Here is a 129,434-nt window from a genome sequence, read left to right as displayed (position 1 = left end):
TGGAATCACACCTTAGTAGGTATTGGGCAGTTTTCATGATGAATTGTGACAGAGAGTGCTTAACCATTCTTCAGACATTTTTCTCTTATACAACCTGCAGTTTTGGTTTCTCATTGAGAGTGGGATCAAGTATATGAATTGAACTGTGCTCTCTTGTGTAAATTTTGTTAATAAATATTTCAAAGTTGAGTAACAGTTATTGCAACAGTTATTTGGAATACCATCTTCATCAATTACAAAGTTATTTGTTTATAGCTGCTTTGTTGGCCACCCAGGATTCTTTCCCCACATTATTGTAGTGCAAATCATAGGCATATGAAGTGACACATGTTCCAGCCATAATAGTGTACCCTGACCCTGGATAATAAGTGTTGTGTGCAGCACAAAGGAATGCGTTTGTGGTGACCTATATACCCATGAGAAATTTGAACTTATCTGTGTGCACATCTGGATTAGACTCCACTATCCAAGGTCTATTTGAATATGCAAGTAGATGTTGTCCCACACATCACCCTCATTCTTTAAAGGGACAACCTCAAACACTATAAGTTGCAACACTCATCTGAATTTTCCTGTATTACTGAGTGTATAATACCTTTTTCATTCATGATCCCCCTATTCTACATGTCTTCATTCTATTCCTAATTGCCTTGAGACAAGAACATGCAATGAAGTCTGTCCAGGTGGTACCCATTGCAACAGAGAAGCAGGAGCATAAATGTAGTACACTTTTTTTTTAAAAAAAGATTTAATTTATTTGAAAGAGTTACACAGAAAGATAGAGGAAGTGAGAGAGGGAGATCTTCCATCCAATGGTTCACTCTCCAATTGGTCACAACGGCCAGAACTGTGCTGATACAAAGCCAGGAGCTTCCACCGGATCTCCCATGTAAGGTGCAGGGGCCCAAGGACTTGGGCCTTCTACTATTTCCCAGGCCATAGCAGAGAGCTTGATTGGAAGTGGAGCAGCTGGGTCTTGAGCCAGCACCCATATGGGATGCCGGTACTTCAGGTCAGGGTGATAACCTGCTGTGACACAGCACTGGTCCCTGTAGTGCACTTTTGTATTAATTTAACTTTACTATAATTTTTATAACCTTTTATTGTATTATTCCCTGCTCCTACAGGTGGCTCTCATTTTTACTGAAAATGTGTGTTTTTATCCCTTCCAATTGACAATGTCATTGCTTGATTTATATAAACCTGATGTACATTCAGTTAATTCCTCAGGATCCCCTCAGGAGGAACACTTTTCCTAGGTTGCATGGCTATCCCATGATAACAGGGCTACAAATGCTATGATGCATCTAGTTGCAGTAGCTCTTTTATTTCCTATCTAGATAATAGCTGTGCAAGTAATCCATTCCACCTCCATTACTACCCATTAGAAACAGCTCTTCATCCCTGTTTAAGTCCCCATGGCTTCTTACAAGTGTTCATCAAATTAAGTCTTATATAAACAGATTTAATAGAAAATGAATGGTGTGTCTGCTGGTAGTTTCAGTGAGGTTGAATGATTTGCTGGACTGCTGTTTTGTCTGGGTTATCTTTCATATTACTTAGAACTAATTTTTCACAATATTGCTTGCCTGAGCATTTTTTCTAGGCTCCCAGCTAAACAGGTGTTTGAAGACTAGATTTGCGATTAATTCTCATAGTACAACTCACTAAGGACAGAGGTCTCAATGGGGAGCATAGATCCTTATGTGGTCCTTGGGACAGAGTAAATATTATACACACTTGATTTAGTACTCAGGCACTGGGCTCCATCAAGGAGAAGAGCTCAGCTGAACAGAATATAACTCCCTTCTGATTAAAAAGAGAGAGATTTACCATGCCAAACCTGGATGTGTCACCTTAGGCATACCCTTTACCCTTGAGAACTGAACAGAGCTCTCTGGCCATACCCACTATAAGCCTCTAGAGATTCACTGAAAGCAGAAAGTCCATTTATCTACAGTGATAATACAATGATAAAAACCGTCACAGCAGAAAAAAAGATGAGTATCTCAAAAATGCTAAACAAGAAATGCAACAATATGAGAAACAAAAATAAGGAAGACATCATGAAACTCCCAAAAGAACATGACACTTCCATACTAGATCATGAAGGTGATGAGATAGAAGAAATGCAAGAAATAGAACTCAAAAATTTGATCATATGATTACATAGAAGTAATCAAAAGCAAATGCACAAACTACTGAAATCCATGAAGGTCATGAAAGAAAATCTCTCCCATGAAATTGAAATTATAAGGAGGAATCAAGATGAAAGGAAGAATTCAATAGAACAAATAAAAAATGCAGGGGAGAGCCTTAAAAATAGAATCAGTGAGGCAGAAGAGAGAATATCAGACTTAGTAGACAGAGCACAGGAAAGTATACAGTCAAACCAAACACAATTAGAGGAGATTAGAAAAAAGACTATTGGGAATCTACAGGATACTATAAAAAAGGCAACATTCTGATTCTAGGAGTTCCTGCAGGCATGGGGAGAGAGAAAGGATTAGAAGGCATTTTTAGTGAAACTTGATGCCCACAAGATAAGCATAATGTTGCTTGCTCTAGCTTCTGTAACAAAGGCTTGGCTTTGTAATTAACTTCAACAAGATATGGTTTGGGCCTTTATAAGCTTACCCTAGGGCTCTATCAGGGCTGTTTGATTTGGAGAGCACATGCGCCTGTGCAGCTGCCGGCTTTCAGAAATAAAAGACTCCGTAATTTGGCCCTGAGACTTCAGCACTTATTAATATTAATAAACTTACTTTATTATTTATTATTTAAACTTACTTTATTAATATTAATAAACTTACAGATCACCTCTCACAAGATTAGTTTTTGAGAAGCTAGCAGTTGTGGGACTGCTTAGAAAAAAACAGAGGACAATCAGGGGACAAAAAGGAGTGACTCTGGTCAGGGCATAGCTCATTTGCACTTGAAAATCAGTAAAATGTAGCCTGAGGATCTGCAGCACCTCCTGCATGGACCCAGAGGCCCCTCTGACTTTGACCACCTTGACCTCAGCATGACACTGGCACAGCTCCCCATACTCTGTTACAGGAAACTGGATTGCCAGCATCACTGAAGAGAACAAGGAGAGTCCCACAGTGACAGAGGTGGAGCCTGAGTCTCAATGAGGGGCAAGGACCCATGGCAATGTGGCCAGGTGTTCCCCATGTCTCACAGAAGACAGTGAGTGTGCCTCTGGTGGACTTCTTGTTGCAGGCAGAGGACTGCTCACCTGCAATCCCCACTTGAGGACTGGTTACTATGTGAATCATGCTGGCTGTGAGGCCTTAGCTCCAGGCAAAACTTTGCTCCTCCATTGGCTGCCCAGAATTAATCCAGACATGGCCAAGCAGGCCCTACAGCACTGCTCAGTGCATGGCGTCGAATTTGTCAGTGAGGATAGGGTCAACGTAAAGAAGCTGCACCACTGCCCCTGAGCCAACCACCCAAAAGCACTTGTCTGTCCCAGCATCTGAACACCAGCCTGTTTTCATAATCAATTTCATTGTGACAGTCAATAAACCTGGAAAAAAAGTGGGAAAAACTAATGTAATTCTATACACTTTTCAAAAGATGAAGAGGAGGAATACATCTGGACTAATTTATAATGCAAACATTATCCAACTTCAATGATTGAAGAAATCAAATTTCCACATGAGCAATAATAAAAAATCAAACTAAATTTTGAAACAGGATATTCTTCAATAGGTGAATGTATGAGTAAACTGTGTTGTATCTGAGAGACCTGAGCCGGGATCAAGGCACAGCTCTTTGAGAATAGGCCTCCATCTTTTAACTCAGGCCTGACAGGGCCCTGAACCCTACAGCTCATGAAAGAAAAAAGAAATAAATGAACTCCCTTGCAATAAACCCACCTAGCAACAGCCAATTGGCAGATAGCAGGGAAATACCTGAAGTTTCAGGTGTCTTTTCAGGCTGTTAAGGTGATTGATAACATCCCGAGACTCTGCAGTTTGGCATGTACACCCTAGCAGCTTGGACCCTATACTTTAGCCAATAATTTTAAAAGGCATCAACCTTAAAAGCCATCCCACCACCTTTACTAGGTCCATTCCTGCCGCTGGATGCACTAACCAATTTTAAGAGATGTTCTTTGAATTTCCCGTGGAATGAGATGATTTGCTGAATGGTGCTATAATGTATAGATTGTCTCTGAAAACCCTATAAAAACCCTGTTAACTGAAGAGTTGGGGCTTTCAACCAGACCCGTGGCATCAATGATATTTGAGAGCCCAGGCCCAGACCTGCAAAAAAATTCTTGTGTGTTTTACAGCGGTATAGGCTCCTTGGTGGTCTTTGTGGACAATTGAACTGGGCATAATATATCATACAAAAAAATTTAATTTCTAAAAGGAAATGAGCTCACAAATCATTTGGGCCATTAGCATTGAATACCACATCCTGTTTCAACAGCCTGAACATGCAGATGAACATCTGTGAGATGGGATAACTTCAAAGTAAAGTTAAGTTTCAAGATAAAGTCTGGGAGTCAGCACTGTGCTGTAGTGGCCTAAGCCTCTGCCTGCAGTGCCATCATCCCATATGGGCTCCAGTTCAAGTCCCAGCTGCTACACTTCTGATCCAGCTCTCTGCTTTGGCCTGGGAAAGCAGTGGAAGATGCCCCAAGGTGTTAGGCCCTTGCAGCCATGTGAGAGACTTGGAATGAAGCTCATGGCTTTGGATTGGTCCAGCTCCAGCCATTTGGGGAGTGACCAGCAGATGGAAGATCTTTTTGTCTGTCTCTCTCTTTGTCTATAAATCTGTCCAATAAATAAATAAAATCTTTGAAAAGAAAAGATAAAGTCGGCCTGATTTTGTATCACTGTTTTCTGTTGTTGCTGAGACCTGAGGCAGCTTTCCTAGTTTATTTCTGCCTGCATAGAGGGGGTTCATTCCCTATACTTTTTCAGTGGATAGGGGTGTTTGACAAATTTAACATGGTCTCCTGACTTAAAAAATCTCAGGAAATTGAAAATACAATAATACTCCATCAATATGAAAAAGAGTATATACAATAAAACTCCAAAACATATTTAATGACAAAAAATAAAATACTTTACTGTTAATATCAGGAACAAGATAGTAATTTGTTTGCACTACTTTTATTCAACTTTGCAGTGAAGATTCTAGCAATAAAAATAAATAAAAGTAGTGAAATTGAAAGGAAGAAGGAAAGATGTCTATTCACAAATATGATCACAACATAGGGGTGAGAATTCTCCACCCTCAAACTCTCACTTTTAGGCAGCTTCAGGTTTTAGTGATAAAGTTTTATTGGAACACAGCTATGCTCATGGATTTATTTATCTATGACTACTGTCACACTAAAATGACAAAAAGTTATCACAGAGAATGTATTGGTACAAATAAAAAATATTTACTATCATTAGTAAGAGAGTAGTTTGAGAAAGAAAACAACTGACAAGAATTGGTCTAGACAAAAATTCTGATGGCATAAACCAAAAACATAATGAAGCAATAAGTGAGTTTAGTAAAATGAGAAGAAACAAAATCAATACAGAAATCAAAACAAAAAGCTTCTTCCTAGAGTGCCAGTATCTCATATGTGCTCCAGTTTGAGTCCCAGCTGCTCCACTTCTGATCCAGCTCTCTGCTGTGGCCTGGGAAAACAGTAGTAGATGGCCTGAGTCCTTGGGCCCTTAAGTCCTCATGGGAGATTTGGAGGAAGTGCCTGCCTCCTGGCTTTGGATCGGCACAGTTCTGGGCATTACGGCCAACTGGGGAATGAACCAACAGATGGATGACCTATCTCTCCCTGCCTCTCCTTCTCCCTCTGTGTAACTCTGACTTTCAAGTAAATGAATAAATCTTAAAAAAAGGAAAAGGAAAAATATACCTGATAAATTAATGGGATCCATAATATATGAAGAAATTTTATAGCGCAACACATAAGATGCCAACAAAACAACCCTTCATTCTAAAATAGTAAGCATGTTAGATATAGTTCACCACAAAAGATGTGAGAGGGTGCTGTTGTTTAATAATAGGTTGAACCACCCCCTACAATACTAGCATTCTTTTTTTTCCTTTTTTTTATTTAGTAAATATAAATTTCCAAAGTACAGTTTATGGATTACAATGCCTCCCCCCCCATAATTTCCCTCCTACTCGCACCCCTCCCATCTCCTGTTCCCTCTCCCATTCCATTTGCATCAAAATTCATTTTCAATTATCTTTATATACAGAAGATCAATTTAGTATATATTAAGTAAAAATTTCATCAGTTTGCACCCACACAGAAACACAAAGTGTAAAATACTGTTTCAGTACTAGTTATAGCATTACTTCACATTGGACAACACATTAAGGATAGACGTTTCTCTCTTGCACATTTTAGGATCTTTTCTTTATGTTTCACTGTGGTAAGTTAAATTACCACGTGTCATGGTGAGGATCTCTTTTGGTCATGTTTATTGGGGGTTCTATGAGCTTCCTGTACTAGGATGTCTCTGTCCTTCTCCAAACCTGGAAAGTTCTCTGCTAGTATCTCACTCAAAAGGCCTTCTAATCCTTTCTCTCTCCCCATGCCTTCAGGAACTCCTAGAACTCGAATGTTGGTTTTTTAAATAGTATCCTGTAGATTCCCCACAATATTTTTTAGATTTCTAATTTCCTCTTCTTTTCTTTGGTTTGACTGTATGTTTTCCTGTGCTCTATCTTTTAAGTCCAATATTCTCTCTTCTGCTTCACCCATTCTGTTTTTAAGGCTTTCTTTTTTTTTTTTTTTTTTTGACAGGCAGAGTGGACAGTGAGAGAGAGAGACAGAGAGAAAGGTCTTCCTTTGCCGTTGGTTCACCCTCCAATGGCCGCCACGGCCGGCGTGATGCGGCTAGCACACCGCGCAGATCCGATGGCAGGAGCCAGGAGCCAGGTGCTTTTCCTGGTCTCCCATGGGGTGCAGGGCCCAAGCACCTGGGCCATCCTTCACTGCACTCCCTGGCCACAGCAGAGAGCTGGCCTGGAAGAGGGGCAACCGGGACAGAATCCGGTGCCCCAACCGGGACTAGAACCCGGTGTGCCGGCACCGCTAGGCGGAGGATTAGCCTAGTGAGCCATGGCACTGGCCTTTTTAAGGCTTTCTAATGTGTTTGTCATTTGATCTATTGAGCTCTTCATTTCATTTTAATTTCTCTTCACTATCACACTTTCCTGTTCTACTAGTTTCTGCGTTTCATTTTGATTCTTCCTTAAAATTTCATTTTCACAAGAGAGATTTTCAATCCTGTCCAATAAGGATTTCTGTAGTTCAAGGATTTGCTTTTGAAAACTTCTAAATGATCTTATCATAAATTTTTTGAAATCCATATCTTGCATTTCTTCTATCTCATCATCTTTATAATCTTGGCTTGGGGTGTTTTGTTTATTTGGAGGCATCATAGTGTCATCGTTGATCTTGTTCCCTAGATTTCTGTCTGTGCTCTGTTTCTCCCCTGGACTCCCACTGGGTTGCCTAGGCTACTGAATTGTAGTGACTCAGTTCCTTAGCTCTCCTCTGTTATGTAAATCCAGAGATGGGGCCTGCTCTTTGTCTCTTGAAAACTCTTCAAGCCTTGCAGCTTTGCAAGCTTTGTAAGGTTGGCAGAGAGAGAAACCCCCAACCTTTTTTTCCTTCTCTCTCGTAGTGAGTCTGGTGCACCTTCCGGCTCCCCTCTAGATTCTGACCCCCGTTTCCCTGCCAATGTCTCAGGTTATTGAGCTCACCTCCCCTTCCAGCGCCAGTGTGTGGACTTGGAGCCCTGGGCGTCCCAACTCTCCCCGCTGGTGTCTGTGTGACATGCACTCCCCTTCCTGCACTGGCGCCAGACCCTGCGGCTACCGCGGCTCGGCTTCCGCGCAGTGGGCTACCTTGTTCTCCCAGTAGATCCTCCAAGTCACAGCCACTAGATCCAGAAGAGTTTCCTCTGCAATATTTTCCTGGTCCTTTTTCTGAGGCTACCGTAACTCCCCCTCCCTTTTTTTTTTTGACAGGCAGAGTGGACAGTGAGAGAGAGAGACAGAGAGAAAGGTCTTCCTTTGCTGTTGGTTCACCCTCCAATGGCCGCCGTGGCCTGCACGCTGCGGCCAGCGCACCGCGCTGATCCAATGGCAGGAGCCAGGAGCCAGGTGCTTTTCCTGGTCTCCCATGGGGTGCAGGGCCCAAGCACCTGGACCATCCTCCACTGCACTCCCTGGCCACAGCAGAGAGCTGGCCTGGAAGAGGGGCAACCAGGACAGAATCCGGCGCCCCAACCGGGACTAGAACATGGTGTGCTGGCACCTCTAGGCGGAGGATTAGCCTACTGAGCCACAGCGCCAGCCTCCCCTTTTATTAAACTAAATTTACCCGCACTATCGGTGTGCGCCCTCACTATTTCGCCATCTTGGCTCCGCCTCTCTTATTCGGTGTCTTGGCTTTCCATGCCTAAAATACTCTCATGGGCTTTTCAGCCAGATCCGTGTGCCTTAAGGGCTGATTCTGAGGCCAGAGTGCTGTTTAGGACATCTGCCAATCTATGAGTCTGCTGTCTATCTCGCTTCCCATGATGGATCGTTCTCTCCGTTTTTCATTCTACCAGCTAGTATTTGCAGACACTAGTCTTGTTTGTGTGCTCCATTTGGCTCTTAGTGCTATCATTATGATCCTATCATTATGATCAATTGTGAATAGAAATTGATCATTGGGACTAGTGAGATGGCATTGGTATATGTCACCTTGATGGGATTGAATTGGAATCCCCTGGTATGTTTCCAACTCTCCCGTTTGGGGTAAGTCAGCTTGAGCATGTCCCAAATTTCACATCTCTTCCCTCTCTTATTCCCACTCCTATATTTAACAGTGATCACTTATCAGTTAAATTTCAACACTTAAGAATAACTGTGTATTGATTACAGTATTCGACCAAAAATATTAAGTAGAACAAACAAAAAACTACTAAGAGGGATAAAGTATTAACTTGTTCATCAACAGTCAGGGCAAGGGCTGATCAAGTCACCGTTTCTCATAGTATTCATTTCACTTCAATATGTTTCCTTTTTGGTGTTCAGTCAGTTGTCACCGATCAGGGAGAACATATGATATTTGTCCCTTTGGGACTGGATTATTTCACTCAGCATAATGTTTTAAAGTTCCTAACAGGGATCATTTTTCAGTTAAAATTTAAACACCTAAGCATAATTGTGTGTTAATTACAGAGTTCAACCAATAGTACTAGAACAAAAAAATACTAAAATGGATAAAGTATTACATTCTACATCAACTGTCAGGACAAGAGCTGATCAAATCACTGTTTCTCATAGTGTCCATTTCACTTCAAAAAGTTTCCCCTTTGGTGCTCAGTTAGTTGTCGCTGATCAGGGAGAACATATGAAATTTCCCCCTTTGAGACTGGCTTAATTCACTCAGCATGATGTTTTCCAGATTCCTCCATCTTGTTGCAAATGACCAGGTTTCATTGTTTTTGACTGCTGTATAGTATTCTATAGAGTACATGTCCCATAATTTCTTTATCCAGTCTACTGTTGATGGGCATTTGGGTTGGTTCCAGGTATTAGCTATTGTGAATTGTGCTGCAATAAACATTAAGGTTCAGACTGCTATTTTCTTTCCCAATTTCATTTCCTTTGGGTACATTCCAAGGAGTGGGATGTCTGGGTTGAATGGTAGGGTTATCTTCAGGTTTCTGAGGAATCTCCAGACTGACTTCCATAGTGGCTTCACCAGTTTGCATTCCCACCAACAGTGGGTTAGTGTCCCTTTTTACCCACATCCTGGCCAGCATCTATTGTTGGTAGATTTCTGAATGTGAGCCATTCACTGGGGTGTGTGAAACCTCATTGTGGTTTTGATTTGCATTTCCCTGATTGCTAGTGATCTTGAACATATTTTCATTGGTATCTTGATTGCTATTGCATTGAATGTATAAATTGCTTTTGAGAGAATGGACATTTTGATGATATTGATTCTTCCAATCCATAAGCATGGAAGATTTTTCCATTTTTTGGTATCCTCCTCTATTTGCTCCTGTGAGGTTTTGTAATTTTCATCGTAGAGATCTTTAACACCCTTGGTTAAGTTTATTCCAAGGTATTTGATTGATTTTGTAGCTATTGTGAATGGGATTGATCTTAGCAGTTCTTTCTGAGCCATGGCATTGCCTGTGTATACAAAGGCTGTTGATTTCTGTGCATTGATATTATATCCTGCTACTTTGCCGAACTCTTCTATGAATTCCAATAGTCTCTTAGTAGAATTATTTGTGTCCCCTAAATAAAGAACCATATCATCTGCAAAGAGGGATAGTTTGAGTTCTTCCTTCCCAATTCATATCCATTTAATTTCTTTTTCTTGCCTAATAGCTCTGGCTAGAACTTCCAGAACTATGTTAAATAGCAGTGGTGAGAGTGGGCATCCCTGTCTGCTACCAGATCTCAGTGGAAATGCTTCCAACTTTTCCCCATTCAATAGGATGTTGGCTGTGGGTTTTTCATAGATTGCTTTGATTGTATGGAGGAATGTTCCTTACATACCCATTATGCTTACAGTTTTCATCATGAAAGGTTGTTGTATTTTATCGAATGCTATCTCTGCATCTATTGAGATAATCATATGGTTTTTCTTCTGCAGTCTGTTAATGTGGTGTATCACATTGATTGTCTTGCGCACATTAAACCATCCCTGCATGCCAGGGATAAATCCCACTTGGTCTGAGTGGATGATCTTTCTGATGTGTTGTTGTGTTCTATTGGTGAGAATTTTATTGAGGATTTTTGCATCTATGTTCATCAGGGATATTGGTCTTTAATTCTCTTTCAATGTTGCATCTTTTTCTGGCCTAGGAATTAAGGTGATGCTGGCTTCATAGAAAGAATTTGGGAGGATTCTCTCCTTTTCAATTGTTCTGAATAGTTTGAGAAGAATTGGAGTTAGTTCTTCTTTAAATGTCTGGTAGAATTCAGCCGTGAATCCATCTGGTCCTGGGCTTTTCTTTGTTGGGAGGGCCTTTATTACTGTTTCAATTTCTGTCTCAGTTATGGGTCTGTTTAGGTTTTCGATGTCTTCCTGGTTCAATTTAGGTAGGTTGCATGTGTCCAGGAATCTAACCATTTCTGATAGGTTTCCCTGTTTGCTGGCATACCAGTCCTTGTAGTAATTTCTGGTGATTCTTTTTATTTCTGTGGTGTCTGTTGTTACATTTCCTTTTTCATCTCTGATTTTATCGATCTGGGTCTTTTCTCTTCTTTTTTTAGTTAGTTGGGCCAATGGGGTGTCAATTTTGTTTATTTTTTCAAAAAACCAGCTCCTCGTTTGGCTGATTTTTTGTAATGTTTTTTTGGATTCAATCCTGTTGATTTCTTCTCTGATTTTAATTATTTCTCTTCTACTGGATTTGGGTCTGGTTTGCTGCAGATTTTCTAGATCCTTGAGATGAATTGAAAGCTCATCTATTTGGTGCCTTTCCAATTTCTTGATGTAGGCACCTGTTGATATAAACTTTCCTCTTAACACTGATTTTGCTGCATCCCATAAGTTTTGATATGTTGTGCTGTTATCCTCATTTACTTCCAGAAAATTTTTGATTTCTCTTTTAATTTCTTCTATGACCCATTGCTCATTCAGGAGCATGTTGTTCAATCTCCATGTGTTTGCGTATGCTCTAGGGATTCCTGAGTTGCTAATTTCCAGCTTCATTCCTCTATGGTCTGAGAAGCTGCATGGTATTCTAATTCTTTTGAATTTGCTCAGACTTGCTTTATGGCCTAGTATGTGGTTAATGCTAGAGTAGGTTCCATGCACTGCTGAGAAAAATGTAAAATCTTTAAATATAGGATTGAAAGTTCTGTAGATATGTATTAGATACATTTGGGCTATAGTGTTGATTAAACCTGCTGTTTCCTTGTTGATCTTCTGTCTGGTTGATCTGTCCATTTCTGAGAGAAGAGCATTTATGTCCCCCAGTACAATTGTATTAGATTTTTACCATGTCCTCTTAATGAAAGCCCAGTTTTCAAAATAAAATTCACAGTAAGCTTTTGAAAACTGTTACAGAAGTCTATGATAGTAAGCAAACATTTGGGTTACAATGAGTGAAAATGAAATGAAATGAACAGAAAAAATGCACAAAATTTCCAACATAAGGGAATATACTGAATGGCATAGGGTTACCCATTAGGAAAGGAATGCATTCCTCAATCTTCTGCTTATATTAAACAGTAGGATATTTAGATACCATAAAAATGAAAGCACTGGTTATTGTGAAGAGCTTCTCTCAATGAGTACCTGTAGTTAAAGTCAGAAGGTATCAAGAACAAGGATGACACTATGATGTCCCCAGGTGAAAAAGACACCCCAAGTCAAGATTATGAAGGTGATGAGATAGAAGAAATGCAAGAAGTGGATCTCAAAAAATTGATAAGAACATTAAGAAGTTCTCAAAAACAAATTCTTGAACTACAGAAATCCTTAATGGGCAAGATAGAAAATCTCTCTCGTGAAAATGAAATATTAAGGAGGAATCAAAATGAAACGAAACAACTAGTACAACAGGAAACTGTGATAGTGATGAGAAATCATAATGAAATGAAGAATTCAATAGATCAAATGACAAACACATTAGAGAGCCTTAAAAACAAAATGGGTGAAGCAGAAGAGAGAATATCGGACTTAGAAGACAGAGAACAGGAACGGATACAGCAAACAAAGAAAAAAGAGGAAATTAGAAATCTAAAAAATATTGTGGGGAATCTACAGGATACTATTAAAAAAACCAACATTTGGGTTGTAGGAGTTCCTGCTCGCATGGAGAGGGAGAAAGGATTAGAAGGCCTTTTTAGTGAGATATTAGCAGAAAAGTTCCCAGGTTTGGAGAAGGACAAAGAAATCCTAGTACAGGAAGCTCCTAGAACCCCTAGTAAACATGACCAAAAGAGATCCTCACCACAACACATTGTAATTAAACTCTCCACAGTGAAACATAAAGAAAAGATCCTAAAATGTGCAAGAGAGAAACGTCAGATTACTCTCAGAGGATCTCCAATCAGACTCAGAGCTGACTTCTCATCAGAAACTCTACAAGCTAGGAGGGAATGGCGAGATATAGCCCAGGTACTAAGAGACAAATCTGCCAGCCCAGAATATTATATCCTGCTAAGCTCTCACTTGTGAATGAAGGTGAAATAAAGACCTGTCCCATATCAAACAGAAATTCAAAGAATTTGTTGCCACTTCTCCAGCCCTATAAAAGATGCTTAAAGATGTGTTGCACACAGAAACACAGAAACAGTCATCAATATGAAAGAAGTTAAATGAAGGAAACCTCACAGCAAAAGATCACAGGGAATTCAAAGCATCTATTAGAAAATATCTTTGGAAAATGGCAGGGCAAAGTTACCACTTACCAATAGTCACATTGAACGTTAATGGCCTCAACTGTCCAGTTAAAAGACACTGATTGGTTGATTGGCTTAAGGAACAAAACCCATCTATTTGTTGCTTACAAGAAACACATCTTTCCAACAAAGATGCATACAGACTGAAAGTGAAAGGGGTGGGAAAGATATACTATGCCAACAGAAATGAAAAAAGAGAGGGTGTAGCCATCTTAATATCAGACAATATAAACTTTAACACAAAAACTGTTAAGAGAGACAAAGAGGGGGACTATATAACGATTAAGGGATCAATTCAATGGGAAGATATAACAATTATCAATGTATGTGCACCTAATTACAGAGCACTGGTTTATTTAAAAGATTTGTTAAGGCACTTAAAGGGAGACTTAGATTCCAATGCAATAGTACTGGGGGACTTCAATACTCCACTCTCAGAAATAGAAAGATCAACAGGACAGAAGATCAACAAGGATACAGTAGATTTAAATGACACTATAGCCCAAATGGATCTAACAGATATCTACAGAACTTTTCATCCTACATATAAAGCATTTACATTCTTCTCAGCAGTACATGGAACCTTCTCTAGGATTGACCACATACCAGGCCATAAAGCAAGTCTTGACTCTTATCATATTTAGACAAGGTCATAGTCATAGTGGAAGTTCTCTCCTCCCTTCAGAGAAAGGCACCTCCTTCTTTGATGACCTGTTCTTTCCACTGGGATCTCACTCGCAGAGTTCTTTCATTTAGGTCAGGTTGTTTTTTTTTTTTTTTGACAGAGAAGACAATCATTATTATGAAAGAAATGTGAAGGCAGAAAATCTTCCAGAAAAGTACAAAGGAAATATGAAGCAAAAAATAGAAATATTTACATTAAAATTGGAGGGACAATTTGTTACCTTGAATGCAAATGGTCTAACTCTTTAATTGGTAAAAAAATGTTGGGGGCTGGAACTGTGGTGCATCAGGTAAAGCTACCACCTGCCATACTGGCATCCTATATGGGCACCAGTTCGAGGCCCAGTTGCTTCACTTCTGATCCAGCTCTCTGCTACGGCCTAGAAAATGAAAGAAGGCCCAAGTGCTTGCGCCCCTGAACCTGCATGGGAGACCTGGAGGAAGCTCCTGGCTCCTGGCTTCAGAATGGCTACTGGCCATTGCAAACATTTGTGGAGTGAAACAACAGATGGAAGATCTTTCACTCTGTCTCTCCTTCTCTCTGCCTATAGCTCTGCCTCTCAAATAAACTAATCTTAATAAAAAGGTACGGGGTAGCTGAATGGACTAAAAAACAAGACCCATCTATTTGCTGCCTGTAACAAACATCTCACCAACAAAGATATATGCAAACTAAAAGTGAAATGATGGAAAAAGAGATATTCTATGCTAACAGAAAGCAGAAATTAGCTTCTGTAGCCATCCTGATATCAGACAGAATAGACTTTAAGACAAAAATTGTTAAAAAGAGAAAGAGAAAGACACTATGTAATGCTGAAGGGTTCAATTCAACAGGAAGAAGTGACTATAATAAATGCATATGGGAGAAGGCAAGATGGCGGAATAGGAAGGGAGCACACTGATAGTCCGGGGAGAGATAGTTTAATAAAAGTGGAGATACTGCAGGTTCAAGGAAGAGTAGGGGAGGAAACAGCAGAAGAAACTCTTCCGGAACGCGTGATTCACAGCGGACCTGCGTGGAGAGCATGGGAGCCCACAGTTCGGGACACCAGCGGCAGACTCAACACACCAGCACTGGAACGCGAAGTGAGCTGAACCTCAATAGCCCGAGACACCGTCAGGCAAGCGGAGAGAGGAGACTAGAGGGAACGACCCCCCGGGGTGGGGGGGAAGTTCACCAGGCTAACTGGAAGAGAGAGAGAGAAAAATAAAAAGGTGACTGGTATGGACACGGGTTTCTCTCTCTCCGCTCACCTCTCAAGGGCAAGCAAGACAAAGAGCAGGCGCCATCTTGGACATGCATCATAAGCAGAGCAACCTCAGGTCTGCACCGGCCCTGAGCCTAGCAGAAAAACCTGACTCTGGGCAGGGTGAATTAACAGGAGATTAGGACCTAGTAAATTTGTGGTGCTACTGAACTGAGACTGTGAAAAAAGAGACGGTGGGGGAGAGAACTCACGGAATTCACATCAGCACTCTCCAGAGATGCTACAATTCCGTAACTTTGGCAACCCAGTGGGAGGCTGAAGGAGAATTTGAGCCCACTCTGAGGGCCGAACAGATTCCCTGTGTGGTCCTTGGGAAAGAGCTTTCAATCTCTGGCTCCTGTGGGTATATCATTTGCCTGCTAACTACCTCCAAATTCGTTCAGCTGTGCAGAATTACTTCCCTTTTGAATCAAAAAAAAAGAAAGAGAGAGAGAGAGAGAGAGAGGTTTACCACGCCTAACCTGGGAGTGTCACCTTTGGCACACCAAACAGAGCTCTCAGGCCACACCCATCTCAAGCCCTAAGGCTCCATCAAAAACAGATAGTCCACTTAATCTAGAGTCATAGTATAACAAGAAAAAGCACCACAGTGAAGAAACCAAATATCTCCAATATGCCAAATAACAAACGCAAAAACCGAGGTAATAAAAACAAGGAAGTCACCATGACGCCCTCAAATGAAAAAGACACCCCAATTCAAGATTATGAAGATGATGACATAGAAGAAATGCAAGAAGTGGATCTCAAAAAATTGATAAGAACATTAAGAAGTTCTCAAAAACAAATTCTTGAACTACAGAAATCCTTAATGGACAAGATAGAAAATCTCTCGCGTGAAAATGAAATATTAAGGAGGAATCAAAATGAAATGAAACAACTAGTACAACAGGAAACTATGATAGTGACTGAAGTGAAGAATTCAATAGATCAAATGGAAAACACAATAGAGAGCCTTACAAACAGAATGGCTGAAGCAGAAGAGAGAATATCGGACTTAGAAGACAGAGAACAGGAAAGGATACAGTCAGACCAAAGAAAAGAAGAGGAAATTAGAAATCTAAAACATATTGTCGGGAATCTTCAGGAAACTATTAAAAAAAAAAACAACAACATTCAGGTTCTAGGAGTTCCTGAAGGCATGGAGAGGGAGAAAGGATTAGAAGGCCTTTTTAGTGAGATATTAGCAGAAAATTTCCCAGGTTTGGAGAAGGACAAAGAAATCCTAGTACAGGAAGCTCACAGAACCCCTAATAAACATGACCAAAAGAGATCCTCACCACGACACGTTGTAATTAAACTCTCCACAGTGAAACATAAAGAAAAGATCCTCAAATGTGCAAGAGAGAAACGTCAGATTACTCTCAGAGGATCTCCAATCAGACACAGAGCTGACTTCTCATCAGAAACTCTACAAGCTAGGAGGGAATGGCGAGAGATAGCCCAGGTACTAAGAGAGAAAAACTGCCAGCCCACAATATTATATCCTGCAAAGCTATCATTTGTGAATGAAGGTGAAATAATGACTTTTCACAGCAAACAGAAATTGAAAGAATTTGTTGCCACTCGTCCAGCCCTGCAAAAGATGCTTAAAGATGTGTTACACACAGAAACACAGAAACATGGTCATCAATATGAAAGAATGTAAAGGAAGGAAACCAAGGAAGGAAACCTCACAGCAAAAGATCACAGGGAATTCAAAGCATATATTAGAACTTATCTTTGGCAAATGGCAGGGCAAAGTTACCACTTATCATTAGTCACATTGAACATGAATGGCCTGAACTGTCCAGTTAAAAGACACAGATTGGTTGATTGGCTTAAGGAACAAAACCCATCTATTTGCTGCTTACAAGAAACACATCTTTCGAACAAGGATCCATACAGACTGAAAGTGAAAGGCTGGAAAAAGATATACCATGCCAACAGAAATGAAAAAAAGAGTGGGGGTAGCCATCTTAATAAAAGACAACATAAACTTTACCACAAAAACCATTAAGAGAGACAAAGAGGGACACTACATAATGATTAAGGGATCAATTCAACAGAAACATATAACAATTATCAATGTATATGTACCTAACTACAGGGCACCGGTTTATCTAAAAGATTTGTTAACGGACTTAAAGGGAGACTTATACCCCAATACAATAGTACTGGGGGACTTCAATACTCCACTCTCAGAAATAGACAGATCAATAGGACAGAAGATCAACAAGGATACAGTAGATTTAAATGACACTATAGCCCAAATGGATCTAACAGATATATACAGAACTTTCAATCCTACAGCTAAACATTTTACATTCTTCTCAGCAGTACATGGAACCTTCTCTAGGATTGACCACATACTAGGCCATAAAGCAAGTCTCAGCAAATTCAAAAGAATTAGAATCATACCATGCAGCTTCTCAGACCATAAAGGAATGAGGTTGGAAATTAGCAACTCAGGAATCCCTAGAGCATATGCAAACACATGGAGATTGAACAACATGCTCCTCAATGAACAATGGGTCATAGAAGAAATCAAAAGAGAAATCAATAACTTTCTGGAAGTAAATGAGGATAACAGCACAACATACCAAAACTTATGGGACGCAGCAAAAGCAGTGTTAAGAGGAAAGTTTATAGCAATAGGTGCCTACATCAAGAAATTGGAAAGGCACCAAATAGATGAGCTTTCAATTCACCTCAAGGATCTAGAAAACCTACCGCAAACCAGACCCAAATCTAGTAGGAGAAGAGAAATAATTAAAATCAGAGAAGAAATCAACAGGATTGAATCCAAAAAAACATTACAAAAAATCAGCCAAATGAGGAGCTGGTTTTTTGAAAAAATAAACAAAATTGACACCCCATTGGCCCAACTAACTAAAAAAAGAAGAGAAAAGACCCAGATCAATAAAATCAGAGATGAAAAAGGAAATGTAACAACAGACACCACAGAAATAAAAAGAATCATCAGAAATTACTACAAGGACTTGTATGCCAGCAAACAGGGAAACCTATCAGAAATGGTTAGATTCCTGGACACATGCAACCTACCTAAATTGAACCAGGAAGACATCGAAAACCTAAACAGACCCATAACTGAGACAGAAATTGAAACAGTAATAAAGGCCCTCCCAACAAAGAAAAGCCCAGGACCAGATGGATTCACGGCTGAATTCTACCAGACATTTAAAGAAGAACTAACTCCAATTCTTCTCAAACTATTCAAAACAATCGAAGAAGAGGGAATCCTCCCAAATTCTTTCTATGAAGCCAGCATCACCTTAATTCCTAGGCCAGAAAAAGATGCAACATTGAAAGAGAATTAAAGACCAATATCCCTGATGAACATAGATGCAAAAATCCTCAATAAAATTCTCACCAATAGAATGCAACCAGAAAGATCATCCACCCAGACCAAGTGGGATTTATCCCTGGCATGCAGGGATGGTTTAATGTGCGCAAGACAATCAATGTGATACACCACATTAACAGACTGCAGAAGAAAAACCATATGATTATCTCAATAGATGCAGAGATAGCATTCGATAAAATACAACACCCGTTCATGATGAAAACTCTAAGCAAACTGGGTTTGGAAGGAACATTCCTCCATACAATCAAAGCAATCTATGAAAAACCCACAGCCAACATCCTATTGAATGGGGAAAAGTTGGAAGAATTTCCACTGAGATTTGGTAGCAGACAGGGATGCCCACTCTCACCACTGCTATTTAACATAGTTCTGGAAGTTTTAGCCAGAGCCATCAGACAAGAAAAAGAAATTAAAGAAATATGAATTGGGAATGAAGAACTCAAACTATCCCTCTTTGCAGATGACATGATTCTTATTTAGGGGACCCAAAGAACTCTACTAAGAGACTATTGGAACTCATAGAAGATTTTGGCAAAGTAGCAGGGTATAAAATCAATGCACAAAAATCAACACACTTTGTATACACAGAAAATGCCATCGCTGAGGAAGAACTTCTAAGATCAATCCCATTCACAATAGCTACAAAAACAATCAAATACCTTGGAATAAACTTAACCAAGGACGTAAAAGATCTGAACGATGAAAATTACAAAACCTTAAAGAAAGAAATAGAAGAGGATACCAAGAAATGGAAAAATCTTCCATGCTTATGGATTGGAAGAATCAATATCATCAAAATGTCCATTCTCCCAAAAGCAATTTATAAATTCAATGCAATAACAATCAAGATACCAAAGACCTTCTTCTCAGATCTGGAAAAAATGATGCTGAAATTTATATGGAGGCACAAGAGACCTCGAATAGCTAAAGCAATCTTGTACAACAAAAACAAAGCTGGAGGCATCACAATACCAGATTTCAGGACATACTACAGGGCAGTTGTAATCAAAACAGCATGGTACTGGTACAGAAACAGATGGATAGACCAATGGAACAGAATTGAAACACCAGAAATCAACATAAACATCAACTTATTTTGATCAAGGATCTAAAACTAATTCCTGGAACAAGGACAGTCTATTCAATAAATGGTGCTGGGAAAACTGGATTTCCACATGCAGAATCATGAAGCAAGACCCCTACCTTACACCTTACACAAAAATCCACTCAACATGGATTAAAGAGCTAAATCTACAACCGGACACCATCAAGTTACTAGAGAACATTGGAGAAACCCTTCAAGATATTGGCACAGGCAAAGAATTTCTGTAAAAGACCCGGGAGGCACAGGCAGTCAAAGCCAAAATCAACTATTGGGATTGCATCAAATTGAGAAGTTTCTGTACTGCGAAAAAACAGTCAGGAGAGTGAAGAGACAACCGACAGAATGGTAAAAAATATTTGCAAACTATGCAACAGATAAAGGGTTAATAACCAGAATCTACAAAGAGATCAAGAAACTCCACAAAAGCACAACCAACAACCCACTTAAGAGATGGGCCAAGGACCTCAATAGATGTTTTTCCAAAGAGGAAATCCAAATGGCCAACAGGCACATGAAAAAATGTTCAAGATCACTAGTAATCAGGGAAATGCAAATCAAAACCACAATGAGGTTTCACCTCACCCCGGTTAGAATGGCTCACATACAGAAATCTACCAACAATAGATGCTGGCGAGGATGTGGGGAAAAAGGGACACTAACCCACTGTTGGTGGGAATGCAAACTGGTCAAGCCACTATGGAAGTCAGTCTGGAGATTCCTCAGAAACCTGAAGATAACCCTACCATTCGACCCAGCCATCCCACTCCTTGGAATTTATCCAAAGGAATTTAAATTGATAAACAAACAAGCGGTCTGCACCCTAATGTTTATTGCAGCTCAATTCACAATAGCTAAGACCTGGAACCAACCTAAATGCCCATCAACGGTAGACTGGATAAAGAAATTATGGGATATGTACTCTTTAGAATACTATACCACAGTAAGAAACAACGAAATCCAGTCATTTGCAACAAAATGGAGGAATCTGGAACACATCATGCTGAGTGAAATAAGCCAGTCCCAAAGGGACAAATACCATATGTTCTCCCTGATCGGTGACAACTGACTGAACACCAAAAAGGAAACCTGTTGAAGTGAAATGGACACTATGGAAACGGTGACTTGATCAGCATAGCCCTGACTGTTAATGAACAACATAATACATTATCCCTCTTAGTAGTTTTTTTGTCTGTTCTACTTAATATGACTGGTGTAATTCTGTAATTAATACACAGTTATTCTTAAGTGTTGAAAATTAACTGAAATGTGATCCCTGTTAAACATAAGAGTGGGAATAAGAGAGGGAAGAGATGTATAATTTGGGACATGCTCAAGCTGACTTGCCCCAAATGGTAGAGTTAGAAACATACCAGGGGATTCCAATTCAATCCCATCAAGGTGGCATGTACCAATGCCATCTCACTATTCCAAGTGATCAATTTCAGTTCACAATTGATCATAATGAAAGGACTAAGAGTCAAAGGGAGCACATAAACAAGTCTAGTACCTGCTAACACTAACCGATGGAATAAATAAAGAGGAGAGTGATCCAACATGGAAAGTGAGATACTCAGCAGACATAGAATGGCAGATGTCCTAAACTACACTATGGCCTCAGAATCAGCCCTAAAGGCATTCGGATCTGGCTGAAAAGCCCATGAGAGTATTTCAGGCATGGAAAGCCAAGACACTCTGGCAAAAGATCTCTGTGAGTGAGATCCCAGTGGAAAGAACAGGTCTTCAAAGAAGGAGGTACCTTTCTCTGAAGGGAGGAGAGAACCTCCACTTTGACTATGACCTTGTCTAAACAAGATAAGAGTCGGAGCACTCAGAGGGCTTCCATAGCCTTGGAAACTCATGACTGGAGCATAGGGACATTACTGATGCCATAGACAGGAGTGTCAATTGGTAAAGTCAACAACAGGAGTCACTGTGCACTTACTCCTCATGTAGGATCTCTGTCCTTAATGTGCTGTCCATTGAGATTTAATGCTACAACGAGTACTCAAACAATATATTTCACTTTGTGTTTCTATGGGGGTGCAAACTGTTGAAATCTTTACTTAATGTACACTAAACTGATCCTCTGTAAAAAAAAAAAAAAAGAAATTATCAACTCCGAACTTGAGTCTCACTGGGATTGAACATGAAAATAGGTCTGATCTGATTTCATCATCATTTAAAAAAATCATCTATTATTTTTCACTTTATGTTTCGGTGTGGGAGCAAACTGTTGAAATCCTTACTTAATGTATACTAAGCTGATCTTCTATATATTAAGATAATCGAAAATGAATCTTGATGTGAATGGAAGGGGAGAGGGAGTGGGAAAGGGGAGGGTTGTGGGTGGGAGGGATGGTATGGGGGGGAAGCCATTGTAACCCATGAGACGTACTTTGGAAATTTATATTCATTAAATAAAAAAAAAGAAAAAAAAGAAAATGAATCTTGATGTGAATGGAAGGTGAGAGGGAGTGGGAAAGGGGAGGGTTGCGGGTGGGAGGGACGGTATGGGGGGGAAGCCATTGTAATCCATAAATCGTACTTTGGAAATTTATATTCATTAAATGAAAGTTCAAAAAAATGAATGCATATGAATCCAATTACAGGGTGCCTGGCTATTTAAAAAAATGTTTATGTCTCTAAAGGGAGACAGAAGGCTGGTGCTGTGATATAGCAGGTATGCCCACTGCCTGCAGTGCTGGCATCCCATATGGGCACCAGTTCAAGTCCTAGCTGCTCCACTTCCACTTCAGGTCTTTGCTATGACATGGGAAAGCAGTAGAAGATGGTCCAAATCTTGGCTGCTGGCTTCTGGTCAGGCCAGCTTTGGCTGTTGTGGCCATTTAGGGAGTAGATTAGCAGATGGAAGACCTCTGTGTGTATATGCCTCTGTCTCTGTAACTCTGCCTTACAAATAAATTAATAAATCTTTTAAAAAAAATAAAGGGGGACAGATTCCAAAACAATATTAATGGGAGATTTCAACAGCCTAGTTTCATCAATGGACAGATCAACCAGATAGAAATTCAACAAAGAAGCAATTGAGCTAATCTACACTATGGACCCAATAGATCTAACTGATATGTACAGAACCTTTCATCTCACAGAAGCAGAATACACATTCTTTTCATCAGTGCATGGAAGTTTCTCTAGGACAGACCACATGCTAGGTCATAAAGCAAGTCTCAGCAAATTCAAGACAATCAAAATCACACTATGCCTCTTTTCTGACCACAGTGAAATGAAGCTGGAATGAACAACTCAATAGTCTCAAGAACCTATACAAACACATGGAGACTGAACAACATGCTGCTGAATGAACAAAGAAGAAACTGAAAGAGAAAGCAAACCAATTTCTGGAAATGAATGAAGGTGACAATACAACATTATCCAAACTTATGGGATGCAGCAAAAGCAGTGTTAAGACATTAACAAACTGAACAAAAGCCACTTGATTATTTCAGTAGATGAAGAAAAAGCATTTGATGAAATACAACATCCTATCATGACAAAAACCTTAAGCAAATTGGGTATAGAAGGAACATGCCTCAACATAATCAAGGCAATTTATGACAAACCCACAGCGAGTATGTTATTGAATGGAGAAAAGTTGGAAGCCTTCCCCCTAAGATTTGGAACCAAAGATGCCCACTCTCCCCATTACTAATATTTTTCTCACCATTACTACTCAATATAGTCCTGGAAGTTTTATCTAGGGCCATCAGACAAGAAAGAGAAATCAAGAAGAATATCAAACTTATTCCTAATTGCAAATGCCATGCTTCTATACATATAGGAACCAAAAGATTCCACTGATAGACTACTGGAACTCATGGAAGAGTTTGGTAAAGTGGCAGTATATAAAATTAACACAAAAATCAACAGCCTTTGTATACAGACAATGCCATGTCTAAGAAAAAACTTAGAAGATCAATCCCATTCATGTTAGCTAAAGACAGTAATTAGATACCATGGAATAAATTTAACCATGGATGTCTTAGATCTCCACAATAAAAATTACAACACATTAAAGAAATAAATAGAAGAAAACACCAAAAATGGAAAAATCCCCCAAGTTCATGGACTTGAAGAATGAATATAATCAAAATGTTCATACTACTGAAAGTAACTTACAGATTCAATGCAATCCTAAGCAAAATACCAATGACATTCCTCTCAGATCAAGAAAAAACAAGGCTGAAATGCATATGGAAACAAGAGACTTCAAATACCTAAAGCAATCTTATGCATCAAAAACAAAGCTGGAGTCATCACAACACCAGATTTCAAGACATAATACAGGGCAGTTACAAACAGCCTGGTACTGGCAAAAAAAAAATTAGACACATAAACCAATGAACAGAATAGGGTGTTAAACAAACACTAGAAAAAGAAAAGAATCACACTATCAAACTTGCAATATTACAGAATTTTCATATCACCCAAAAATGATGTGTTGGAAACAAATTTTCCAGGGTGATATTTTCTGTGCTTAGGAATAGATTCACACAACTTTTTAAGTGCCTGAGCGGCCAGTACTGGGGGAAACATTGTTATGCCTCTACCTATGATGCCAGCATCTCATAAGAGCACAAGTTTGAGTTCCAGATAATTCACTTCTGATCCAGCTCTCTGGTGATGAGACTGAGAAGGCAGCACAGGATGGGCCAAGTACTTGGGCTGCGGCCACCTACATGGAACACCTAGGTGACGCTACTGGCTCTGGGCTTCAGACTGGTGCAGCCTAGGCTGTTGTGGCCAGTTGGGGAATGAACCTATGGATGGGAGATTTCTGTCTCACCCTCATTCTCTGTAACTAAGCCTTACACATAAAATAAACCTTTTTAAGCAATAAATAAAAAGGGCCTGAGTTTGTGGGTGCCACCTGTTGCTTTCTCTCACTATGAAATGCCATATGCCATGTTATGAAGCGAAAACATCACCCCTGAAAGATACAGCCCCTTAGACTATCCAGCCTCCAGACTGTAAAAAATAATTTCCCCTTGGAACTGTTGTATGCCACATCAGGCTATGCCACTGCACTTATGCCCAAATTCCATTTATCAGAGTAGATCTAAGTCCTTTATGCTCCGGTTCCAGTCCAACTCTCTTGCTAATGCACCTGGAAAGGTAGTGAAAGATGGCCCAAGATCTGGTTTTCTGGGTTCCTAACACATGTGGGGGACCCAGATGTGGTTCCTGGCTCCTGGCATTGGTCTTGCCCAGCCCTGGCCTGGCTGTTGCAGCAATTTGGTGAGTCAAACAAGGTATGGAAGTTCTCTTTTCTCACTCCTCTCTCTCCACCCCTTTCTCTCTCTCTGCCTCTCCATCACATTGCCTTCAAGTAAATAAATACATAAATCTTGAAAATAATTAGTTAACATTTTTTTAATGTTAACTAGCTCTAACCATAGTCCAAACTCTGGTTCTAACTCTAAAATTTACTACAGAACTAAATCTAACCTTAATCTTAATATTAATCTTAAACTAATTTTAAATCTCACCCCAACACTAATCTTATCTTTCTGCTTAGGCCTAACCCTAAAACAAACCAGACTTCAGCATTAATTTGACCATACTCCTGATGCTAACTTTAATGCTGTATCTAACACTAGCCTTAAACTAACCATCATGCTAACCCAAAGACTAAGCCTCATCCTGGTGATGATGACCATAACTTCAAATATAGCTGTATATTATATATATAATATATAATCACAGCTCTCTCTATATATTATATATATGTAACCATATTATATATGTATGTGTGTGTATATATATATATATATATGACCACAGCTCTAACTCTATCCCTAACCCTACACCTAAACTTATCCATAACCCTAGCGCTATCCCTAGGCCTCACAATAGCCTTAACCCTATCTATAACTCTAATCACAAATCTAATCCTAAATATAACCCTAGTCCTAGACCTAATCCTTATTCTAACCCTAAAGCTAAACATAACTCTATGTGTAGCCCTAACCTTAAGCCTAGCCCTAACCATAACCCTAACCATGACTTTTAATCTAACCCTAGACCTAAGCCAAACTTCACAGAACCCTAATCCTAAAACTAGCCCCAACTCTTGCCATAAGCCTAATACTAACACCGACACTAAACATAAACCTAGCTCTAAATCTTACCCTAACCCCAATCCTAATAATAGCCTTAATAATAACACTCATTCTACACCTTAACACCAATACTAGCTCTCATCCTAGTCCTAATACTAACCCTAACACTCATCCTATACCTAGCCCTAAACTTACTTCTAACCCTAAATGACAGAATTTGCATTCACATGAGCTGTCAGAGTATATGTGCACTTGAGTAACTGAAGTGGTTAGAGAAACAGAAAGAGAGCCCAAGCCCATTTGTGTTCGAATGGTGCCATCATTATTCATCAATTCTGAAAACGCCCCATTTTCAAGCAAATTGCTGTTAAACTTCTAGGTGTCACTGTGGTGATACATATAGGAAAACTTGTGGGTTAGGATGAAAAAAACTGCAACTTGGCAAAAAAATTTCAGAAAACATCAGTCAGTTATTGAAGTCTAATAGAGGCTTTGTGAGTAACTGCCACAGATTGGCCCTCCAGTCCTAGTGTAAAGTTTGTAACAGGAGGAAAACAGACAAAATACAGAAAATGTACCATTTGAAACATATTAAGTGGAAAATCAAATATAGAAGGCAGATCAAATGAATTGTATTGTCTACAAATGAAGAAATGAGCTGAATGCCAACAGTGGCTGTGTTTTATGATGAAAGATAATATCTGAGTAGTACTTGTGAAAATAAACTGCACCCTCTCAGGAAGGCCTGGAAAAGTGATGCTCACAGTCAAGCATGTAGAAGTAATGGCTAAAACACTCCACAGAAAAAGAAAACCTTGGATTTGATCGCAAGTCCAGCTCTAGATAACTCTTCAAAACAAAAAAGAGAAAATTGCATTCTACATTTTCCCCCATCAGAATAGCAGCAAAATATGCAATCATCGGAGCAGAGAGGAAGTGGAGGACTGAGAAACAGTGAGCGAACCTAAATCTGTTTGTGATTTAATGGTGCTGTGGCTTTCCACCTGACCTCAAAACTGTTCATTTTGCAGGTACCATGGCTCACTAGGCTAATCCTCTGCCTGCGGCACTGGTACTGTGGGTTCTAGTCCTGGTTGGGGTGCCAGTTCTGTGCTGGTTGCTCCTCTTCCAGTCCAGTTTTCTGCTGTGGCCCGGAAAGGCAGTGCAGGGTGGCTCAAGTGCTTGGGACCTGCATCCACATGGGAGACCAGAAGGAAGCACCTGGCTCCTGGCTTCGGATTGGCCTTTTGGGGGTGAACCAATGGAAGGAAGACCTTTCTCTGTCTCTCTCACTAACTCTGCCTATCAAAAATAAAAATTAAAAAAAAACTGTCCATTTTAAAATAACTTTGTCTTTTTATCTTCTTGTGGTGCATTGGCTTTGGGAAGTAGGTTGGCATGGGTACACAGGAAGTCACCTGGGTCATTGGCCACCTTGTGGGCTGCCTTAGATGCGGGAAGTGAAGGCACCAAGATCAGCAATGGGGTCCAGTTCTGAAGTTAGACCTGAGGACTCTGGGGGCTGGCTGAGGTATCTCAACTTCCTAGCAGGTCCTGGAGGCTGGGGTGTCTCATCTTGCCAGGCTCTGCCAGATTTCCCCAGGTGCCAAAGTCTGTGCTACAGGACAGGATGCTGATGCCTCCCTGTCCCCCACTCCCGGCCTATTCCCACCACTTGCCTCATAGCAAGCAGTGCTGGTTTCTTTAATGGATTCACTATTGTGTACATGGCAGTTTAATTTTCTGACTTTGTGTTGACTCTGAAACCAGATGCTATGGAATTACAGAGATTTATTATATTTACCCGGAATAACTGAAGTGCTGTTTGTAAAAATTCACCTGAGTATTTATTTTAAATACATAATTCAAGGTTTAGATGGTTTCATTTTTAGATGCTTACTTTTGGTAGCAACCACAATATTTTGACAAAAATATTTGTAGAAATTTCTTTCAACCATAAATTCATATAATATAAAATGGGTGTTGTGACTGATGTTATCATTTGCTGCTGACACTGTAAGTTCATGAAAACTGATTAACTCAATAGCAAAATCTGCCAATTCAGTAAGAGATGGAGCTCACTTTACTTTTCATTCCTTTCCAGCAGATGTCTCCCAGACTTGTTTCCATTACAGAGAAGATTCCTTTTTTGCTATGTTTTATGTTTTTAGGTGGGAATGCTGCTTTCATTTTACCACCACAATGCTCTTGGCAAGGGCCTGTAATGGAAAGATTGAAGAAATGTTGAGATCCCTTTCCATGCCAGCTCAGTAAAGTAGAATAAACAGGAAATCAGATGTCATTTAAGGAATTTTTTCCCAAATGTACAAGGTTTTATATATATATATATATATATATATATATATAAAATATTTTATATTTATATATTACATATTATATAATATTCATTATATTATTATATTAATGCATTATATAATATTTATGTTTTTTATTATATATATATATAATAAAAGAACAAGCACTTGCCAAAAACAAATACAGTGCTAATCTTAAGTGGTTTGGAGTGCTAGTTTGTTGTGTTTTTTATCTCAGCATAACAATTATATTATTTTGTATGCATCAAATATTACATAAGAATGTAAAATGATCTTTACAAAAGAGAAGTAAATACAAGAAAAGTAAGCATTACTAATATGCAGCAGTACATATTTATTCTTTTCAAATGGTTCAAAGCTTACAAAGCCCATTATTAATAGGATAACCACATATGTGAATTATGATTTAGCAATATAGAGCGAAAAGGAAATTACATATTTATATTAAAAATATACATGCAAATGCATAACAGTCTCTCAAGTGCTCAGCATACACTGCTTCAAAAGCAGGAGGCATGAAGCCGTAGAAGTTTGACTATGCACAACATACTGAAATCTCTCAACCATAAAAACTGTACCTAATTTGCATAATAGTTTCTTTCTTCAAATATTTGGATCTGAACTCAAGCAAAGAAAATAATTGAACACCAATGATTTTAATACTATGAAAATATAAACAGGCTAACAGTTGCAAAAATCTTGAAAACTATGGAGTTTATGAGAATGAAAAATGCATTTCATAAAAAAGGCCATAGTGGATCTATTTCATTGTGGCTCTATGTTTTTTTTTAATTTAAGATCTCTCTTCTTCCCCCTCCCTCTTTGTAACTCTGCCTTTCAATTAAATAAGTAAACCAATCTTTAGAAAAAAGATGGACAGAATAAATGTGTGTTGATTACAGAGTTCAACCAACAGTATTAACTAGAACAAAAAAAATACTAAAAGGGATAAAATATTAAATTGTACATCAACAGTCACGAAAAGGACTGATCAAGTCACTGTTTCTCAAAGTGTCCATTTCACTTCAACAGGTTTCCTTTATGGTGCTCGGTTAGTTGTCACTGATCAGGGAGAACATATGATATTTCCCCCTTTGGGACTGGCTTACTTCACTCAGCATAATGTTTTCCAGATTACTCCATCTTGTTGCAAATGACCAGGTTTCATTGTTTTTGACTGCTGTATAGTATTCTATAGAGTACATGTCCCATAATTTCTTTATCCAGTCTACAGTTGATGGGCATTTCGGTTGGTTTCAGGACTTAACTGTTGTGAATTGAGTTGCAATAAACATAAAGGTTCAGGCTGCTTTTTTCTTTGCCAATTTAATTTCCTTTGGTAAATTCCAAGGACTGGGATGGCTGGATTGTATGGTAGGGTTATATTCAGGTTTCTGAGGAATCTCCAGACTGACTTCCATAGTGGCTTCACCAGTTTGCATTCCCACCAACAGTGGGTTAGTGTCCCTTTTCCCCACATCCTCATCTGTTGTTGGTAGATTTCTGAATGTGAGCCATTCACCGGGGTGCGGTGAAACCTCATTGTGGTTTTGATTTGCATTTCCCTGATTACTAGTGATCTTGAACATTTTTTCATGTGCCTGTTGGCCCTTTGAATTTCCTCTTTTGAAAAATGTCTGTTGAGATTCTTGGCCCATCTCCTGAGTTGGTTATTTGTTTTCTTGTTGTGGAGTTCCTTGATCTCTTTGTAGATTCTGTTTATTAACCATTTATCTGTTGCATAGTTTGCAAATATTTTTTACCATTCTGTCGGTTGTCTCTTCACTCTCCTGACTGTTTCTTTTGCAGTACAGAAACTTCTCAATTTGATGCAATCCCAAATATTAATTTTGGCTTTGACTGCCTGTGCCTCCCGGGTCTTTTCCAGGAAGATTTTGCCGGTGCCAATATCTTGAAGGGTTTCTCCAATGCTCTCTAATAATTTGATGGTGTCAGGTGTAGATTTAAGTCTTTAATCCATGTTGAGTGCATTTTTGTGTAAGGTGTAAGGTAGGGGTCTTGCTTCATGCTTCTGCACATGGAAATCCAGTTTTCCCAGCACCATTTATTTAATAGACTGTCTTTGCTCCAGGAATTGGTTTTAGATCCTTGATCAAATATAAGTTGGTTGTAGATGTTTTGATTGATTTCTGGTGTTTCTATTCTGTTATATTGGTCTATTCATCTGTTTCTGTACCAGTCCCATGCTGTTTTGATGACAACTGCCCTGTAGTATGTCCTGAAATCTGGTATTGTGATGCCTCCAGCTTTGTTTTTGTTGTACAAGATTACTTTAGCTATCTGAGGTCTCCTGTGTCTCCATACGCATTTCAGCATCAATTTCCAGATCTGGGAAGAATGTCTTTGGTATATTGATTGGTATTGCCTTGAATCTATAAATTGCTTTTGGAAGAATGGTCATTTTGATGATATTGATTCTTCCAATCCATGAACATGGAAGATTTTTCCATTTTTTTGGTATCCTCTTCTATTCCTTTCTTTAATGTTTTCTAATTCTCATCGTAGAGATCTTTAACGACCTTGGTTAAGTTTATTCCAAGGTATTTGATTGTTTTTGTAGCTATTGTGAATGGGATTGATCTTAGCAGTTCTTTCCCAGCCATGGCATTGCTTGTGTATACAAAGGCTGTTGATTTTTGTGCATTGATTTTATATCCTGCCACTTTGCCAAAATCTTCTATGAGTTCCAATAGTCTCTTAGTAGAGTTCTTTGGATCCCCTTAATAAAGAACCATATCATCTGCAAAGAGGGATCGTTTGACTTCTTCCTTCCCATTTTGTATCCCTTTAATTTCTTTTTCTTGCCAATTTCTTTCTCATACCTGTCCCTTAGGTAGTCTTCTCTACTTGAGTTAATGGCAGCTTCTTCAGTTGCTCTGCTGAGATCCACAGTGCAATTCTTGATTAATCTCTCTTTCACAATTCCTCTCTTGTCTGTAAAGAAATCCTATCAACTTTACTTCAAAAATGGGTCCAGAGGCTAGAAATATCTACCTTTAATTCACCAACAGCTGCAGTCTATATTAGTAGGCTAATTGCTTTTCTTTATTTTTAATAAAATACTCAGTTAATTGATTTTAATGCAGGAGTCTGCTTCAAGTGAATGATGAAAACTGTTTATGTGATCAGGATAAAAAAGATAAACTATGAATTCTTCATTTTCTTTTGCAAAAATGTTAGCAGTGATAACATTTGCTGGAAATAAAACAGGATTGTATCTTCCCTGGGGCATAGCAAGAAAATATTTCATTATATCAATGACCTTGAATGGTTTACAAGTAGATAATAATTAAGTTTGTTAAGGAACCATTTCAATACATGGTTGCTATGGAATTTTGACTGGTATGGATAAGTTCAGAGAATTTAAAGAATTTTTACTAAGAAAGGCAATAGAAAAACTGGTGATAATTGAGGAATGTGGAATTCTAAGAAGTTTTCTTTTAAAAATAAATCAACTACAATATGTTTTTACAGTGCTTTAAGTGATCTGGTAGAGAAGGCTGTGTTTATTCTATATACTTTTGTTTGTATGTGTAGGTAGTACAAATCTTGAAACATATTTTATAAATTTACTGTGACAAAATATAATGTATGCTAGCAAAATTGAGAGTTGAAAATGTCAATATTGTTTACTGCCCTCGTCTATACTCTTGAAGAACAGTGGTTTTCTTACTTAATATCTATTGAATTCTTTACTTGGTGGTGTTTTAAAAGTATGTCATTGTAAAAATTAAAAGAAAAATCAAGAAAAGAAGGAAGAGGGAAGATGGGAGCAATAGCGAGAGAGAGGGTTGGTGGGAAGTATTACTATGCTCCTAAATCAGTACATATGAAATGCATGGAATTTGTTCACCTTATGTAAATAAAAAATTAAAAAAATAATTCTGTTTAGAACTTCAGTTGCTTTATAGTTCATGGTTAGACGTGGTTCATTATTAAATGGCTCAGAAATAGAATTAGTTTCATTTTTTAAATTTGGGAGGCATAGAGACAAAAATATAGGGATGTAATGAAAGAGCTAAATTCTTCATGTCCACTTGGGGTTGAGTCAGCAGAAATGGCACTCAGTCAAGGTCTCCTAGGTCGGTAGCAAGAGCAGTTATCTGTCTCCCAGGATCTGGATTATCAGGAAGCTTGAGTCAGGTTCTAGAGCCAGAAATGAAACCCAGGGACTCCTACATGGTATGCAAGCATTTTAACTGCTAGGTTACATATCTGCTCCACAAATAAAATATTCTAGCATAACTGAACATTGAAATGCTGAACTGAAAGTTGACCTCTCATAAATTTATGTGATAATAGACAGAAACACTCAGGATGCTGAATATAATTTATCCATTTCTTTCCCTCCCTCGGACTCGTAGAAAAGGATGACATGAGGCAGCTGTGGGAATCTCTTAGGTGTAGACACTTGAGAATTAACATTTTTTATTGGAAAGACAATACTGGGTTATGCTGCAAATTTGGGCTTTAGGTTTCATAATTTATTTTCATGAAATTAATTTTATTTTCCATTTAGGGTTCTGATTGTTTCTTGTAGTAATAATTATTACTCTTCATGCAGAAGTGTAAGTTTACCTACTTAGAGCGTTGAATGTAGTAAATTATCCAAAGGAGCTAGCTGCTGTTGAGAGCACTGCATTTCTAGTAATAATGTCTATTACTGTATGAGTGTCTCTAGAACAGTTGCCACAGAATTGGTGTTCTTTTCCTTTTGAGAATTACCCTAACAGTTGCCTTGGAAACCCCAGAGTGTCAATGAAGTGATCCTAACCATCCCCAAACTTAGAGAAAGCAAATTAGGACATTGACTTCATCCTGGAAGGTTTTTATTTGTGGTGAAGAAATGAGCAGAAGTCCACAGACACTTTGGTTATTAACATCTGTTTTGTTTAGATAATTCTGATTTCACAAGCTGGGAATTTGTAGAACTGTTGCATGTGCATGTATATTTTGCTGTATCAAAGTAGCTCCTGTATGTTATTCAGGTTTGATTTTTTATATTCTTAGAGTTATACTGTAGGATTTATGTCTAGTAAAATCTGATTCTTGCCTCACTTCCATTTGGGATTGTCCTTTAATAAAGAAATAAGAATTTTAATTACTGTTTTTTGAAGGCCACTTCATATATATTTAAGTTTCATATCAGCTCTGCAAAGTAGGCGTTTTATCTTTGCAGATGAGGAGACAGATGCTGAGGAGCAAGATAATTGGCTCAGTCTTGTGACAGACTAACATGTTGCAGGACCTGGGTTGGAACCAAGACTGGTTAGTTAAGCACATGTTGCCTCTACTACTCAAACCTGAATCACACATTTCCCCATATTTCTTTTTATTGTGCCTTGTCTTCACTTAAGTTTGGTTTACCAGTCTCTGGTCCTACAGAAGCTGGGGATGTTGAAGTAGGGTTTGGGATGGGGTATAGGCTTCAGTGCTGCTGACCAGGGTAGGGGCCAGCCAATGAATGATGATGGGTACAGTTCAGCTAGCTGGGAATTATGATGTCTGTTTGATGGCTGACATTACCAAGAGGACACCAGACCCTGGACAGATGCTTCATGAGGTATAGAGTATCCTTCAAGAATCATGTTGAAAAATGGATTTCTCTTCTTGTCTCATTGGAGTCAACGTAGCTGAATCCTTTAGCTGCCTTTTCTTCCTGGGGCATCTCAGTTACTTGTTAGTTACTTGGGAAGCTTGTTTCTGAATTTTGGAAAGCAAGAACTTTTTAGTGTGGATCATCACTCCTTCAGCTAAAATTGGCTTTTCCTGCTCCAGAGCCTGCACTCTTGCCCAATCTCTTTCTTTTCTCAAACTGCCAGCTACCTCCATGAAAAAAGGAAAAAATAGCTGCACCCTAGGTTTATTTTCTTGTGCATTACATGATGCTGTTATCTCTTTGTCCTAACATAGTAACTACCTTATATAATAATCTAATAAATATTAATGGGCTAACACATATATGTTAGAGGAGGATTTTTTTTAACAGGGAACTCCATTCTGTCCTTGGTGACCTTAGCAATGAGAATTGTAATCTACATGCTCTGTGAAGACACAAACTCCACGAAGTATGAGATTTCTCTTGTCTTTTTTTAGTGCCTGTTTGTTGAAGGAGGTAACAGTGACCGTTGAATGACAGAGTGGCTGCTTTTGGAGGTAGAAGCACACAAGTATCCACAAAGCAACATCTAAACAGGAGATGAAGTGATTTGCTCTTCACATTAGTTGGCAGGTGCATTCTCTTTTAGAGAGTGAAGATGGGCTGGTGCTGCAGCTCACTAGGCAAATCCTCCGTCTTGTGGCACCACCACACCGGGTTCTAGTCCCGGTCGGGGTGCCAGATTTCTGTCCTGGTTGCCCCTCTTCCAGGCCAGCTCTCTGCTGTGGCCCAGGAGTGCAGTGGAGAATGGCCCAAGTCCTTGGGCCCTGCACCCCATGGTAGACCAGGATAAGTACCTGGCTCCTGCCATCGGATCAGTGCGGTGCGCAGGACACTGCACTCCGGCCACGGCAGCCATTGGAGGGTGAACCAACGGCAAAGGAAGACCTTTCTCTCTGTCTCTCTCTCTCTCACTGTCCACTCTGACTGTCAAAAAAAAAAAAGAGAGAGAGTGAAGATGATACAGAATCCAAGTTAGAGAGGGTAGTTTGTAGGGAGGGAGGTGGTGTTGGGAAAATGAGCTTAGGGTGAAGCCTTTCTAATAATGTTCTCACAATCATGCATCCAATAAAAGCAATTTGAAAGATGAAATTTAGCCATTCCTTAGCATTATATATATGACAGTGTCATTGACACTATCATCATAAATGGCTATGATTTTTTTTTTCTTTTGACAGGCAGGTGGACAGTGAGAGAGAGAGACAGAGAGAGAAAGGTCTTCCTTTTGCTATTGGTTCACCCTCCAATGGCCACCACGGCCAACGCACTGCAGCCAGCACACCATGCTGATCCAATGGCAGGAGCCAGGTACTTATCCGGGTCTCCCATGGGGTGCAGGACCCAAGCACTCAGGCCATCCTCCACTGTACTCCCTGGCTACAGCAGAGAGGTGGCCTGCAAGAGAGGCAACCCAGACTCCGGAGCCCTGATGGGGACTAGAACCTGGTGTGGTGGTGCTGCAAGGCGGAGGATTAGCCTAGTGAGCCATGGTGCTGGCCAAATGGCTATGATTTTTCAACATGCTATATAATAGTGGTTTAAACTCTAGGGAAAATAAGAGGACTTGGTATACATATTCTAGAAAACAAACTATTTGTAATCTATTACAGATTATTATTTTTATTATAAAATTTTAAAATTTAAAAGCCATGCTGCTTTCCACTGCGGCTATCACGGACATGCCTTGGTTGTTCAATAAGTATTTGTTGAACACAATAATAAACAATTGAACAGATGAGTATAAAAAAGCCTATTGATGAATTTCTTGAGAAAAATAAATCAGGGATTGGATTAAAATAGAGGAGTAGAGAGGGAGCTTACTGTTGTAATCTACGACAAGATAGTATGAAAAAATGGAGAGTACAGTCTCAAGGAAGAGGTAGGGAAAAATGTCAGAGGAAACTCCACACAAATTAGAGGGACACTGTGGACCATATGCAGGGTGTGGACATGTACAACTCAGAAACCCAGCAGCCAAGAACCTCAACAGTAGCTCAGGAGGTGAGACCAGACTGGAGCAGCCCAAGCCACTGGTAATAAAGTTGCAGAAAGATCCTGGTGGGAATCCAGCTAGGAGCCCTAGGTAGGACAGTGTACATGCCAAACTAGGCTTGTTTCTCTCTCCATGACCACCCTGAAACTGGCATCCTGTAACAAGCTGATGGAGGGCAGGCACCATTTTGGACATATGTAACAGATGCTCCAGTTCGTATCTGCACACCCAGCAACCAGCAGAGCAGAGAAACCTGAATTTGGTGGGGAGGACTAATAGGGGACTTGGTGCTCATGACTGTGGGAAGCTTGTGTGCTGGGACTGTGAAAACACTGAGGCTGCATGGGGGGGCTCAGGGTATGGCTGGTACTTTGGGCGGTCACTGTGGGAAGTTACACATACTCAGGGCTCACTGATTACCTGGTGAGGATCACTGAATATAGGTCTCCCACATATGTGCCAGGGGTCAGAATATATATAGAATCTACTGCTGCTTTCCCAGGAGCATTAACAACATGACTGGTTTGGAAGTATAGCAGACAGAATTCAAATCAGCACTCTTATAGAATGCTAGTATTGTAGGGGGTGGTTCAACCCATTATTAAACAACAGCACCCTCTCACATCTTCTGTTGTGAACTATATCTAACATGCTTACTATTTTAGAATTAAGGGTTGTTTTGTTGGCATCTTATGTGTTGCACTATAAAATTTCTTCATATATTATGGATACCATTAATTTATCAGGTATATTTTTCCTTTTCCTTTTTTTTTAAAGATTTATTTATTTACTTGAAAGTCAGAGTTACACAGAGCGAGAAGGAGAGGCAGGGAGAGATAGGTCATCCATCTGTTGGTTCTTTCCCAGTTGGCTGTAATGCCCGGAACTGTGCCGATCCAAAGCCAGGAGCCAGGCACTTCCTCCAAGTCTCCCATGAGGACTTAGGGGCCCAAGGACTCAGACCATCTACTACTGTTTTCCCAGGCCATAGCAGAGAGCTGGATCAGAAGTGGAGCAGCTGGGACTCAAACTGGAGCACATATGAGATACTGGCACTCTAGGCAGAGGCTTTACCCACTATGCAACAGAGCTGGTCCCATGGTATATTTTTCAAGGATTTTTTTTTTGCTTTGACTTTCATTCTTTAAACAGTGTTTTGAAAAGAAGTTTTTGGGGCCAGTGCTGTGGCATAGTGCATAAAACTTGCCTGCAGTGCCGGCATCACATCTGGGTACCAATTTGAGTCCTGGCTGCTCCACATCTGATCCAGCTCACTGTTATGGCCTGGGAAAGCAGTAGAAGATGGCCCAACTGCTTGGGAAATCCAGAAGAAGCTATTGGCTTCTGACTTCAGATCACCCCAGCTCTGGCCATTGTGGCCATCTGGGGAGTGAACCAGTGAATGGATGTCCTCTTAAGTTTTTCTCATATCTAGGAAATCTTTCCCTAACTTAAAGTAAAAAAAATTTTCTTCTATGATTTTTTTCTGGAAGTATTGCAGTTTTCAGTACTATAGTTATATCTGTGGCACATTTTTTTTTTCAATTTTGTAAGTAGAAGCTATTTTATTGGAAATATCTTATTGTGCTAACACTATGTGTTGAAAAGGCTATACTTTCTCCACTGCATTGCAATTGAGACTCTGTAGAAAACCTGTTCACTGTTTGTGTTCGGATCTTCTATGCAACCTCTTGTGTTCCATTAATCTGTTTGGCTTTCTGTATGTCAACAGCACACTTTAGTTAGTATACATTTATAACTCTTAAAATCATCCCTTTGATTTTATAATTTTTACAGAGTTATTTTGGCTATCATAGATTCTTTGCATTTTCATATGAGCTTATATCAGCTTGTTACTTTAAAAATAACCAGGTAGCTTGCTGGAAAAGAGATTGAAATTGTGTTGAGTCTGTAAAATAATGTTAGGATAAATAATGTTTTAACATTGATGAATCCTGAGATTCTTGAATAAAATGTTTCCACTTAGAGAGGAATATTTAATTTCATTTAAAATTAAGTTGTTTTTGTAGGCCTGTATTTCATCAGATGTGCATTTCATATTTTAAGTGAACTAGTGGTGATTCTAAAATTTTGATTTTCATTGGTGTTATATTAAATACATTTTATTCTTCTGTATTGATTTTGTTTCTTCTCATTTTACTAAACTCACTTATTGCTGCATTATGTTTTTGGTTTATGCCATCAGAATTTTTTTCTAGACCTATTCTTGTCAGTTGTTTTCTTTCTCAAACTACTCTCTTACTAATGATAGTAAATATTTTTTATTTGTACCAATACATTCTCTGTGATAACTTTTTGTCATTTTAGTGTGACAGTAGTCATAGATAAATAAATCCATGAGCATAGCTGTGTTCCAATAAAACTTTATCACTAAAACCTGAAGCTGCCTACAAGTGAGAGTTTGAGGGTGGAGAATTCTCACCCCTATGTTGTGATCATATTTGTGAATAGACATCTTTCCTTCTTCCTTTCAATTTCACTACTTTTATTTATTTTTATTGCTAGAATCTTCACTACAAAGTTGAATAAAAGTAGTGAAAACAAATTACTATCTTGTTCCTGATATTAACAGTAAAGTATTTTATTTTTTGTCATTAATTATGTTTTGGAGTTTTATTGTATATACTCTTTTTCATATTGATGGAGTATTATTGTATTCTCAATTTCCTGAGATTTTTTAAGTCAGGAGACCATGTTAAATTTGTCAAACACCCCATCCACAGAAAAAGTATAGGGAATGAACCCCCCTATGCAGGCAGAAATAAACTAGGAAAGCTGCCTCAGGCCTCAGCAACAACAGAAAACAGTGATACAAAATCAGGCCGACTTTATCTTTTCTTTTCAAAGATTTTATTTATTTATTGGACAGATTTATAGACAAAGAGAGAGACAGAAAAAAAGATCTTCCATCTGCTGGTCACTCCCCACATGGCTGGAGCTGGACCAATCCAAAGCCATGAGCTTCATTCCAAGTCTCTCACATGGGTGCACCGGCCTAACACCTTGGGGCATCTTCCACTGCCTTCCCAGGCCAAAGCAGAGAGCTGGATCAGAAGTGTAGCAGCTGGGACTTGAACTGGAGCCCATATGGGATGATGGCACTGCAGGCAGAGGCTTAGGCCACTACAGCACAGTGCTGACTCCCAGACTTTATCTTGAAACTTAACTTTACTTTGAAGTTATCCCATCTCACAGATGTTCATCTGCATGTTCAGGCTGTTGAAACAGGATGTGGTATTCAATGCTAATGGCCCAAATGACTTCTGAGCTCATTTCCTTTCAGAAATTAAATTTTTTTGTATGATATATTATGCCCAGTTCAATTGTCCACAAAGACCACCAAGGAGCCTATACCGCTGTAAAACACACGAGAATTTTATTGCAGGTCTGGGCCTGGGCTCCCAAATATCATTGATGCCATGGGTCTGGTTGAAAGCCCCAACTCTTCAGTTAACAGGGTTTTTATAGGGTTTTCAGAGACAATCTATACATTATAGCACCATTCAGCAAATCATCTCATTCCATGGGAAATTCAAAGAACATCTCTTAAAATTGGTTAGTGCATCCAGCGGCACGAATGGACCTAGTAAAGGTGGTGGGATGGCTTTTGAGGTTGATGCCTTTTAAAATTATTGGCTAAAGTATAGGGTCCAAGCTGCTAGGGTGTACTTGCCAAACTGCAGTGTCTCGGGATGTTATCAATCACCTTAACAGCCTGAAAAGACACCTGAAACTTCAGGTATTTCCCTGCTATCTGCCAATTGGCTGTTGCTAGGTGGGTTTATTGCAAGGGAGTTCATTTATTTCTTTTTTCTTTCATGAGCTGTAGGGTTCAGGGCCCTGTCAGGCCTGAGTTAAAAGATGGAGGCCTATTCTCAAAGAGCTGTGCCTTGATCCCGGCTCAGGTCTCTCAGATACAACACAGTTTACTCATACATTCACCTATTGAAGAATATCCTGTTTCAAAATTTAGTTTGATTTTTTATTATTACTCATGCGGAAATTTGATTTCTTCAATCATTGAAGTTGGATAATGTTTGCATTATAAATTAGTCCAGATGTATTCCTCCTCTTCATCTTTTGAAAAGTGTATAGAATTACATTAGTTTTTCCCACTTTTTCTCCAGTTTTATTGACTGTCACAATGAAATTGATTATGAAAACAGGCTGCTGTTCAGATGCTGGGACAGACAAGTGCTTTTGGGTGCTTGGCTCAGAGGCAGTGGTGCAGCTTATTTTTGTTGACACTATCCTCACTGACAAAGGCCACGCCATGCACTGAGCAGTGCTGTAGGGCCTGCTTGGCCATGTCTGGATTAATTCTGGGCAGCCAATGGAGGAGCAAAGTTTTGCCTGGAGCTAAGGCCTCACAGCCAGCATGATTCACATAGTAACCAGTCCTCAAGTGGGGATTGCAGGTGAGCAGTCCTCTGCCTGCAACAAGAAGTCCACCAGAGGCACACTCACTGTCTTCTGTGAGACATGGGGAACACCTGGCCACATTGCCATGGGTCCTTGCCCCTCATTGAGACTCAGGCTCCACCTCTGTCACTGTGGGACTCTCCTTGTTCTCTTCAGTGATGCTGGCAATCCAGTTTCCTGTAACAGAGTATGGGGAGCTGTGCCAGTGTCATGCTGAGGTCAAGGTGGTCAAAGTCAGAGGGGCCTCTGGGTCCATGCAGGAGGTGCTGCAGATCCTCAGGCTACATTTTACTGATTTTCAAGTGCAAATGAGCTATGCCCTGACCAGAGTCACTCCTTTTTGTCCCCTGATTGTCCTCTGTTTTTTTCTAAGCAGTCCCACAACTGCTAGCTTCTCAAAAACTAATCTTGTGAGAGGTGATCTGTAAGTTTATTAATATTAATAAAGTAAGTTTAAATAATAAATAATAAAGTAAGTTTATTAATATTAATAAGTGCTGAAGTCTCAGGGCCAAATTACGGAGTCTTTTATTTCTGAAAGCCGGCAGCTGCACAGGCGCATGTGCTCTCCAAATCAAACAGCCCTGATAGAGCCCTAGGGTAAGCTTATAAAGGCCCAAACCATATCTTGTTGAAGTTAATTACAAAGCCAAGCCTTTGTTACAGAAGCTAGAGCAAGCAACATTATGCTTATCTTGTGGGCATCAAGTTTCACTAAAAATGCCTTCTAATCCTTTCTCTCTCCCCATGCCTGCAGGAACTCCTAGAATCAGAATGTTGCCTTTTTTTATAGTATCCTGTAGATTCCCAATAGTCTTTTTTCTAATCTCCTCTAATTGTGTTTGGTTTGACTGTATACTTTCCTGTGCTCTGTCTACTAAGTCTGATATTCTCTCTTCTGCCTCACTGATTCTATTTTTAAGGCTCTCCACTGCATTTTTTATTTGTTCTATTGAATTCTTCCTTTCATCTTGATTCCTCCTTATAATTTCAATTTCATGGGAGAGATTTTCTTTCATGACCTTCATGGATTTCAGTAGTTTGTGCATTTGCTTTTGATTACTTCTATGTAATCATATGATCAAATTATTGAGTTCTATTTCTTGTATTTCTTCTATCCCATCACCTTCATGATCTAGTATGGAAGTGTCATGTTCTTTTGGGAGTGTCATGATGTCTTCCTTATTTTTGTTTCTCATATTGTTGCATTTCTTGTTTAGCATTTTTGAGATACTCATCTTTTTTTTTCTGCTGAGACGGTTTTTATCATTGTATTATCACTGTAGATAAATGGACTTTCTGCTTTCAGTGAATCTCTAGAGGCTTATAGTGGGTATGGCCAGAGAGCTCTGTTCAGTTCTCAAGGGTAAAGGGTATGCCTAAGGTGACACATCCAGGTTTGGCATGGTAAATCTCTCTTTTTTAATCAGAAGGGAGTTATATTCTGTTCCACTGAGCTCTTCTCCTTGATGGAGCCCAGTGCCTGAGCATTAAATCAAGTGTGTATAATATTTACTCTGTCCCAAGGACCACATAAGGATCTGTGCTCCCCATTCGGACCTCTGTCCTTAATGAGTTGTACTATGAGAATTAATAGCAAATCTAGTCTTCAAACACCTGTTTAGCTGAGAGCCTAGAAAAAGTGCTCAGGCAAGTAATATTGTGAAAAATTAGTTCTAAGTAATATGAAAGATAACCCAGACAAAGCAGCAGTCCAGCAAATCATTCAACCTCACTGAAACTACCAGCAGACACACCATTCATTTTCTATTAAATCTGTTTATATAAGACTTAATTTGATGAACACTTGTAAGAAGCCATGGGGACTTAAACAGGGATGAAGAGCTGTTTCTAATGGGTAGTAATGGAGGTGGAATGGATGACTTGCACAGCTATTCTCTAGATAGGAAATAAAAGAGCTACTGCAACTAGATGCATCATAGCATTTGTAGCCCTGTTATCATGGGATAGCCATGCAACCTAGGAAAAGTGTTCCTCCTGAGGAGATCCTGAGGAATTAACTGAATGTACATCAGGTTTATATAAATCAAGCAATGACATTGTCAATTGGAAGGGATAAAAACACACATTTTCTGTAAAAATGAGAGCCACCTGTAGGAGCAGGGAATAATACAACAATAAAAGGTTATAAAAATTATAGTAAAGTTAAATTAATACAAAAGTGCACTACAGGGGCCAGTGCTGTGTCACAGCAGGTTATCGCCCTGACCTGAAGTACCGGCATTTCATATGGGTGCTGGCTCAAGACCCGGCTGCTCCACTTGCAATCAAGCTCTCTGCTATGGCCTGGGAAATAGTAGAAGGCCCAAGTCCTTGGGCCCCTGCACCTTACATGGGAGATCCGGTGGAAGCTCCTGGCTTTGTATCAGCACAGTTCTGGCCGTTGTGACCAATTGGAGAGTGAACCATTGGATGGAAGATCTCCCTCTCTCACTTCCTCTATCTTTCTGTGTAACTCTTTCAAATAAATTAAATCTTTTTTTTAAAAAAAAGTGTACTACATTTATGCTCCTGCTTCTCTGTTGCAATGGGTACCACCTGGACAGACTTCATTGCATGTTCTTGTCTCAAGGCAATTAGGAATAGAATGAAGACATGTAGAATAGGGGGATCATGAATGAAAAAGGTATTATACACTCAGTAATACAGGAAAATTCAGATGAGTGTTGCAACTTATAGTGTTTGAGGTTGTCCCTTTAAAGAATGAGGGTGATGTGTGGGACAACATCTACTTGCATATTCAAATAGACCTTGGATAGTGGAGTCTAATCCAGATGTGCACACAGATAAGTTCAAATTTCTCATGGGTATATAGGTCACCACAAACGCATTCCTTTGTGCTGCACACAACACTTATTATCCAGGGTCAGGGTACACTATTATGGCTGGAACATGTGTCACTTCATATGCCTATGATTTGCACTACAATAATGTGGGGAAAGAATCCTGGGTGGCCAACAAAGCAGCTATAAACAAATAACTTTGTAATTGATGAAGATGGTATTCCAAATAACTGTTGCAATAACTGTTACTCAACTTTGAAATATTTATTAACAAAATTTACACAAGAGAGCACAGTTCAATTCATATACTTGATCCCACTCTCAATGAGAAACCAAAACTGCAGGTTGTATAAGAGAAAAATGTCTGAAGAACGGTTAACCACTCTCTGTCACAATTCATCATGAAAACTGCCCAATACCTACTAAGGTGTGATTCCACCAAAGAATTCTTCCAGACAAATTATATTTCAGGGACTTCTCTCTGTAATCTTGCTATGTTTTGTGGAAGGTCACCTAATAATAAAGGTATTTCCCATTACAATACAGTCATAGGCTTTTTTCTTTCTGTGAGTTGTCAGGTAACCATTGAGAGATGATGTATGGTACCTGACTTTCCTATGCATGTATGTTTTCTCATTTCTGAGTCTCTTCATGTGAATTGATTAATGGCAGAAGAATTTTTCACATTCATTAAATTGACATTTTACTATTTGAATTCTCTTGTTTGTTGATGTTTAATTTCTTGTTTTTTAAGATTTTTATTTATTTATTTGACAGGTAGAGTTACAGACAGTGAGAGAGACAGAAAGGTCTTCCTTCTGTGGGTTCACTCCTCAAATGGCTGCAATGGCCAGAGCTGCACTAATCCAAAGCCAGGAGCCAGGTGCTTCTTCCTGGTCTCCCATGTGGGTGCAGAGGCCCAAGCACTTAGCCCATCTTCTACTGCTTTCTCAGGCCACAACATACAGCTGGACTGGAAGAGGGGCAGCTGGGATAAGAACTGGCACCCATATGGGATGTCAGCATTGCGGGGGGAGGATTAACCTACTGCTCTACGGTGCCAGCCTGATGTTTAATTTCTGGCTATGGTTTGTTCAAATCTACTGCATTGGAAGGATATCACCTTTTTTGAGTTGCATATTTATTCAAGCCTGAATTCCATGGAAATATACTTCCACATTCATTACACTCCTAAGAAACCCCTTATGTGAATTCTCTGATGTATAATGATCGATTTCTGACAAATGGCTTTTTGTCACACTAATAATATTTCTGAACTTCTTCATTTTTTAATGATTTACTTTATTTATTTGAAAGACAGTTACAGAGAGACAGAGAAGCATAAAGAGGTCTTCCATCCACTGGTTCACTCCCCAGATGGATGCAATGGCTGGAGCTACAGAGATCCAAAGCCAGGAGTCAGGAGCTTCTTCTGGATTTCCCACCTGGGTGCAGGGCCATCTTCTACCACTTTCCCAGGCCATAGCAGAGAGCTGGATCAGAAGAGGAGCAGTTGAGACTAGAACCAGTGCCCACATGGCATGCTGGCACTTCAGGCCAGGGTTTAACCTACTGTGCCACAGCGCTGGTCCCCAACTTTCTTCCTTATGGGATTTCCATTAAAAGGCTCTGTCACATGGTTATGTTGATTTTGGAAAAAGTCCTTCACATTCATTATATTCAAGTTCTCTCCCTCGTTTGAACTGCATGTGTTATGAGGTATTCCTTCTGAAAAAAGTCTTTCTCACATTTATTACAAGATTTCCACCATGTACTAAATTCTCTGCTGTTATATTATGTGATTTTGGCAGTTTCCAACACTCATTCCATTCATAAGGTTTCTCCCCGATGTGAATTCTGATGTTTTATGAGGTGTTACTTGAGGATAAAAGCTTTTCCATATGCATTATATCCAAAGGGTTTTCCCCCATATGAATTAGATGATGTGCAATGAGGGCTGAATTATGGGAAAAAGCTTTCCAAGTCATTATGTTCAAAAGATTTCTCTTCATGTGAATTTTCTGATGCATTCTGAGATGTGACTTATTCCCAAGAAATTTTCTACAGTCATTGCATTCATGAAGTTTCTCCCTGGTGTGAAGTCTCTGGTGTGATATGAGCTATGATTTATAACATATGATTTATGAAGGCTTTTCCACACTCATTAGATTCATAAGGTTTATGCCCTGTGTGAATTCTGTTTGATATGAGGTATAATTTATAGAAAAATGCTTTTCTGCAGTCATTACATTTATAAGATTATTTCTCTGGGTGAATCCTCTGATGCGTTTGGAGTTGGAACCAAAAGTTTTTCCACAGTCATTATACTCGTGAAGTTTCAACACTGTGTGCATTCTCTGGTGCATTATGAGGTTTGACTTTTGTCCAAAGGGTTTTCCAGTCATTAAATTCATAAGGTTTCTGCCCTGTGTGAATTCTCTGATGCACGATGAGGGTTGACTTATGGCTAAATGCTTTTCCACAGTTATTCCATTCATGAGTTTTATACCCTGTGTTAATTCTCTTCTATGATATGAGGTTTGTTTTTGTCCAAAGGCTTTTCCACAGTAATTACACTCATGAGGTTTCTCCCCTGTGTGAATTCTCTGATGTTTCCAAAGGACTGACTTTTATCAAGAGGCTTTCCCCTGGTCATTACATTCATGGGTCTCCTCTGTGTGAATTCTTCAGTGTGATATGAGGTGTGACTTTCATAAAAAGTTTTTGCCACAGTCATTACATTCATGAGGTTTCTGCCCTGTGTGAATTCACTGATGTATGAGGAGGTCTGACTTTCATCCAACGGCTTTCCCATAGTCATTATATTCATAGGGCTTCTGATCTGTGTGAATTTGCTAATGGTTTATGAGGTGTGACTTTCGTGTAAAGGCTTTTCCACAGTAATTACATTCATGAGGTTTCTGCCCTGTGTGAATTTGCTGGTGTATCATGAGTTCTGACTTTTGCCCAAAGGCTTTTCCACAGTCATTACATTTATGAGGTTTCTCCCCTGTGTGAATTCGCTGGTGTATCATGAGTTCTGACTTTTGTGTAAAGGCTTTTCCACAGTCATTACATTCATGAGGTTTCTCCCCTGAGTGAATTCTCTGGTGCATTATGAGGTTTGACTTTTGCCCAAAGGCTTTTCCACAGTCATTACATTTATGAGGTTTCTCCCCTGTGTGAATTCGCTGATGTATGATGAGGTTTGACTTTCGTCCAAAGGCTTTTCCACACTCATTACATTTATGAGGTTTCTCCCCTCTGTGAATTCGCTGGTGCATTATGAGGTTTGACTTTTGTCCAAAGGCTTTTCCACACTCATTACATTTATGAGGTTTCTCCCCTGTGTGAATTCGCTGGTGTTTGATGAGGGCTGACTTTTGCCCAAAGGCTTTTCCACACTCATTACATTTATGAGGTTTCTCCCCTGTGTGAATTCGCTGGTGTATGATGAGGTCTGACTTTTGCACAAAGGCTTTTCCACAGTCATTACATTTATGAGGTTTCTCTCCTGTGTGAATTCTCTGGTGCATTATAAGGTTTGACTTTTGTCCAAAGGCTTTTCCACAGTCATTACATTCATAGGGTCTCTCCCCTGTGTGAATTCTCTGGTGTACTATGAGGACTGACTTCCACAGAAAGCCTTTTCCACAATGAAGGCATTTATAAAGTTTCTCCCCTCTGTGAATTCTCTGATGGTTTATGACTTGTGACTTTTGTGTAAAGGCTTTTCCGCAGTCATTAAATTCAAGAAGTTTCTCTCCTGTGTGAATTTGCTGATGATTTATGTAGTGTGACTTTTGTGTAAAGGCTTTTCCACTGTCATTACATTCATGAGACTTCTCCCCTGTGTGAATATGCTGATGTTTCCTGAGGACTGACTTTTGTCCAAAAGCTTTTCTACAGTCATTACATTCATAAGGTGAATTAAAACTGAGTGATTTTCCACAAGGTTTACATGTGTAGCATTTTCCCCTTGTATTTATTCTCTGATTTATTGCAGGATGTGACTGGTGAATGACAGGTTCAACATACCTAATGTACTTATAAATTTTCTCTCTTGTGTGGGTTTGTTGGTGCATATTGAGGCCAAAATTTTCATGTTTAGCTTTTTCTATTTGAGTTGCTTTTCCAAAAGTGACAGTTGATTTATTATAGTTTTCTGCCATATGAATCCTCTCAGATTTATAAAACATCTTTCTTGTGCAGACGTTTGCTTGTCCAGTGGGTCCAAATGGCTGCTTCATGATGTGAATATTGTCATGCTGACCAAGAGGCTCACAGAACTGGAGAGAATTTCCGGGTATCTTGGTGTTATCAAATTTCTCTCCAGCCTGTAGTTGATCAGGCCCACTGGGGGGATACACATTGTGACATTTACTGCATTCCTCAGGCTTCAATCCTGTATAGGTTCCTTTTTTAATAATCAGTGTTGGAATATGGCTTGAATTTAAACTAAGTGTTTTTCTTAATTCAACTCTCTTGAGAGCTGATGTCTTATTATTTTTCATAAAATCCTGATTCAGATTTTTGTCATGACTTTCCTGGTTGATCCTAATCAGGTCATCCCTTTCCATGACCACTGAAATGAGGAAAAAGCAATCATGTTACTGAATCACATGTAACTATTTCTCCTGGCATACTCATGCAAAGGGAATGAAGTTACTTGTTATCCAAGCAGCATAATATTTTCACAAAATCAGTATGAGGTACTTATTTATGACCATTATATGGCTTTTCTCCTTAATAAATTAATACATTAAATTGTACCATGAGGTTTCCCAATGTTGAAATATGATTCTTTTTACTATGAGAATTTTTCAAGGATAGTAGAATTTCATTTGTGTTATGATGTGTGTGATCCCTGCATCTCAAAACAGTGTCAGTTTCAGCCCTGGCTACTCTGCTTTCAGTACAGCTCTCTACCCATGTAAACAGGGAGGAAGTAGATAATGGTTCATGTGCCTGGGAACCTGTGAGACACCAGGAAAGACTAGATGAATTCTAGAGTTTTGGCTTCAGACTAGTTAGACCTAAGTGTTGCAGGCATCTGGGAAGTGAGCTAAGAGAGGACCTCTTTCTCTCTCTTTCTCCTCTCACTATCACTCTGCCTTTCACAAAGATGAAATAACTATAAAGTATTCTAAAGAATGGACAAATGTTTAATAAAGATATTCACCCACTACCTAGCAACCATTTTCCCTGTCCTTTTTCTCCAGTTTATTTTTATAAAAACTGTGTGTTTTGTGCTTCTCTGATATTTCAAATATAAACATGAAAAAGTTTTACTGATCACTTACTTGTAGGTGGAGAAGAGTGAAATGTTCCTGTACTTTCAGCAAGACAACATTTAAGGAGTATGATTGGAATCTATGATTGTCTTACTTTCAGTCTTCCCAGGTAAACATCATTTGTGGGATTTTTCAAATGAAAAAATACTTTGTCTCTACTCTAGGACAGCTTCCCCAAATTCCTAAGGACACCCAACACCTTCAGCTTCTCAGAAGTACAACAGGTAGAGAAAAGTCACAATATACCACTGTGGTTAAACACTTCCAATCAGTTTGAAGAATGTGTTTCTGCAAACTGGGATGTGCTCATCTTCTTTAAAAGCGTTTTCTAGCTCATTCTGAAATCATCAGTGCTGGTTACCTCCTCTAAATTCTTTCTATAAACATTCCTGTGTGATAATTTGAATTTCTGGAGGCTTTTGATCAATTGCCTCCTATTTGCACAGAAAGATTCATTTCCTATGCATTTCTCATCTTTTTGTTTGCATATTTTTCAATGATACTGAAAAATAGGAGAGAAATCATACTTCAAACTCCACCCTTAAAGAAATCTGAACCACTCAACATAGACCCACGAGGCTACTTGACCTGGGTCTCAAAATCTCATTACTTTCTTGGTTAGTCTAGGATCACTTATTTTCATGTTTTATATAAATTCATGCTTAGTTTATGATTTCTTTTTTCAAAGATTTACTTTATTTATTTGAAAGCTAGAATTATAGAGAGAGGTAGAGACAGAGATAAGTGGTTCACTCTCCATATGGACACAACAACCAATACTGGGCCAAGATGAAGTTAGGAGCCAGGAGTGTCTTTCTTGTCTCCCACATAGGTACAGGGAACCAAGGACTTGGGCCAACCTCTGCTCCTTTCTCAGGTGCATTAGCAGAGAGCTGGATTAGAAGAGGACCAGCTGGGACTTGAACTGGCACCCATATGCAATGCTAGTGCTGCAGGCTGGAGCTTTAACACACTGCAGCACAGTGTCATTCCTAGCTTCATAATTTCTGAGGTCACAGCACAGAGGCTTACTCATGACCATCTTTTTTGAAAGATTTATTTATTTATTTGAAAGTCAGAGTTACACAGAGAGAGGAGAGGCAAAGAGAGAGTACGGTCTTCCATCCAATGGTTCACTCCCCAATTGGCCTCAATAGCCAGAATTGTGCTGATCTGAAGCCAGGAGCCAGTAGCTTCTTCTGGGTCTCCCTTGGGTGCAGGGGTCCAAGGACTTGGACCATCTTCTACTGCTTTCCCAGGTCATAGCAGAGAGCTGGATTGGAAGTGGAGCAACTGGGTCTTGAACTGGTGCCCATATGGGATGCCAGCACTTCAGGCCAGGGTGTTAACTCGTTGCACCACAGCACCAGCCCCATGACCATATTTTAGCATTTACTCATTTACTTACTTGAGAGTCAGAGACAGAATGAGAGATAAAGAAAGACTGAACAGAGGTTTGCCAGCTATAAGCTCACTCCTCAAATGTTTCCAACAAACTATAATTTTCTTATTTATTTGAGAGGCAAGAGACTAAGAGAGAGAGTTCACATTTATTGATTCCGTCCTGAGAAAGTTCTATTCCTGGGCAAAATCATGAGTGGGTACTCAATTTGAGCAATGAGTTAGAAATAAGTTTCTGGGGGCCAGCGTTGTAGCATAGCAGGTAAAGCCACCACCTGCATTGCCAACATCACTTATGGGCACCAGTTCAAGTCCTAGCTGATCCACATCTGATCCAGCACTCTGCTATGGCCTGGGAAAGCAGTAGAAAATGGCCCATGTCCTTGGACCCCTGTACCCATGTAGGAGACCTGGAAGAAACTCCTGGCTCCTGGCTTTGGATCAGTGCAGCTCCAGCCATGACAGCCAATTGGGAAGTGAACCAGTGGATGGAAAACCTCTCTCTCTCCCTCTCCTTCTTCTCTCTCTGACTTTCAAATAAATAAATAAATCTTTAAAAAAAAAGAAACATTAATCTTAAAAACAAGTTTCTGTACATTGCCTAATTAACAAGCACTGAAGGAACTAATAAGTGCATGAAGGAAAAGGTATGAAAGTTTAGAGAAGGACAAGTTAGAATTTGGGGAATTATCAAACCTAGATAAAAGCCTTAGTAACATCAGAAAATGACTGGATTTTTTTTATTCAAAGAACATCTTCACTAAGAACAAAAGTTAGCAAGACACTGGTATCACTAAATACTCTAGAATGCCTGTGTCTGATGCACAAAACCAGCTGTCATCAGGAGTAAGGCTTGAGAAAAATTCATGGAAAGAGCACCAGTCACCATCTGCACAATTTCTGCCTTGGTCTCCCTCTCTCTTATGTGCAGACTGACCTGGAAGGCTCTGATTCAGGCATTCTTCCACTATCCATGGCTCTGCTCCTTGCTCCAACTTGAAGATCAAGTCAGGTTTGGTAATGCAGTGCCCTATTAATGGAAACATGTAAGACTTTGTGAAATCACTATCTTGGGTTATTTAAAGGACTACAGCTTGGTCCAGGAGCTATGCAACAAATGTTCCAATTTGAATCTTTTATTAGAGGGTAGATATTCAGATCATTCCTGGACTCCAATTCTACACCAGCCCAATATTAAACATTATAAAGTGTTCCCTTATTTGTCAAATAGCAAGAAAATGTTATCACTGGGTATGTGATGGGTGTTACTCACCCGAGGAGAACAGGCTGCTGTAGGTCTCCAGCATCACATCTCTGTACAGGATTTTCTGAGCATTGTTCATTTTCTGCCATTCCTCCCAAGTAAAGTACACAGCCAGGTCTTCAAATGCTATCATCACCTGTAATATTACATTTCCAGTCAACATATTAATTCTGTCACAAAATAAACACCGACAGTTGTGTGTGGATACAAAGGAAAAAAGAAAGGATATGGTTTCTCATTAGACTTGTTGAGTGTTTAGAAATCCACACAGAAGCATTCAATAGAGTCAAACCCATGATCTACAGGCTGTGAGAAATGCCTAAGCTGGAGGGAAACAAGAGGTTCAAATCACAAAGGCCACATCTGTCAGGGGGAATTGCACAGCAGGCTAACAGAGGGGCAATATTGACTCTTGAATGGGCAGGGTTAAGGAGAAGTATGTAGAAGCATTGAGGAAAAAAGGCAAGAAAATATCAGTGAAACTATGATGGGAATGAACAGAAGATAATTTCCAGGAAAACACCATGCCTATCATTTCCAATATGTCAGAGAAGAAATACATTAAAAGACAGGGCAGACATTAAGCTTAGTGTTTCTGGTGCTACCTCAGAGTGTCTATGTTTGATTTCCAATGCCAGCGGCAGTTTTTAGCTCACAGATAATGCAGACCTGGGGAAGCAGTTGTGATGTCACCAATGAAGGAGGCCTAGATTCCATTTCTTAATTCTGGCTTCAGTCCTGCCCCAACTATGTTTGGTATGGTTATCTAGGGAGTGAATTAATGTGTCAAAGCTCTCTATCTCTCAGTCCATCAACTTCTTTCTCTATCAAGCTAATAAATATTTTTAAGTAAGAGAGAAAATACAGGTAAGACAAAGAATACAAATTAGCTTTTGCCCTAGTCTATGATTATTCTACTGATAAACAATTGAAATAACATTATACCTAATTAAAGTGAAAGCAATGGTGGCCAGCTCCATGGCTCACTAGCTTAATCCTCTGCCTTGCGGCACTGGCACACCGGGTTCTAGTCCCGGTTGAGGTGCCGGATTCTTTCCCAGTTACCCCTCTTCCAGGCTAGCTCTCTGCTGTGGCCCGGGAGTGCAGTGGAGGATCGCCCAAGTACTTGGGCCCTGCACCCCATGGGAGACCAGGAGAAGCACCTGGCTCCTGCCTTCAGATCAGCGTGGTGCGCCTGCCACAGCGTGCCAGACATGGCGGCCATTGGAGGGTGAACCAATGGAAAAAAGGAAGACCTTTCTGTCTCTCTCTCTCACTGTCCACTCTGCCTGTCAAAAAAAAAAAAAAAAGAAAGAAAGCAAGCAATGGAATTACTTGCCCAAAACATTCAAATGATAAACATTTGAAATAACATTATACATAATTAAGGTGAAAGCAATGGAATTATTTGCCCAAAAAGAGAACCTGGGAATGTCTGCAGTACAATCTGCACTTGTGACTCACTGATAAAAATGCTTAGAGATTTGTTTAAGAACCTGCAATAGTCATCAGAATTGTGATGCAGCAGCCTAAGCCTCCACCATCACTGCTGGCATGCCATGTAAACAGAGGATTTGAGTCCTGGCTGCTCCACTTCCAATCCAGTTCCCTGCTAATCTGACTGAAAGAGAAGTGAAAATGGCCTGAGTATTTGGACCCTTCCACCAATATGGGAGACCTAGATGGAGTTCCAGGCTGCTGGCTGTGGCCTGGTCCAGTCCCAGCCATTGCAGGCATTTGGGGAAGGAAACAGTAGATAGAAGATATCTCCTTCTGTCTCCCTGTCTCTCCCAATCTCTGTAAGTCTGCCTTTCAATGAAATAATCTTAAAAAATAAATGAGCCTCTAGTAGATTCTCTTCTCCACACATTCCTTATCCTATTCCCAAATCCAATTAAGCTTCTCAAAGGTATTAAGGACTCCATTACTCTAAAAATTCAAAAACAAACTTAACTGATTTGTGCTTTAGCACTCGGTAACTCTTCCTCTTGCAGAATGCTAAGTGTTAACTTCATAGATAGCACTAAAACACTGCTCAGTACATCATCTATGTGACAATAAAGACTGATTCAGACCACATGACCCCAAAAATGTAGCATATTGTGCTTAGTTTCAACTCAATTCGTGTAACAAATATATATTTTGCTATAGCAACAGAAAAACAAGAGACCAAACTGCATTATTAAAGATGACGGTAATGTTTCACAATCATGCCAAATTCATCATTCATTTCTGCATATTTCATGAGAACAAATTTTATGTCTATTTTTCTATTTAAAAAATTTTTTAAGATTTATTTATTTATTTGAAAGGAAGAGTTACAGAGAGAGGGGTGGGTCTTCCATCTGCTGGTTCAGTCCCCAATTGGCTGCAGTGGCTGGAGCTGCACCAATCTGAAGCCAGGAACCAGGAGCTTCCTCTGGGTCTCCCACATGGGTGAAGGGGCACAAGGACCTGGGCCATCTTCCACTGTTTCCCAGGCCATAGTAGAGAGCTGGAGCAGAAGTGGGGCAGCCGATTGCAAACTGTTGCCCATATGGGATGCCGATACTTCAGACCAGGGCATTAACCCACTGAGCCACAGAGCCAGCCCTGTATTTTTCCATTTTAATTAACTAGTATACTGGGACCAGCACTGTGGCATAGCAGGTAAAGCACTATCTGCAGTGCTGGCATCCCATATTGGTGCCAGTTCAAGTCCCAGTGGCTTTGCTTCCAATTCAGCTCTCTGCTATGGCCTGGAAAAGCAGTAGAAGATGACCTAAATCCTTGGGTCCCTGTACCCATGTGGGACACCCAGAAGAAGCTCTTCACTTCTAGCTTTGGATCAGTGCAACTTCGGCCATTGTGGCAAACTGGGGGGTGAACCAGTGGATGGAAGACTCTCTCTCTCCCTCTGCTTCTCTGTAACTCTGACTTTCAAACAAATAAAAAAAAAATCTTAAAAAAAAACTAGCATTAAACACCTAAAATGAGTACTGCCAAGCTGGGGAATAATTTGAGAAGAAAAAACACTTACAAGTGATATATTAATTTTCCTTCCTCCTAGAATCATGTGGAGGGCCTAGAATCATACCTGGGAGAGAAGGTGAATGGCAGGAGTTCAAAGAAAACTCAGGAGGCCAACACTGTGGCATAACGGGTAAAGTTGCTGCCTGCAGTGCCAGCATTCCATATGGGGGCTGGTTCAAATCCTTCCTGCTGAATGTACAATCTAGCTCCCTGCTATGTCCTGAGAAAGCAGTGGAACATGGTCCAAGACCTTGGGCCACTACACCTGCATGGGAGACCCAGAAGCTCTTGGGTCTTGGCTTTGGATCAGCTCAGCTTTTGGCCTTTGCAGTAATTTGGAGGGTGAGACAGCAGATAGAAGGCTTTCTTTCTCTCTCTCACTGCAACTCTTTCAATAAATAAATGAAACTTTAAAAAAACCCTCTAGTTTCCTTCTGCACTGAACAGTGGGAAAAAAGAATATGATAGAATGAATAAAGAATAAGAGGGATAACATATTAAGCTGCTCATCAACAGTCAGGATGAGGGCTGGGCTGGCGCACCGTGCTGATCTGAAGCCAGGAACCAAGTGCTTCTCCTGGTCTCCCATGCGGGTGCAGGGCTCAAGGTCTTGGGCCATTCTCCACTGCACTCCTGGGCCACAGCAGAGAGCTGGACTGGAAGAGGAGCAACTGGGACAGAATCTGGCACCCAAACCTGGACTAGAACCTGGGGTGCCAGCACCTCAGGCAGAGGATTAGCCTATTGAGCCATGGTGCCGGCCCTGATTTGCAATTCTGACCCCATGTTATGGGCTGCACTCAGCTGGGCAGTTCCTGTGATCACTCCAGGAGCATAAATGAGAGTTTAGTCACTTGGAGAACTTATTGAGGCTTCACTTAAGTGTCTTGGGTTTGTGGTGAATCTTGGCTACATATTATCATTTTTTTGACAGGCAGAGTTAGTGAGAGAGAAAGGTCTTCCTTCTGTTGGTTCATCCCTAAATGGCCGCTATGGCTAGCATGCTGTGCCAATCCAAAGCCAGGGCCACATGCTTCCTCCTGATCTCCCATGTGTGTGCAGGGGCCCAAGCACTTGGGTCATCCTCCACTGCCTTCCCAGGCCACAGCAGAGAGCTGGACTGGAAGAGGAGCAGCCAGAACACAACCAGCACCCCAACTGGGACTAGAACCTGGAGTACTGGTGCCACAAGCGGAAGATTAGCCTAGTGAGCTGCAACGCCAGCCTACATACTATCTCTTCAACAGGCAGGTCCCAGGGTTTTTCAGAAGATAACAACTGTCAGAAAAAGAAAATCTGAAAAGGCAAATACTTTAGAAATTGTCTATTTCTGGTGCTGGTTCTGTGGCATACCAGGTAAGGCCACCACCTGCAGTGCCAGCATCCCATAGGGTGTCAGTTCAAGATTCGGCTGCTCCACTTCCGATCCAGCTCTTTGCTATGGCCTGGGAAAACAGTAGAAGATGGTGACCCATTCTTTCCACTGGGATCTCACTCGTGGAGATCTTTCATTTAGGTTTTTTTTTCCCCCCCAGAGTGTCTTGACTTTCCATGCCTGAAATACTCTCATGGGCATTTCAGCCAGATCCGCATGCCTTAAGGGCTGATTATGAAGCCAGAGTGCTGTTAGGACATTTGCCATTCTATGGGTCTGCTGTGTATCTCACTTCCCATGTTGGATCATTCTCTCCCTTTTTGATTCTATCAGCTAGTATTTGCAGTGTCAGCTAGTATTTGCAGACACTATTCTTGTTTATGTGATCCCTTTGGTTCTTAGTCCTATCATTACGATCAATTGTGAACAGAAATTGATCACTGGGACTAGTGAGATGGCATTGGTACATGCCACTTCGATGGGATTGAATTCGAATCCCCTGGTTTGTTTCTAACTCTACTGTTTGAGGTAAGTCAGCTTGAGCATGTCCCGAATTGCACATCTCTTCCCTCTCTTATTCCCGCTCTTATATTTAACAGCAATCACTTTTCAGTTAAGTTTCAGCACTTAAGAAGAATTGTGTATTGATTACAGTATTCAACCAAAAGTATTAAGTAGAACAAACAAAAAAAATACTAAGAGGGCCACAGCACACCTGCCGCAGCAGCCACTGGGGAGTGAACCAACAGAATTTCTCTCTCTCTCTCACTGTCCACTCTGCCTGTCAAAAAATAAATAAATAAAAGAACTGCAAATCAAATGGCTATTTGTTAAGCCATTGTGTTTTCTGATTTGTCTTACTTCAAATGCTGATACATATCAGTAAGTATGGCAGAAAGTTGAATTACATGCAAACTACAATGCATACAACTTCAAAATTTCATTTAGAAGTTGCATTAAAACAAGGCCAGCATTGTCGCATAGCAAGTAAACCTGCTGTCTGCAATGCAAGCCCCCCATATGAGCACTGGTTCATGTTCTGGCTGTTCTGCTTTTGATCTAGCTTCCTGCTGATGGCCTGAGCAAAGCAATGAAAGATGATCCACATACTTGGGCAAATGCTACCAATGTGGGAAATCCAGATGAAGATCTTGGTTCCTGGCCTCATTCTGTCCCAGCCCTGCTCAATGAGGCCATCTCTGACATGAAAAAGCAGAGGGAAGATCTCTCTGGGTCTCTCCTCTATATACAATATTTACAAATAAATTTTTTAAAAGCTTAGTAAAAAGCTCCTATAAACACAATCTTTGCCTATCAGTTAGAACTTAGGAAAGCTGCTGACACTAAAAAAAAATTCCTGGGATTCATACAAATAAATTATCTGGAGATCATATGGTTGTGCTTCACATTTCGGCTTATATATGGTCATTGTGTTCTTTTGGTTTATATTTTAATAAGCTTATTATTGCATGAAATTTAGTTTAATATAATTTTACTATTTCAGAAAGCAGGATAAAGGTTCAGAGTAGTTTTCTGTAGCTGCATGTATACTGCATATTGTTCAAGAAGAAATTACTGAAAGGGGGAAAATTTTTATGATATGCTTTTTGGTTTTTTTAAAGATTTATTTATTTATTTGAAAGTCAAAGTTACACAGAGAGAGGAGAGGCACAGAGAGAGAAAGAGAGAGAGAGAGAGAGAGGTCTCCCATCCAATGGCTCACTCCGCAAATGGCTGCAGTGGCTGGAGCTGCACCAATCCAAAGCCAGGAGCTTCTTCCAGGTCTCCCACATGAGTGCAAGGACCCAAGTACTTCAGCCATATTCTACTGCTTTCCCAGGCCATAGCAGAAGTGGAACATCCAAGTCTTGAGCCCATGCCCATATGGGATGTGGGTGCTTCAGGACAGGGCATTATCCCACTGTGCCACAGCACCGGCCTCATGATATGCTTTTTGAAGTCACACACTCCAAACATAGCATTAGTAGCAAAAGGGAAGACATGCTCAGGAAAATTTTCTAAAGCAATACTATGTGAATTGGTGACTGTGGGGAGCAAACCGGACTAGACTGAGTGTGGGGAGCAAACCGGACTAGACTGAGTTACTGGAATTAAGACTTATTCTATGCATCTGCTCTCCCACAATATGGCGCTGGGAGAGAAGTAAACAGTTTCCGCACAGCTGCCTCCAGTTCAACCAATAAACTGTAGGACTTGCTCCTGATTGGAGAGCAGCGTACTCGGCGTGTGGGCAGCCAAGTTGGGATTGGCGGAGGAGGACTATAAAGGGGGAGAGAGACGGCATGCACCAGGGAACATCTAAGGGGAACATCTAGCTGAAGGAACACCTGTGCAGCCCCCGAGAAAGCCGGCCGGCGGTGTGCTGCTCCCCTGCGGAAGTGGGGAATGTGGCCAGGGGGAACTGCCCTTCCACGGAGGTGGAAGGGATAGTAGCCAACCCGGAAAGAACCAGCAGCAAACCCGGGGAGGGCTGAGCAGACAGAAAGAACAGCGCAGGGTCCAGTGTCGTTCCTCCACGAAGAGGGGGAGCGACATAATGGTGCCGTGACTTGGATATGAAGCCTAGGCAGGGCTTAGTGTCATTCCTCCATGAAGAGGGGGAGCGACATAATGGTGCTGTGACTCGGATAGGAAACCTAGGACGGATAGCAAACTTAGGAGGGAAGAAACGGGAAGAACTGGGAAAATATCGGAGAGAGAGACTAGCAAACAGCCTAGGGAAAATATCGGAGAGAGAGACTAGCAAACAGCCTAGGGAAAAGCCGGATGAAAAAGGTGCCGGAAGAAGCTATTGAAAGCCTAGGCATAGACTCAGATACGGACTACAGGGGGAAGCTGGGAGAAATCTCTAAGGTCGAAAGCGAAAGTGAAAGCTAGAACAAACAGACTCGGACGCGGACTGTGGGGAGAGGCCAGGAGAAATGAGGGAGGAATATTGTTGGAAGAAAACTTAGGGAAACATACCAGGTAGAGAAAAGTGTTAGGGAAATTGAAGCCGCGGGGGGCAGGCCGAGGCGGAAACGAAAGCCACTTTGGGATTCTCAAGTTAGCCCGGGAATAGGGGGCGAAAAGTTGAAACCAGAAGCTGAAACGTAAGCCAGATTGGGATCCGTCTGATTAGCCCGGGGAGCAAAGGACGGGAAGTCAAATCGTGGGGCGGAGACGTAAGCTGGGTTGAATTCGCCAGGCTAGCCCGGGGAACTTGGATTGAATGCTAGTGGCGGAGATGCAAGCTACGCTGTGTGACTCGCGGAAGCCGCCGCGTGCAGAGAGCACGGGGCATGAATAGATAGGGAACGCGGGGCTGGCGCGAGGCCGTGGTTCAGACGCGAAAGGGCTAGTGAGTAACCGCGGAGTGTGCGCGCAAAGCCGAGCCACGCAGATGAGAGAGGCGCGGGCTGAAGCGGCTCAGAGCCGGCGAGGCGCCGAGAAGTAGCCTCGGGGTGGAGCCTGCCGGCAGGGCGAGGCGCCGGGAAGCCGCGGGGATAAGAGAAACAGAAGTTTAGAAGTAAAATGAGAGAAATAGGAATGCTGGAAGATAGAAGTAAAATGGGAGAAATAGGAATGCCCGGAGATAGAGAAATAGAGAAATAGAAAGGCCCCCCCTCAACATGGCAATGAGAAAGCTTGGATTCGGTCTGCCCGATTAGTGAGGCGATGAGCACCTGCGGCGGCTAGCAGCTTATGCGCCGCAGGTCACTGAAGACAGGCACGAATTAACATCAGAAAGGCCTCCCCACAATACTGCAATTAGAAGGCTTGGATTCGGTCTGCCTGATTAGGGAGGCGTGAGCACCTGCGGGCGGCTAGCAGCTTATGCGCCGCAGGTCACCGAAGACAGGCACGTTATCAACACCAATAAGTCACCCCACAGCATGGCAATGAGAAAGCTTGGATTCGGTCTGCCTGATTAGTAAGGCGGTAAGCGCCAGCAGGCGGCTCGACCAAAGTATGAGCCGCAGGTCACCGAACACAGGCACGCATCAGCGCCTAAAAACCTCCTTACAACATGGCGAAGAGAGGACCCGGATTCGGTTTGCCTGATTGATAGGACTTGTAAGAACCTGTGGCAACTCTAGCAAGTAGAGCAGAGTGTGTGCCGCGGGACACCGAAGACAGGCGCGTATCAACGCCAAAAATAAAAAGAAAGGGGGATCTGTGGGGAGCAAACCGGACTAGACTGAGTGTGGGGAGCAAACTGGACTAGACTGAGTTACTGGAATTAAGACTTATTCTATGCATCTGCTCTCCCACAATATGGCGCTGGGAGAGAAGTAAACAGCTTCTGCACAGCTGCCTCCAGTTCAACCAATAAACTGTAGGACTTGCTCCTGATTGGAGAGCAGCGTACTCGGCGTGTGGGCAGCCAAGTTGGGATTGGCGGAGGAGGACTATAAAGGAGGAGAGAGACGGCATGCACCAGGGAACATCTAAGGGGAACATCTAGCTGAAGGAACACCTGTGCAGCCCCCGAGAAAGCCGGCCGGCGGTGTGCCGCTCCCCTGCGGAAGTGGGGAATGTGGCCAGGGGGAACTGCCCTTCCACGGAGGTGGAAGGGATAGTAGCCAACCCGGAAAGAACCAGCAGCAAACCCGGGGAGGGCCGAGCAGACAGAAAGAACAGTGCAGGGTCCAGTGTCGTTCCTCCACGAAGAGGGGGAGCGACAGTGACAATTTCTGAAATGGATCTGAAAAATAAATGTTTTTTAATTAAGTGTGGCAAAGTGGAGCACATTAGACAGAAGTTAGGGTGCCAGGTATTTACAAATCATGTGACACTACACAAAGCACTTTTCTCCTGAAATACAATATGTTTCATCTTTTTTACAAAGATCCTGGCAAAACTTCCTTGAGCTACCAGGGAGGACTATTAGAATACAGGGGGAAGGAGTCCTCCAAGATGGTGGAATAGGGAGGGAGCACACTGATAATCCAGGAAAAGATAGTTTAATAAAAGTGGAGATACTGTAGTTTCAGGGAAGAGTTATGGAAAAAACTTCAGAGGAAACTCTTCCAGAAGTAGTGGGACACGGTGAACCTATGTGGAGGACACAGGTGCCCACGGCTCAGGACCCCAGCTGCCAAGTCTATGCACCAGCTCTGGAAAGGGAGGTGAGGTGAAACCTCAGTAGCCTGAGACACTGGTGGGGAATCAGCAGGAAGAGCCTAGAGGGAATGAGGCTTGAAGCCCCATGGGGGAAAGTCCACCAGTCTAACTAGAGGAGAGAAAAAAATAAATAAAATAACATAAAATAAAATAAAATAAAATAAAATAAAAGGGACCAGTACGGACATGATTCTTTTTCTCACTCACCTTACAAAGGTGAGCAAGACAAAGAGCAGGCACCATTCTGGATATACATAAAAGCTATGCCACCTCAGGGCTGTGCCTGCCCTAAGCCAAACAGAAAAACCTGACTCTGGTGGGGAGAAATAACAGGAGGTTAGGACCTAGTGAATGTGTGGAGCTTATGAACTGAGACTGTGAAAAATAATAACAAAGATGAGGGTGTGTGGGAGAACTCATGGAGTGCCTGAGACGTGAGTACTCTCGGGAGATGCCACAAACTTGGTAAACTTGGCAACCTTATGAGAGATTGCAGGGAAATGTGAGCTTACACTGAGGACTGCACAGATCCTTTGGGTGGTCCTTGTGACAGAGCAGACAAATATTATACCCACAGGGGCCAGAGCTCAGACAATGACTGTCTTCAATTGCACTCATCTGTGTGGAATTACTTCCCTTCTGAATTAAAAAAAAAAGGAGAAAAGAGAATATTTAGCATGCCTAACCTGGGTGTGTCACCATTAACCCTGAAGAACCGAACAGAGCTCTGTGGCCACACCCATCACAAGCCTCTAAGGATCCATCAAAAGCAGACAGTCCACTTAATCTAGAGTCAATGTATAAGAGAAAAACAACCACAGCAAAAAAAAAAAAAATAGAGATAGAAACCAAAGAATATCTTCACAATGCCAAGCAATGAATGAAGATACTGAGGAAACAAGAAAAAAGAAGACATCATAACACCCCCAAATGAACAAGACACCCTAATTCAAGACTATGAAGATGATGAGATAGAAGAAACGCAAGATACGGATTCAAAAAATTTATGAAAACAACATTTAGAAGTTCTCAAAAACAAATTCTTGAACTACAGAAATCCTTAATGGACATTTTCTCTCTCATGAAAATGAAATCTTAGGGAGGAAATAAAATGAAATGAAAAACTAGTAGAACATGAAACTGTGATAGTGATGAGAAATCATAATGAAATGAAGAATTCAATAGATCAAAGGACAAACACATTAGAGAGCCTTAAAAGCAGAATGAGTGAAGCAGAAGAGAAAATTCCGGACTTCGAAGACAGAGCACAAGAAAGTATACAGTCAAACCAAAGAAAAGAAGAGGAAATTAGAAATCTAACAAATATTGCTGGGAATCTACAGGATACTATTAAAAAAAAAAACAACAACATTTGCATTCTAGGAGTTCCTGAAGGCATGGAGAGAGAGAAAGGATTAGAAGGCCTTTTCAGTGAGATACATGCAGAAAACTTCCCAGGTTTGGAGAAGAACACAGACATCCTAGTACAGGAAGCTCATAGAACTCCTAGTAAATATGACCAGAAGTGATCCTCATCACAACACGTTGTAATCAAACTCACCACAGTGAAATACAAAGAAAAGATCCTAAAATGTGCAAGAGAGAAATGTCAGATTACTCTCAGAGGATCTCCAATTAGACTCACAGCAGACTTCTCATCAGAAACCCTACAGGATAGCAGGGAATGGCAAGATATAGCCCAAGTACTAAGAGAGAAAAACTTCCAGCCCAGAATATTACATCCTGCAAAGCTCACATTTGTGAATGAAGGTGAAATAAAGACCTTTCATAGCAAACAGAAATTGAAAGAAATTGTCATCACTTGTCCAGCCCTGCAAAAGATGTTTAAGATGTGATACACACAGAAACACAGAAACACAGCCATCAATATGAAAGAAGGTAAAGGAAGAAAACCTCACAGTAAAAGATCATAGGAAGTTCAAAGCACATATTAGAAAATATCTTTGGCAAATGGCAGGGCAAAGTTACTACTTATCAGTAGTCACATTGAACGTTAATGGCCTCAACTGTCCAGTTAAAAGACAGGCTGGCTGAGTGGATTAAGGAACAAAACCCATCTATTTGCTGCTTAAAGAAACACATCTTTCCAACAAAGATGCATGCAGACTGAAAGTGGAAGGTTTGAAAAAGATATTCCATGCTAACAGAAATGAAAAAAGAGCTGGTGTAGCCATTGTAATATCAGATAAAATAAACTTTAACAAAAAACTGTTAAGAGAGACAAAGAGGGGCTTTATATAATGATAAGGGATCAATTCAACAGGAAGATGTAACTATTATAAATATGTATGCACCTTATTATAGGGCACTGGTTTATTTAAAAATTTGTTATGGGACTTAAAGGGAGACTTAGACCCCAATACAATAGTACAGGGGACTTCAGTACTCCACTCTCAGAAACAGACAGATAAACTGTACAGAAGATCAAAAAGGAAACAGCATATTTAATTGGCACTATAGCCCAAATGGATCTAACAGATATCTACAGAACTTTTCATCCTACAGTTCCAGAATACACATTTTTCTCAGCAGTGCATGGAGCCTACTCTAGGACTGACCACATACTAGGCCATAAAGCAAGTCTAAGCAAATTCAAAAGAATTAGAATCATACCATGCAGCTTCTCAGACCATAGAGGAATGAAGTTGGAAATTAGCAACTCAGGAATGCCTAGAGCATATGCAAACACATGGAGACTGAACAACATGCTCCTGAATGAACAATGGGTCATAGAAGAAATCAAAAGAGAAATCAGAAACTTTCTGGAAGTAAATGAGGAGAGAACAACACAACATACCAAAACTTATGGGATACAGCAAAAGCAGTGTTAAGAGGAAAGTTTATATCAACGGGTGCCTACATCAAGAAATTTGAAAGGAACCAAATAAATGAGCTTTCAATGCATCTGCAGGATCTAGAAAAACTGCAGCAAACCAGACCCAAAACTAATAGCAGAAGAGAAATCATTAAAATCAGAGAAGAAATGAATAGCATTGAATCAAAAAAAAAATTACAAAAAATCAGCCAAATGAGGAGGAGCTGGTTTTCTGAAAAAATAAACAAAATTGACACCCCATTGGCCCAACTAACTAAAAATGAAGGGAAAAGACCCAAATCAATAAAATCAGAAATGAAAAGGGAAATGTAACAACAGACACCACAGAAATAATAAGAATCATCAGAAATTACTACAAGGACTGGTATGCCAGCAAACAGGAAAATCTATCAGAAATGGATAGATTCATGGGCACATGTAACCTACATTAATTGAACCAGGAAGACATCGAAAACCTAAACAGACCCATAACTGAGACAGAAATTGAAACAGTAATAAAGGCCCTCCCAACAAAGAAAAGCCCAGGACCAGATGGATTCACTGCTGAATTCTACCAGACATTTAAAGAAGAACTGACTCCAATTCTTCTCAAACTACTCAGAACAATAGAAAAAGAGGGAATCCTCCCAAATTCTTTCTATGAAGCCAGCATCACCTTAATTCCTAAGCCGGAAAAAGATGCAGCACTGAAAGAGAATTACAGACCAATATCCCTGATCAACATAGACACAAAAATCCTCAATAAAATTCTGGCCAATAGAATGCAACAACACATCAGAAAGATCATCCACCCATACCAGGTGGGATTCAGCCCTGGTATGCAGGGATGATTCAGTGTTTGCAAATCAATCAGTGTGAGACACCACATTAACAGATTGCCGAAGAAAAACCATACGATTATCTCAAAAGATGCAGAGTAAGCATTTGATAAATACAATACCCTTTCATGATGAAAACTCCAAGCAAACTGGTTATATGAGGAAAATTCCTCAATACAATCAAAGTAATTTATGAAAAACCCATGGCCAGCATCCTATTGAATGGGGAAAAGTTGAAAGCATTTCCACTGAGATGTAGCACCAGACAGGGATGCCCACTCTCACCACTGCTATTCAATATAGTTTGAAAGTTTTAGCCAGAGCCCTTAGGCAAGAAAAAGAAATTAAATGGATACACATTGGGAAGGAAGAAGTCAAACTATCCCTCTTTGCAGATGATATGGTTCTTTATTAAGGGGATCCAAAGAACTCTACTGAGAGACTATTGGAACTCATAGAAGAGTTTGGCAAAGTAGCATGATATAAAATCAATGCACAGAAATCAACAGCCTTTGTATACACAGGCAATGCCACAGCTGAGAATGAACTGGTAAGATCAATCCCATTCAAAATAGCCACAAAAACAATCAAATACCTTGGAATAAACTTAACCAAGGACATTAAAGATCTCTACGATGAGAATTACAAAACCTTACAGGAACAAATAGAAGAGGATACCAAAAAATGGAAAAATCTTCCATGCTCATGGATTGGAAGAATTAATATCATCAAAATGTCCATACTTCCGAAAGCAATTTATAGATTCAATGCAATACCAATCAAAATACTGAAGACATTCTTCTCAGATTTGGAAAAAATTATGCTGAAATTCAAATGGAGACACAGGAGACCTTGAATAGCTAAAGCAATCTTGTACAACAAAAACAAAGCTGGAGGCATTACAATACCAGATTTCAGGACCTGTCTTAATTATTACAAAAGTGGAAAATGTGTTTTGCTCAAAGCTTTTCCAACAGCTCCTCAGTCTAGTTTGCCTTCACTTTGAAAAGATACTTTTTCTAGGGTATACATGAGCATTGACTTTGCCATCAAACATAATTTTTGCAAAGAATTTAACTGTACCCAGCTTTTATCAGGAGAGCAAGAAGTCATCACATTGATGACTTCCTCCCTGAATGAGACTATTTGACCTGCCTTTGAAGAACATACAATGCTAATGCCTTTTAGTCCTTCCTGGGTTTTGGTGCAATGCATGCCTCCTTTAAAAAATTATTTGTCATGGATGCTACAAATCAGCCCAGCTTATATGGCCCCCCTTCCAATGAAAAGTGCTAAAATCAGTCAAATTGAATTCTGTAGGCACTCTCATTAGTGCTCTCAGTGACTTCTTCACTTGTGGAGCTCATACGCCTTCTAAATTCTTTGGATCAGTTATGATATCCATTACTTCTCAAGGGCTGTGATGCAAGGAATAGCCTCTCTTGGAACCTTGCTATGTGCCAGTTAAATTAAATTTTGGCTATTAACAGTGCTATACTGGAAAAACAGTCACCTACACACCTTGAGCCTGTGATTCTCCAAACCTTGTTGTCTAGTAGGACTTTGGCCATGGATATAGAACAGTAAAACAAGAGAATGGCTACTATGGCCTCCTTAATATATGATGGACCCAAACTTGACATACTCCATTTGGCAAAGGGGATGGCTTCCAATGTCTACTGTCTACATCCAGATGCCAGGGTACTGCAGGAGGTCACTATTCTAACAATAAAATAGAAAAACCATTTAAGTTCAGCTGGACACCATTCTGCTGACTGTTGATCTCATTACTGTTAATCGGAATGCCTTCACTGGTGACAAAGCAGAGACCCAAAGTAGTCACAGCCATTATCTGCTAACAAAAGCTTAAACCAAGAGTTATGGATTAATATCTATTATAACACAATATCTCAGAACCCATCTAGTCCATGCGTTGAGAGTTGGAAGCTGTTATAGTTTGCCCATCCATAAATAGGATGCTAATTGTGCCAGATGGGTTCTATATCCTTGTACTGCAAGGAAGATGTCATAGATATTGATGATCCAAACTTATCCAGCTCCCTGCTAATGTGTCTGGGAAAGCAGCAAAGGCTTGCCCAAATGCTTGGGCCCCTGAACCCATGTGATATCTGGAAGAAGCTCCTATCTTATGAGATCAGCCTGGTCTAGCCCCAGTCATTGTAGCCATTCTGGAGGAGAACAAAGCAGAGAGATCAGTGTCTCCCTTTCTCACTCTAACACTACCTTTCAAATATATAAATAAATCTTTTAAAATGTAATCATTTCAATAGATTCCTCAGTGCTCAGTCATGATGACTTTTACTGTCTTAAGGACATTTTCATTTCTTTTTTTATTTATTTTATTTTTTTTAACTTTTATATAATGAATATAAATTTCCAAAGGATTACAATGGCTTCCCCCATATCTTCCCTCCCACCCACAACCCTCCCATCCCCCGCTCCCTCTCCCCTTCCATTCACATCAAGATTCATTTTCGATTCTCTTTATATACAGAAGATCAGTTTAGCATATATTAAGTAAATATTTCAACCGTTTGCACCCACATAGAAACACAAAGTGAAAAATACTGTTTGAGTACTAGTTACAGCATTAAATCTCAATGTACAGCACACTAAGGACAGAGATCCTACATGAGGAGTAAGTGCACGGTGACTCCTGTTGTTGACTTAACAATTTGACACTCTTGTTTATGGCATCAGTAATCACCCTAGGCTCTAGTCATGAGTTGCCAAGGCTATGGAAGCCTTTTGAGTTCACTGACTCTGATCATATTTAGACAAGATCATAGTCAAAGTGGAAGTTCTCTCCTCCCTTCAGAGAAAAGTACCTCCTTCTTTGATGACCTGTTCTTTCAAATGGGATCTCACTCGTGGAGATCTTTCATTTTTTTTTTTTTGACAGAGTGTCTTGGCTTTCCATGCCTGAAATACTCTCACAGGCTTTTCAGCCATATCTGAATGCCTTAAGGGCTGATTCTGAGGCCAGAGTGCTGTTTAGGACATCCGCCATTCTATGAGTCTGCTGTGTATCCCACTTCCCATGTTGGAATATTCTTGCCTTTTAATTCTATCAACTAGTACAGACCTTTGACTCTTAATCCTATCATTAGTCATAAAAATTCTGCTCTAAGCAAGACACACATAAAGCCAAGCTCATCCCTTTCTCAACAAAAATTTAATGCTAACTGCATATTTAGGAGTGTTCTATTGCATTGAATTACAGTACTTTTCTATATCTTATTTTTTCACCTTTTATTTATTTGAAAGGTCAAATTATAGACAGTGAGAGGAAGAGACAGAGATAAAAGTCTTCCATCTGCTGGTTCACTCCCCAAATGGCTCTCACAGATGGAGCTGCACTGGTCTGAAACCAGGAGCCAGGAGCTTCTTCTCTGTCCTCCCTTGGGTAAAGGGGCCTAAGTACTTGAGCCATCTTCTACTATTTTCCCAGTCCATAGCTGAGAGCTTGATCAGAAGATTAGCAGCTGGGGCTAGAACTGGTGCCCATATGGGGTGCCAGTGCCACAGTACCATCCCCTCTACATCTTATAAACACATCTTATCTGTAAGAAGAAAACTGAAAAGTGAGTCAAGTATATCACAAATTATGTTAGAAATTATCTCTAATTTAAAAAAAGAAAAACCCTAAAATAGAAATGGTTCATTTTGGCAATCTGCACAAATAACCTGTGTCCTATTACTTTTCCAGATTTGTTCTGGCCTTCCTGCCTTCCCTTGTTCCTCATACCCTTTCAATATCACTGCCTCTCTGTCCCTGCAGTTCTCTCCCTTTCAAACCAGTCTTGTAGACTGTCAATCATTATTGCAAAATGTTTTGTAGGAAGGGCCTGAATGGCCTTCTAATATCCCTTAAACATATATTTCCATAAAACAGGCAATAGAGGGGCTGGTACTGTGTCCTAGCAGGAAAAGCTGCTGCCTGCATTGCTGGCATCCCTTATGGGTGCTGCTTTGAGTCTCGGCTGCTCCATTTCTGATCCAGCTCTCTTCTAAGGTCTGGGGAAGCAGTAGAAGATGACCCAAGTCTGTGGGCCCCTGAACCCATGTGGGATAACTGGAAGAGGCTCCCAGCTCTTGGCTTCAGTTTGGGGTAGCTCCAGCCATTGCAGCCATCTGGGGAGTAAACCAGAAGATGGAAGACCTTTCTCCCTCTCTCTCTGCCTCTGCATCTCTCTAACTCCAAGAAAATAAAACAAAATAAATAATAATAATAATAAATAAAAATAATTTTAAAAACAGACAGTAGAGCATAGTGGGAAAGCCATTGCCTGTGATGCTGCTATTCCATATTGTGCATGAGTTCTTGTCCCAGTTGCTCTATTTCTGATCCAGCTCCTTCATGCGCCTAGGAAAACCGCAAAGGATGGTGCTTGTGCTCCTACTCCCACATGGGAAATGTGGAAGAAGATACTGGCTCCTGACTTTAATCCAGCTCCAACCCCAGCTGTTGTGGCCATTAGGGGTGTGAAATAGTGGATAAATGATTTACATCTCTCTCTCTCTCTAGCTCTCTCTCTAACTCTGCCTTTCAAATAAATAAATATTTTTAATTTTTTAAAAAAATTAACAAATGGCCCTAAATATTCTGACTCATCTTGACATGTAACAGGAGCCAAGAAAGTTGCTGCTGACTTTATGTAGTGCCTCCTCAATCCATTCTATAAGAAAAAAATATTTATTTCTTTTGCTATCCAAACATTCAAATCCAAAAGAAATAATACTACCCAGTACAGCTCTGTTTAAGGCTGCTCCTGCACTGAGGAAAAGTAAAGGAGCAAGGGGCCCAAACCCTGTGTGGCAGGGTGACAGTCCCCTCCCCACTTTGCATCTGAGTTTCTGATTAGAGAGGGAGACAAAGGCAACTCCAGATACTGCAGTGGTACACAAACAGCCTCAATCACAGACACGCCTTGTGTGTGTGCAACAGAAGGAGAGCACAGAGCACTATGTAAGGGAGGAATACATTGAACACAAAAGAAAAAGGTGTGAATGGAGATAGCTAAGAATTTCCCCACTCTGCTAATCATGATCTCAAAGATGTCCAGGCCAGAATTCCATTTCACTTTGGAAAACCCACTCCATAAACTTTTCTCCACCTAGGTGTATTCTTCTGTGAGGAATCTGTCTTCCTGTGAGAGATGGCACCACCACAAACTGAAAACCAGTCAAAAAGCAGAGTTATGGCTTTAATTCTCAAAGGTGAATGGACAACCACATCTATGAATTCTGCCTTAAAAAATAAGCTTCCTTCTACTCTAGAAATCTGATACAGATTTGGGCTAAAATGAGAAACACAGAGACCAATTGAGTCTGTTAGGTGAGAAGGAAGGAAGCTTGATTTCCAGTTGTTACTTTGTAGCATGTTAGTTTTGAGACGATTTCATATTCCACTTCTATTTGAAGAGATAGAAAGGTAGAATCAGTGCCAGCCTAACACATGGCAGCTTTAGCCACTGATGACATCACAGCTTGCTACCCAAAAGGGACAGCCAAAATAAACTCAACAAATGAGAACCAAAATAAAACAGAACAGTCTAACATAATACCAACATTTGTTCAGCAGATATTACCAAGATCTTGACACACAAGTCATCAGAAAGATAAAGGGTGGGGCTGGCTTTGTGGCACAGTGGATTAAGCCACCACCAAATCAAATGCTGGGATCCAATATGTGTGTCCACCCTTTAAAAAAGATTGATTTATTTGAAAGTCAGAGTTTTGGGGCCTGGTGCTGTGGCACAGCTGGTTGAGGCCCTGGCCGGCATCCCATATGGTCACCGGTTTGTGTCTTGGCTGCTCCACTTCCAATCCAGCTGCCTGCTAATGTGCTTGGGAAAGTGGCACAGCATGGCCCAAGTCCTTGGCCCCCTATATCCACATGGGAGATCCAGAAGAAGCTACTGGCTCCTGGCTTCAGATTAGCTCAGATCTGGCCACTGCGGCCATTTGGGGAGTGAACCAGCAGACTGAAGACCTCTCTATCTGTCTCTATCTCTATTGGTAACTCTGTCAAATAAATAAAATCAATCTTAAAAAAATCAGAGTTATGGAGAGGAAGGAGAGTCAGATGGGATGGCATTGTGGATTAGCAGGTACAGCTGTTTTCCTGCAATGCTGACATCCCATATATGCACCAGTTCATGTCCTGGCTGCTCCACTTCTGATCCACTTCTCTGCTAGTGGCCCTGGAAAAGTAGAAGATGGTCCAATACCTGGGTTCTTGACACCCAAGTGGGAGACCTGAATGAAGCTCTTGGCACCTGGCTTGGGCCTGGCCCAGTTCTGGCCATTGCAGCCATCTAGGAAGTAGACCAGCAGATGGAAAATCTCTTTCTCATTCTCTCCCTTTCTCTATCTTTGCCTTGCAAATAAATGCTAAAAGAGAGAGAGATGTTCCATCTTAGATGGCTGCCATGGCCAGAGCTGAACCACACAGAAACCAGGAGCCAGGCACTTCATCTGGGTCTCTCACATGGCTTACAATGGCCCAAACACTTAAGTCATCCTTTGCTGCCTTTCTCAGGCCATCAGAAGGGAGCTAGGTTAGAAGTGGAGCAACTGGGACATGAACTGCTGCTCATCTGGGAAGCTGGCATTGCAGATGGTGGCTTTCCCCATTGTGCCACAATGTCAGCCTCATGAGTGCCAGTTTGAGTCACAGCTGTTCCACTTCTGGTCCAGCTCCCTGCTAATGCAACTGGGGAAGCAGAAACAGATGGCACAAGTACTTGGGTCCTTGCACCAACATGCAACACTTGGTTGGACTTCCAGGCTGGGCCAGCATTATTCATTTCAGTCTCTTGAATGAACCAGCAGATGCAAGATCCCCATCCTTCTGTCTCTGCCTCTTTCTCTGTAACTCTGCCTTTAAACTAAAATTTTTAAATCTTAATAAAATAAAGGGAAAGGGTGAAAGAGTAGCCATAGTAAAGTAATAGAGCAAAGCTACAGTTGTGCTGTCCCTCAGCAGCCTTCTGCCTTAAGTGGGAAGTCTCCAGCTTACAGACACTGACATAAAAGACACATTCACAAGATACTTCAAAACAACAGATGAGAGGTTTACAAAGCATATTTGTTTTATGGTAACTTTCATTCAATAGGTACACTTGGTTTAGATATAAGCCTTTAGTGCAGCCAAGTTAACCCAGGGTTGAAATCAAAGAGACATACTGAGGAAGATGTGCTGCCAGGGGAGAGAGCTGCATTGTCTCATTGCTCTTGTAGAATCATAAAGAGAATGAAAAGAGCTACTCATGTGCATGGTTATAAGGAGGACAGAAGCACAAACATTTCAGAAGGGGGGAGCAAATTTCAAATATGGTTATTTTAAGAAAATGAAATGAAGTCAATTTCAGAATATAATGTGGAGTAGAAAAACACCATCAGTTCATCAATTCTCACAGGGATCCAGGAAAACTGCCCTGCCTATCCATAGACCAAATGTTTCAAAACCCATTTTCTGATTAAATTCAGAAGATTACAGGAATCAGCAATCTAGGTGTTCAAATGCCAAATTAAGTTTTAGTTTCCACTATGGGCACATGTAGCCCAATCACTCAGAACATGAGAAAAACTTTTCCATATGAAGGAACATGAAATATTCAGGCACACAGAATACCTGTGCTTAGTGCTCCAAGTGAACCCCAGGATAAGCACCCAGAAAACCTGTTAGGTCTTGGGTCCAGTGCAGTGGTGTAGCATGTAAAATTTTATTTGTTTATTTAAAAGGCAGAATTACAGAGAGGCAGAGGCACAGAGAGTGGTCTTCCATGCACTGATTCATTCTGAAAATGGCTGCAATAGCCAGAGCTGGATCTATCTGAAGCCAGGAGCCAGAATCTTCTGTCAGATATCCCATGCAGGTGCAGAACCCAAGAACTTGAGCCATCTTCCACCGCTTTCCCAGGCCACAGCAGAAAGCTGGATCTCAAAAAAGCACCTATATGGGATGCCAGCACTATAGGTGGCAGCCTCACCTGCCATACCACAGTGCCAGTCCTCAAAATAAACCTATTTTAAAAAGCATTTTAAATGAGGGATGGGAGAGAGTTTGTTTCTCCAAAGCAAGGATAACAAGATAATACCACACAGAAGAAGCTCCTGGCTCCTGGCTTTGGATGGGAACAGCTGCGACCACTGAAGCCAATTGGGGAGTGAACCAGCAGATGGAAGACTTCTCTCTCTCTACCTCTCCTTCTCTCTGTGTGTAACTCTGACTTTCAAGTAAAATAAATAAATCTTTAAAAAAATAACTACTAGTACTCATTAACTTCAAAAATATAGAAATTTAATGAAACTCAAAATATAACCAAAATAATCTACCACAAATTATAATCTTTGAGTCATGTTAGAAAAAAATTAACCCCTCCCACACTTTGAAAAAATGCACATGGGGCTGGTGTTGTAGGTTAAGCAGACCCTGGCAGTGCCAGCACCACACATGAGCACTGGTTCAAGACCTGGCTGCTCCATTTCCAATATAGCTCCCTACTAATTCACCTAGGAAAGCAGAGGGTGATGGCCCAAGTGTTTGGGCCCCTGAAATCAAGTGTGAGAACCAGAAGCTCCTAGCTCCTGGGTTCACCTGGCCCAGCCCAAGTCATTGTGGCCATCTGAGGAGTGAACCAACAGATGGAAGACCTCTCTTTCAATCTCTCTGTAAATCTGCCTTTCAAGTAAATAAAATGAATCTAAAAAATACACTGTATACAATGTATATTTTGGTTATTCCCTCATACAAAGAAAGCTCAAATAAACTGTAGATGAATCCTCCTGGCTTGATGCAATTCAGAGGATGATAGCCTTCTGCCACCCTGTGGTAGACATCAATGAAAGTTATTAATGGGAAGATGAATGGGCCAGTGCCATAGCTCACTAGGCTAATCCTCCACCTGCAGCACTGGTACTCTGGGTTCTAATCCCAGTTGGGGCACCAGTCCTGTCCTAGTTGCTCCTCTTCCAGTCCAGCTCTCTGCTGTGGCCCAGGAAGGCAATGGAGGATGGCCCAAGTGCTTGGGCCCTGCACCCACATGGGAGACCAGGAGGAAGCACCTGGCTCCTGGCTTCAGATCAGTGCAGCACTCCGGCTGTGGTGACCATTTGAGGGGTGAACCAATGGAAGGAAGACCTTTCTGTCTCTCTCTCTGTCTAGCTCTGCCTGTCAGAAAAAAAATGGGAAGATGAATGGATACCATCAGACTGCTTCCTCACATGGCACATTTTCTTAAAGACATCACTGCTACATTAACAGATTATGTCGCTCATGTGAAACATATCTCTCCTAAAAATTTGAAAGAACTTGCCAGAAACTTAGAGCAGAGCAGGGAATGATGTGCTAAGAACAGTCAGTTAGCTTGAGTAGTCTAGGAATCCTGTTCTTGGCTGTTTTCAAGTTTGTATTAATGTACACACAACATAGTTGCTGAGAAAGTGTCTTACAGCTGTTTCCTGGGTGTGAAGCAACTCTTTTCAGCAGAAACACACAACTGCTTGTCCACTCACAAGCACTGTGATAGGGAGTACATGGGGGAAAAGGTCAAAACACACTGGGTTTGACAGGAAGAATGCTGTTACCCTAACAACCTCTATCCAGGATTCCCTTTCTATTTTTACTTCCTGTTTTTACTATGCTAAATGAGTTTCACAGGTTATTAATCTTGTGACAACAGGACTCTAACAGAATCTATGAATCAGTTAATCAAGTGAAAACTTCATTATACTGAAAGTCTATAGCAATAGCTTTTAGGGCCACATCTCTCTTTTTGTAAAGATGATTTATTTATTTGAGAGGTAGAATTACAGATAGTGAGACAGATAGACAGAGAGAAAGGTCTTCCTTCTGCTAGTTCACTCCCCAGTTGGCTAAAATAGCCAGAAGAAATGCACTGATCTAAAGCCAGGAGCCAGGAGCTTCTTCTGGGTCTCCCACATGGGTGCAGAGGCCAAAGCCCTTGGGCCATCTTATACTGCCTTCCCAGGCCACAGAAGAGAGCTGGATCAGAGGAGGAGCAGCTGGTACTTGACCAGTGCCCATATAAGATGCTGGTACCACAGGCAGAGGATTAACCTGCTGAATCACAGTGCCAGCCCAAAGCCACATCTTTTACTGTACTGTGTGTGCATCTCTGTGGGGGGAAGGGGCATATTTTCTCTTTTCTTCCTTACTCCTCCTCATGTTAACACCTTCTACAAAGGCTTACACAGACCACAGTCATTATGAAAATCTATCACTAATATCCTCCCATGTTGAAAATGTCATGGGGTTAAACACAGAACCCAGAATAAGAAAAGTAATTGGAAACTGGTGTTCTGGCTGAGTGGGTAAAACCATAAGGGTGCTGGTTCGAGACCTGGCTGCTCCACTTGTGATCCAGCTCTCTGCTATGGCCTGGGATAACAGTGGAAGATAGCCCAAGTGCTTGGTCCCCTGCATCTGTGTAGGAGACCTGGAAGAAGTTCCTGGCTCCTGACTTCAGATCCATGCAGGTCTGGCCATTGTGAAGATCTGGGGAGTGAACCAGCAGATGGAGACCTCTCTCTCTCTCTCTGTGCCTTTGCCTCTCTGTAACTCTGCCTTTCAAATAAAAAGTAATTGGCCCTCTTAATTAAAACTGTATGGACTGTAAGATAACCAGCTTGGTGGAGCATTGAGTGACTGTAAAGAACCAGAGGAGAAAAATTGCACTTTTCTGTATTTATCTTTTCATAGCTCTCCACTTTATGAATATCCATATTAAAGTAGCTCATTATTAACACACACGGTAGACTTGCATTAATTTCAGATCATGCCAGTGCCGCGGCTCAATAGGCTAATCCTCCACCTAGCGGCACCAGCACACCGGGTTCTAGTCCTGGTCGGGGTACACTGGCCTCAGCATGCCCACCGCGGTGGCCATTGGAGGGTGAACCAATGGCAAAGGAAGAACTTTCTCTCTGTCTCTCTCTCTCTCTCTCTCTCACTGTCCATTCTGCCTGAAAAAAAAAATCAGTCACTTCTCACTTTGCAAAGAGATTAGCAGCAGGTAATAATAGTTGACATCCCTAATAACATAAGAAAGAAGGGGTGAAGACTGAAATTGAAAAGCAGGAAAATAAATCAGCTGTGTTTCCATGGCCTCAAGCTCCAGATTGAAAAAGGGTCTGTTAATTAAACACAGAGGAGAGATCAATGCACATAGCTACGGCACAAGCTTCACATTGCCGCTGGGAAATACATCCAAACACAAGGTGCCCCAGCTGTCAGATGTGTCCACGGGGTCCAGCATGGGGGCCATGAGCCAGATCCTACTCTGGTCTTCTATCTCCACCTCTCTGCTGCCTCAGGCTCCCAGCTGAAGGCCACCGAACCCACCCAGCTGGAACTACCATGGGATATAACAGGAGGCCCAGCCAGAAAACATTCTTTGACCCACCCAAAGTGAGAACTGGGCTTATTTAAATATAGGGAATGGGACTCCGTCCTTCGCCTTGCTCTCAACTGCCCTGCTTGTGCCATACTCATCCTGTGTACTTTAAGGAGAATTTGAGTGAGGCAGCCCATGGGACTGGCCGAGCATTGGGAGACTGGGAAGCAGCGGTGGGAGACACAACACCTGGGCCCCAGCCTTGACTCTGCCGGAGAAGCTCCCAGAATCACTGAGAAGCTAGTGATCAATGTCTGGGAGCCGACATCCACCATCACACCCACCCCTCTCCCACACATGCATAGATGCCCCTTCCTATTCTCCATACTTGCCGTGGAAAATCTTAGGAGCACGTCCCCTTTCTTCAGGACACCTGGAGGGCAAAGTGGAGAGTGTGGGACAGGAGAAGTCACTGGAATTTGGGACCCACGGGTGGCAGATGCAGAAGCACAGAAGCAGCCGGTGGTAGGTCTGGGGTGTGTGCTCCCCAAATGCCTGCAATTGCACTTGCAGAGCAAGACGCCCCAGTGAATGTGGGAGAAAGAGCAAAGCAGCCTCTCAGGGAACACTCTGATCAGTAAATGAACTTCATCTGTTCCCAACCCTGAGCTACAGGGAAAGGCACGCGCATGCGCACATTCTCCCACATTCACACGCACAGGCATTCAGAGAGGAAAACGTTAGAGCACCGGGTGACTCTGGGAAATGGAGTCCAGGCCAGGGCATTCCTAGATAGACTTACTGGCCCTCTCCTAGGGCTTCAGTGTGGGGTGGGTGGAGACAGGCTGGGAACCAGAGGGCATTTGCTTTTGTTTACATCCCTCCTTCCCTTCCTTCCCACCCCAAATCTCAAGGGTCAGGTGCTGTTCTTCCTTTCTTGAACAAAATCTTAAGAACTGACAGCCACTGCTGCTTAGTCCCAAATGCCAGTTCCCTCACACATGCTGTTTCCCTCAGAAAAATCCCCCTGCTGCTTTATTCCTGGGCAGCTTCTCTCAAGTAATAAATGACAATGATTTCAATGTAACTCTTAGCACAGGTGTAGACGGCATAGTTTAACATATAGATTTGAGAATACAATTTTTATTTGTGTCTTGTTGATGTTTGTTGTTCTTTTCAAAGCATTTCACACCACCCTCTAATTCACCAAGTTAAAAAAAAAAAAAACCAGGAGAGCTGGATACAGGACTAACATTGCCAAGTATCTTCTAGGGGCCAGATTAACAGAGTAAATGCCTTACTTTGTATCATTTATACCTTAGGTCAATTGTGGAGACAGTATTATCAATTTACAAAGAGAAAGCCGAGGTGGAAAGAGTTCAGAATTGAATTTGCCCACGGAAATATGGTTAAAAAGTCTAGGTTAAAGGCCAACCAAATTTAAATATAGGCATTTGGATCTGGCTGAAGAGCTCATGAAATTATTTTAGGCATGGAAAGTCAAGACACTCTCACAAAAGAAAAAAAAAAACTAAATGAAAGATCTCTGTGAGTGAGATCCCAGTGGAAAGAATGGGCCATCAAAGAAGGGTACTTTTCTCTGAAGGGAGGAGAGAACTTCCACTTTGACTATGACATTGTCTAAATAAGATTGAAGTCAACAAACTCAAAAGGCTTCCATAGCCTTGGCAACTCATGACTAGAGCCTAGGGAGATTTCTGACGCCATAAACAAGAGTGTCAATTTGTTAAGTCAACAACAGGAGCCACTGTGCACTTACTCCTCATGTAGGATCTCTATCCTTAATGTGTTGTACAAGGTGAATTAATGCTATAACTAGTACTCAAACAGTATTTTTCACTTTGTGTTTCGGTGTGGGTGCAAACTGTTGAAATCTTTACTTAATATATACTAAGTTAATCTTCTGTATATAAAGATAATTGAAAATGAATTTTGATGCGAATGGAATGGGAGAGGGAGTGGGAGATGGGAGGGTTGCGGGTGAGAGGAAAGTTTTTGGGGGGGAACTATTAACATCCAAAAACTGTACTTTGGAAAATTATATTTATTAAATAAAATTTAAAAAAAGAAATATTTTGGGACCAGCACTGTGGCATAGTGGGCTAAGCCTCTGCCTTCAGCACTGACATTCTACATGGGTGCAGGTTCAAGTCCCTGCTGCTCCACTTCCAATCCAGCTTTCTGGTCTAGCCTGGGAAAGCAGTAGAAGATGGCCCAAATGCTTGGGACCCTGCATCCATACTGGAGACCCAGAACTTCCTGGCTCCTGACTTTGAATCAGCTTAACTATGGCCATTGCAGCCATTTGGGGGAGTGAACCAGTGGATGGAAGACGTCTCTCTCTCTCTACCTCTGCCTCTCTGTAACTCTGCCTTTCAAATAAAAAAATAAATATTTAAAAGGAAATATTTCTTTTAATTTGGGGCTCAGTTTCTAAACCCCAGATTTCTCATCTCTAAAATAAAAAGTGAAGGAGAGGAAGAGTATCTACAATGCTAATCTTCACTGTAGAGAAACACATAGGATTATAACTTATCTAAAAAGGAAAGGAGATTCAAAGTTGCTATTGCTGTATGGTTAATTTTCTCATGTTTAACATTAAGATAGCATATAAATATTATGCATTCTTAGGTATATGTGTGGTGTCTGATTTTTAAGATTTAAGTAGGAATGTAATGGAAGCAGGATGATATGGAGTTCTGTTTGTGATTACTTCTGGCAATTATAATTCATGGGATTAGAATTGCTGGATTAGGAATGCTTAAATGTATCCATTCATTTCACACTAATGTTTATCATGTCAGGCAATATTATTTGTGTAGACTGCTTTTTCTTGCCAGATTGAAAATTCAGGAGGGCAAGAAACATGTTTGCTTTGACATTAAAACTCAGCATCTTGATAGAGTCATTCTTTTAGTTGAATGAATAAATGAGCCTATAAAAATTAAACAAATACAATTTCTGATCCCAAGAACTACCTAGTTGAAGAGACAATGAAATAGATATCTATTTGATAACTGCCACAATTAGATGACTGTATAATTTGTTGCTCAGAGATAAATTTGATCATAAAAGAGACAATAATGACACAGGGTTGAAATGTATAAACAGAAATCATTCATGGCCAAGTGGGTTAAATGTTCACTCTAGCTTTGTAAGGCATTCCATTCATTATTTAGTAAGCATTTACTGAGCATTCTTTTGTGTGGTGTGTTGAAAGAACTACCAGCCACATGATTTCCCTAGTTATTGGAGTAAGAGAACCTGAGCAATCAGAAAAAGGTTTGGATGAACTAAGAGGATTTACACAAAGGTAAGAAAAACAAAAAGCAGAGAGGCCAATTGAAAAGTATATCAAAGGTAATTTAGTAGGATCTGAGCCAAGGTATGGTGGTAATGGGAAAGAATAAGAAGCAACAGATCAGAGGGAGATCTAAAACGCAGAAACAACAGGAATTCAATGGTAGATGGAGGCAGGAGGGAACTCATGTGTAAGTCTTCATTTAGATTTTATTATTTAATAGGCAAGGAGTTCTCAGTACATTAATGTTCATCAGTAATAAAAGGCTACCTCCAACCGACTTATAAACTGCCCCTAAATCCAGGACACAGTCTCATGGGTAGCTACAATCTATAAGCCTTATGTTGATCATCATGCCAAATATTTTTAACTGCTACAATATACAATGGTCCTTCTTATGATGCAGTTACTTAGAAACTAGAAGACATAGTCAGAGTCTATAAGAACAATCTAAATGAAAAAGTTAAATTCAGGGGCTCGCGCTGCGAAACAGCAAGTTAACAACCGGGCCTGAAGTGCTGGCATCCCATACAGGCACCTGTTTGAGACCTGGATGCTCCACTTTTTTTTTTTGACAGACAGAGTGGACAGTGAGAGACAGAGAGACAGAGAGAAAGGTCTTCCTTTACCGTTGGTTCACCCTCCAATGCCCACTGCAGCCGGTGCGCTGTGGCCAGCGCATCACACTGATCTGAAGCCAGGAGCCAGGTGCTTCTCCTGGTCTCCCATGTGGCTGCAGGGCCCAAGGACTTGGGCCATCCTCCACTGCACTCCTGGGCCACAGCTGAGAGCTGGCCTGGAAGAGGGGCAACCGGGACAGAATCTGGTGCCCCGGCCAGGAATAGAACCCGACGTGCCTCTCCTCTCTCTGTGTAACTCTGATTTTCAAATAAATAAATAAATATTGTTTAAAAGTATAGTAATGGTCAATATTTATAAAAAAGTTAAATTAAAAACACCTCAAAATCATATAATTCAAAGCTAAATTTGGAATACCTCAGTAATTCACAATTTATATATTCACCAACCTTAGGTAACTAAAGCACAATCAAGCAGGAAAGAAGTGAAAAAAAATTTCCCCGTGGTAGGGGTGGCACTATGGTGCAGTGGGTACAGCTGCCACCTGCAGTGCCAGCATCCCATATGGGCATCGGTTCAAGTCCCAGCTTCTCCACTTCTACTACAGCTCTCTGCTATGACCTGGGAAAACAGTAGAAGATGGTTTAAGGCCTTGGTCCCCTGCACCCACATGGGAGACCCAGAAGAGGCTCCTGGCTCTTGGGTCATGGCTCCTGGCTTCAGATGACACAGCTCCGGCCATTGCAGCCAATTGGGAATGAACCAATAGATGGAGGGCCTTGCCCTTTCTTTCTTCCTCTCCTTCTCTCTCTGTGGAACTATTTCAAATAAATAAGTACATCTCTAAAAAAATTTCCTGTAATAACCAAAATGCACATTATAAAGTCCAAGTAAGGTGTCTAGCCACTGGGTCACCATCATGACTCATAAAAAACTCACTCTGCTTTGGCTACTCTGATATGAGTGGATGGACACAAAGCAGAAAAGAAAGCAATAGGTTTGAGCAGTGAATAAATAGAAAGGGCTCCAACAACAATGCTGTAGAGCTCTGTGGCTCCTAAATGAATGTAATATGCAGGCAGGCATCTCCTTAATTTCTGCCATGCTCTGAGTTGTTCTAGGACCATAGAACTGAGCACAAAAATCAGAGCTTTCAAGTCCAACATCCACAATTCACTTAGTGATAGTGGAGTACTGTAGCTTTGTTTCATGAGCACAACTAAACCTCACACACTTGATATGCCATTCTGTTAGGATCCAGTGGAACTGGAGAGTGTATGGGGTCAGAGGGAGTAGAGGAGCATGGTGTGTGGGTCTCATGGTGGTGGTAGCTGTGCAGAGGGAGGGGTGGAGGAGGAGGAGAAGAGCAAGAGCCCCTAGCACTGTGGGAATGAGGAGCAGAGGGTGAATGGAGACAGGGTGACTTGTATGCATTATGTCTGGTACTCTCTTGGGTATAATTGATGCAACATGAATAATGTGAGTATCATGATTACTCTCAAGGCAATTTGAGTCCTGGTGGACAGATGACAAGGACATAGATAATTAAAAACAGTGTGACAAAAGTTGTAGGTGCACAATACAATCTCCTACATCATTTTTGGATGCCATGCCTATCAGGCAGGAACCATCAGGTTAAGGTCAGATTTCAGGGCTGGCATTGTGGTGTGGAGGGTAAAGCCACCCCCAGCAGTGTGAGCATCCCATATGGGCACCAGTTCAATTCCCAGCTGCTCCACTCCTGATCCAGCTCTCTGCTATGGCCTGGGAAAGCAGATGGCACAAGTCCTTGGGCCCCTGCACTCTCATGGGAAGACCTGGAGGAATCTCCTGGCTCCTGGCTTCTGAGCAGGGCAGCTCCTGCCTTTGTGGCCAACGGGGGAGTGAAACAGGGTATGGAAGACCTCTTTCTCTCTCTGCCCCTCCTTCTATCTCTGTGTAATTCTGAATTTCAAATAAATAAATCAATCTTTTTTTAAAAAAGAGTCAGATCTCAGAGGTAGCAGAGCCCAGAAATGACAGCATTGTATGAAATGAAAATAGGTGATAGGTAGAAGCTTGGTAACTGAAGCTGGGATCAGAACATGGATCTTGACTGGGAGGCTGTCAAACCACTCATCAACCTGGACAAGGCTGGGATCTCCCAACATCTATCCTAGTGCCCATGTCTTGGCAGAGAGGCATAACCAAGAAAGAGAAAATCACCTCTGGCTTTGGCTGAGAGGACTATGGGAACTCCCCACATTTGAAGCCAGAATCTTTTTAACCCTGAGATTCCCTCTTTCATAGGAAGGCTTTTCTGGCCTTCTCTTCTTAGCATAAACCTCTCATGCCACTAGACCTCCCATAGACCCACATCACAGGGCACATGATAATGAATGGCTGAATGAACAGAATCTTGAGGTATCATGTAAATGGAAGACTCATGAATCTATTCTCAGCTTATAGGTATACTTGAAGGTGAGAAAATCGAGGCAGGGGACATTGGTCAGGCTCAACCACAGAGTCCTCCTTACAAAGCAAGAAAGCAAAAAAGAAAGAAAGAGGAGAAAGGAAGGAAGGAAGGAAGGAAGGAAGGAAGGAAGGAAGGAAGGAAGGGGAGAAAGAAGAAAGAAAGAAAGAAAGAAAGAAAGAAAGAAAGAAAGAAAGAAAGAAAGAAAGAAAGAAGAAAGAAAGGAAGGAAGGAGAGAAAAGGAAAATAAAGAAAATCCTATGCACACTTCAGAAGTGCCCAGCCACCCACCTCCTGAGTACATGCTCCTGGAACAATGACAATTCCCTGAAGACCAGAATTGGACAGGCACTATCTTGACAGTGTAGGAAGCATTTGGGGAGGAAAAGCTCTGCCCCACTAGAGCCCATTGGTCAAAGGATACAGCAGAAGACTCAGAGGCTTACTGCATCACACATCTACCCACAGAGTAGGATGATCACAGAAGGCCTGAAGACGTTTTGTGAGTTGTGGCCTCGTGGTACTGCCTGCAGTTGTTGACACATCAGGGATGACTGGTGGCAGTGGTTTGAGCTAATCCTGCCTCTGCCTGACCAGCACTGCAGTACGCATGGAGCGAGTCTGCTCCTGGAGTGCCTGATGAGGCCAAGGGATGTGTGTAGACCTACAGTCAGAGGAAGTATGAAGCACTGGCCTCAAGGTTGGAAAGTTGTCATAGCAACAATATTTTCAGGGGATGATGTGGCAGGGTTAGCCCTGCAAGGCAGAGTGGTCTCCTAACTACATGTCCTTCCCCTTATGCTCCTCTGAACTTAGATGAGCCTGAGTCGAGTGCAACAACCTGGGTGGGTGATGCTGAGAGACCACCAGATGAAATTCTGGTTAATGTATGCAGGTTGTGGGTCATAATGACAACCGTATGTGCAACATTGGGTGCTGTCCCCTGCGTTCACCCACATGCCTGATATGAATGAGGGTCTGACAGAGGGAGAGTGGGCCATGGGATTTGCAAGAAGGACCTGTGAGCAAGTGAAGCAGGCTGATTTCTTACCTGGGGCTACTAGAGAAGGGTAAAGGAGGTTTGCAAGCTAGAAAATGAGCAAAGAGATAGGAAATACTACATCCCCTTAGCCCCTTCCCCAAGATGCACATTCAAGGTTAGCAATTGCCCTCCTCTTAAATCTGAATTGGTGCTAGTAATGGTGTAGGAACTTGTGAATAAAGGGCCCAATGTGGCTAATATTCTGCTGGTCTTTCCTAAAATGACCCAACAAATAATATTTTCTTAAAACAAATAGAGGCATGCATATAGCTTGAGACTTGACTGAGAGTTCTTGCAAAATATAAGTACTCTTTGCTGACTTGAAAGATGCTAAATGTGTGACTCCATATTGGGGGTTTGGAGTTCTGTCATTAGAGCTGGATTTTGCCATTGGTGGTGCACATCATTTTCTCTACTAGGTCTCTGACAACTCCTATGGCATTTACCCTTGCTAGACATTTCCTCAGATTCCCAGCTGAAAGGCAGCCAAATGTGAATCCCATTATCGAAAGGCTTACATCTGTGGTCTCTTTGTGTGAGACTCTCATTTGTTAGGCTGGAAGAGTGAAAGCGTCACTCAACAAGAAGCACCGGAGACAGACCTGATGAGCATGTCTGTTTATTAGCAATCAGGCACAGATTTGTATAGGGTAAGAGGGGAAGAAAAAAGCCTGGGGTGGTAACAGTAATTCTATAGGGCAGAAGGGGCAGCATGCCAAAAGGCTTCTAACTAATCCACTTCTAGGTCACATAGGACACATAGGCTCCTGGGCTCCTTTGTGCAACCAGCCCACATCTGGATGTTGCTTATCAGCTCTCTGTTTATGAACCACAAAAGCACAGCCACAAGGCTTCCAACAGGAAGTGGGGAATGGAGGAAGTGGGCCTGGAGCTCCTGCAACTTGCCAGCAGCCAGGCTGTGGGGTCCCTCCCAGCAAGCATGGTGCACCACGCCCTCTCAACTTTCTGCATGGGGCAGGGCAGGCAGTCCCATGGGATCACCCACAGAAATCTATCTTAACTGCAAAAGATTGTGATTGGCTACATTTTTATGATAGAATTTATATCAGAAATTTGCCACCAAAGTATCCTTTATTCTGGATGTATCATACACAGTGATGGAGGAAGAAAAAATCTTACATCCATGTTGACCTCTCACCTACACAACAAGCAGACTCCTGTTTGTCTTGCTAATACAGCCTCTTCCCCCCACCCATGCCTTGACCATCCTTGCCCTGCCTCAACTTTTGGACACAACAATATATGAAAGCTCCTGCTATCAGCCTGAGATCTCCTTCACTCTTCCCAAGCTGTCTCCCTCTATCTCAGCAGCTCAGCCTCAGAATCCAGCCTCATTCCAAACCCCTCCCAGCTCACACTGTGACCTCAAAGGACCTTTAAATCTAGCCCAAGCACTTCTCTATCTCAGCAGCTCTGCTTTAACTCAGACCTCCAAGCTCCTTCCCACTACTTTGTACTATATAAAGCACTAGTCTGTAAGACAGGGGGTTCTCTCTTTGCTGTGTGTTTGCTGGGAACTCTCTGCCATGCATTCATCTTGGAGTGAATAAACCTTCTGAATAAACCTGGACTGCCTGTGGCTTCATGCTCTGTCTCCTTTTTCTTGACACAAAGTTTGTATTGTTTTGTGGACTTGTGTAATGGAGATGAAGTATATTACCTCAATCCCTGACCATTTAAAAACCAATTTATAAATAAGGACTTGGAATGTGGCTCCACTAAAGTGTACCTGTGATCTTAGAAAGTCTTTTGGCTGCTTTTATTGGAAGGTGAGTGTCAGGAAGTGAACTGATAGAAAGCGATTGATGAGATTTCCTTTGAATTCTGTGGTGCTTCCCTGAAACTTGGAACACTTTGGTGATTTAAGCCCTTCAAATTAAAAGCTCATTAACAATTCTTGCTCAAAGATGCTAAAAATAATCAGCTACGTAGATCATGGACCTTGGATAAATGTTCTCTCTCCAACTTGAAGCTTTAAAAGAGGACTTAAAATGTCTTAAGATTGATGTTTTCAGGAATACAAAGAACTACCCTTTTTTCTTTGACTTAGCTGAACTTAGCTGTGAGAAGGAAGGGGAGTGTGGAACCCAGTGACTACTGATATTGGGAGGCCTGACCTATTAATGGCTACTCCCATGATTTCCTAAAGCTTTTATATGTGAGTTAAATCAAGTGAGAAACTATAGTGTGCAAGCAAAAGGACTCTGAAAATCAATATGTTGCCCATGATAGAGACGAGGGTACATGAGGAGTCTTCAAAAATTTCATTAAAAATGTGTGTCAGAGAAAAACTAGGTATCAATTTTTTAATTGTAAAAAAATTAACTTACCTTTTAATTCCATTTTCTTTTTTTAAAAAAGATTTTATTTATTTACAGACATTGAGAAGGAGAGACAGAGAGAATGTCCTTCCCTCCATTGGTTCACTCCCCAAATGGCTAGAACAGCCAGAGCTGCACCAATCTGAAGCCAGGAACCAGGTGTTTCTTCCTGGTCTCCCATATGGGTGCAGGGGCTCAAGCACTTGGGCCATCTTCTATTGCTTTCCCAGGCCACAACAGAGAGCTAGATTCAAAGAGGAGCAGCCAGGACTAGAACTGGCACCCATATGGGATGCAGACACTGCAGGTAGAGGATTAACCCACTGCACCACTGCACTGGCCCTTTAATTCCATTCATCTTGTGTATTCTTAAGAGTCTCCTTGGATATAGTTTGCCCTATGTGTAGTCTAGAGCACTCTAGGGAGGAATATGGGAGACACTGATCCCTCTGCAGCTACATGATGTGTTGATTGAGCTTATAAATTCAGAGTATGGGAACTCAAGGGTAGCCCATTGGAAATAGCCTGTTAGGACAGAATAGTAATAGTGGTTAACCAGTATTTAATGAGTCATTATATGCCAGACATGACTATTAGTATTCTAAATGTGTTGTCCCATTTCATTTTTGCTTAAGCACTAGAAATAACTATTGTTATCATTTTCCAGATGAAGAGGAACAGAGATTACCCAAGATGCTATTGCTAAGCATGACAAAGTCAGCATTCAATCCTGGAAGCATTTCTTAATGACGATGGTTAATTTTTGTTTGGATTTGTCAGTCTAGTTGATTGTATATACTATATATCTACTGTCTACAGATTCCAAAAGGTTTTCCTTTAAAAAGATTTATTTATTTGGCCAGCGCTGTGGCTCACTAGGATAATCCTCTGCCTTGCAGTGCCGGCACACTGGGTTCTAGTCCCGGTAGGGGCGCCGGATTCTGTCCCGGTTGCCCCTCTTCCAGGCCTGCTCTCTGCTATGGCCAGGGAGTGCAGTGGAGGATGGCCCAAGTGCTTGGGCCCTGCACCCCATGGGAGACCAGGATAAGTACCTTGCTCCTACCATCGGATCAGCGTGGTGCGCTGGCCACAGCACGCTGGCTGTGGCGGGCATTGGAGCGTAAATCAATGGGAAAAGGAAGACCTTTTACTCTGTCTCTCCCTCTCACTGTCAACTCTGCCTGTCAAAAATTAAAAAAGATTTATTTATTTTATTTGAAAGGCAGAGAGAGAGAGAGAGAGAGAACTTCCATCCACGGGTTTACTCCCCAAATGGCTGCAATGGCCACAGGTGGGCTGATCCAAAGCCAGGGTTTTTTTCTGGATCTCCCACTTGGATTCAGAGATTCAAGAACTTGGATCACCCTCCACTGTTTTTCCAGTCACATCAGCAGGGATCTGGATCATAAATTGAGCACCTGGGACTCCCACCAGAGCCCATAGGGTTGCCAGAGCTGCTGGCAATAGCTTTACTTGCTATGCCATAGATCTAGCCTAAGGTTAAGACTTTCAAAAGGCCTTATATATGACCTAAGTTGATGAGAGTAGAGAAGAGTTTGAGGCACTAAGGGACTTTGCATCACACCTTGAATGAGAAATCTGAGAATATTAGTGTCTCCCATCTCAGCTAACCTTCAAAAGAGGGTGATGTAAAGAGTTAATTCCCTTTCTGTTTTCCAAAGAGATGTGGCCCTTTTGTCTCTCCTAGGGATTCAAGAGTGAAACACAAGGCAACCTTTGCCTACCCAGGCCAAGGGATTTTGGCTGTATTTTTAGAGAGCTATAACATAGTGGGATAAACAAGTGCTGTGCTTCTGTAGGACCCAGAAACAATTTAACATAGCTTTCAGCCTTACCACTACTGAATCACCATGAGCTCTCACTAGAAATTCAGGTACTTTGAAGACCTACATTAGCACATAGCTTTATCAAGATGTATGTGAGTGTGGCTAATTCAATGAGAAAGAAGAAAGCTGGAAAAAAAAAGTGACACTTGGCATTGTCCATTCCATTCATGTGGTAGTGGGCTGTTTGCCTTTGAAACATTCTGTGGACTTCACTGGGTGTTATCTCCTCTACCTTGGATGGGAGGAGCCAGGTGCCAGCTGGCAGCCATTCAGAGACAAGCCTTTGTGTTTGTTGGAATGAGGCCACTTCTGTTCTGAGCAGTGAGGTTTTTGTTTAAAGACTAAAGTAGTGAGAAATTTAGGAGCTGGATTTAAAAGGAGGAAAGACAAACTTTCTGCCTTACCTTTATTTGTTTCTATTTTAGGAAACTTGCATTATTTGTAACTAAAACTTTAGTTAGGCCTCTGAAGATTAGACATTATTCAAATTTCAAACAAAAATGTAAAGAGAAAATAACTTTTTTCACACGTTCAGAAAACTTTTCTAGACTTTTATCAATGTTCCTGTTACTACTGCGTTTGTGTTTTCTTTTCCTTGCTGCATTTAAAAAGTCCTACAGTCATTCAGGGCCTCTATGGGAGTGTGTGTCTGGAGCTGGCAAAAGAAAAGTCCTAAGACTGTGTTTACTTGACATCTTTAGGCCTTGTTCGGTCTCCCAAAGTGCTATCTTATAGAATAGGGGGTTGAGAAATTGCCAGAATGTCCTGAGCAAACTCTGCTCTGGTGGACATTGCTTTCACATTTGGAGAAGGGAAGACGCTGTGTGTGCAGGCCTGCAGCACAAAGAACCAGGTTTCCTGAAACACAGACTGGGAATGCAGGGACAAGGACAAAAAGAATGGAGCCAAGACAAGTCCTGAACAAGGCTCATTTATTCAACAAATCCAGTAGTATTTAAACATGACCAGTTGTTTACAAGAAGGAGCACAAAAGATTTACATATCTAAAAGGCTTTTAAGGTTACAAAGAGTTCCAGATAAGGTTCTTAATTATTGCTTACACTTAAGTGATAAATGCAGGTTTCAGGTGTGACTGATTATCTATATCATCTCTTGTGAGAGGTATAGCAGTGAGATAAGGTTCTTCCTGCCTCTTCCTGGAATCTCCTTAGTCTAATTGTCTGTGCCAGGAAGTCTCCATCCATATGTTTAAGTGTAAACAAAGGGAGTGACTGCCTGTGGCTGCCCACATTTCCCCCCTTTTTTATTTTTTGAGGCATTGTTCCTGTCTTAGGTTGCCCGTGTCTCTTCTTGTCCTTACCTATCATTGGACACCCCAGACATTCTCTGAGGCTCCTGTCTTAGGTTGGTACAAGGAGACCGAGTCTTACCCATCATTGGAATTCAATGCCATCCTTTTTGGCCCGGGGGTGAAGCTGTGAATGCAACATTAAAATCTCAGAACAAACGGCACCAAATGACACAGAGAGGCATTGGAATATACAGGGGAGCCACAGACAAAAAGGCAGAAGCTGCAACAAAGGACCCAGCAACATCAAAAGCCAGTGGGTCCATTGAGAGTCACCAAAAGAAAAGGGATTAGTTAGAAATATATGCTGAAGTTCACCTTCTAGCTGCCGTACCAGATATTTTATGTAAGGAACATTATTTGAGATGTTAAAGCAGCAACCTCCAGGAATCAAGTCACAGCTTATACGATCTTTCAGTAGTAAGTAGTTAATGGCAGCTAAATGTAGCCAGAAATTGCTACTTTCAACAGAGAAGGAGGAATTGACCATAAGAGTTACTTTAACAGTTTTTGAGCAATACATCAACGAGGCCTCTTTTCCAGAATTGACAAAGGTATACCAGAGTCTGTCAATGTGACCAGTTTTGATATGCTAAAATCAGTATTCTCCATTTTTGATTGATCAGTCACATTAAGCCACTGATGTTCAACTATATCCCTCCCTATACAGAACAAGGGTTGATTGTTCCTTACCCATTGTACAAACCCTGCTGTTTTAATTAATTACATGAACAAGTTAGAATTACCGGCGAACCAACAGAGGTGGTAATGTAGGTTTGGCTTGATGTGAGCCGGCAAGCTTCATTCATCTTCAGGGGGATCCTGAGCAGCAATGTTATCATAATGAAGATCAAGGGGCTGCTTCGTGACATTGTCTGTTTGCCACACCAGTCACTCAGGTAACCATTGTACTTCATTGTCTTTTTGCGAGAATATAGAAACATGTCCACATCCCCATATTAAAACAGAGTCAGGTCCATACCATTGAGCAGTTAGAGGGTCTTTCCACTTCCCATAGACTTGTTGTCTTTTGGTTTCAGAATGCCAGTGACGATCAACTGTAGATTTCCCTTGATTATCCAGTATTAAAAATTATAAGATGAAAAGAGCATGTGATAGCCATTTTTGTGGGGAATGGGCCATGGTCCCGTATTCCCCCTTTTTTATTTTTTGTAAATAAATTTTTAATGTGGCATGTGCACGTTCCACAACACCTTGTCCCTGGGGATAAGGAATCCCAGTGATATGAGAGATGTGGGAGCTACCATAGAAGTACTTAAAAGAGTTGGAAGTATAAGCTGGGCCATTATCAGTTTTTATCTGTATAGGGGTTCCTGCAATGGGCTGAACCATTTGTCTTTTAAGGTCTTGGAATTCACCTTCTCTGGACAGCATATTGGCATTCTAATCCGGATTTCCCCCCTGGCTATTTAACTTAGCAGTGCAGCAGCATTGGTCTTCAAACTCTGCTTTCCATAATAAAAAATCACCTCCAGAGAGGCAAGCTTGAGCTATTGTTTTCCAATCAATTGGTGCTAGAGTAGTTTGAGACAGACTATCCAACAGAGTTCTCCTATAGGGAGCAGTAGGCCCATATGCATCACAAGCAGATTTTAAATCTTTTAATATTTTAAAAGGCACTGGATGGTGACAGCGCATTTCCTGGCCGTCTTCTGTATATATTTCCACTGGAAAAGCATCAAAAAAGATTTCGGCTCCCTCCCTGCCTTGCTCTGCGGCTTCCCTAAGAGTTTGAGCAACACTCTTTTCAGGATATATGATGCTCTTCATTTTTGTTTGGCAAACATGCACCTTCTTGACAAAGGGATAATCCTTATCATTGTTATCTTTTATAAAGAATTCAAAAGGAGGAACAGAGGGAACAACCTTTTCCATAGAAATAGTGGATCGGCGGGATCGATTATCCTCACCATCACTGCTTCTAGCTTCCTCAATTTTCTCATGTAGGAAATCAAGAACTCCTCTTAGCAAGGTTTTGTCTTTGTTGAGTTAAGATATCCTTTACTAATGACCATAGGGAGAAAGTTAACAAGGGTAGTGAGTCAGGTCCATGTTCTTGTAAGTAAGAATTAAGTTCTTCTCCAAGTTCCTCCCAATGTGCCTCATCTACAAGGCCTTCTTCAATAAACCAAGGACATACAATTTCTATGGTCTCTATAAATTGCTCTATTACTTTCTTTTTTAACCCTATTCCTCGCGTCTGCAATAATGCCTTGACTGCCTTTACTATTGACGGTTTTCTTGATGCTTGTCCCATAATGCCTGCTCAAAAAAATCTCCACAATTTTGGTGTTGGGTACTCACCACAAATTGTACACTTCTATAGTCATGACTCCATGAATCCAGGTTCCTCACTGCTTCTCTAATTATCAGGTCCCATGTTCAGGCACCACTTGTGCCGGCCTGCAGCACAAAGAACCAGGTTTCCTGAAACACAGACTGGGAATGAAGGGACAAGGACACAAAGAATGGAGCCAAGACAAGTCCTGAACAAGGCTTTGTTTGTTTGTTTGTTTATTCAACAAATCCAGTAGTATTTAAACATGACCAGTTGTTTACAAGAAGGAGCACAAAAGATTTACATATCAAAAAGTCTTTTAAGGATACAAAGAGTTCCAGATAAGGTTCTTAATTATTGATTACACTTAGGTGATAAATGCAGGTTTCAGGTGTGACTGATTATCTATATCATCTCTTGTGAGAGGTATAGCAGTGAGATAAGGTTCTTCCTGCCTCTTCCTGGAATCTCCTTAGTCTAATTGTCTGTGCCAGGAAGTCTCCATCCATATGGTTAAGTGTAAACAAAGGGAGTGACTGCCTGTGGCTGCCCACAGCTGTGAAGAGGTTATCAGATCAAGATAGGAAAGCCAGTGGTGAGTGATTGGTAATAGGGCTGAGGAGAGTCTTAGACATTTCCCCTGAGCTTTAATGTGAACCATTGCCACCCAAAATGTGTCCACAGGTTTTTCTCCCTTCTCTCTTTTTACCTTCAGAGCTCCATCTACAGGTGAAGGTCAGTGTTGCATGTTGTTTTGAATGATTTGGGTGACTCAGAGCAGTAATAATACATCAGGTACTGAAATTAGGGCCCTGAGCTTCAGTAATGAGTACTATGGTTAAGAAGAGGGGACCAAAGACACGGGAGAGTCAGGTGCTTCATGAATATTACTAAAGATTGCTATCCAGTGTTAGAACAGGTGAGAGTGGATTCAATAGGAGGAGAGTAACAAATCTTTCTTAAGATTTTATTTATTTACTTGAGAGGCAGAGTTACAGACAGAGGGAGAGACAGAGGGAAATGTCTTCTGTCTCCTTGTTCATTCGCCAGTGGCCACAATGTCTGGAGCTTAGCTGATCCAAAGGCAGGATCCAGGAGCTTCTTCTTGGTGTTCATATGGGTGCAGAGGTCCAAGCACTTGGACCATCTTCCACTGCTTACACATGCCATAACAGAGACTGGATTAGAAGTGCAGCAGCTGGGATATGAACTGCACACATATTGGGATGCTGGTGCTGCAGGTAGATTAGCTTACTATGCCATGGCCCTGGCTCTGCTTTTTCTTCTTCTTCCTTTTTTAATGTTAACTATACTCCCCTAAGATTTAGATAAATCTGGCTGTTAAATTCTTCCATCTTTACAGACTGGAGCAGTTACACATACCAGGGACTGACAGCCTTGCTTTGTCCTGCCCCTGTCAGAGTGACAGACCTGGTTTGTCCAGGCCCTCTGGCTGTGGCAGTCTTGCTTTGTCCCACCCCTCTGAGTGTGGCATAGCTGCTTTGTACCACTCCCTGGGACTGACAGCCCTGCTTTGTCCTGGTCCTATGGCTGTGGCAGACTTGCTTTGTCCCACCCCTCTGGGCATGGCAGCCTGCTTTGTCCTGCCCTCCAGAAGTGACAGGCTTGCTTTTCCCCGCCCCCTGGAAGTGACAGCCTTGCTTTATCCCACCCCTGTGGGAGTGACATCCCTGCTTTGTACTGACCCCTGGGAATGACAGCCCTGCTTTGTCCTGCTTCCTGATACTGGTAGCCCTGCTTTGTCCAACCCCTCAGGGAGTGACAGCCTTGCTTTGTCCCACCCCTCTTGCTGTGACAGCCCTGCTTTGATCTGCCCCCTGGGACTGACAGCCCTGCCTTGTCCTGCTCCCTGAGAGTGACAGCCCTGCTTTGTCCTGCCCTTCAGGGAGTGACAGCCCTGCTTTGTACCACCCCCTGGGATTGACAGTAATACTTTGTTATGCCCCTCTTGGTGTGACAGCTCTGCCTTGTCCTGACCCCTGGAATGACAGTGCTGCTTTATCCCGCCCCTTTGGGAGTGAAATCCCTACTTTGTCCCGGCCCTCTAGGAGTGACAGCCCTGCTTTGTCCCGCAACCTGGGAGTTACAGCCCTGTGTTGTCCAGCTCCTCTCACAGTGACAGCCCTGCTTTTTCCTGGCCCTATGGCTGTGACAGTCTTGCTTTGTCCCGCACCTCTGGGCTTGGCAGCCCTGCTTTTTCCCAACCCCTGGGATTGACAGTACTGCTTTGTTCCACCCCTCTGGGACTGACCACCCTACTTTGTCCTGATCCCAGAGAGTGACAGCCCTGACTGCTCTTGATGAGGCTTCCAATACTTCATGAAATAAGAGTGGTGGGAGTTGATATCTTTGTCTGTTTCCAGGTCTGGGGGGAACTGACAGATGACTTTGCTCTTCTACTTTTCCTCCATCTGGTTCTCCACATGAATGTAGGGTAAAATCAAGCTTTCATCCTTTTGGCTTCTCTCAGGTTTGTGACTGCGACTTGATAGTCCCGGGAAGTGTTGCTTTCCTGAGTGAGTGGGTAAACGAGTGAATCAAAACAATGCTTCCTGAAGTCGTATTATTGCCCTGTTATGGGAACGAGTTGCCAAAGCAGTCATTGGGAAAATGTGGACGTTCATGAAAACTGTCTGTGAGAAAAGGAAAGAATGATAAATTGACTTCAGTTGATTAAACCTGCAAAGATAATCTGGGTGCAATTCATTAGATATCTATACATTTTTTCTCTATGCTTAAAGGATCAAAAAACTAGAGTGGGCAGATCCCAATAGGATGTTCATTGCTTTTTTATATTATTCTTAGAAATTATTCTTTGTAACATTTTTCTCATTTTCTCAGATATGTATTTGCTTCAATGGAGGAGTGAATGAGAGATCTCACATCTGAGGTTCCCTCTCTCAGATTCCTTCAAGAACTTGGGCTGGGCCAGGCAGGATCCAGGATCCTGGAGCTCTATCCAGGTCTCCGACTTGGGTGTCGGTGGCAGGGAATCATGGACTAGGATCAGGAAGCACCTCCTTCACATGTGCATTAGTGAGAAGCTGGGTTAGACACAGAGTCTCCAGGACTCCCAGTGGAACTTGCAAATGGGTGCCAGTGTCTCTCGTGGCAGCTTCACCTGCTGCACCTTCACGCCTGCTGCAACTACTGCTTCTTTAACTGCTTCACACTTCTGGAAGTCTTTCTTGGGACTGCTTTTCTGTATTGGAATATTCATGAATAGAGGATAGGTGTGTGCATCGATTTCACATTCACAGGAATCAATGTTATCACGAATGGATCAGTAGCAACATTTTATAGACATGACATCCAGATGAGGGTTAGGAGAAGAGGAGGAGAATGTTATCAACCCAGGAATCTGAGGAACAGACAATCACTGGTTAGAGTTTGAACAATCATTTTCCAAATGTGAAATGCAAGGTAGACAGGAACAAAAGTTTGGTTTAGTAGTGTATCAGCAGTCAAAACCGTTTCTAGAAATGAAATGTGTGACTCCCTCTGTGGTATGTATACTATGTGTGTGTGTGTGTGAAATCATGGCTTCCTTTCTTGCATTCCCATGGAAACTGACTAGGACCCCGGGGGATCTGGATGGGGAATCCACTTTGGGATCAGGTGATTCTGGGAGAGGGGTTTCCAGGGAGTTGACTCTGCATGAGGCCTTCAGCGCCTGACACCCTGCGCCAGCTTAGTCATGCCAGATTGCAGGGACTGCTTTTCCAAAACATCACCAAGGCTTAGTCAAGTCCCACTGATCTTGGAAAGCAACCCAAATGCTCTGATTCCCCCTGCACATGCACACTGAGCACTCTGGCCACCAGGCTTCTGTGCGCATGTGCAGCCCACAGAGCTCCAGAGCAAGGCACGCCTGCACACTTGTGTATTAGGTGTTGCTTGGCAACAGTTACTGTGAGCTCAGAGAAGAGCCCTGAGCCCCTGGCTTGTGGCTGCACACAGCTGCCACGGGTTCCTCACGCCTCGGAATCTGTGAGAGGTGGCTGCCAGCCTCGGCCCGGAAGAAGGCCTACTCCTTCTCATTTGGGAAGCAGGATCAGGTGTGAAAATGGTGGATAGGATGAAGTCCCAGTCCGGGGTCGGTCAGCGTGGGTGGAGCGGCCCGAGTCCACCTTAGGTATGGACTACCTGACCTACCTCCTCCTGCAATAGTTCATCCATTGTCACAGGTTTTTGATGGGCTGTGGAGCTGTTTCTGAGAGTCTAATCATGTCATCTGCAGATATGGACTTTTGGTTTTCCTCCTTCTGTTGACTACCCACCTAATGTTTCATATGAATTTTCAATATGAGAGATTTATTTGGAAAATAGGAGTATATTAAATAATAACCCAGAAAATAATACTTTATTATTTCTACCTGCAGCAGGACACATTCTCAATTAGTTACAAACCTGGAATCTCTTTTCCTCCTCCTGAAACTCAAGGCCATCTAGTACTGCCAACAATACATACCCACAAAGGAAAAAGATAAAAGACTTCATGCCCCACTTTCTACCTGACAACACCAAGTAGCCACAACTCATATTGTGTGAGAGTGCAAAAGAATACTCCAGATTACAGCAGAGAGGAGCAAAGCACCCTTAATTTCAGCATTGCACAGATGCATATGATAGAAGATACAGTCAATAGACTCAACTCCAAAGAATTCAAGGGAACCTTGGCATTTCAAATGTGAATCTTAAATAGAAGCTGAGTGAGAAAGATGTCTTCACAGTTGGTTAATGGAAAAAATTCCACTGTGAAGGATCAACTGCTATGTCTGAAAATGTGAGAGCACACAGGTCATGAAGGAACCGAACTCTGTTGGAAAGGACAATGAATTCACAGCCCAGAATGAAAGTTGATCCAGAGTCACACAAGCTTAATGATTACCCTTCTTCTCACTGTGAAGAATTTAATGTGAACCCTACTGCATGGCATATTTTATGTGTTGAAAGTAGATATCTTCCTGTCCGCAGCTATTTGGGAAGTGAAAGAGCAGATGGAAGACCTCTCTGTCTCTCCATCTCTCTGTCTATAACTCTGCCTCTCTGAAGTGGAGCAGCTGAGACTCGAACCAGCACCCATATGGGATCCCAACACTGCAGTTGGTGACTTTACCCACTAAGCCACAGTGCTAGCCCTTCACTCTCTTCTTAAAATGGGTCTAGTAGGTCCTAACAGCAAGGAAATTGATCTTTCTCCAAGCATCCTAACATCCTTATAAAATTTTCTGGCACAGGCGGGCAAGAGAAATTTATTATATTGTGGATGATACATCCTTGGAATAGTGATGAAATGTTTCTATAACTCATAATCTTTTGTTACTATAAAATAAGGTTTATTCTTTCAAAGATTTATTTATTTGAAAGAGTTACAGAGAGAGGAAGAGACAGAGACAGAGGTTTTTTTTAAACTTTTATTTAGTTAATATACATTTCCAAAGTACAGTTTATGGATTACAATGGCTTCCCCACCCCCAACTTTCCTCCCACCCACAACCCCCCCCATCTTGCACCCTCTCCCATTCCATTCACATCAAGATTCATTTTAAATTATCTTTATATAGGGAAGAACAATTTAGTATATATTAAGTCAAGATTTCATCAGTTTGCACCCACACAGAACATAAAGTGTAAAATACTGTTTCAGTACTAGTTATAGCATGAATTCACATTGAACAACACATTAAGTAAAGAGATCTCACATGAGAGGTAAGTACACAGTGACTCCTGTTGTTGACTTAAGAACTAATTATAAAATGCTCTTGGGGCTGGCACTGTGGTGTAGCAGGTAGAACCTGCAGTGCCAGCATTCCATGTAGGCGTTGGTTTGAGTCTCAGCTGCTCCACTTCTGATCAAGGGAGCTATGGCCTGGGAAATTAGTACCAGGTGGCCCAAGCCCTTGGGCCCCTGTACCCATGCGGGAGACCTAGAAGAAGCTTATGTCTCCTAGCTTCAGATCAGAGCTGCTCTGGACATTGTGGCCATCTGGGGTGTGAACTAACAAATGGAAGACCTTTTTGCTCTCTTTCTACCTACCTGTAACTCTGCCTTTCAAATAAATAAATAAAATAAAAAAAGCTCGAGCCAGCACTGTGGCACAGTGGGTTAAAGCCCTAGCCTGCAGTGCTGGCATACCATATGGGCACCATTAGAGTCCTGTTGTTTGACTTCCATTCCAGCTCTCTACTATGGCCTGAGAAAGCAGAAGATGGCCCAAGTCCTTGGGCCCAAACACCCATGTGGGAGACCAGAAGAAGCTCCTGGCTCCCAGCTTCAGATTAGCTCAGCTCTGAACATTGTGGTCATTTGAGAAGTGAACCAGCAGATAGATGACCTCTGTCTTGCTCTACATCTCTCTGCAATTCTGCTTTCACATAAATAAAATGTCTCTAAAAAAAAGCTCAAGTTGACAACTTAGTTAGCAGCAAACAAAATATCTTCAACAAAAAATGTATCACCACAGATATAGAAAGGCTTTACATCATAATAAATGGATTATACATTAGGATGATATAACAATTATAAATGTTAATGTACCAAAAAACAAAGCCTCCAAAGGCAGAAAACAAAATTCACACAATTTAACAAGAAATTTAAAAAATACAAGTAATATTAGACAATTAATATATCTCTTATAGTACTAAAACATAAAAATCAGTCAACTATACATGTGAATGACAGCATATTGACCTAATTAATATCCATAGGCCACTCTGTGAAAAATAATCACCAAACAAAACATATGCTGAGTCATAATTAAGGACTAAAATAATAAAACATTCTGTCTGATCATACTTTCAAGGTAGAAGTCAATAAGAAAAAAAGAAAACCAGAAGAATCTCCAATATTTAAACATGAAGAAATGTATTTCCAAATAATCTATGAGTGAGAGAAGAACTCACAAGGTAAATCAGAAAGTATGTTGAACAAATGATCCCATAACAGTGACATCTGGGGCATATTAGTGATGGGACATGCAAGGTGGGTTGACTGGGAGACCACATGGAATACCTGGATGAGTGATGGTAAGGAGAAGAAAATAGAAGAGTTCAAGGAGAAAGATGAGAAATCACCAGTGAGGTCATGCTAAAAAAAAAAAGAAAAAAAGAAAAAAATTCAGGAGCAGATCACTTACAGTGGTTTCAAATATTGCAGAGAAAAAATTAAAGAAGAGGGTAGGCATTTAGACTAGTGTCTAGGATGTCAGCTGAGAAACCCTAATCCACATTCAGAGTGCCGTGGTTTGATTCCCAACCCTGATTCCTGATTCCAGCAGCTTGCTAATGCAGATGCTGTGAGGCAGTAGTGATAACTCAAGTAACTGTGCAATGTGGGCAAGGACTACATTCCTGCCTCTCAGCTGTAGCCTTAGGCCAGTCCTGGCTGCACTGGGTATTCCAGAACTGAGTCAATTGAGTTCTGTCTCTTTTTTTCTGTCTTGATCTTCCCCACTCTCAGTCAACCTCTCAAATATATATATAGGCTTTGACCATATATTCTCGGTAAGTACTTGAAGAATTGAATTTTGAGAATTTTGAGTAGGTTAAACTCCAAATGAAGAATAGAATGATTTGCCCAAATATATAAATTTACACTAGCTCCAGCATGGCTGGAAGAAATGTATAAGAGAGTTCTTTAAGAAAACCACTGTCCACTATATCACCTACAGGACCAATAAAGACTATTTCAGGTTTTACATCCCACAAGAGTGCTCTAAGTTTCAGCTTGAATTATGTAATGAATAGTCTTTTTGTTATGTAATCAGAAAAACCAGAGGGCAATTTGCAATTAGAATACATGGTTCTAGTGTGTTGTAAACATAACTTTATCTTGTTTATGTGTATTCTGTAACAGTGAGTTTTAATTACTTTTACATTTCCATTTTAATTATCACAACCTCTTAAAGCTCCTAAAATACAACATAAAACAATGGAGGAATAAGTTAATAAGAACTTACTGGAGATGTCTTCATTATCTCAGACACATGTAGAGGTCTCTAGAACTGTATCTGTAAAGGAATGTGAATGGAGGGAGTTGTGAGAGAGCTGATCTGGCTTCCTCCTACATTCTACTGCACTAAACAAGATCATACTGTGTTGAACAAGGAATACAGAATGAGCCGAGAAACAAAACCAATGAGCCTCCCTGTGTGAGAACAGTGCTTTACAAATTATCAGGTTAGTGAAAATATTTATTTGCTACTTACTTTGCTGGTTTGCTCCCCCAAAGACTACAATAGATGTGATCAAAACCAGCACCCATATGGGATGCTAGCAATGCAAATCATAGCTTAACCTGCTGTGCCACAATGTCACCCTCAATTCTGTAAGAAAAATGTTACTGAAGAGAACTAATTTCTATTTTAAGGATTATTGTTCAAATCATTTTCAGTACACCATGGAAAGAAATATAATGCTGTCACTAAAACCTACATTAATAAATGCTTGGTATGTGTTAAGCATTTCTAATTGATACAGATGCACAATGCAGGGCTCCATGTTACTGTTTATAGAACACCTCTTGTGGTTGTATCCCTACAAATCCAAATCCATAGAATTTATGCACCTTGTCATTTAGATTTTTCTCCCCACAACTATATAGAAAAAAATGGACACACTGTACTACATCATTGCAGTGCATTTTTCTGGTAATTGGTCCAAATGACACACCTTCTGGAATCCAAGCTTTAACAGACTCCTTCAACACAATAATCCTTGCCTTTGCCATTTCACTTCCTTTATTCCATGGGACATCAGTGAATACAATACTAGCACACTTTGAAAAGTAGGTACCTGCTGGAATTTGCCTTATCAGACAGTCATCTGGTGATGAAACCTGGGACTTGCTTGATGGGAGACGTGGGTGCAAGCAAGAACTACAGAAAATAACCAAAGGAGGGATGGGTATTGTGGTGCAGCAGATTCAGCTGCTTCTTGGGATGAATCACATCCCAGATCAAAGATCTTGGTTTGTGTCCTGGCTATTCTATACCTGCAATGCAACTTCCTGCTAATGTGCCTGGAAGGATAAGAACTTGGGTTCTTGCCATCCCAAAGGGAAAACCCAGATGTAGTATATGCCTCTTTATTTCAGTCTGGTAGTTATGGACATTTCGGGAGTATGTTTCTCAAGTCACCTGTGTCATCCTTCTCAAAGTTCATGTGAAATTGGAAACATCACCCAGTTTTTGCTTACAGTTAACATAAGAGAGCATCGCTAAAATCTTGCTCACTCTGGGCAGAAGGATCAACAACTGCTTGGGCCTTAGCCATTCTAGGATTCCCTTGCCTAGTCCATGAAGCTCTAGGGAGAGGGTGTGCACCAGAGGGGTGTCCTTTCATGTGGATTCCAACTGATGGAGTCCACTCCTTCATTCAGCATGAACCACTTTGTTAGAGAGGAAATAGGATCTTCATCCAGAACCCTAATTTCCACCATAAACCCACTGCTCATGAAAACCACACTGTGTATAGACTTCTATGAACACAAAGAAGGTACTGGGCAGGCCACACATCACAGAAATGGAACAGACCTTTTACTTGTTGGTGAGACACCACAAAGACTCCACAAACCAAACTGCCCCATAGTAATAGATCTTGCACACACTTCACAGTGATTTGGATCAGGATTTGGGAGATATTTTACTGGTATGTGGAATGCCCTCATGCTTCAAATGGATAAACCAATGTTATACAGGTCAGTAACAGGATCCTTCGGTGGCTGAGCTTGAACCATTCTTACTGTACACTTTCCTGCTCATGTGGTCTGCACAGTCCCCTTGCCCCACTGCAATCTTGCATCGACCACATTCATGGAGCTTCTGTAATCAGCTTCTGAACATCTGTAAGCACACAGAGTCATTTAGCTTAACTGCTATACCACAATCTCAGCCACTGACATGGGAATCTCTTGAAGCACAGCCCACAGAACCCCTTTCCTGATTCCCGTTCAGAGGATCCAGTGCCACTGTGGCTCCCACACAGACTGAGGCTTATGGCTAACACCTCAGTATCAGGGCTCAGCCGCCTGAGTATCATGTGTGTTTCTGCTCCACACAGTGGAGAATGCATGTCCCACTTCCCAGGGCTCCCCTGTGGCCTGCAGGATCACCTTTTCTCCTGGGATCAACCTTCAGGGATACAGAATCCATTTAATCCATCAAGCAGCATTGGGGGCCACAAAGCCTGAAATTTCTAGGAAAGGAGAGAGCAGAATGGCCAATGCTCTGAATGATCCTGAAAAATCTCACATGGTTTTGTACCAGTGACACCATGGCATGGGAAAACACATTTCCCACAGCCTCAGCACTCCTCCTATCAGGAAATAAGAATGATTCATCTATTTCCTAGGTACTCAGTCCTGCTGTCTGGACAGCATACATGATGTATCAGAATTCACCTGCAACCCTGTGCTATCCAAGTCAAATTCTGATGAATCTTAGCTTAGCAAACTCATGTTTCAAAGAAACATATGAGGAATGGAGAAAATCAAATGTGAACACAAGACTTGATGATAATTGTCACTACTTTTATTTTAAGTTCTGGTATTATATTGTAGTTATAGAACCCCTGTTACTTCATATGGATGCTTGCTTAAAGCATGAGGATAGGAACAATGACTCTATTCTACTTTAAGACACTGAAACAAATAAACAAGGTTCTTAGGGCTACTCATGTCTAACCCTTTATAAAGATGCTGGCTCTCATGTATTGCAATCATCAGTGATGCATCAATGGATCATATTACACACTTGGGAAAACTCTACTAGTGCACATTTTGGAATAAAATAAAATTTATTTTAACCCCTATAAAGGTGGCCCCCATGTTCACTGAACTGGTGATATCAGTGCATGTGTTGAAAAAGACATGCCCGATGATAAATTTAAACTCTTAGTTATTACAAGTGGTGGTCAAAGATCAGAAAAACCCACAATGATTTACTGTGTGGTTAATTTAGTAGATAATGCTAAGAAAACAAGAAACCCTGATTAAAAATCTTGCTGCACACTTTTGGGGAGTATAGTCACAATTGCTGGGAAAGTATCTGATTTTGCTTACAAAATTGATTAGATTCAGCTTTTTTAAGATTTATTTATTTACAGCAAAGTCAGAGTTACAAAGAGAGAAGGAGAGGCAGAGAGAGAGAGGTCCTCCATCCACTGGTTCACTCTCCAATTGGCCACAATGGCCAGAGCTAAGTGAATCTGGAGCCAGGAGCTCCCTCCAGGTCTCCCACATGGGTGCAGGGGCCCAAGGACCTGGGCCACCCTCCATTGCTTTCCCAGGCCAGAGCAGAGAGCTGGATCAGAAGTGGAGCAGCCAGGACTTGAACCAGTACCCACATGGGACACCAGCACTGCAGGCTGTGGCTTGACCTGCTACGCCACAGCACTAGCCCCTCTGATTCAGTTTGTAAAGGTTTCTGCAGTTGAACCCCACCAAAGGAAATTTTCATTTCAAAATTGTGGAGACATCTGCCAGGTTATCCTCCAAAGAGACTCTACCATATTATATGCCTCCCAAGTGTGAGTGTGAGGCCCTCACTTCCGCCTACCTTCATCAACAAGTGTTATGTTATCACACAGCCTGTTTGCAATTCCTCTATCACAAAGACTGCTACCAGCCTGGGAAAGCAGTGGAAGATGGTCCAAAGGCTTGGGCCCCTGCATCCACGTGGGAGGCACAGAAGAAGCTCCTGGCTCCTGGCTTCAGATCGGCCAAACTTTGGCCATTGCAGCCATTTGGGACGTGAATGAGCAGATGGAAGACCTCTCTGTCTCCCCATCTCTCTGTCTATAACTCTGCCTCTCTGAATAATTAACTGAAAAATAAGAAAAACAAGAACTGCATCTAAGAGTTCTACCTCCAAGTTGTACACGTGGGTATTTTATAAGCCAATTCGGTCCCCTAATATTGTGCTGTTCTTTAAACAAGCATTTCTGTGTGTATCCATATCCCTGCATACAGTGCATATGTGCCATATTTATTTAGCTACTTTTAGACTACAAAACACACCTGTGTGACCTTCTCCATCTCAGCCACCCTGCAAGGCAGGGCAAGGATTATCCGCTTACTCTCATTTTTTTAAATTTTTTTATTATTTATTTATTGCTACAGAGTTAGACAGTGAGAGAGACAGAGAGAAAGGTCTTCCTTTTTCCATTGGTTCACTCCCCAAGTGGCTGCTACAGCCGACGCGCTGTGCCTATCTGAAGCCAGGAGCCAGGTGCTTCCTCCTGGTCTCCCATGTGGGTACAGGGCCCAAGCACTTGGGCCATCCTCCACTGCCTTCCTGGGCCATAGCAGAGAGCTGGACTGGAAGAGGAGCAACCAGGACAGAATTTGGTACCCCAACCATGATTAGAGCCCTCAATACTGAGGGGTCCTTCACACTCTATCAAATGGGCTGAAGCCAGACAGTGCCTCTCAGCAAAGAGGTTCATTTACTCTCACAACCACTATCTCTTGAGCCAAGCACAACATGAAGTGATACACTGGATACTGTCACAAAGGAGACAGACATACACTTAGAGGAGAGAAACAATGAAGCAAATAATTACAGTGAAATGAGATGAGCCTTTTAAAGGGAGGTAGGAAATTACATAAGGAGTAAATGCCACACAGAAGTCTAGAAACAAGTTTGAGGAAGGCAGCCCCTAGTGGTCAGGTATCTAAAGCCACCAGACCTCACCCTGAGCCCTTTCTGTAGGTCATTTAACCTCACAGCCACCAGCACTGCCCCCAGGAAGGGGCAGAACTTGAAGCAGAATGCCAATCTGCATGTGCCCCTGACTAATCTGCCACTTCCCACCCTCCAGCACTTATTTCTTTACAAATTAGGATTTCAAAACTTGAGAGCTGGCAAAGAGAAAGGGAGTGCTGATTTAAATACAAACAAAACACCCCTCCAGCCCCTCCTGGCAGTGTTTAGCAGCAAGATGAGCTGGTGGGAGCCCAAGCCATACCAAAACATGCCCAGCCTCCCCCACATCAGGCTAAGCACCCCAAGCCCCTCTCCTGGGCCACCTCCTAATTACAAAATTGCAGAGAAGGGGCAGCTGGAGCATGCACCATCAGCTGGTCAGCAACTTGGGAAGGAAAGGGAACTCCCCAGGAAGGATCCAAGGGCACCAGGGGGATACAAGGCAGCTGGGCAGATTCTCTGCAGGACTGGGTGAGAAAGGCACTGCTGGGAGCAGACCTGTGTCTCCAGTCTCCCCTGCTGCTCTGCAGAATGGCATCCTCTGTCTCTCCTCCCTCCTAACCCTAACTCCCAGTCCCTCAGGGTCAAACTCCTCTGTAAAACCTTCATTCCCTCTGATGCTGTCCCCCTAGAAGAGGGACCCAGAATCCACAAGGGACAAAAGCAGCACCACAGGAGGCTGCCTGCTAAAGACAAAGAACTCTGGGCAGCATTCCCTGTGGCTCTGCTCAGCAGGAGGAGTGCAGGCCCTGGGAATCTGCATTACACAGGATGATCCCCACACTCTCCACCCCCTCTCCACCACCACCACACATGACTTGAAGCCGGCTGTCCTGACATCACAGGATGATGCCTGCCCTGGAAATGTTCAAGCCCTTCCTCTCTGTGGTTTTCCATGACCATTTCTGCTTCATATAAACATCTTAGCTACCCACCATGACCACCAGGCTCCCAGGAAGAAGAAGTAGGACCCCCTCTTTTGACCTAGCCTCCCTCAGGAAAGCCAAGGCCAAGCAATGCACCTATAATGGGAAACCAAAGAACTCTGCCAAGAATCCAAAGGACAATGGGGCTTCAGCTTATGGCCAAGTGACCAACCATGCAGAGGGCAAAATATAGAGCTGAGCATTAACTCCAGTTTAATCAGGACTCCTAATCTGCCTCCCAATAAGCAGCAGTAAGACAATGTCCTCCTTTGCTCACTGAATATTTCATGAGTATCTCCTCTGCGCTGGGCACGGTTCTGAATACTCTTGGGGTCTTCTGGTGGTGAAGCGATCACACATCATCAGGAAGTATTTGATAGTGATTTCTCTTTGCAAAGTTACTTGAAAAGCAAGATTGTCTGTGATGTCAGGCCTTAGAACCACACGAGCACCAAGTGGACATTCTCAACCAGGCCTGGCTGTTGGATGAAGAAGTACTGCAGGGAGATGAGGTCAGCTTGCAGTCCTGGCAGGGAGAATCTGATTCTCGCTTTCTCATAAGCAAACCCTGGCAGCACTGGAGTTCTTTCTTCCAATGAGATGCTGTACACTGTCCCAAAAAAAGCAAGCTGCCAGGCACAGCTCCTTAGAATAAATTACTTCTTCTTGATGTTCAGGCATCTGCACAAATGTCACTTCTTCCAGAAAGTTATCCTTGACTCTTAGACAAGACTGGATGCTCAGACCTTGGAATCCAGGGCATTTTATACTTTTCAGATTAGAACACTTTCCAGAAGTCACTGCAATTACTAACTAGAGTTTAAGGTATAACAAGCAGGAAGCATAAGCTGCCTTGCTCAGCATCCTGTCCTCAGTGCCTGGTCTGGCACCTGGAACATGGTGGACACACAGTACATCTGGCTGGATGCTTAAATTGATGAGAGAGTGTGTCACACTCTATGACAACAACTGCCACAGTTTCTCAACTGTCAGCAATCAACACCTAAGCTGAGGCAGGGCTACAGCTCTGTAGTAGCAGCAGCTCACAGGGGCACAACTGCAGCTCACAGGATCACCGCGATACAGACTCCATGGGACACTCCCCATCATCAGAGAAGGACAAAATGCTCTAGGGGCAGTACATGTCATCACGAGAGTGAGGTCCACACTGGCCATGAGCCACATCAACAGCTGTGTCCAAGACTTCATGGTAAGGTCTCCTACAAGCCACTCACTCGCCTTCCCATAGCTGTGTCATGGAGAGGGCACTGAGCACTTCCACAGCAGGTGCTGTCTTCAAATAGAGAAAGAAGGACAATAAAAACTGCCCAGAGCAGGCTGAGAAGTCAGGAGTCAGCTGTGAGGTATCTCTGCTGGCAGGAAAGAGTTAAATGCACTTCTCTGGGTTCTTTTAACCATAAACCACCTTTGACTTCTGCCCAGTCAGAATGAAGCCCCATGGGGTGGCCACTCACACAGGAAGCCCATGCATTGTGACTTTTGTCATTCAATGGCTCCTTTTTTGCTTTGTTTTTGGTGGTTTGTTGTTGTTGTTTTTGTTCTTGTTGTTATTTAATTTATGGCTCAAGAAGGAAGCTGAAGTCTAGGCCCTAACTTCAGTCCTGCTGAGTCTGGGCTGCTGTCCATGCTTATTAGACACCTCTCACCCCACCTTGGCTTTTTCTAGAATTCCTTCTGCACTGTGATTGTGGCCTTTAGTCCTGAATCCCATGTTCAGTGTTGCTCTTCTGCCTCCCAAACAGCTTTGTGAGCCTGTATGGGAAGGCCTGGGGACAGGGAGAGGCAGAACTGGGTGCTCCGTGACTGACAGCAAGGTCCTGCCCCAGCAGTGAGCTGAACTCCTTCCCTTAAATCAAAAGACAGCCTTAAAAGAGCTGACAGGACTTGAGGTAGCATCTGCCTGCATCTGCTACACACATATGAACATGAGACTCCAAACACAAGCTCTACTTAAACAAGTGGAGTTAGGTAGCAGACTCCAGTCCAAGGTCAGCAGGCAGACGATCAGCATTTCCCACTCCCACACTCCTACTCCACACTCCCTGGCAATCAGAACCCTTTTCTGGCATTCCTAAGCCCCAGGGGTTCCCTTCCTATGACAAGGAAAACATTGAGCTTATTTATGCACTCAGGGTATTAGACAGTCCTCCTTAAGCCCTAGGAGGATACCCACAGACTACATGCAAAGGCCTCTCCCCAGCTATGCTTCTGCCTCCCATCAATCCCTGTCCAGAACTCCCCCAACTCAGGCCTGCTGTTTATTTCTCACCTGACCTAGGAGACCCCTGCAAGTCACATACTCCACCTCCACTGAGAACAGATAACCCATCCTGCCATGGCCCTGGGACATGCACATGGGGGTGGGGGCTGCTGATGCATCTCCCCTAGGCCAGAGGGTGATGGTATCTGTGTAATTCACAGTCTAAACACACACCAGAGACTCTAAGACCTTGTACCTGAATACTGCTCAAATATCACACAGCAAACCTGATCCTATATCACCCCAATCTCCCTGACACACGAATTCTAGCAGACTGTTCATTTCAAACAACATCTGACAAAACAAATTTACAGGACAAGAAAGTATCTTGAGATTGGGGGTTCTCTATCCCTAGTCCATCTGACTCAGGGACTCAGTTTCTCTAATACAAGCTTGCATCTGAATCAAATAAAAGGAAAAAGAAGTCAGAGGAAACCCAGGCCTAGTCGTGGTGTGTGGATAATAATAAAGAGAGAAGCAGCTGGAACAGCACAGAAAAGGGAGTTTGAGCCTCTCTCCCTCCTTTCCCACATTACTATAAATGGCAAGGGAGGAGATGGTGCAGCTTCTGCTGTTTAGATACAATGTGTGCATTTTGATTCAGAGAAATGCCTCCAAATCATCAACCTAGGGTTGACCTACAAGCATCCCTGGAAAAACTGCCTGTGGGAAGAGTTCCAGAAAGCACCGGGGCCCTAATGAGCACTGTAGCACCTGCTGTGGGCCTGCGTGTGGGGGTGAGTGTTGAATGGCCCATGGATGGACACATTGCCACCTGCAAGCCTGGGCTTGGGAAACACTCCCCAAGTGCTTCACGGCCTTGAAAAGGAAAAGGGAAATGCCTCTGGACTGATCGGATGGCCGTGCAACTGCCCAGGTGCCCAGGGAGAAGCTAAGTCCCAGTGCACCAGGGAAAGCCTGGTGACCTGGGCACTGCCCCCCATTCCCCCAGCAACAGCAGATCTCCTAAAAGCCAGGCCCTGGTGCATGAGTCTGCACATCCATGCCCACAACCACACACCCCTCACCCTTCCTATGCTCTCAGGCCCCCACATGACTTCCCTCTGGCCCCCACCCCCACAGCCACCTGCACCTTCCACCGGTTCCTATCACAACATGGCCCTGTAGTCTGTTCTCCACTGCAGGTCTGGTCACATTCATGCTACTGACCCAGTCTCCCAGCCTCCATCCAGAAGACAGCAAATGGACCCAGGGGCACAGGGAAGCCTGAAAGAGGTGGAAGGGACCCTCCCACTCTGGTTACTAAGTATAGAACTTACTCATGAGTGCCACATCCTGCAAAGAGATGATGAGCTCACCAACAACTCTGAAAGCACCTGCAAGCCTCATCAGGGGTGGAGACTGGGGGGATGTCCTTGGCAAGTGAGCACAAGGAGCCCCTCTGTGGCCTTGCCTCTGCCAGGCTGGTCCTGCTATCCCTGAGGCTTCTTCCCACAGATGATCCATATCCAGCTTCACAGCTCAGCTAAGTTGGCAGGCAGCTTTGAGCGGGCAGCAGCAGGGATCACTTCTGCATGGCAGTGGCTGAAAGGGGCAGGAGCAGAGCCCGGTGACCCAGTAGCTTCCCCAGGCAGAGCAGCCAGCTGTCTGCCAGCAGCAAGCAGAGTCAGGCCACACTTGGCCAGATGGCTCTGCAGCCATCAGGGACTGCTTCCGCCCGCCAGGCCCCACCTCAGCTGTGCAAACATTGCCTCATCCCGACAGGACAGACCCAGCAGCAGGAATAGGAGTCCCCATGATTGTGTTGAGAGTGAGCAACCAGAAAGCACCAAGCTCCTCACAGGAACCTGGGAACCCTTGGAGAGGCAGAGGAGGAAATAGTCTCAGAGAACCCAGGAGCGGCTGAGCAGGAAGAGGGCTAGGTCTGTGCAGTCCAGACAGAGGGATGGCCCATGTCGTCTGGGGATTCGCTTTACCCTTCACCAGGGGCTTCTGCTCCAGCTGCACTCCAGAGGTGGAGCCTGGTGACCTGGGCACTGCCCCCATCTCCCCAGCAACCACAGATCTGCTAAAAGCCCAGACTAGTGTCCCCACCCCTGCTTCATGACCAGAGCCCTTGGAAAGTACCCCCGACCCCCAACACCATCTGCCTGATGTCAGCCAGGGCCTGCTCAGTCCAGGCTGCCCATGGCCTGGATGGGCTCAATTGATTCTTAAGACACAGGGTCCTCCATGACACCTGACTTTACAAAGACACATCTCAGAGTACCAAATGCCACCCCCTATTCAGAGGTTTTCAAATACATCACAGAGGAGAGCAAAGCAGAAATCCTGAGGGTGCTGCTGTGATCCACCAGTTTCCTGCCTGAACACAGGAAGTAGCTGCTCCTAATTCAGGGAGACAGCCTGAGGAAGCCATGCTGACAAGGGAGAGAGCTGCAGTGTCTCTACTACTCTTCTCATCATGATAAAAAGAAGAGAGAAAAGGGTGGTTATAGAGAGGATGGAAGCACAGAAATTCCAAAAGAGAGGAAAGAAAACTTTAGGAAGTTTGCTTAAGAAAATAAAGTGATGGGGCTGGCATTGTGGCATAGTGGAAAAAGCCACAGCCTGCAGTGCTGGCATCCCACAGGGCTGCTTCACTTCTGATATGGCTCCATGCAATGGCCCTGGAAAAGAAGTGAAAGATGGCCCATGTTGTTGGGCCCCAGCCACCAATGCAGAGACCTAGAAGAAGCTCCTGGATTTGGCCTGGCAAAGCCTTGGCCATTACATCTATCTGGGAAGTGAACCAATAGATGGAAGTTCTCTCTTTCTCTATCACTCCCTCTTCCTCTTTCACTCTGATTTTGAAATGCATAAACTTTTATTTAAGAAAGAAAAGTAAATGAAGCAAATCTTTAATATGGGGTGTAAAAACAACATCAGCTCATAAATTCTCACCAGGCTTGAAGCGAACTGCCCTGTCTACCCACAGCCCTAATGTTTCTTTTCTTTTTTTAAGGCTTATTTATTTATTTGATTTTTTTTTTTTATTTTCGACTGGTAGACTGGATAGTGAGAGAGAGAGACGGAGAGAAAGGTTTTCCTTTTGCCCTTGGTTCACCCTCCAATGCCCACCACGGTCAGCGTGCTGTGACCTGCACATCACGCTGATCCAAAGCCAGGAACCAGGTGCTTTTCCTGGTCTCCCATGCAGGTGCAGGGCCCAAGCACTTGGGCCATCCTCCACTGAACTCCCTGGCCATAGCAGAGAGCTGGCCTGGAGGAGGGGCAACAGGGACAGACTCTGGCGCCCCGACTGGGACGAGAACCCGGTGTGCCAGTGCCGCAAGAAGGAGGATTATCCTAGTGAGCCCCAGCGCTGGACTTATTTATTTGAAAGAGTTAAACAGAGAGAGAAGGGGTGACTGAGAGAGAGGTTTTCCATCCGCTGGTTCACTTCCCATTTGGCCGAAATGACTGGAGCAACACCAATCTGAAGGCAGGACCTGGGAGCTTTTTCTGGGTCTTCCACATGGGTGCAGTGATCCAAGGGCTTGGGCCATCTCCCACTGCTTTCCCAGGCCATAGCAGAGCTGGAATGGAAGTGGAGCAGCTGGGTCTCAAACCAGTACCCATATGGGATTCCGGCACTGCAGGTAGCCGCCTTACCTACTAAGCCACAGCGCCGGACCCCCAAATGTTTCAAAACACAATTATTTTCTGGTCAAATTTGAGTAGAAGATTATAGGGCTTAGCACTCCAAGTCTCCAAGTGCCAAATAAATATTTAGTTGTCACTCTGGGTGAACGTAGCCAGAGTCCAACCAGGCACTTGGAAATCTTGAGAACAGCTGTTTCATAAGTTGTAGACATGAAATATGGAGCTGTCACACAGGACAACTGTGTCCAGTGTTCAAGTGCAAGCCTGTTATGTCCCAAGAGAAGTCAGCTTTCCAGTCTATTACAAGATAAGCACCAGGAAAACACAGCTGCTTGAAATGAAAGATGGATGCTTTATGGAAGACAGATGACACCTCTGTCCTTCACTGAAAAATATCCTGAGGTGGACAAGGGCTGAGAGTTGTGAAAACAGAAGCCCATGCAGTCTGTTAAGTGTGAAACAACAGAAAGCCTGGAAAATAATTCCGAGGTCAGAGAGGCATAAGGAGGAAAGCAAAGAAATAGGGATGGATGGATGGATTTCTGGATGCCATCTCTTCCACCACATTCCACAGGAACTTACACTTGCTAAAGCAGGGGCATTCATTCCACTGCCAAAGGACTGCAAAGGTAGCACAAGTTGGCTGCCTCAAAGGTGCCCACATCATGTCCAGCAGCATCTCTGCCAATGGCCAATGTCCCACAAGAAGCAGTCTTCCCAGAGGGACAGAGGCTGACTGGCAATTTGGATCAAGGAGTGAATATTCCTGGAAAATCCTCCTCTTTCCAGACCAGCAGTAACAGCAAATAGCAAAAGAGAGAGGGGGAAGAAAGTCAGGGGCAGAAAAACAGGGACGCCCCAGTGGCTGAGCTGCCATCTTTCTGGCTTCCAGATGCTCAGACGAGAGCCACCACAGGCCTTAGGACCCAGTGGGCAGCAGCAGCAGAGCACTTTCACTTAGGAAAACCCACAGATGGCGTCCTGGGATCTACACACAGCTGACTTTGGTCTGCACACATGTTGGTTAAAATGCAGTTGAGCCAAGCAAAAAGAAAAAAAAAAAAACTGCAAAACCTTCAGCTACAATATTTCCTGGGAAGATGAGTTTTGCAAGGCCAAGTCGCCTAGAACAGGTGAGGGTCTCTGGGGAAGAAGCACCGTGCATGGTGGGCCTGATTCAGAGCCCAGTTTCCAGCTGTGTGGTTCCCCCACCAATATATCTTCTCTTCATCTCCCCAGACAAGGCCCAGACACAGAGGAATCCCCACATCATGCTCATCTGCACAAGGAACATCTGTACATGTGAGTCAGTGTGCAAACACACGGATACCTCCAATACTGTGGCACAGACACACAAATCTTCCTGTGTCTCTTTTCAGAAACAGCTTCTTTGTGAGCCAACAGCCCCTGGAACTGACCAGAGTTACAACAGACTTCTTTCCCTTTCCCTTGTAAAATTAAGACTTTACATTTTCAATGCTACCAACAGCATTTCCAAATATCTATGGAGGAGCTGGCTCCATGGCACAGAGGGTTATGCCACTGCCTCCAATACTGGCATCCCCTATGAACACTACTCAAGACCTACTTGCTCTGCTTCTGAACCAGCTCCCTGCTCACACACCTGGGAAAGCAGCAGAAGATGGCTCCAGTATGTGGGTCCTTGCCACCCACATGGGAGACCCAGATAGAGTTCTGGACCCCTCTGTCTCTCTGTCTCTCTCTCCTTCTCTGTGTCACTCTGCCTTTCAAATAAATAAAATAAATCTCTATAATGTACATTGAGTGAGAGATGAGAGAAAGGTAATTACATTAACAGCCAGGATAATATAAGCCGATTTCTACGATTCATTAACTTGAAAACATAAATTAAACAGAAACTAAATGAAACTCAAAATGTAACCAAAAAATCATTATTTGCTAAAAATTACAACCATTACATGCAGAGCTATAACTGAAAAAATGTTACTACCTCTTAAAAAAAAAAAAAACACACAAAATGAAGTACTTTGGTTACTCCCTCCAAATGAAGCCTCCATTAAACTGTAGCTGAATCCTCCCAGTCACTGGAGTTCAAGGACAAGGCTTCCTTCTCCAGCCCACAGCAGATGTCAGTAGCTGCTAGTAACGGAGAGATGAATGGACATCATCAGACACCATCAGCTTCCCCACAGGGCGCCTTTCCTAGAGACATCACTGCTAAATCACCAGAGCATGTATCTCATATTAAAAACTTCTCTTCCACATGCTAAGTACCTTGCCTGTCACCCTCCAGTGGCACTGGGTATGATCTGCGGAGGACAGCCTGCCAACAGGACAGCTGTAGAAATCCTGTTCCTGGCTGTTTCCCTGGGAGATGAATGGTCACAAGACATGGGTGCTTAGAACGCTGGCTTGAAGCAGCTCCTCCCAGAAGAAACACACAGCTGCTGGTCCATCTGAGGCTCCATAACAGGATGCAGCCTGGGGACAAGCAAACCACACACGGGATGAGAGGAGGCACTCAGCAACCTTCACACCCACTGCCTAGAGTCCCTTCTGCTCCTTCCTCCTAGGCGGCCTCATTATGGGCAATCAGGTTCATCAACCGAGAATCGGGTGACAGCACTAATCTAACAGAACAGGGACTCACTCAAGACTGGTTACTCTGCTGACAATTCCACTATGCGGAAGATAAGTGCCGTATTTTCCTAGGACACAACTCTTTCCCCACTGCGTGGGCATCTCTGCGGGGGAAAGGGGGCACATATTTCTGGTCCCTTTTTCTGTTTTACCCCTCCTCACACTTGTACAGAGATGTCCACAGACCAGACCTTGTGCAAATTAGTAGTTAGTGCGCTCCCAATGCTAAAAATGTCTTGGGCTTTGGCACCAAACAGAAAATAAGAAAACTCGGCGGCCCCCTTACTTCCAGCTGCAGGGACTGTAGGACAGCCAGCGGAGAGCGGCACTTCCGGACAGTGAAGAACAGGGGAAAAAGTCAGCGGAGCCTGCGCAGTCCCAGCAGACCCGAGTGCCTGAGGGCACCCCACCTTGGGGGCTGTGTGCCTGCAGAGTGGGGCCAGCAGGGCTGTGCCATCCACTGCAGCCCTGGGCTCCCTGCTGGGGGTCACCCAGCCCTGCTCCACGGGAACCGCGGCAAAATGGCCTGGTAGGTCTGAAACCGCATGGGCACTGAAAGACTCCAGTTCCGGGCAGTCACCTGCCTGTGTGCACCCAGACCACTGACCCAGCTCTGCACTGCGGCATTTCTCAGGGAATCTCAGCTCCAAAGCCTCTACCTGGTTGTATGTGTTGTTGTTGTTACTATTTTTGTTTTTGTAATTTTTTTTGCCTTTAGCCAGTTTTTTCTTCCCAAGAGGAGGGGTCCCTGCGGTACTTAGAATAATATAAAAATGAACTCTCCCACCCCACCCCTCCGATTGTGGTCCAATTTAAAAAAAAAAAAAAGCGAGACCTTTAAAAACCTAGTACACCTCCTGGAAACCAGCATCCGGCTCGCTTAAGACTACTTTCGCTTGGCACAATAAAGCTTCTGCCTTTTTTGCTACCTTTTCCCGGCCGTTTATTGCTACACTGAGCCACAGAAATGAACCCACCGATCCCTTCCAGTAACACTGAACACCCCCCACACACCCTTCGCGACTGGGAACACCCCTTGTACCCCGTAAATAAAAGGCATTAAGGAAACTTGTGAAAAGGGGAGACGCGGGACGCCCAGAGTGTGGGGAAACGCGGGACAGCCTGGGTCCCTCTCAACCTTGCCGTCCCCTGATGGCACCCAGCGACCCTGGAACCCCAGCCGCCAGCAGCCCTGGCACCCAACCCCTCTGCATGGTCTACTTATCTGCCGTGAGAATTCCGGGGAGCCCGGCGGCTCCCTTCAGGACACGCAGGGAAGAAAGGGGACGCGCAGGAACAGTAGTGGCGATGGCTACAGACCAACAACAGGGGAAGGAGAAGCAGCAGGGGCGGCCCGGTGTTGCGCTTGCAAACTGCCTGGGACCTCAGGTGCAGAGTAACAGACTCGCTGAGTGCAAATGAAGTCACTGCCCCGCCTCCCAGCGCTGGCTCAGGTCAGTGAATGAACTTCCGCAGTCCTGGTCTTTGGATCCACCTGTGCGCACATGCGCTCCGAAGTGCACACACGCACGCAGGCGCTCGGGTGCGCATGACGTCAGGGCAGGAGGAACTCTGGAAAATGGAGTCCAGGACCAAGGCTTGCCTGCAGACCAGACTCGCTGGCCATCCTCAGCGATTGACAGTCTCCAGCATGTGGAGACAGAATGGGAACTAAGAACCTTTGCTTTTGTTTACATCTCTCCACTCTTCCCCTCCAAAAATCTCAAAGATGGGTTGCTGCCCTTATTCCTTTCTTCAACCAACATCCTTTTTAAAATTTTCTTATAAAACTTTTATTGAATAAATATAAATTTTGAAAGTGCAACTTTCGGATTATAGCGGTTTTCCCCCCATAATCACCCTCTCACCTGCAAACCATCCCATCTCCTACTCCTTTCCCATCTCATTCTTCAATAAGATTCATTTTTAATTATCTTTATATGCAGAAGATCAACTTAGTATATACTAAGTAAAGATTTCAACAGTTTGCACCCACACAGACACACAAAGGGTAAAGTACTGTTTGAAGACTAGTTTTACCATTAATTCACATAGTACAACACATTAAGGACGGAGATCCTACGTGGGGATAAAGTGCACATTGACTCCCGTTGTTGATTTAACAATTGACATTCTTATTTATGACGTCAGTAATCACCTGAGGCTCTTGTCACGAGCTGCCAAGGCCACAGAAGCCTCTTGAGTTCACAAACTCCAACCTTATTTAGACAAGGCCAGAAGCAAAGTGGAAGTTCTCTCCTCCCTTCAGAGAAATGGAACCAACATCCTTAAGAGCGACACCCAGTGAAGCTGACCCCAACTTCAGGATGCTTTATAGACTCTGCCTTCTTCCAAAAAGTACCTTACCTGCTGCTTACCTGGAAGATTTCTCTGGGTTTTTACCTGTAACAGTCAAATAATGAATGAGAATGAATGCAAAATAATTTTGATAAGTTGCAGAGGGGAAAGCTTAGCATCCAGATTTGAGAATAAAATTTGTATGGTGTTTTATTGATATTTGTTAGTTATTTTCAAATCATTTTAAGTCATCCTTTAGTTCACCAAGTACAGAAAGAATAACAGGAGACCTGGATAGAGAACTAACATTCCTGAGAGACTATATGCCTTACATCATATCTTTTAGCCCATAGATTAATTCTGGGGACCATATTATCACTAGTTTGCTAAGAGGAGACTCAGGTGGAAAAGGTTTTGTCATTTGCCCATGGGGAATATAGTCTTTTAGACTAGAAGGAACACCAGCTGAAGTCTAACACAGCTTAAGAAATCATTGTTTTGTCTTACGGTTCAGTTTCTCAAACCTCAGATTTCCCAGCTGAAAAAAAAAAAATGAGAGGACCAGCAATGTAGCACAGTGGCTTAAGCCACCAGCTGCAAGGCTGGCATTCCAAATGGGTGTCGATTTGAGTCTCTACTGCTCCACTTCTGATCCCAGTCCCTGCAAATGTTCCTGATAAAGCAGTGTAAGATGACTCAAGTCATTGGGCCCCTGCACACATGTAGGAGACCAAGATGGAGTTCCAGGGTTCTGGCTTCAACCTGCCACAGCCCTGGCTATTGTGGCCATGTGGGGAGTGAGCCTACAGATGAAAGATTGCTCTCTCTCTGACCCCTCTCTGTTACTCTGCCTTCCAAATAAATAAATCTTTCCCAAAACAATGTGAGAAAGAGGAAGAATACCTGTAGAAGAACACACTGCAAAAATCCACGTAGGATTGCAAATTGTCAAAAAAAAATGAATTACACTCAAAGTCGCACTCTTATTATTTCATGGTCATTTTTTATGTTTAATGTTTTTTTTTTTTGACAGGCAGAGTGCACAGTGAGAGACAGAGACAGAGAGAAAGGTCTTCCTTTGCCATTGGTTCACCCTGCAATGGCCGCCATGGCCGGTGCGCTGCGGCCGGCGCACTGCGCCTATCTGAAGGCAGGAGCCAGGTGCTTCTGGTCTCCCGCTGCCTGTGGCACTGGCTCCCCATATGAGTGCCAGTTCAAGTCCTAGCTGATTAACTTCTGATCCAGTTCCCTGTTAATTTGCCTGGGAAAGCAATGGAAGATGACCCAAGTACTTGAGCCCCCGTCACCTATGTGGGAGATTTGAATGGAGTCCAAATTTCTGGCTTTATCTAGCCCAGAGGCACTGTGGCTTTTGGGGGAGTGAACCAGTGGATGGAAGATCTCTCTCTCTCTTTCTCTCTCTCTCTCTCTCTCTCTCTCTCTCTCCCTGTCTCTCCTTCTCTCTCTATTAATCTACTTTTCAAATAGATAGAGAAATCATACGCGCGCTCACACACACACACACACAAATATATAATTAAGGGAAGTGTGGTTATCTTCTTGGAACCATGCCCATAAAATGCATAAAATCTTTATATTAATAAAAGAATTTTGGGGGTCCAGTGTTGTGGCATACTAGGCTAAACCTCCACCTGCAGTGCCAGCAACCCCCATATGGGTGTCAGTCCATCTCCCAGCTGCTCCATTTCCTATCCAGCTCTTTGCTTATAGTGTGGGAAAGTGGTGGAAGATGTTCCAAGGGCTTAGGCCCCTGCACCCATGTGGGAGAAAATGGAAAGCCCCAGTAAGCTGAGCTTGGAGTTGAGATAGAATTGGGTGAAAATTGTTGAGCAAACTGAAGAGGAAATTGAAGAAAACTTCACCCAATTAAGAGCTCAACATATGCCAGTGGGCATGTGATGGGTGCCCTCTTAACTCAATCGGGCAGGTAAGTAATAGCTCCATTTTATAATTGAGAAAGCAGGCCTAGAAAAGATGATTTCACTTCTTCACCAAATATATACACAAGGAACCTATAGATGTGTAATATTTTCCCAAGAAGCTCCGAATATCATAGGAGATAGAGGCAAATCATCATATTACACGAGGATGCTTAGACAAGGTACAATGAAGCCATAAGATCAGTCAGTGTGAGAGGCAGCATTCAAATCCTGGACTATCTGGGTGTGAACTTCACCACCTTAGTGGGCCAGCTTTTAGTTAGCATCCTAACATACAGTACAGTTCAGAGGGCAGTGGTCCTTGTTGCTGGCAGGGAGTTTTTGAGAGCAAAGAGAGGATGTTGGGAATTGGGAAGCAGCATCTACAAGTAATCCAGCAGCAATTCAGACCCAGAAGAGATGGTGATATATGTCTCCAAAGTGAACAAGCCATAGTGATCCCTCCCGTGGGAAGGGTTGACTCCAGAGTCTAGAGGTGATAACGGTTCTGGCTTTGGGAGCCACTGGAGGTAGGAAACCAGGTTGCTCATGAACAAAACAACCTGAGGACCAGGGAGTAGAGGGCTCTTGAGCTAGGGTTGAGAGGATAGGGCATATGTGGAATAGCACTGTTGATATGAGAAGGAAGGATGCAAATTCTTGGGTTAGGAGGAGAAAATAAACTCTGACAGGATTGGCTGCCTCAGAAAAAGTAAACCTTTGCTTCTTTCTTCCCCTGTGAGCCCCGTAGCTCAGGGACCCTGGGCTCCAACATTTGTAGAGATGCATAGTCTGTGGCCAGTGGATGCATAGCTCAAGCAGGCCTTGTGCATTGGGACAGGCTGTAGGCTTCATTGAGTTTGTCACCCATTCCTCTGGGGCATGTGCATGCACCACTCTGGACCAGCAGGCAAGGTTGGCTGAATGACGACAGAGGAGGTGAGGAGAAGAGGTGAGAACTAGATGAGACACAGGAAGTAGAGTGTGGAGCAGCTAGAGGAAGAGCTCCACTCTTGGCAGGTGGCTTCCTTTGGTTTCTGATCAAATGGGAGGTTTGTAAAGCCAACAAGAAAAAGGCTAATTCAAAAAATCTATTAGACACTGGCATTGTAGTATAGCAGGTAAAGCCACTGCCTGTGACTCTGGCACCCCATATGGACACTGGTTGAAGTCTTGGCTGCTCCACTTCCAATACAGCTCCCTGCTAATGGCCTTGGAAAGCAGCAAAATTCAGCCCAAGTGCTTGGGCCCCTGCACCCATGTTATAGACCTGAAAAAAGCTCCTGGCTCCTTGCTTCAGATTGGTTCAGCTCTGGTATTGTGGCCAATTGGGGAGTGAAACAACCTCTCTATCTCTCTCTCTCTCTCTCCCTCTCTCTCTCTGTGTGTGTGCATGTGTGTACGTGTGTCTCCTTCTCTCTATGTAACTCTGATCTTCAAATAATTATATATATATTGAAATATATATACATATATGTGTGTATATATATATATATATTGCACTGGCTTGTAGCATAGAAGGTAAACCCATTGCCTATGGCTCTAGCATCCCAAATGGACATCGGTTCAAGTCCTGGCTGCTCCACTTCCAATCCAGCTCCCTGTTAATGGTCTCAGAAATGCAGTGGAAGATGCTCCAAGTGCTCGGGCCCCTGCCACACACATAGGAGACCTGAAAGAAACTCCTGGCTCCTGGTCTCCTGGTCTCCTGGTTTTGGCACAGCCCAGCCCTTGCCATTGCAACCATCTGGGCAGTGAAGCAGTGGATGGAAAATCTCTCTCTCTCTCTCTCTCTCTCTCTAACATTCAAATAAATAAATAAATTTTTAGAAAACATATTGAACTGCAGCATATGTGTCCCCAGGGAGTTCTCCCTTGCCATGAGGGGTCTCCCAGGGAGGTCATGCATTCACACACCCATAGGTTTCTAGACACTTGTAGGCCTGTAGGAACACCAATGTGCTGCTGCACTTGGTTTTGGTCACTGAAATTTTCAACAAATTCATATTAAAACCAAAGAGAAAAGTAAATGGGGCCAAGTGAGTGCTATGGAAGACCTTTCTCTCTGTCTCTCCCTCTCACTGTCTATACCTCAACCTCTCAAATAAATAAGTTCTTTCTTACAAAAGTGATCTTAATGTCGTATTGCTCCTGAACACCGTCACCCCTACAACTTTTGGAACCTCTGCTCTGTATAGCTCATAGATAAGTATGCATGGAATCTGTAAAATGTCCCCATTTTGTGGGAAAGACAACCAAGGCACAGATACTGCACAGTTCTGACGAGGTTGGCAGCACCCAAGAGAAGGCCCTGCACAACTTGCAGCAAGAGCAAACTCCCAACCAACAACCAGCAATGCAGCCAGACAAAGAGGCTCAGGAGACTCAGCAGTCCAAGGCACAGGGAATCACTGAGATTCAAATCAACAAAAACTCTGTTATACTGGGAAAGGAAATGAGAGTGGAAAGATCCAGGCCAACATTGGAGAAGCAGAGAACTAAAAAAGTGGAACTTTGGATCTTTTTTTCTTCTCTCTCTGGATGGTGGAGGCAGACTTAGGATGGCCAGTGCTGGCTGGGACACAAGAAGCATTTGTTTTGTATTCTCTGGGAGGAGAAGATACTTGTGAATGAAATTTTCTGGGTCACTGCCCAGAGCACTCACTTACTACACACAGATCAAGGATTCCCTTGTCACCAGAATCCCCTATGCCCCCACCAGCCTCTGCCTACAGGTGACACTTGATGAATTCCCATTTGGTCCCTGTACACCTACAGTAGCATTAGACTGGGCACTGAGGAATGACGATAACACCATTCCAGGCATAGGAGGGGATTGAGGCTGAGAGACTGGGTATAGGAGACAGACATCATTTTTAAAGATTTTTAATTGACACATGATAATTGTCCATATTTATCAGGTCTGGTGTGAGGTTTCAATACATGAAGACCAAATGTAATGCTCAGAACAGAGTAATAGGCATTATCTATCACCTCAGACCTTTATCAATTTGTTATTGTGATTAAAAACATTCAGAATTCTCTCTTAATAGCTACTTTGGAATACACAATAAATTATTATTGTTAACTGCCATTACCCTGTTATGCTATAAAATGCTAGAAACCAATTCTTCTATATAACTATTTTTTTTACCCATCAACCAGGTGTACATAGTTTTTTCTCTCCATTCCCAGGATCTGGTAAACATTCTCTCTGCTTCTGTGAAATCAACATTTTAGCTTTTAGATATGAGACAGCACATGTGGTATTTGTCCTTCTATGGCTGGGTTATTTCACTTAGCATGCCCTGCAGTTCCATCCATGCTACAAGTGACTGGATTTTTTTAAGATTTATTTTATTTATTTGAAAGGCAGAGTTGTAGAAAGAGAGAGGAGAATAGCGCGTGCAAGAGAGACCAAGAGAGAGACAGAGAGAGATCTTCCGTCTGCTTGGTTCACTCCCTAAATGGCTGCAATAGTCAGAGCTGGGCCAGGCCAAAGTCAGGAGCCTGGAACTCCACCTGAGTCTCTCAAGTGAATATCAGGGATCCAAGCACTTGGTCCATCTTCTGATGTTTTCACAAACACATTCACAGGGATCTGGATCAAAAGTTGAGCAGTCAGGACTGGAACTGGAGCTCATATGGATGCCAGAGTTGTGGGCAGTGGCTTAACCCACCGAACCACAACAGCAGCCCCCAGAATTTCATTTGTTTTTCTGACTAAATAGGATTCCGTTGTATATAATATTCATCTGTTCATGGGTCAATGGACACCTAGGAGACTTCTCTATCTTAGCCATTGTGAATAATGCTGTGATAACAATGAGATCACAAGTATCTACAGAAGAGGGACAGTATTCACTGCACAAGGCATTCTCAAGGGGAAGGTGCTCAGCAGAGTGGCTTCACCTGGGGCTTTGGCATTTGGGGTAGGGGAAGATGGGTCATGGACCAGCTCTTAAGAGTGAGGGAAAAGATGCCACCAAGAAGACGCTGGCCAGGATGGAGCTGGGAGAGCAGCAGTCCAGCACAAGGTGCCTGCCAAACTAAGCCAGCCTATAGGCATCAGAGTGGGAAAAGGAGTTAGGGGAATTACTATCAATCAGGTCCTCATTATGCCAGGCAGGTGCCATGGTCTCCCTTTCATAATAGCTACCTTTGAATGAGCTCCATTGAGTCTCAGGTACTTTCTGTCCATGAACTCACTTACTTCACAGTGATTACTCTGTGATTACTCTGTGAGTTGGTCATTAAAATCTCCACTGTTAAATTAGGCAAAAGGAACTCAGAAAAGTTAAGTGGCTTGCCTGAAGTTACACAGCTGGTGCAGACCCAAAATTTGAATCCAGTTCTGACCGACTTTAAAGTTAGTGTTTCCTATGTTAGTCAGTCATTCCTCAGTGCCAACACTCCCCCAGATCTTGGGCACAAGAGATTCCATAGGAAAAAAGGACGTCCTGACTGTTAGTCATGATAGGACAGCATAAATTCTGTAACAGGTACCATCCAAATCTCAGGGGTTTAAGGTAATCAATAACTCTAATCAGTGTCACAGTCTGGTGCTGCTTGGAAAGGGTGGGGGTGGGTTTGGTTGATGGACTACTTGTGCAGTCATTCTGGGGTCCAAGTTCATTTCATGGTGTTTCTTGTCCATCTTTTTACATCCTTAGAATCTCTTATTGAGTCCTCTGTAATCTGTCAACAGATAAGGGAAAAGGGAATATAAAGGCAGACATTTGGCACAGCAGTTAAGCTGCCCCTTGGCACACCCTCATCCAATTCCAGAGGGCCTGGTTCAAGTCCCAGGACTTCACCTCCAATTCAGATTCCCTCTAATGCACACTCTAGAAGGTAGCAAGTGATGAGATTAAGTCCTTGGGGCCCTGACCCCCCATGTGGGAGTTTCAGTCTCCCAACTTTGGCTTGGCCAACCCTGGTATTTGAGAGTGAAGCAACAGATGGAAGATTCTCTCTCTCTCTCTCTCTCTCTCTCCCTCTCTCTCTCTCAAATAAATACATACATACAACTCCAGAGTATAGGGTGTGGGCCCATCTGTTCAACTTCCAAAGGGCCTGGGGAATGTACTTCAGTGGTGAGCCCTATGAGAAGAGGAAATGGATTCAATGAACATCTGTGCAGTCCCCAGAGTATCAGCTCTGCTGATTTCTTGTTTGCAATCTTGGATGGGGTACTCAACCACTCTATGCCTTCACTTCTTCATCTATAGCATTAAGGTAACGATATCATCTATGTTATGTGACAAGATTAAGCAAGGATTAATACACGTGAACCATTTAAAACAGAGGCTAGCACACAGTGAGCGCTGGATAAATGACATCAAGCTGTACTCGCGCCATCTTTTAGAGACCATAATGCAGGTTAGTGTAGAAGTCCTCAGAAGTCTCAAAGGAGAGAGACTGCTTTTTTTTTTTTTTATTAAATGTTGATTAACCCAGGATTTCCCAAACATGTTTGTCCTGCAAAACGGTCTCTCTTTTTTTTTTTTTTTTTTGTATGACACCTTTCAGCATCCAGTGAAACTGGTATTTAATCTTTCTGACAAGTACATTTCTTTGGCTCCATTGGAAAGATAGGTGGGTTCCGGGGAATTTTAGTAAACCAAGGTCTGAAAAGTATTGATTCTAGAGAGCATTAAAATTCATCCTCTACTTGTTAAATGCTTATGAAGCATTTTCAGACATACTCTGTTAGCTCACTTGGTTATTACTATTCTTATTATTGTGCCTTAGCATAGGCACTGTGTATATTACCATATATACATATATTCTATATATATGCATATATGAATATATATATTCATAGAGATAAAAAAAAGGGAGTCTAAGCAAGGTAAAACCAGTGCCTTAGTCACAGAGCTGGTAATTGCTAGAGCTGATATCCAAGCCCAGATGTATCTGAACTTGAGAGTCTACAGATTTTTAAAGAACTGGTACTGCAGCCAGGCTCTAAAAACATAGCTCTCCAGTGGCCTTTAAAGAAAGCTGGACCTCAGCACTAACAAAACACTACAATAGCCTGCTGCTTTTTGTCAGCCTTCTTGGGGAAGGATAATAGGTTTGTGGTTACCAATGAGCTCTTTGACATTGAGATGTAGGAGAATTTAGAGCATTATGATTTAGGAATTTTGAGGGGATGTCAAAGGGTTCAGGGTCTGAATTACAGATAAAACATATAGCCTACCAACCTAACTAGGGTTATCACAATGACCCTGTTTGAGCTATATTTGTTCCTCTTTCTTTTTCCCACTCTCCAATATACTCAAGAAACTTTAGAAAATAGAAATGGATCAATTTAAAGTTTTATTTCTGAAAAAATTTTGCTCTTTGTAATGTGCAGGACCATTCTCCTTTGATGGGAGACACAGATACATACCTGAATCTAGGTTGAAAACATAATGTAAAAAGGAATTATGATAATAGATACTTTGCAATTAAAAAAAACTGGTGCTGTCAAAGAAGGAGGTACCTTTCTCTGAAGGGAGGAGAGAACCTCCACATTGACTATGACCTTGTCTAAACAAGATAAGAGTTGGAGAACTCAGAGGGCTTCCATAGCCTTGGAAACTCATGACTGGAGCATAGGGAGACTACTGATGCCATAGACAGGAGTGTCAATTGGTAAAGTCAACAACAGGAGTCACTGTGCACTTACTCCTCATGTAGGATCTCTGTCCTTAATGTGCTGTGCATTGAGATTTAATGCTATAACGAGTACTCAAACAATATATTTCACTTTGTGTTTCTATGGGGGTGCAAACTGTTGAAATCCTTACTTAATGCATACTAAACTGATCCTCTGTAAAAAAAAAAAAAAAGAAATTATCAATTCCCAACTTGACTCTCACTGGGATTAAACATGACAATAGGTCTGCTCTGATTTCATCATCATTTAAAAAAAATCATCTATTATTTTTCACTTTATGTTTCTGTGTGGGAGCAAACTGTTGAAATCCATACTTGATGTATACTAAGCTGATCTTCTGTATATTAAGATAATCAAAAATGAATCTTGATGTGAATGGAAGGGGAGAGGGAGTGGGAAAGGGGAGGGTTGTGGGTGGGAGGGACGGTATGGGGGGGAGCCATTGTAATCCATAAGTTGTACTTTGGAAATTTATATGCATTAAATAAAAGTTAAAAAAAAAAAAAAACTGGTGCTGGACAACTATTTTTGCTATATTCTTCAGATCCAAATAGGATGTTCATTTCTTTCAGATATTGTTATTAGAAGTTATTCTTTGTAACACTTTACTGCATTATATCAGACATGTATATACTTGAATGGAAGAGTGAGGGAGTGAGAGATCTCACATCTGCTGGTTCACTCTCCCAGATTCCAACACATCACCAATGATCAGTCAAGTCCCACTGACCTTGGAAAGCAACCCAAGTGCGCATGCGCACTGAACACTCCTGGCCACCAGGCTTCTGTGCACATGTGTAACTCACAGAGCTCGAGAGCCAGGCGTGCCTGTGCAGTTGTGTATTCAGGCGTTGCTTGGCAACAGGTACTGTGAGCTCAGAGAAGTGCCCGAGGCCCTGGCTTGTGGCTCCAAACAGCTGCCACAGGTGCCTCAGGCCTGGGAGTCTGTGAGAGGTGGCCGCCAGTCTCGGCCTGGAAGAAGGCTTGCTGCTTCCCATATCAGAAGGGGGATCAGGTGTGAAAACGGTGGATCTGATGAAATCCCAGTCCGGGATCTGTCAGCGCGGGTGGAGTGGCCCAAGACCACCTTAGGTACGGACTACCTGACTGACCTCCTCCTTGAATACTTCATTTATTGTCACAGCTTTTTGATGGGCTGTGGAGCTGTTTCTGAGGGTCTAATCATGTGATCTGCAGATATGGACTTTTGGTTTTCCTCCTGTGAAATTTGATGCCTTGTTTTCCTTTTTTTCTTTCTTTTTTTTTTTTTTTTTTCATCCCATACCCTGAGTGAGAGCCCTGCTTGTGCAGACCCTGTCAGAGTGACAAGCCTGGTTTGTCGGGGACCTCTGGTTGTGGCAGTTTTGCTTTTTCCCGCCCCTCCAGTCTTGCTTTTTCTGTGCACCCTGGGCTTGATAGCCCTTCTTTGTCCTGACCCCGGGTCTGACAGCTTTGTTTTGTGCCACCCCTCAGTGGGTGATAGCCCTGCTTTGTACCACCCCCTGGGACTGACAGACATGCTTTGCCCCTCCCCTCTGGGTGTGACAGCCCTGCTTTTTTGGAACCCAGAAGTGACAGCCTTGCTTTGTCCCGGCCCTCTGGCTGTGGCAGTCTTGCTTTGTCCTGCCCCTCTGGGCATGGCAACCTGCTTTGTACCACCTCTCAGGGAGTCACAGCCCTGCTTTGTACTGCCCCCTGGGACTCACAGCCCTGTTTTGCCCTGCTCCTCTGGGGGTGATAGCCCTGCTTTGTCCAGCCCCTGTCAGAGGGACAGACCTGGTTTGTCCAGGCCCTCTGGCTGTGGCAGTCTTGCTTTTTCCCGCCCCTCTGGGCATGGCAGCCTGCTTTGTACCACCCCTCAGGGAGTGACACCCCTGCTTTGCTGCACCCCTCTGGGTGTGACAGCCCTGCTTTGTTCCAACCCCAGGAGTGACAGCCCTGCTCTGTCCAGCCCCTGTCAGAGGGACAGACCTGGTTTGTGCAGGCCCTCTGGCTGTGGCAGTCTTACTTTGTCCCGCCCCTCTGGGCATGGCATCCCTGCTTTGTCCTGCCCCCTGGGACTGACAGCCTTGCTTTGTACTGCCCTGTGGAACTGACAGCCCTCTTTGTCCTGACCCCTGGGAATGACAGCGCTGCTTTATCTCCTCCCTTTGGGAGTGAGAGCCCTGCTTCCTCCTGGCCCTCTCTAGGAGTGATAGCCTGCTTTGTACCACCCCCTGGGAGTTACAGCCCTGCTTTGTCCTGCCACCTGGCAGTGACAGCCCTGCTTTGTCCTGGCCCTAGGCCTGTGGCAGTCTTGCTTTGTCCCGCCCCTCTGGGCATGGGAGCCCTGCTTTTTCCCAACCCCTGGGATTGACTGTGCTGCTTTGTTCTTCCCCTCTGGGAGTGACAGCCCTTCTTTGTCCTAGCCCCCCTCCCGAGAGTGACAGCCCCATGTCTGACTCCTGCTGGCTTTCTCTTTTTCGAACTGCTCTTGATATGGCTTCCAAGACTCCATGAAATAAGAGCAGTCAGAGTTGATATCTTTGGTTCCAGGTTTGAGGGGAACTGACAGATGACTTTGCTCTTCTAGTTTTCCTCCATCTGGTCCTCCACTTGCATAATGGGTACAATCAAGTTTTCATCCTTCTGGCTTCTCTTTGGATTGTGACTGTGACTTGATAGTCCCAGGGAGTGTTGCTTTCCTGAGTGAGTGGGTAAATGAGTGAATCAACACAATGCTTCCTGAAGTCGTATTGTTTCCCTGTAATGGGAACGAGTGGCCAAACCAGTCATTGGAAAATGTTGATATTCATGAAAATTTTCTGTGAGAAAAGAAAATAATGACAAATTGACTTTAGTTGATTAAACCAGAAAAAATAATCTGCGTGCAATTCATTATATATCAGCTTTTTGATGGGCTGTGGAGGTGTTTCTGAGGGTCTAATCATGTCATGTACAGATATGAACTTTGGTTTTTCTTTTTATCCCACACCCTGTGTCTGAGAGCCCTGCTTTGTCCATCCCCTCTCAGAGTGACAGATTTTGTTTGTCCGGGCCCTCTGGCTGTGACAGTTTTGCTTATTCCCGCACCGTGGGATTGACAGCCCCGCTTTATCCTGCTCCTGTGGGAGTGACAGACCTGCTTTATACAGCTCCCTGTGACTGACAGCCCTGCTTTATACAGCCCCCTGGGACTGACAGCCCTGATTTGTCCCGACCCTCAGGGGGTGACAGCCCTGCTTTGTACTGCCCCCTGGGACTCACAGCCTTGCTGTATCCTGCCCTTTTTGGTTTGAGAGCCCTGCTTCCCTGGCCCCCTGTGATGATAGGCCTGCTTTGTCCCCCCCTCTCAGAGTGTCTGCCCTGCTTTTTCCCAGCCCTTTGGCTGTGGCAGTCTTGTTTTGTTCCACCCCTGTGGGCATGACAGCCCTGCTTTGTACCACACCTCTGGTTGTGGCAGTCCTCCTTTGTCCTGCCCCTGGACATGGCAGCCCTGCTTCAGTGTCCTGACACTTTTTACTAGCTTAGTTCTTCTGGACTGCAAGGACCAGTTTCACAAACATCACCAATGCTTAGTCAAGTCCTGTTGACCTTGGAAAGCAACCCAAGTGCTCAGATTCACCCTGTTCATGTGCACTGAGCACTCCTGGCCACCAGGCTTCTGTGCACATGCGCAGCCCACCGAGCTCATGAGCCAGGCATGCCTGCGCAGTTGTGTGTTCAGACATTGCTTGGCAACAGTTACTGGGAGCTCAGAGATGTGTCCTGACATTTGTTGACTACCCACAATGTTTTCATAGGAATTTTCAACATGAGAGATTTATTTGGAAAATAAGAATTGATAACCCAAAAAATAATACTTTATTATTTCTACCTGCAGCAGGACACATTCTCAATTAGCTACAATCCTTGAATCTGTTTTCCTCCTTTGAAACTCAAGGCCATCTACTACTGCCAACAATACATACACACAAAGGAAGAAGATAGAGAACACTTCATGCCCCACTTTCTACCTGACAGCACCAAGTAGCCACAACTCATGTTGTGTGAGACTGCAAAAGAATACTCCAGATTACAGCAGAGAGGGGAAAGGCATTCTCAATTTTAACATTGCACAGATCCATATGGTAGAAGTTACAGATAATAGATTCAACTCCAAAGAATTCAAGGGAACCTTGGCATTTCAAATGTGAATCTTAAATAGATGCTGAGTGAGAAAGATGTCTTCACAGTTGGTTAATGAAAAATATTCCACTGTGAAGGATTAACTGCTGTGTCTGAGAATGCAAGAGCACACAGGACATGAAGGAACCGAACTCTGTTGAAAAAGACAATGAATTCAGAGCCTAGAATGAAAGTTGATCCAGAGTCACACAAGCTTAATGTTTACCCTTCTTCTCACTGAGGAAGAATTTAATGTCAACCCTACTGCATGGCATATTTTATGTGTTGAATGTAGATATCTCCATGGTTAAGTTGAGTAGAAAGTATGTGTAAAACATTTGTCATGAAGTGTGAATTCATTCCTTCTCTATAACTTGAATAGTAAAAACATTCTGTGTCAATATACAATGGGAGTATGGGAGAAATAATTTTAGTCTGGACTGGAGGACTAGAGAAGTCCCTTATTGAGAATATCTGGTACATCCAATATTCCCTATTACCACTTTCACGACAGGTAGAATCACACTTCCTCCATTTGATGGAGGGAAACCTGAATCACAAGATGACACAACCTGGAAGAGCTAATCTTGCAGTGGAAAGACTCCAAGGTCTCTCCATTCAATGGTTCATTCACTCCCTTCTATTCTTTTTGAAGTTGTATTGATTTATTTGAAAGGCAGAGTGACAGAGAGGCAGAGGCAGAGAGAGAGAGGTCTTCCATCCACTGGTTCACTCCCCAAATGGCCACAATGGCAGGAACTGGGCTGATCCAAAGCCAGGAGCCAGGAGTTCTTCCAGGTCTCCTCTGCAGGAGCAGGAGCCCAAGGACTTGGTTCATCTTCCTCTGCTTTCCCAGGCTATAGCAGAGACCTGGATCAGAAGTGGAGCAGCTGGAACTTGAACCAGCACCCATATGGGATGCCAGCAATGCAGTTGGTGACTGTACCCACTACTCCACAGCGCCAGCCCTTAACTCTCTTCTTAAAATGGGTCTAGTAGGTCCTAACAGCAAGGAAACTGATCTTTCTCCAAGCATCCTAACATCCTTATAAAATTTTCTGGCAAAGGCAAGCAAGTGAAATTTATTATATAGTGGATGATACATCCTTGGAATAGTGATGAAATGTTTCTATAACTCATGATCTTTTGTTACTATAAAATAAGGTTTCTTCTTTTTTCAAAGATTTATTTTATTTATTTGAAAGATTTACAGAGAGAGGAAGAGACAGGGAGGTCTTTTTTAAACTTTTAATTAGTAAATATACATTTCCAAAGTACAGTTTATGGATTACAATGGCTTCCCCCTCCAACATTCCTCCCACT

General features: G+C 42.5%; 1 protein-coding gene and 1 long non-coding RNA gene across 6 annotated transcripts; both read right to left on the bottom strand.

Annotated features, from left to right (window-relative positions):
* Positions 1–43,072: 43,072 nt before the first annotated feature.
* Positions 43,073–76,519, bottom strand: LOC127485783 (uncharacterized). 3 transcript variants are annotated; one of them, XM_089316576.1, is made up of 4 exons: positions 76,094–76,230; positions 51,142–51,268; positions 50,806–50,898; positions 43,073–47,758 (listed from the first exon to the last, which is right to left on the bottom strand). In XM_089316576.1, the coding sequence occupies exons 2-4, from the start codon at positions 51,263–51,265 to the stop codon at positions 46,029–46,031; spliced, it is 1,947 nt and encodes a 648-aa protein (XP_089172702.1). In that variant the 5' UTR covers positions 51,266–51,268; positions 76,094–76,230; the 3' UTR covers positions 43,073–46,028. The 3 variants fall into 3 exon arrangements, with proteins under 3 accessions (XP_089172702.1, XP_089172701.1, XP_089172700.1); XM_089316574.1 differs by having other exon boundaries at positions 43,930–47,758; positions 76,098–76,518; XM_089316575.1 differs by lacking the exon at positions 50,806–50,898 and having other exon boundaries at positions 43,929–47,758; positions 76,098–76,519.
* A 19,904-nt stretch (positions 76,520–96,423) lies between these two features.
* On the bottom strand, positions 96,424–114,690 carry LOC149121625 (uncharacterized). Of its 3 annotated transcripts, none has more exons than XR_016223446.1 (4): positions 114,282–114,690; positions 112,695–112,901; positions 98,880–98,930; positions 96,424–98,008 (listed from the first exon to the last, which is right to left on the bottom strand). It is a non-coding gene; the product is annotated as an uncharacterized LOC149121625 (long non-coding RNA). The 3 variants fall into 3 exon arrangements; XR_016223445.1 differs by having other exon boundaries at positions 114,290–114,686; XR_016223444.1 differs by having other exon boundaries at positions 112,695–114,686.
* Between the last annotated feature and the right edge of the window lie 14,744 nt (positions 114,691–129,434).

The sequence above is a fragment of the Oryctolagus cuniculus genome, chromosome 16 (assembly GCF_051225735.1).
Source record: "Oryctolagus cuniculus isolate XC-2025 breed Fujian yellow rabbit chromosome 16, ASM5122573v1, whole genome shotgun sequence".
Taxonomy (NCBI): Eukaryota; Metazoa; Chordata; class Mammalia; order Lagomorpha; family Leporidae; genus Oryctolagus; species Oryctolagus cuniculus.
This window is presented reverse-complemented; position numbering and strand designations above follow the sequence as displayed.

Excerpts from the sequence above, each read along its gene's own strand:
- LOC127485783 (XM_089316574.1), bottom strand. The coding sequence starts at position 76,430 with ATGCCTGTGCGTGTGAATGTGGGAGAATGTGCGCATGCGCGTGCCTTT. Across the intron at positions 50,899-51,141 it reads CAGCAGCCTGTTCTCCTCGG|GGCACTGCATTACCAAACCT; the intron begins GTGAGTAACACC and ends TTCCATTAATAG. Across the intron at positions 47,759-50,805 it reads CCTGAATCAGAGCCTTCCAG|TGGTCATGGAAAGGGATGAC; the intron begins GTCAGTCTGCAC and ends TCCTCATTTCAG.